At 48.7% G+C, this 144,179-nt stretch overlaps 1 protein-coding gene across 1 annotated transcript; it reads left to right on the top strand.

Annotated features, from left to right (window-relative positions):
* Window positions 1-48,393: 48,393 nt before the first annotated feature.
* LOC143783244 (uncharacterized) lies at window positions 48,394-127,750 on the top strand. Its single transcript, XM_077271661.1, has 8 exons — window positions 48,394-48,517; window positions 82,680-82,793; window positions 83,195-84,313; window positions 126,571-126,624; window positions 126,704-126,829; window positions 126,934-127,120; window positions 127,265-127,370; window positions 127,619-127,750. Exons 1-8 carry the CDS (start codon window positions 48,394-48,396, stop codon window positions 127,748-127,750), a joined length of 1,962 nt encoding a protein of 653 aa, XP_077127776.1.
* The last annotated feature ends 16,429 nt before the right edge of the window (window positions 127,751-144,179 follow it).

Genomic DNA, 144,179 nt, shown 5'->3' with positions numbered 1-144,179 from the left:
CCCCCCCCCCAAAGAAAATATATACAGTCTGTTCTGTCAGACTGAGGCCTGTTGAAAAGTTATAGTTTGTCAGGAATACGTAGCATAGTTGTGTGTGCTACCCTTGTGCCCCCTTTTTTTTGGGAGGGGGGTTTACATTCACCGAAAAAGGCCTCATAAATCTGCGTGCTCCAAGTTTGGTCGTTGGAGGCCAGTGTACTTATTTTTTGGCTGTCTATACAGCACTATTTCGCATCCAAAAAAATTCCAAGGCCACAGATTTGCCAGTGTGGTATTTCCGTTACAGCAGTCATATATTTCTGTGCTCTAAGTTTGGGCATTGGAGGCCGGTGTACTTATTTTTTGGCTGTGTGATACTCAAATTCTATACAGCACTATTTAGCATAAATTAATTTAAAAAAAAAAAAATGAATACAGTCTGTTAGGTCAGGCTGAGGCCTGCCTGGTGTTTGGGTTTGAAAAATCATAGATTTGCAGGCATGCTGATCACAAATTATTTAGCTACTAATAAAGACATTTGCGTTGAGCATTTGAAATAGTGCAGTAGTCCATTTAAAATGGTTAAGGTAAGGGGCAAGGGACGGGGAAGTGGACGTGATGCTGAAGGTGCATCCAGAGGACAAGGCCAAGGGCAAGGTGAAAGTGGACAACAACAAAGAGCTAGATCTTCTTGATCGACCTTCCTGTCTCAGTTTCTAGGGGACCGCAGCACACCACTATTGAAGCCAGAGCAGTGTGAAACGGTTGTTGGTTGGATAGTGCATAATGCTTCCAGTCACTTAGCCACCACCACCACCTTGTCTTCCACATGGTCAAGTCTGAGTAGCCATGAGTGTGGCCAGGATATTCCTCACCCTGATCCTCCTTCCTCCCACCATGCCCAGTGACCTGAGACAACTCATCCCACACTTGGACACTCTGAAGAGCTGTTTAGTTTTCCATTTCAAGAATCAGAAATCTCTGCTGGTCAACTTGAAGTGGGGAAAGATGAGATCACATGTAGTGCTGCCCAAAGCTTTGACCAGCCCCGATCACACGAAGGCGAAGGTAGGAAAATGTCACAAGAGGTGGACGATGATGAGACACAATTGCCAGAAAGTCAGGAGGAGGAGCAGGGTGCAGATGTGGAAGATGAGGTGGTGGATGACATAGTGACTGACCCAACCTGGCAGGAGGACCTGCATAGCGAGGACAGCAGCACAAATGGGGAAGGAGGCATATCCCCCAATAGGCAGGAAGAAGCAGTGTGGTAGCCACAGACAGAAGGCGTGCATCCATTCCCCGTAACACCAACATGAGTGAGGTTGCGATTCCACCTGTGAGATCTTCCCGAGTCTGACAATTTTTTAAAGACTCTGCCGATAACCCCAAACAGGCCTTTTGCAGCAACTGCCATACCCGCATCATCAGGGGTAGCAAAACCACCAGCCTGACCACCACCAGCATGATCAGACACATGCAAGCAAAGTACCCGACTTTGTGGGCTGAACCCCAGGCTCCAGGACCACTGCCTGCTGGTCACACCACTGCTTCTTCCACTGTTTTGCGTAGAAGCCAATCCCCAGTACACCATGCATGTGACGATGCCTCTAGCCCTGCATCTGTTGTGGCCCATAGTCAAGCAGCACCATCAGCAAGTCCGTCCGCATCCTTGTCCCAGCACAGTGTTCAGTTGTCTATAATCAAATTTTTGGAACGCAAGCGGAAATACCCAGCCAACGTCCCACAGGCCACAGTCCTCAATTCTAATATTTCTCTTCTGCTTGCGCTAGAAATCTGCCTTTTAGGCTTGTTGAGACCGAAGCCTTTCGCAACCTGATGGCGGCAGCCGTCCCAAGATACTCGGTCCCCAGTCGCCACTATTTCTCCCAGTGAGCCGTACCAGCATTACACCAGCAAGTATCCCACAACATTACCCGTGCCCTCAACAATGCTGTTACCGGGAAAGTCCACCTAACCACGGACACGTAGACAAGTGCTTGTGGGCAGGGATGGTAGATCTCACTGACGGCACACTGGGTTAACATAGTGGAAGGCGGGACCCAGTCGGACATTGGGATGGAACACATCCTCATCATGCCGAGGATTGCTGGCCCTACGTCAATCAGGGTTCCCCCCAGTCTACAGCTCCTGCACCTCTTCCATCTCTGAAATCAACACATCAGTCAGAAGCTGGAAGCAGTGCAGCACTGCCTCAGCCAAGCGGCAACAGGCTGTGCTGAAGCTAATCTGCATAGGTGACAAACTGCACAATGCAGAAGAGTTGTGGATAGCGCTGAAAGAGCAGTCAGATGTTTAGATGACACTGCTGAACATACAGCTAGGCATGGTCATGTGTGACAATGGCCGTAACCTGGTGGCGGCTCTGAGGCAAGGTGAGCTCACACACTTACCTTGTTTGGCCCATGTGCTTAACCTCGTGGTTCAACATTTTCTGAAAAGCTACCCGGAGCTGCCGGATCTGCTAGTGAAAGTACGCCATCTGTCTGCCCATTTTAGAAAGTCAGCTACAGCTTCAGCCGCCCTTGCCGTGCTTCAGCAGCGTTTTCAGCTTACAGCTCACATACTGTTGTGCGATGTCCCTACGTGCTGGAACTCTATGCTGCATATGTTGGAAAGGATTTGTGAGCAGAAGAGGGCCATTGTTGACTACCAACATCAACAAGGCCATCGAATTTCAGGTCAGACTCCACACATAATGCGGTAAAGAAAATGTTCAGCACAGCCTTGCCAGGGGGAGGTGCACAGGAATAGACTCCACACATAAGACCTCAGGAGTGGACATGGATGTCAGACATATGTAACATCCTCCAAAACCTTGAGGACTGCACCAATATGGTGAGCGGCGATGACGTCATAATTAGCATCACCATCCCGTGTCTCAGCATTCTGAAGAACTCTCTGCTCACAATCAAAGAGGATGCATTGCAGACAGAGCATGAGGACATGGAGCAAGGAAACATACAAGGGGATTACACTCAGCCCAGCCTCATGTCTTCTCAATGTGGATTGGTAAGCAATGAGGAGGAGGAGGAAGAACAGGAGCTACTTTCATGAGCTATAGACGGTACTACAAACACATCTGTATTAGCTTCTGTTCAGCGGGGATGGCCTGAGGACAGGGAGGAGGAGGATGAGGAGGAGGACAGCATGGTCAGTCATCCTATTGGTGAGGACACGGAAGTCTTGCCTGTTAGCAGTCTGGCACACATGGCTGAATTTCACGTGACCCTCGGATTATCAAAATTTTGGGTGACATTCATTACTGGTTGGTGACACTTCTAGACCCTTGCTACAAGGAGAACTTTCAATCTCTTCTGCCTGAGGCAGAGAGGTGTACTAAAATTTTGCAGTACCACAGGGCCCTTGTAGCGGAATTACTTAGAAAATTCCCATGTGAGAACTCTGGCAGCAGACGTCAGGGTTTATTGTACAACCAAGGACTCCAAGCGAGAGAGACAGAAGTACAATCCAGCTCAGGCAGGGGAACAATGGCCAAGTTCTGGGACAGTTTTCTCAGACCCTCCCATCGTGGCAGCACAGAGGCAAGGGGTGCTGTCACAAGAAGTGCAATATTTGGGAAGATGGTGAGGGAGTACCTTGCAGATCGTACAAACTTCGTCTGTGATTCCTCTGTGCCTATAATTATTGGGTATCCAAGCTGGACACGTGACATGAACTGGCTCTCTACGCCTTTGAGGTCCTGGCCTGCCCTGCTGCTAGCTTTCTGCCAGAGAAAGGTATCCCCCATTGGTGAAACCACATCCTTGATGGCAAACACTTCACATTTGTGTACCTTAAAGAGCTCACTTGAAAAGCTCCTTTTTGTGTTGCATGGGTGCTCACATTGGACACAATGCACTTCATGTAAATTTGATAAAGCAATGCTGTTAGTTTGGCTCAGTAGTTCATTAAAAATATAGCTTTGTCCACTATATTAGTTTCTCTCCTTGAGAGCCATAACTTTGGCTGCCTCAAATGTACAAATGGCGAATATACAAATGGTGATTTGTAAACAAGATTGAAATACTGTACACCGAATGCATTCAGACAATCACATAGCTGCATGTCTTGTAAAACATTTATAGATGTGACAGACAATGCTCATAGAGACACAATCTTGATAAATGTTTGTTTACTCACTTCACAAACAGTTCGAAGCCTCTATATGTTTGCTGCTTGTCATTGTAAAACATTAAGGTTTACTGAAACTCTTCCTGTGGTGGTTTGATCTAAATCCTTGTTGCTTTTATTTTCTAGGGGTTTATGGCCCCTCGTCTGATGAGTCCATGATATCTCAGTTTCATCCAACCTTGAAACGTGGCCACTTGAAGGTGTGGGTGAAACTAGAGTTACTACATAGTGTAAATAACTATATAAGACTAGAGAAACATGACTAAGACAGATGCCAAAACTGGGGTACCTGTACATGTACAGTGTGCTGATACCTGCATAATTGGGGATGCCCATGCAGTGTAGGTAACCTCCCTGGGGTTCTCTGTCTTGGTGTTGCTTCTCGGATATTCCAGACGGATGATATTTAAAAGCCTCATGGTGATGATCTAAGTACACTGTATGAAGTTAATCTTCATATGTACGTAATCAGTATATTTATGTAATCCTTATATGTATTTATTAACCTTTGTGTGTTATTGTTAAGATACAAAAATGTACGCACTCACACTATTCAATCTTAATATTCCTTGGATTTTGTGGTTTGCAATGAAATTGCTTTGTATTACAAGGATTAATAGCCTTTATCAAAGCCGTATCTGAACCTTAGTGTTAAAAACATGGCAAACACAATTGCCAAATTCTCCTGTAAATAATTCTGCAAAGAGGGAACCATCATACCATTAAAAAATACGAATGGATTTTCATGGGCCTATCCAGTATGTGGGTTCTAAGGCGTAATGGGGGTGCATATGACTATGCAGCAGGGGTCGCCTTCCTGCCAATGTGTAAAACAAAGGCGTACAGGAGTACAAAATGCATATTGTGAAGTGGATTTTCCTGGGCCCATCCAGTATGTGGGTTCCCAGGCCTAATGGGGTGAATATGACTATGCAGCAGGGCTCGCCTTCCTGCCAATGTATAAAACAAAGGGGTATGGAGCACAAAATGCATATTGTGAAGTGGATTTTCATGGGCACATCCAGTATGTGGGTTCCAAGGCCTAATGGGGTACATATGACTGACTATGCAGCAGGGCTGGCCTTGCCTCCAATGTATAACACAAAGGAGTATGGAGCACAAAATGCATTTTTTGAAGTGGATTTTCCTGGGCCCATCCAGTATGTGCGTTCCAAGGCTTATTGGGGTGCATATGAATTGGTAGCAGGGCAGGCCTTGAATTCAATGCAACACTTTTTCAGGAGTCCCCCCTGGACATCTTATGGCAGGGGTATTGTGGTGTGTCGTAATTCTTGGCAGCCCATCCACTCACAGCATAGGCTACAACAGCTTAGGAGACCCACTGTTTCACAATGGCCCTTTAAGAAGATTAATGCCGCCTGATGCACCATAAAAAATAGGCTCTATTGTAGTGGTTGAAAGCAATGTTAAAGTTGAAAAACACTTCAAAAACGCTGCGTCTGAACTAAGCCTAAGTGGGAGAGGAAATTTTTGGTCTGGGGTTAAATATTTGGCCTTACAGGCAAGTCATTAACCTGCAAAGGATGTACCTTGACATATTTCCAAGCAAAACCTGTTTTGGTTTCGTTTTCATGTGTTTTTTTGTGGCACTGGGAAAAATGGCATGAATCTCGGAAAAAAATGATTAAGGCTGTGAACTAGGAGTCAGGAATGCTTCCAGGGGCGATCCCCATGATGTTACTGTGTAATTTGAACAGTGATTCCATCATTTTCAGATGTTTTTAGACCTTAAATGGACCCTTGAGTGGGGGGGGGGGGATCGCGGTAAAGATACTCGGGTCTCCCATAGACTTACATTGGGCTCATGGTTCTGGCCGAGTACCCGAGCAGTGAGCACCCGAGCATTTTAGTGCTCACCCATCACTAATCTTAAAGCTAAAAAAAAAAAAATGTTAGGTCATTATTGTCCAACCTCCTCTTTTACATTTGTCCAACCCACACTCCATTACACACACAGATAGACAGATAGATAGAAAGAATGAATGAGATGGATAGACAGATAGATCTACATATAGATAGGTCTATAGATGCATACAGTTGTACTGCAGACTTCTAAGGTGGCCAGCAATGAGTCCAGACCTGAATCCCATAGAACACCTGTGGAGAGATCTAAAAATGGCAGTTTGGAGAAGGCACCCTTCAAATATCAGGGACCTGGAGCAGTTTGCCAAAGAAGAATGGTCTAAAATTCCAGCAGAGTATTGTAAGAAACTCATTGATGGTTACCAGAAGTGGTTGGTCGCAGTTATTTTGGCTAAAGGTTGTGCAACCAAGTATTAGGCTGAGGGTGCCAATACTTTTCTCTGGCCCATTTTTGGAGTTTTGTGTGAAATGATCAATGTTTTGCTTTTTGCTTCATTCTCTTTTGTGTTTTTTTCATTTAAGACAAATTAAATGAAGATAATAATACTAAAGAATTTGTGTTTGCAATCATTTTCAGGAAGAAACTGAGTATTATCTGACAGAATTGCAGGGGTGTCAAAACTTTTGGCCACAACTGTAGATCCATCTATTCATATATCAATCTCTAGATATATCTGGATAGATGTATGGATAGTTAGATAGATATATGGATAGATATCTCTATGTTTCTATAGATATATCTATCAACAAATATATCTATAGATAGATTATGCATAGATCTCCAATAGCAAGGCCAATGTTTAGTAAGAAACATTTAGTTTTTAAACTAAAAACGTAAAAAAAATGGAGTGGGCTCCCAAACAATTTTCTGCGCCAGAGGGGGAAAGCCGATGGCCAGGGGCCAATATTTGTAGCCTGGGAAGGGGTTAATACCCATGGCCCCTCCAAGGCAATGAATATCATCCCGCAGCTGTCTGCGTAGCCTTTACTGGCTATTAAAATAGGGTGAGCCGTCGAGGAGTGGGGGCGCCTACCGTAAAAATTTAGGGTGCCAACCTCAAGTGCCAGGCAGGGCTAAGTACAGTTACCCTCTATGGTTTAACATGTACATATTTTGCTAAAATGAAAATAGAATTTTTAACTTATTTCCATTAAAAGTTATATTTTAGGGATCCTTGTTCTTTTTTAGTTTTTTTCTATGGCTTTGGATAAGATTCACTTGATAAAAGAGCATGTCACCGGTTGGTCTTTGCAGCTAGAACCTATATCAGGGTCGCTTTCCATATCTGTATCCATTTCTCCCTCTGGTGCTGAATTAGTTGAATAGTTTGTTTTAACAGTACTGGGAGTAGTGAGGTGCTTTTTTAAGTATTTGTCTAGATCCGATTGAGTGGCTAGAGTATTTGCTTTAGTTGATCTGGGGGTCTTAGTGCCGGATTTAACCATTGTGTGGTTTGTTAAAATGCGAAATAAGCTTCTAATTCCTCCCCTAGCTAGCAGAAAGGGTTATTAGGGCTTCATTTTACTGAAATTTTACCAAGGTAGCGAAAATGATAAATGAAATGCTGGGGGCAAAGAGTTCCTGCAATATTCTGAGATAACTGTTCTTTTATATGGCCACTAGGTGTCAGTGTAGGACCATAAAGTTATAATTAAACAGTTTGAGAGTTAAAATCTCCTGTTATCAAGATTTATAGAAAAGCTCCCTGGATTCCAAATATAAAAGTTAACTGACTAATGGTGTTGGGTATGGGACAGCAGGATTAACTGTTAGTAGAGAAGGCTGGGGGGCTGAACTGATTACTCACCAGAGCAAAGCGCAGGCGGGACACTCTGCAATGAGGTGCAGGTTTAAAATGGCGCCGGTTTTGGGGGGGGGGAGGCCGTTATTTCCCTCTTAGATACTGTTTTAAGAAGGGCCCTTCGCCAAGCCAGGCGGGGCCCCCCTTCCAGTAGCCCACGGTGCAGGGGTAAAGTAATGCTCAGTCACTTGTGCCGTAATGGTTTCCCTCAAGAGGAATCTGGGTGGGCTCCCCAAATATGGAGTTGTTGGTTGCCAGGGGTGTTCTTGGGTCTCCGTAAGAGAGACTTACTCACCGCTGGTTATGAGTCGCCCGCCAGGGCCGTGGAGTACCCGGCACCGGGTCCGGTGTTCACAGGGGGATGTCACGGTGGCGACCCGGTCCGTGGCCCTGGGCGCCCATGTAAAAGGGAAATGACGTTAATAACAGAAGAATTTGTTTGTGGCCTATGTTTCAGGGCTCTATAACACACTATGATTAAACTAAGATTCCTTACTGTATGATGTTAATAACAGAACAATTTTTTTTCAACCAAGGATCAGGCCTCTGTAACACACTAGATGCTAAAAACTATTTTTCAAGTTAGGTCCCTCACTGTATGACGTTAATAACAGAAGAATTTGTTTGTGGCTTATTTATCAGGCATCTAAAACACACTATTTTGTAAACATGCAAGAAAAAGGAGTAGTCCATCCACCATGGAATAAGTTATTACAAATTTTATTGAAGTTAAAACAAAAAAGGCGCTTTACACATTATTTCTATCCATGTCAAAATAAAGTGACAGTGCAGCGGTGGATCCAATCCATAGCAAAGTAAAGTGACAGTGCAGTAATGGATTACTACATGCTACAAACTATTTTTCAAGTCAGGTAACATAACATAGTAACATAGTTATTAAGGCTGAAGTAAGACTTTAAGTCCATCTAGTTCAACCTAACATGCCCTAACATGTTGATCCAGAGGAAGGCAAAAAAAACCCATGTGGCAAAGAGTAAGCTCCACATTGGGGGAAAAAATTCCTTCCCGACCCCACATACGGCAATCAGACTAGTTCCCTGGATCAATGACCTATCAAGGAATCCAGTATATATACCCTGTAACATTATAATTTTCAAGAAAGGCATCCAGTCCCCTCTTAAATTTAAGTAACGAATCACTCATTACAACATCATACGGCAGAGAGTTCCATAGTCTCACTGCTCTTACAGTAAAGAATCCGCGTCTGTTATTATGCTTAAACCTTCTTTCCTCCAGACGTAGAGGATGCCCCCTTGTCCCTGTCTCAGGTCTATTATTAAAAAGATCATCAGAAAGGTCTTTGTACTGTCCCCTCATATATTTATACATTAAAATAAGATCACCCCTTAGCCTTCGTTTTTCCAAACTAAATAGCCCCAAGTGTAATAACCTATCTTGGTATTGCAGACCCCCCAGTCCTCTAATAACCTTGGTCGCTCTTCTCTGTACCCGCTCTAGTTCAGCTATGTCTTTCTTATACACCAGAGACCAGAACTGTGCACAGTATTCTAAGTGTGGTCGAACTAGTGACTTGTATAGAGGTAAAATTATGTTCTCCTCATGAGCATCTATGCCTCTTTTAATGCATCCCATTATTTTATTTGCCTTTGTAGCAGCTGCCTGACACTGGCCACTGAATATGAGTTTGTCATCCACCAATACACCCAGGTCTTTTTCATTGACGGTTTTGCCCAGAGTTTTAGAATTAAGCACATAGTTATACATCTTATTACTTCTACCCAAGTGCATGACCTTACATTTATCCCCATTAAAGCTAATTTGCCATTTATCAGCCCAAGCTTCTAGTTTACATAAATCATCCTGTAATATAAAGTTGTCCTCCTCTGTATTGATTACCCTGCAGAGTTTAGTATCATCTGCAAATATTGAAATTCTGCTCTGTATGCCCCCTACAAGGTCATAAGACGTTAATAACAGAAGAATTTGTTTGTGGCCTATGTATCAGGCCTCTACAACAAAATATGATTGAGCGGGCACCATCCACCTTATATTAAGATAAGGGGATCACCATATGCATACTCTATATAGTATACCAAACAAGAGAACGTGTATGCACAAAAATTGGGCTCACCACAATAATACTGAAAAAAATATAAACAGTCTTTATTTCGAAACAGTACACACAAAAAAATGCTAAAAACATTTAAAAACCCATAACATAGTTTTTGGGTACTGGGTCCACATCAATAACAGGTAAATACCAACAATAGATGTAAATCACAAAACAGCCTAATACTTAATGTAGTACAAATACGCATGAACAGATCACATATGCCAGTCAATACACAGAGGTTACATATCCAATGACCCTGTGTGCCAGTATAATTGGCAGGTACGTTAGAGCCATTACATCCTATTTTCCTGCCTATCAGTACTTGCAGGTAGGCTTGAGCGAAACGGGTCAGCCATTTTCAGAAGTCGCCGACTTTTGGCAAAGTCGGGTGTCATGAAACCCGACCCGACCCCTGTGTGGGGTCGGCCATGAGGTCGGCGATCTTCTGAATCTGGTATCGGAATTCCGATACCGAGTTCCGATATGTTTGCGATATCGGGAATCGGTATCGGAATCCATATTTAAGTGTTAAATAAAGAATCAAAATAAAAAATATTGATATACTCACCCTCGTACGTGCACTGGTACTAACTGGCAGCCTTCCTTCCTAAGGCTAGGGTCACATTGCGTTATGTGACCGCGTTTAACGGACTACGTTACACCGCGGCATAACGCGGTGTTAACGTAGTCCGTTAACGCCGCCATAGCCTGTAATGGAGAACGTGTCGCTAGCGCCCGCCCACATTGGGCGTGCGCTAGCGATGTGGCGTCATTTGAGTGACGGACCTCGGACGCTGCTTGCAGAGTCCTCGGCGCGCCCGAGGTCCATTCCTCGCTAGTGCAGATGGGGGATCTGCGCTAGCGGGGACGCCGAACGCGGACCCTAGAGAAGCATTGCGTTAGCGCAATCCGCTAGCGCTATGCGCTTAACGGATTGCCCTAACGCAATGTGACCCTAGCCTAAGAATGAGCGCGTGAATGACCTGTGGTGACGTCGCGGCTTGTGATTGGTCGCGAGCGGTCACATGGGCGGTCACGCGACCAATCACAAGGCGCGACGTCATCTAAGGTCCTTCACGCGCTCATTCTTAGGAAGGAAGGCTGCCGGAAAGAAGCAGGGCGCGTCCGAGGGTGAGTATATACCTAATAGGAATATACTCACCCTCGGACGAGCCCTGCTTCTTTCCGGCAGCCTTCCTTCCTAAGAATGAGCGCGTGAAGGACCTTAGATGATGTCGCGGCTTGTGATTGGTCGCGTGACCGCCCATGTGACCGCTCGCGACCAATCACAAGCCGCGACGTCACCGCAGGTCATTCACGTGCTCATTCTTAGGAAGGAAGGCTGCCGGTTAGTACCAGGGCACGTCCGAGGGTGAGTATATCAATATTTTTTATTTAGATTCTTTAATTTACACATTAATATGGATCCCAGGGCCTGAAGGAGAGTTTCCTCTCCTTCAGACACTGGGAACCATAGTATCCCATTGCACTGCATTGGGTTTCGTGTTTCGGCTGACCCCGAACCCGACTTTTTTATAGGATCGGCCGATTTCACTCGACCCGACTTTTGAGAAAGTCGGGTTTCGTGAAACCCGACCCGATTCTATAAAAATAAAAGTCGCTCAACCCTACTTGCAGGGAAGGGGGGGTGGGGCAGACAAAAAATGTCCCAAATGCTGGAAATGCACAGGCAAAATGCCTTCCACCCGTTCCAACCCCTCAGCAAAGGAAGGGCTCTTACCTAACCTTCCAGGGTGAAAATACCCTGCACCTCTAGGATGTCCGGCTTATCTGATCAAAGAAGCTGTGTAAATACAAAGACCCACGCGTATCGACGCTGCAAGCGTCTTCCTCAAGGTCAGTATTGTCAGAAGTAGTATGTTTCCAAGTTTAAATAGAGATAAGAAGCATTATGACATCTACCAGGTGTGTAGAGCAATGGCGGCACAGTTTCATCCTGTCGGCGTATCAATTAACTCACTGCGCAGGCGTTAGGGATTTTCCTCTGCTCCTGACTATGACACAGTGCGCATGTGTTGAGCGCCATTAGAATTCTCCCCATAGAGCTGGTGAGTATCTCCTTCCGCCCACAAGTACGGTGTCTTGTTGGATTCAGTCAGGGCGGTCACACACAACGGCAGTGCGTGATGCGCTCCATGGGGCCATACAATCAGGCTTTCTGCGCAGGCGCTCACCAAGCTTACCCTGGCCAGGGCACACAACAACCACGCATAAACCCGCACTTCAGATGTTCATTCGCTGCACACACACATAATGTCAAACTACCAAGGGGATTCTCCCATGGGCCAGAAACTAAACTTTGTAGGCCCCAAGATCATTGCAATGACAACAGTCGTTAATGTGACTTACATGTCATAATAGGCAAAGGGGCGGCATATAGCCTCTATCACAGCATATTGCTAGTAAGATATTACAAACATACAAAAGAGACAGTGCTGGTAGGGAGCACCCTATCCAGCTGATGTATACCATACTGTCATGGTTCCCAATGGCAGGGGAACGTCAGGACACATAAATAACGAACGAGCTCTTGGGTGATGGAATCTCGAGCTGACCGTGAGCTAAACCTACCACACAACTAATAGTGGCCGGGGGGCGTGCCTACGTTTTATCCCTAGACGTCTCTCGCCAGCCGGAGAACTAACTTACCCTAGTAGAGGAAAAAAAACAGACCTGGCTTACCTCTAGGGAAATTCCCCCAAAAAGGAGACAGAAGCCCCCCACATATATTGACGGTGAGTTCAGCGGAAAAGACATACGCAGTATGAAGGTAGGTTCAGCAAAGCGAGGTCCGCTTACTAGATAGTAGAAAGATACAAAAGGGAACTGCACGGTCAGCTGAAAACCCTTTTAAAATACCATCCTGAAATTACTTTAAAACTCATGTGTCAACTCATGACACCGGAGTGGTAATTTCAGCCCACAAGAGCTTCCAGCTACAGAGAAAGACTTAACTGTAAACTGGAACAAAAATGCAAACAAACTTAGGACTAAGAGTCCAACTTAGCTGATCAGTAGTCTAGGAGCAGGAACATGCAACAGAAAGGCTCTGGTTACATTGATGGCCGGCAAGGCAATGACTGAAGAGCAGGATTAAATAGGAACTCCCCAATACTGATGAAAACAGGTGAACTGAGAAAGAAAACACACCCGAGTCACCAGTACCACCAGCCACCACCAGAAGGAGCCCAAAAGCAAATTCACAACACCATACGTTATTACAGGTGCTGCAAATAAAGTCACCATAGAGACGCACGTTAATAGAAATTCCCAAACATAATGTTGACAATGTGAATATGTCTTTACTATCCAGAAGATAGGTCCCCTGTGGTTCCCAGTAGTTCCTTCAAATGGTATATTCTTCTTTAGAGGATCCAATCTTGCCCATACTCCAGTAGAGCTGCATGGTGTAGATAACATCTCGAGTTCCCTAAAGGGGCTACCTAGAATGCAAAAGGCATAATAAAGCAAAGTGGCACAGCACCAAACAGCCTAGAGGGAATATATACCCAAGCATCATCATGCGGGTGGTGCTATATACGGTTATGTTCATGGCAATCCCAAAAAGAACATAGGAACAGTTGCCTAAAGCTTTTTGTAAAAGCCCGTGTATAGCAGCTCCTCGTTCATGCCTCCTGGTGCCAAACTTTTGAGTTCATATATCAGACGAGACTCCCTTCTCAGTAGTTCATCTGTTATCTTGCCCCCCCTAATGTTTGGTGTCACCCCTTCTAGGCCCATCACCCGAAGGGTCCTGTAACTACCATTATGGGATTCCAAAAAGTGGGCTGCTACGGACGTGATCTGTTTCCCCTTTTCCTTATCAGTTTTCGCTGTGGTAATATTCGAAATGTGCTGTTGCACCCTCCGGCGCAACTCCTGGGTAGTTTGCCCGACATAGATTTTCTGACAACCACAGATAAGGGCATACACCAAATTCCATGTACGACAGTTAAAATAAGCTTTTGATTTTACCTGAAAAGGTAGAGATGGGACAGAAGTCCCCAAATCAGCCAGCATGAGTGGACATACAGAACAGCTACCGCATGGAAAAGAGCCAATAATAGTTTTACCTGAGCCTGTTCTTGTGGTCGGCCGTCTATAGTGACTCCTCGATAGACAGTCTTTCAAATGTATCGCTCTCCTTGCCACCACCCTCGGCTTACTCGAGATAATTGTCCTTAGTCTTGTATCACTCAGTAAAATTCCCCAATTCGATTCCATAATATGATGTATATCTCTCCATTGGTTGTTGAATTAAGTCACAAGGCTTAATTGGTTTTTGTTGCTCCTCTGTTGTGTTCTCAGGACATCCTCCCTCGATCTTTGTCGTGAAAATTCAAACGCCCTCGAGATTACCCTACGTGGGTATCCCCATTCTTGGAAGCGATTTGTGAGTAGTTTTGCCTCCTCCGGGAAATTTGTCATGGTGCTACAGGTTCTCCTGGCCTGCAGGAACTGCCCTTTTGGGATACTATTTCGTAGATGGTTTGGATGAAAGCTGGAGTAGTGCAAAATATTATTGGTATCCGTTTTCTTACGGAAGAGGGTAGTATTGATGCGATTGTCTTTGATCATAACCTTCAGGTCCAAGAAATCCACAGAGCTACTGGAGTAGCATGATGTTAACCGAATGTTGTAGCGATTAGTATTCAGCTCCTTAACAAAGTCCTCCAGTGCTTCCGCCGTACTTGTCCACAAGACAATAATATCGTCAATAAATCGGTACCACTTTAAGACATGTTCTTGAAAGTATCGATTCTTGGTCACCTGAGTCTCCTCCCACCACCCCATAAAGAGGTTTGCATATGGGGGCGTGCACCTGGCCCCCATAGCTGTTCCAGACACTTGCTTATAGTAGACCCTATCAAAAATAAAATAATTTTTTTCCAAAATAATTCTGAGAAGGTCCAGAATAAACGAGTCGTGACCCCTATTACCGGTTGTAAATTTATCCAAAAAGTATCCCACCGCTGAAATACCTAGATCATGGTTGATGTTGGTGTATAACGCCTCCACGTCAAGTGTAGCCAGAATGGTGTCATCAGGTAGCTTCAGGGGGTCCAGCTGTTGGATCAAGAATGATGAGTCCCGTATGTACGAGTCAAGTTTTAGGACCATGGGCTGCAGAAAAAAGTCTAGGTAAATACACGTTCTTTCAAAGAGTCCCCCAATCCCTGACACTATGGGTCTGCCCGGTGGCTCCAACAACGACTTATGTATCTTTGGTAACATATAAAACGTTGGAACCACCGGGTGTTTCACTGTGAGGAAATCCAGTTCCTTCTTGTTAATGATACCGTGAACAAAAGCCCCACCCAGGAGTCTGTCCAAACTGGATTTGAATACTAGTGTCGGGTCCGAGGCAGGGGAACATAGTGCTGTCGATTATCCAGTTGCCTTCTAGCCTCTTTACAGTACATGTCCTTAGGCCACAGCACTATGTTGCCCCCCCTTGTCCGCCTCCTTTATTTCGAAACACTCATTAGATTTCAATCCTTTAAGTGCTCGTCTCTCCTCTTTTGACAAATTATTCTGGCCAAGCCTGTCCAATCTCAAGTCCTGAATGTCCCTGCTTGTCTTCTCAAAGAAAATTTGAATGGCAGGGAATAGGGTAAATGATGGAGTGGCTTGGGATGGTATCCTACCAATAAATTTGCGCCTACCTTTGTAGTTCTCACTTTCCTTCAACAGGTCTGTTAGGTCTCGTAGTAGTTGTCTATCTGTATCCGTTAAATCATCCAATACTGAGGGATTTTGATACAACAGCCGAAAAGTTAATTGCCTGCAGAACAAGTACAGATCTTTTGTTAACTCGAATTTGTCAAGAGTGCTTGTTGGGGAAAAGGACAAACCCCTAGACAATAACTTCTTTTCAACCTCAGAAAGATTGTACGAGGACAGGTTAATAATGTTTAACTCACCCACACCGCACACTGACATGGTGTCCTCCTCTATCGCTTGTGGTTGTTGTAACGAGTGACCCGCTTAAAGCTCGGTGACCACTCTCTGTGTCTGCCATTCCTCTTTCTTCTTTCCAACCTGTTTCCTTCTCCCGCGTCTGTGCCGCTTTCGCGGTCGCTGGTATCGGTGGATAAAAAATCACTCAAAGCTAATTCCTGGGTTCCATCATCAACATGCACAGCCTGGGCCTGTCGTCTCCTGTTTACCAGTCTTTTGTTCCCCTGGTGTGTCCACCTAAAGGCCCTCCCTTCTGCATAGTCCGTTTTGTCCCTCTGAAATGTATCCTTTTTACCTCTAATTACATCCTTCTCAAATTTATCAATAATCACTTTAAGGTGCTCTTTAAAGGGGTTGACTCTGTCCTTTTTGTCAAATGCCTCAAGTTTCGCCTCCTTATTTCTGATTTCCTCCTTCAAATTTGCTAATAGCTTGTGATCATGATTAATAAGTAAGTCAATAAGTATGTAGGAACAACTGTGTAAGCCTTTTTCCCAGGCCCCCCTAAATTCAGAGTCAACCTCCCAAGCAGGGAAGATCTGAACTCTCAGGCCCCTGGGAGTAAGGCCCTGTCTTTTATAGCCCTCCAAAGTCTTGATGTTCCACCACGTCTTGGTCAGGTTTTTGTGTAGATCTATAATGTCACATGTCAAACTCTCAAAGCCATCATCTCTTGGAGCACCTGCTCCTATTCCCCCTTCTACCTGTCCAAAAATATCAGTTTCCTGGTTCCGCCATGCTGCCTCCCTGGCACACAAATCCATAATCAAAAAACACACCCGGACGTGCCACCACTCGAGAAAACCAACAAAAGAAGCTAGTCATATAGTACACAACAACAAAATATGATTGAGCGGGCACCATCCACCTTATATTAAGATAAGGGGATCACCATATGGATACTCTATATAGTATACCAAACAAGAGAATGTGTATGCACAAAAATTGGGATCACCACAATAATACTGAAAAAATATAAACAGTCTTTATTTCGAAACAGTACACACAAAAAAATGCTGAAAACATTTAAAAACCCATAACATAGTTTTTGGGTACTGGGTCCACATCAATAACAGGTAAATACTAACAATAGATGTAAATCACAAAACAGCCTAATTCTTAATGTAGTACAAATACGCATAAACAGATCACATATGCCAGTCAATACACAGAGGTTACATATCCAATGACCCTGTGTGCCAGTAAAATTGGCAGGTACGTTAGAGCCATTACATCCTATTTTCCTGCCTATCAGTACTTGCAGGGAAGGGGGGGCAGACAAAAAATGTCCCAAATGCTGGAAATGCACAGGCAAAATGCCTTCCACCCATTCCAACCCCTCAGCAAAGGAAGGGCTCTTACCTAACCTTCCAGGGTGAAAATACCCTGCACCTCTAGGATGTCCGGCTTATCTGATCAAAGAAGCTGTGTAAATACAAAGACCCACGCGTATCGACGCTGCAAGCGTCTTCCTCAAGGTCAGTATTGTCAGAAGTAGTATGTTTCCAAGTTTAAATAGAGATAAGAAGCATTATGACATCTACCAGGTGTGTAGAGCAATGGCGGCACAGTTTCATCCTGTCGGCGTATCAATTAACTCACTGCGCAGGCGTTAGGGATTTTCCTCTGCTCCTGACTATGACACAGTGCGCATGTGTTGAGCGCCATTAGAATTCTCCCCATAGAGCTGGTGAGTATCTCCTTCCGCCCACAAGTACGGTGTCTTGTTGGATTCAGTCAGGGCGGTCACACACAACGGCAGTGCGTGATGCGCTCCATGGGGCCATACAATCAGGCTTTCTGCGCAGGCGCTCACCAAGCTTACCCTGGCCAGGGCACACAACAACCACGCATAAACCCGCACTTCAGATGTTCATTCGCTGCACACACACATAATGTCAAACTACCAAGGGGATTCTCCCATGGGCCAGAAACTAAACTTTGTAGGCCCCAAGATCATTGCAATGACAACAGTCATTAATGTGACTTACATGTCATAATAGGCAAAGGGGCGGCATATAGCCTCTATCACAGCATATTGCTAGTAAGATATTACAAACATACAAAAGAGACAGTGCTGGTAGGGAGCACCCTATCCAGCTGATGTATACCATACTGTCATGGTTCCCAATGGCAGGGGAACGTCAGGACACATAAATAACGAACGAGCTCTTGGGTGATGGAATCTCGAGCTGACCGTGAGCTAAACCTACCACACAACTAATAGTGGCCGGGGGGCGTGCCTACGTTTTATCCCTAGACGTCTCTCGCCAGCCGGAGAACTAACTTACCCTAGTAGAGGAAAAAAAACAGACCTGGCTTACCTCTAGGGAAATTCCCCCAAAAAGGAGACAGAAGCCCCCCACATATATTGACGGTGAGTTCAGCGGAAAAGACATACGCAGTATGAAGGTAGGTTCAGCAAAGCGAGGTCCGCTTACTAGATAGTAGAAAGATACAAAAGGGAACTGCACGGTCAGCTGAAAACCCTTTTAAAATACCATCCTGAAATTACTTTAAAACTCATGTGTCAACTCATGACACCGGAGTGGTAATTTCAGCCCACAAGAGCTTCCAGCTACAGAGAAAGACTTAACTGTAAACTGGAACAAAAATGCAAACAAACTTAGGACTAAGAGTCCAACTTAGCTGATCAGTAGTCTAGGAGCAGGAACATGCAACAGAAAGGCTCTGGTTACATTGATGGCCGGCAAGGCAATGACTGAAGAGCAGGATTAAATAGGAACTCCCCAATACTGATGAAAACAGGTGAACTGAGAAAGAAAACACACCCGAGTCACCAGTACCACCAGCCACCACCAGAAGGAGCCCAAAAGCAAATTCACAACACCATACGTTATTACAGGTGCTGCAAATAAAGTCACCATAGAGACGCACGTTAATAGAAATTCCCAAACATAATGTTGACAATGTGAATATGTCTTTACTATCCAGAAGATAGGTCCCCTGTGGTTCCCAGTAGTTCCTTCAAATGGTATATTCTTCTTTAGAGGATCCAATCTTGCCCATACTCCAGTAGAGCTGCATGGTGTAGATAACATCTCGAGTTCCCTAAAGGGGCTACCTAGAATGCAAAAGGCATAATAAAGCAAAGTGGCACAGCACCAAACAGCCTAGAGGGAATATATACCCAAGCATCATCATGCGGGTGGTGCTATATACGGTTATGTTCATGGCAATCCCAAAAAGAACATAGGAACAGTTGCCTAAAGCTTTTTGTAAAAGCCCGTGTATAGCAGCTCCTCGTTCATGCCTCCTGGTGCCAAACTTTTGAGTTCATATATCAGACGAGACTCCCTTCTCAGTAGTTCATCTGTTATCTTGCCCCCCCTAATGTTTGGTGTCACCCCTTCTAGGCCCATCACCCGAAGGGTCCTGTAACTACCATTATGGGATTCCAAAAAGTGGGCTGCTACGGACGTGATCTGTTTCCCCTTTTCCTTATCAGTTTTCGCTGTGGTAATATTCGAAATGTGCTGTTGCACCCTCCGGCGCAACTCCTGGGTAGTTTGCCCGACATAGATTTTCTGACAACCACAGATAAGGGCATACACCAAATTCCATGTACGACAGTTAAAATAAGCTTTTGATTTTACCTGAAAAGGTAGAGATGGGACAGAAGTCCCCAAATCAGCCAGCATGAGTGGACATACAGAACAGCTACCGCATGGAAAAGAGCCAATAATAGTTTTACCTGAGCCTGTTCTTGTGGTCGGCCGTCTATAGTGACTCCTCGATAGACAGTCTTTCAAATGTATCGCTCTCCTTGCCACCACCCTCGGCTTACTCGAGATAATTGTCCTTAGTCTTGTATCACTCAGTAAAATTCCCCAATTCGATTCCATAATATGATGTATATCTCTCCATTGGTTGTTGAATTAAGTCACAAGGCTTAATTGGTTTTTGTTGCTCCTCTGTTGTGTTCTCAGGACATCCTCCCTCGATCTTTGTCGTGAAAATTCAAACGCCCTCGAGATTACCCTACGTGGGTATCCCCATTCTTGGAAGCGATTTGTGAGTAGTTTTGCCTCCTCCGGGAAATTTGTCATGGTGCTACAGGTTCTCCTGGCCTGCAGGAACTGCCCTTTTGGGATACTATTTCGTAGATGGTTTGGATGAAAGCTGGAGTAGTGCAAAATATTATTGGTATCCGTTTTCTTACGGAAGAGGGTAGTATTGATGCGATTGTCTTTGATCATAACCTTCAGGTCCAAGAAATCCACAGAGCTACTGGAGTAGCATGATGTTAACCGAATGTTGTAGCGATTAGTATTCAGCTCCTTAACAAAGTCCTCCAGTGCTTCCGCCGTACTTGTCCACAAGACAATAATATCGTCAATAAATCGGTACCACTTTAAGACATGTTCTTGAAAGTATCGATTCTTGGTCACCTGAGTCTCCTCCCACCACCCCATAAAGAGGTTTGCATATGGGGGCGTGCACCTGGCCCCCATAGCTGTTCCAGACACTTGCTTATAGTAGACCCTATCAAAAATAAAATAATTTTTTTCCAAAATAATTCTGAGAAGGTCCAGAATAAACGAGTCGTGACCCCTATTACCGGTTGTAAATTTATCCAAAAAGTATCCCACCGCTGAAATACCTAGATCATGGTTGATGTTGGTGTATAACGCCTCCACGTCAAGTGTAGCCAGAATGGTGTCATCAGGTAGCTTCAGGGGGTCCAGCTGTTGGATCAAGAATGATGAGTCCCGTATGTACGAGTCAAGTTTTAGGACCATGGGCTGCAGAAAAAAGTCTAGGTAAATACACGTTCTTTCAAAGAGTCCCCCAATCCCTGACACTATGGGTCTGCCCGGTGGCTCCAACAACGACTTATGTATCTTTGGTAACATATAAAACGTTGGAACCACCGGGTGTTTCACTGTGAGGAAATCCAGTTCCTTCTTGTTAATGATACCGTGAACAAAAGCCCCACCCAGGAGTCTGTCCAAACTGGATTTGAATACTAGTGTCGGGTCCGAGGCAGGGGAACATAGTGCTGTCGATTATCCAGTTGCCTTCTAGCCTCTTTACAGTACATGTCCTTAGGCCACAGCACTATGTTGCCCCCCCTTGTCCGCCTCCTTTATTTCGAAACACTCATTAGATTTCAATCCTTTAAGTGCTCGTCTCTCCTCTTTTGACAAATTATTCTGGCCAAGCCTGTCCAATCTCAAGTCCTGAATGTCCCTGCTTGTCTTCTCAAAGAAAATTTGAATGGCAGGGAATAGGGTAAATGATGGAGTGGCTTGGGATGGTATCCTACCAATAAATTTGCGCCTACCTTTGTAGTTCTCACTTTCCTTCAACAGGTCTGTTAGGTCTCGTAGTAGTTGTCTATCTGTATCCGTTAAATCATCCAATACTGAGGGATTTTGATACAACAGCCGAAAAGTTAATTGCCTGCAGAACAAGTACAGATCTTTTGTTAACTCGAATTTGTCAAGAGTGCTTGTTGGGGAAAAGGACAAACCCCTAGACAATAACTTCTTTTCAACCTCAGAAAGATTGTACGAGGACAGGTTAATAATGTTTAACTCACCCACACCGCACACTGACATGGTGTCCTCCTCTATCGCTTGTGGTTGTTGTAACGAGTGACCCGCTTAAAGCTCGGTGACCACTCTCTGTGTCTGCCATTCCTCTTTCTTCTTTCCAACCTGTTTCCTTCTCCCGCGTCTGTGCCGCTTTCGCGGTCGCTGGTATCGGTGGATAAAAAATCACTCAAAGCTAATTCCTGGGTTCCATCATCAACATGCACAGCCTGGGCCTGTCGTCTCCTGTTTACCAGTCTTTTGTTCCCCTGGTGTGTCCACCTAAAGGCCCTCCCTTCTGCATAGTCCGTTTTGTCCCTCTGAAATGTATCCTTTTTACCTCTAATTACATCCTTCTCAAATTTATCAATAATCACTTTAAGGTGCTCTTTAAAGGGGTTGACTCTGTCCTTTTTGTCAAATGCCTCAAGTTTCGCCTCCTTATTTCTGATTTCCTCCTTCAAATTTGCTAATAGCTTGTGATCATGATTAATAAGTAAGTCAATAAGTATGTAGGAACAACTGTGTAAGCCTTTTTCCCAGGCCCCCCTAAATTCAGAGTCAACCTCCCAAGCAGGGAAGATCTGAACTCTCAGGCCCCTGGGAGTAAGGCCCTGTCTTTTATAGCCCTCCAAAGTCTTGATGTTCCACCACGTCTTGGTCAGGTTTTTGTGTAGATCTATAATGTCACATGTCAAACTCTCAAAGCCATCATCTCTTGGAGCACCTGCTCCTATTCCCCCTTCTACCTGTCCAAAAATATCAGTTTCCTGGTTCCGCCATGCTGCCTCCCTGGCACACAAATCCATAATCAAAAAACACACCCGGACGTGCCACCACTCGAGAAAACCAACAAAAGAAGCTAGTCATATAGTACACAACAACAAAATATGATTGAGCGGGCACCATCCACCTTATATTAAGATAAGGGGATCACCATATGGATACTCTATATAGTATACCAAACAAGAGAATGTGTATGCACAAAAATTGGGATCACCACAATAATACTGAAAAAATATAAACAGTCTTTATTTCGAAACAGTACACACAAAAAAATGCTGAAAACATTTAAAAACCCATAACATAGTTTTTGGGTACTGGGTCCACATCAATAACAGGTAAATACTAACAATAGATGTAAATCACAAAACAGCCTAATTCTTAATGTAGTACAAATACGCATAAACAGATCACATATGCCAGTCAATACACAGAGGTTACATATCCAATGACCCTGTGTGCCAGTAAAATTGGCAGGTACGTTAGAGCCATTACATCCTATTTTCCTGCCTATCAGTACTTGCAGGGAAGGGGGGGCAGACAAAAAATGTCCCAAATGCTGGAAATGCACAGGCAAAATGCCTTCCACCCATTCCAACCCCTCAGCAAAGGAAGGGCTCTTACCTAACCTTCCAGGGTGAAAATACCCTGCACCTCTAGGATGTCCGGCTTATCTGATCAAAGAAGCTGTGTAAATACAAAGACCCACGCGTATCGACGCTGCAAGCGTCTTCCTCAAGGTCAGTATTGTCAGAAGTAGTATGTTTCCAAGTTTAAATAGAGATAAGAAGCATTATGACATCTACCAGGTGTGTAGAGCAATGGCGGCACAGTTTCATCCTGTCGGCGTATCAATTAACTCACTGCGCAGGCGTTAGGGATTTTCCTCTGCTCCTGACTATGACACAGTGCGCATGTGTTGAGCGCCATTAGAATTCTCCCCATAGAGCTGGTGAGTATCTCCTTCCGCCCACAAGTACGGTGTCTTGTTGGATTCAGTCAGGGCGGTCACACACAACGGCAGTGCGTGATGCGCTCCATGGGGCCATACAATCAGGCTTTCTGCGCAGGCGCTCACCAAGCTTACCCTGGCCAGGGCACACAACAACCACGCATAAACCCGCACTTCAGATGTTCATTCGCTGCACACACACATAATGTCAAACTACCAAGGGGATTCTCCCATGGGCCAGAAACTAAACTTTGTAGGCCCCAAGATCATTGCAATGACAACAGTCGTTAATGTGACTTACATGTCATAATAGGCAAAGGGGCGGCATATAGCCTCTATCACAGCATATTGCTAGTAAGATATTACAAACATACAAAAGAGACAGTGCTGGTAGGGAGCACCCTATCCAGCTGATGTATACCATACTGTCATGGTTCCCAATGGCAGGGGAACGTCAGGACACATAAATAACGAACGAGCTCTTGGGTGATGGAATCTCGAGCTGACCGTGAGCTAAACCTACCACACAACTAATAGTGGCCGGGGGGCGTGCCTACGTTTTATCCCTAGACGTCTCTCGCCAGCCGGAGAACTAACTTACCCTAGTAGAGGAAAAAAAACAGACCTGGCTTACCTCTAGGGAAATTCCCCCAAAAAGGAGACAGAAGCCCCCCACATATATTGACGGTGAGTTCAGCGGAAAAGACATACGCAGTATGAAGGTAGGTTCAGCAAAGCGAGGTCCGCTTACTAGATAGTAGAAAGATACAAAAGGGAACTGCACGGTCAGCTGAAAACCCTTTTAAAATACCATCCTGAAATTACTTTAAAACTCATGTGTCAACTCATGACACCGGAGTGGTAATTTCAGCCCACAAGAGCTTCCAGCTACAGAGAAAGACTTAACTGTAAACTGGAACAAAAATGCAAACAAACTTAGGACTAAGAGTCCAACTTAGCTGATCAGTAGTCTAGGAGCAGGAACATGCAACAGAAAGGCTCTGGTTACATTGATGGCCGGCAAGGCAATGACTGAAGAGCAGGATTAAATAGGAACTCCCCAATACTGATGAAAACAGGTGAACTGAGAAAGAAAACACACCCGAGTCACCAGTACCACCAGCCACCACCAGAAGGAGCCCAAAAGCAAATTCACAACACCATACGTTATTACAGGTGCTGCAAATAAAGTCACCATAGAGACGCACGTTAATAGAAATTCCCAAACATAATGTTGACAATGTGAATATGTCTTTACTATCCAGAAGATAGGTCCCCTGTGGTTCCCAGTAGTTCCTTCAAATGGTATATTCTTCTTTAGAGGATCCAATCTTGCCCATACTCCAGTAGAGCTGCATGGTGTAGATAACATCTCGAGTTCCCTAAAGGGGCTACCTAGAATGCAAAAGGCATAATAAAGCAAAGTGGCACAGCACCAAACAGCCTAGAGGGAATATATACCCAAGCATCATCATGCGGGTGGTGCTATATACGGTTATGTTCATGGCAATCCCAAAAAGAACATAGGAACAGTTGCCTAAAGCTTTTTGTAAAAGCCCGTGTATAGCAGCTCCTCGTTCATGCCTCCTGGTGCCAAACTTTTGAGTTCATATATCAGACGAGACTCCCTTCTCAGTAGTTCATCTGTTATCTTGCCCCCCCTAATGTTTGGTGTCACCCCTTCTAGGCCCATCACCCGAAGGGTCCTGTAACTACCATTATGGGATTCCAAAAAGTGGGCTGCTACGGACGTGATCTGTTTCCCCTTTTCCTTATCAGTTTTCGCTGTGGTAATATTCGAAATGTGCTGTTGCACCCTCCGGCGCAACTCCTGGGTAGTTTGCCCGACATAGATTTTCTGACAACCACAGATAAGGGCATACACCAAATTCCATGTACGACAGTTAAAATAAGCTTTTGATTTTACCTGAAAAGGTAGAGATGGGACAGAAGTCCCCAAATCAGCCAGCATGAGTGGACATACAGAACAGCTACCGCATGGAAAAGAGCCAATAATAGTTTTACCTGAGCCTGTTCTTGTGGTCGGCCGTCTATAGTGACTCCTCGATAGACAGTCTTTCAAATGTATCGCTCTCCTTGCCACCACCCTCGGCTTACTCGAGATAATTGTCCTTAGTCTTGTATCACTCAGTAAAATTCCCCAATTCGATTCCATAATATGATGTATATCTCTCCATTGGTTGTTGAATTAAGTCACAAGGCTTAATTGGTTTTTGTTGCTCCTCTGTTGTGTTCTCAGGACATCCTCCCTCGATCTTTGTCGTGAAAATTCAAACGCCCTCGAGATTACCCTACGTGGGTATCCCCATTCTTGGAAGCGATTTGTGAGTAGTTTTGCCTCCTCCGGGAAATTTGTCATGGTGCTACAGGTTCTCCTGGCCTGCAGGAACTGCCCTTTTGGGATACTATTTCGTAGATGGTTTGGATGAAAGCTGGAGTAGTGCAAAATATTATTGGTATCCGTTTTCTTACGGAAGAGGGTAGTATTGATGCGATTGTCTTTGATCATAACCTTCAGGTCCAAGAAATCCACAGAGCTACTGGAGTAGCATGATGTTAACCGAATGTTGTAGCGATTAGTATTCAGCTCCTTAACAAAGTCCTCCAGTGCTTCCGCCGTACTTGTCCACAAGACAATAATATCGTCAATAAATCGGTACCACTTTAAGACATGTTCTTGAAAGTATCGATTCTTGGTCACCTGAGTCTCCTCCCACCACCCCATAAAGAGGTTTGCATATGGGGGCGTGCACCTGGCCCCCATAGCTGTTCCAGACACTTGCTTATAGTAGACCCTATCAAAAATAAAATAATTTTTTTCCAAAATAATTCTGAGAAGGTCCAGAATAAACGAGTCGTGACCCCTATTACCGGTTGTAAATTTATCCAAAAAGTATCCCACCGCTGAAATACCTAGATCATGGTTGATGTTGGTGTATAACGCCTCCACGTCAAGTGTAGCCAGAATGGTGTCATCAGGTAGCTTCAGGGGGTCCAGCTGTTGGATCAAGAATGATGAGTCCCGTATGTATGAGTCAAATTTTAGGACCATGGGCTGCAGAAAAAAGTCTAGGTAAATACACGTTCTTTCAAAGAGTCCCCCAATCCCTGACACTATGGGTCTGTCCGGTGGCTCCAACAACGACTTATGTATCTTTGGTAACATATAAAATGTTGGAACCACCGGGTGTTTCACTGTGAGGAAATCCAGTTCCTTCTTGTTAATGATACCGTGAACAAAAGCCCCACCCAGGAGTTTGTCCAAACTGGATTTGAATACTAGTGTCGGGTCCGAGGGCAGGGCAACATAGTGCTGTCGATTATCCAGTTGCCTTCTAGCCTCTTTACAGTACATGTCCTTAGGCCACAGCACTATGTTGCCCCCCCTTGTCCGCCTCCTTTATTTCGAAACACTCATTAGATTTCAATCCTTTAAGTGCTCGTCTCTCCTCTTTTGACAAATTATTCTGGCCAAGCCTGTCCAATCTCAAGTCCTGAATGTCCCTGCTTGTCTTCTCAAAGAAAATTTGAATGGCAGGGAATAGGGTAAATGATGGAGTGGCTTGGGATGGTATCCTACCAATAAATTTGCGCCTACCTTGGTAGTTCTCACTTTCCTTCAACAGGTCTGTTAGGTCTCGTAGTAGTTGTCTATCTGTATCCGTTAAATCATCCAATACTGAGGGATTTTGATACAACAGCCGAAAAGTTAATTGCCTGCAGAACAAGTACAGATCTTTTGTTAACTCGAATTTGTCAAGAGTGCTTGTTGGGGAAAAGGACAAACCCCTAGACAATAACTTCTTTTCAACCTCAGAAAGATTGTACGAGGACAGGTTAATAATGTTTAACTCACCCACACCGCACACTGACATGGTGTCCTCCTCAATCGCTTGTGGTTGTTGTAACGAGTGACCCGCTTAAAGCTCGGTGACCACTCTCTGTGTCTGCCATTCCTCTTTCTTCTTTCCAACCTGTTTCCTTCTCCCGCGTCTGTGCCGCTTTCGCGGTCGCTGGTATCGGTGGATAAAAAATCACTCAAAGCTAATTCCTGGGTTCCATCATCAACATGCACAGCCTGGGCCTGTCGTCTCCTGTTTACCAGTCTTTTGTTCCCCTGGTGTGTCCACCTAAAGGCCCTCCCTTCTGCATAGTCCGTTTTGTCCCTCTGAAATGTATCCTTTTTACCTCTAATTACATCCTTCTCAAATTTATCAATAATCACTTTAAGGTGCTCTTTAAAGGGGTTGACTCTGTCCTTTTTGTCAAATGCCTCAAGTTTCGCCTCCTTATTTCTGATTTCCTCCTTCAAATTTGCTAATAGCTTGTGATCATGATTAATAAGTAAGTCAATAAGTATGTAGGAACAACTGTGTAAGCCTTTTTCCCAGGCCCCCCTAAATTCAGAGTCAACCTCCCAAGCAGGGAAGATCTGAACTCTCAGGCCCCTGGGAGTAAGGCCCTGTCTTTTATAGCCCTCCAAAGTCTTGATGTTCCACCACGTCTTGGTCAGGTTTTTGTGTAGATCTATAATGTCACATGTCAAACTCTCAAAGCCATCATCTCTTGGAGCACCTGCTCCTATTCCCCCTTCTACCTGTCCAAAAATATCAGTTTCCTGGTTCCGCCATGCTGCCTCCCTGGCACACAAATCCATAATCAAAAAACACACCCGGACGTGCCACCACTCGAGAAAACCAACAAAAGAAGCTAGTCATATAGTACACAACAACAAAATATGATTGAGCGGGCACCATCCACCTTATATTAACCCCTTCCCGACCTTTGACGCATACGCTGCGTCATGAAAGTCTGTGCCTTCCCGACCTATGACGCAGCGTATGCGTCATGGAGGGATCGCGTCCCTGCAGATCGGGTGAAGGGGTTAACTCCCATTTTACCCGATCTGCAGAGACAGGGGGAGTGGTGCTTCAGCCCAGGGGGGGTGGCTTCACCCCCCCGTGGCTACGATCGCTCTGATTGGCTGTTGAAAGTGAAACTGCCAATCAGAGCGATTTGTAATATTTCACCTAAAAAACTGGTGAAATATTACAATCCAGCCATGGCCGATGCTGCAATATCATCGGCCATGGCTGGAAAACCTGAAGTAACCCCCCCCACACCCACCGATCGCCCCCCCAGCCCTCCGTTAGTCCTCCGGTCCCCTCCGTCCGCCTGCCGGCTCCCCCGTCCTCCTGTCCGCTCCCTCCTTGCTCAGGATCCCCCCTCCTGTGCTCCGATCACCCCCCCTGTGCTCCGATCCACCCCCCCCACCACCCCTTCATACTTACCGATCCTCCCGGTGTCCGGCCGTCTCCTCGCTGGGCGCCGCCATCTTGGAAAATGGCGGGCGCATGCTCAGTGCGCCCGCCGAATCTGCCAGTCGGCAGATTCCTTACAAGTACATTTTGATCGCTGTGGTAGGTTCTATCACAGCGATCAAAATAAAAAAAATAATAAATAACCCCCCCCCCCTTTATCACCCCCATAGGGACAATAATAAAATAAAGAATTTTTTTTTTTTTTTTCCACTAGGGTTAGGGTTAGAACTAGGGTTAGAACTAGGGGTAGGGTTAGGGGTAGGGTTAGGGTTACGGGTAGGGTTAGGGGTAGGGTTATGGCATGTGCACACAGAGCGGATCGGCCGCGGATCCGCAGTGGATCGGCCGCGGATCGGCAGTGGATCGGCAGCGGATCGGCAGCGGATCCGCAGCGGATTGGCCGCGGATCCGCAGCGGATTGGCCGCGGATCCGCAGCGGATTGGCAGCGGATCCGCAGCGGATCGGTAGCGGATTGGCCGCGGATCTGCAGCGGATTGGCAGCGGATCCGCAGCGGATTGGCCGCGGATCCGCAGCGGATCGGTAGCGGATTGGCCGCGGATCCGCAGCGGATTGGCAGCGGATCCTCAGCGGATTGGCCGCGGATCCGCAGAGGATCGGTAGCGGATTGGCCGCGGATCCGCAGCGGATTGGCAGCGGATCCGCAGCGGATTGGCCGCGGATCCGCAGCGGATCGGTAGCGGATTGGCCGCGGATCCGCAGCGGATTGGCAGCGGATTGGCCGCGGATCCGCAGCGGATTGGCCGCTGCAAATTCGAAGCAGTTTTCCATCAGGTTTACAGTACCATGTACACCTAAGGAAAACCAAATCCGCTGTGCCCATGGTGCGGAAAATTCCGTGCAGAAACGCTGCGTTGTATTTTCCGCAGCATGTCAATTCTTTGTGCGGATTCCGCAGCGTTTTACACCTGTTCCTCAATAGGAATCCGCAGGTGAAATCCGCACAAAAAAACACTGGAAATCTGCTGTAAATCCGCAGGTAAAACGCAGTGCCTTTTACCTGCAGATTTTTCAAAAATCGTGCGGAAAAATCTCACACGAATCCGCAACGTGGGCACATAGCCTTAGGGTTAGGGTTGGAATTAGAGTTAGGGTTGGAATTAGGGCTAGGGTTTGAAATAGGGTTAAGATTAGGCTTGTGGTTAGGGTTACGGATAGGGTTAGGGGTGTGTTGGGGTTACAGTTGTGGTTAGGGTTGGGATTAGGGTTACGGTTGGGATTAGGGTTAGGATTAGGGTTGGAATTAGGGTTACGGTTGTGTTGCGGTTAGGGTTATGGTTAGGGGTGTGTTGGGGTTAGGGTTGTGATTAGGGTTATGGCTACAGTTGGGATTAGGATTAGGGGTGTGTTGGGGTTAGTGTTGAAGTTAGAATTGAGGGGTTTCCACTGTTTAGGCACATCAGGGGTCTCCAAACGCAACATGGCGCCACCATTGATTCCAGCCAATCTTGCGTTCAAAAAGTCAAATGGTGCTCCCGCCCTTCCAAGCCCCGACGTGCGCCCAAACAGTGGTTTACCCCCACATTTGGGGTACCAGCGTACTCAGGACAAACTGGGCAACAACTGTTGGGGTCCAATTTCTCCTGTTACCCTTGCAAAAATAAAAAATTACTTGCTAAAACATAATTTTTGAGGAAAGAACAATTATTTTTTTATTTTCACGGCTCTGCGTTATAAACTTCTGTGAAGCACTTGGGGGTTGAAAGTGCTCACCACACATCTAGATAAGTTCCTTCGGGGGTCTAGTTTCCAAAATGGAGTCACTTGTGGGGGGTTTCTACTGTTTAGGCACATCAGGGGCTCTGCAAATGCAATGTGACGCCCGCAGACCATTCCATCAAAGTCTGCATTTCAAATGTCACTACTTCCCTTCCGAGCCCTGACGTGCGCCCAAACAGTGGTTTACCCCCACATATGGGGTATCAGCGTACTCACAACAAACTGGGCAACAAATATTGGGGTCCAAATTCTCCTGTTACCCTTGTGAAAATAAAAAATTGCTTGCTAAAACATCTTTTTTGAGGAAAGAAAAATGATTTTTTATTTTCACGGCTCTGCGTTGTAAACTTCTGTGAAGCACTTGGGGGTTGAACGTGCTCACCACACATCTAGATAAGTTCCTTGGGGGGTCTAGTTTCCAAAATGGGGTCACTTGTGGGGGGTTTCTACTGTTTAGGCACATCAGGGGCTCTGCAAATGCAATGTGACGCCCGCAGACCATTCCATCAAAGTCTGCATTTCAAATGTCACTACTTCCCTTCCGAGCCCTGACGTGCGCCCAAACAGTGGTTTACCCCCACATATGGGGTATGAGCGTACTCACAACAAACTGGGCAACAAATATTGGGGTCCAAATTCTCCTGTTACCCTTGTGAAAATAAAAAATTGCTTGCTAAAACATCTTTTTTGAGGAAAGAAAAATGATTTTTTATTTTCACGGCTCTGCGTTGTAAACTTCTGTGAAGCACTTGGGGGTTAAACGTGCTCACCACACATCTAGATAAGTTCCTTGGGGGGTCTAGTTTCCAAAATGGGGTCACTTGTGGGGGGTTTCTACTGTTTAGGCACATCAGGGGCTCTGCAAATGCAATGTGACGCCCGCAGACCATTCCATCAAAGTCTGCATTTCAAATGTCACTACTTCCCTTCCGAGCCCTGACGTGCGCCCAAACAGTGGTTTACCCCCACATATAGGGTATGAGCGTACTCACAACAAACTGGGCAACAAATATTGGGGTCCAAATTCTCCTGTTACCCTTGTGAAAATAAAAAATTGCTTGCTAAAACATCTTTTTTGAGGAAAGAAAAATGATTTTTTATTTTCACGGCTCTGCGTTGTAAACTTCTGTGAAGCACTTGGGGGTTCAAAGTGCTCACCACACATCTAGATAAGTTCCTTGGGGGGTCTAGTTTCCAAAATGGGGTCACTTGTGGGGAGTTCCTACTGTTTAGGCACATCAGGGGCTCTGCAAACGCAACCTGATGCCCGCAGAGCATTCCATCAAAGTATGCATTTCAAAACGTCACTACTTCCCTTCCGAACCCCGACGTGTGCCAAAACAGTGGTTTACCCCCACATATGGGGTATCAGCGTACTCAGGAGAAACTGGACAACAACTTTTGGGGTCGAATTTCTCCTGTTACTCTTGCAAAAATAAAAAAATTCTGGGCTAAAAAAATATTTTTGAGGAAAGGAAACACATTTTTTATTTTCACGGCTCTGCGTTATAAACTTCTGTGAAGCACTTGGGGGTTCAAAGTGCTCACCACACATCTAGATTAGTTCCTTGGGAGGTCTAGTTTCCAAAATGGGGTCACTTGTGCGGGAGCTCCAATGTTTAGGCACACAGGGGCTCTCCAAACGCGACATGGTGTCCGCTAATGATTGGAGCTAATTTTCCATTCAAAAAGCCAAATGGCGTGCCTTCCCTTCCGAGCCCTGCCGTGCGCCCAAACAGTGGTTTACCCCCACATATGGGGTATCATCGTACTCAGGACAAACTGGACAACAACATTTGGGATCCAATTTCTCCTATTACCCTTGGGAAAATAAAAAATTCTGGGCTAAAAATCATTTTTGAGGAAAGAAAAATTATTTTTTTATTTTCACGGCTCTGCGTTATAAACTTCTGTGAAGCACCTGGGGGTTATAAGTGCTCACTATGCATCTAGATAAGTTCCTTGGGGGGTCTAGTTTCCAAAATGGGGTCACTTGTAGGGGAGCTCCAATGTTTAGGCACACAGGGGCTCTCCAAACGCGACATGGTGTCCGCTAACGATTGGAGCTAATTTTCCATTCAAAAAGTCAAATGGCACGCCTCCCCTTCCGAGCCTTGCCGTGCACCCAAACAGTGGTTTACCCCCACATATGAGGTATCGGCATACTCAGGAGAAATTGCCCAACAAATTTTAGGATCCATTTTATCCTGTTGCCCATGTGAAAATGAAAGAATTGAGGCTAAAAGAAATTTTGTGTGAAAAAAAAGTCCTTTTTCATTTTTGCGGATCAATTTGTGAAGCACCTGGGGGTTTAAAGTGCTCACTATGCCTCTAGATGAGTTCCTTGGGGGGTCTAGTTTCCAAAATGGGGTCACTTGTGGAGGAGCTCCAATGTTTAGGCACACAGGGGCTTTCCAAACGCGACATGGTGTCCGCTAACGATGGAGATAATTTTTCATTCAAAAAGTCAAATGGCGCTCCTTCCCTTCCGAGCCTTACCATGTGCCCAAACAGTGGCTTACCCCCACATGTGAGGTATTGGTGTACTCAGGAGAAATTGCCCAACAAAATTTAGGATCCATTTTATCCTGTTGCCCATGTGAAAATGAAAAAATTGAGGCAAAAATATTTTTTTTGTGAAAAAAAAGTACTTTTTCATTTTTACGGATCAATTTGTGAAGCACCTGGGGGTTTAAAGTGCTCACTATGCTTCTAGATAAGTTCCTTGGGGGGTCTAGTTTCCAAAATGGGGTCACTTGTGGGGGAGCTCCAATGTTTAGGCACACGGGGGCTCTCCAAACGTGACATGGTGTCCGCTAAAGATTGGAGCCAATTTTTCATTCAAAAAGTCAAATGGCGCTCCTTCCCTTCCGAGCCCTGCCGTGCGCCCAAACAGTGGTTTACCCCCACATATGAGGTATCAGCGTACTCAGGACAAATTGGACAACAACGTCCGTGGTGCAGTTTCTCCTTTTACCGCTGGGAAAATAAAAAAATTGTTGCTAAAAATCATTTTTGTGACTAAAAAGTTAAATGTTCATTTTTTACTTCCATGTTGCTTCTGCTGCTGTGAAACACCTGAAGGGTTAATAAACTTCTTGAATGTGGTTTTGAGCACCTTGAGGGGTGCAGTTTTTAGAATGGTGTCACTTTTGGGTATTTTCAGCCATATAGAACCCTCAAAATGACTTCAAATGTGAGGTGGTCCGTAAAAAAAATGGTTTTGTAAATTTTGTTGTAAAAATGAGAAATCACTGGTCAAATTTTAACCCTTATAACTTCCTAGCAAAAAAAAAAATTGTTTCCAAAATTGTGCTGATGTAAAGTAGACATGTGGGAAACGTTATTTATTAACTATTTTGTGTCACATAACTCTCTGGTTTAACAGAATAAAAATTCAAAATGTGAAAATTGCGAAATTTTCAAATTTTTTGCCAAATTTCCGTTTTTTTCACAAATAAACTCAGAAATTATCGACCTAAATTTACCACTAACATGAAGCCCAATATGTCACGAAAAAACAATCTCAGAATCGCTAGCATCCGTTGAAGCGTTCCTGAGTTATTACCTCATAAAGGGACACTGGTCAGAATTTCAAAAAACGGCAAGGTCATTAAGGCCAAAATAGGCTGGGTCATGAAGGGGTTAAGATAAGGGGATCACCATATGGATACTCTATATAGTATACCAAACAAGAGTATGTGTATGCACAAAAATTGGGATCACCACAATAATACTGAAAAAATATAAACTTATATTAAAATATAAAAATATAAAATATAAATTTCGAAAATTTATTTCGAAACAGTACACACAAAAAAATGCTGAAAACATTTAAAAACCCATAACATAGTTTTTGGGTACTGGGTCCATATCAATAACATGTAAATACTAACAATAGATGTAAATCACAAAACAGCCTAATTCTTAATGTAGTACAAATACGCATAAACAGATCACATATGCCAGTCAATACACAGAGGTTACATATCCAATGACCCTGTGTGCCAGTAAAATTGGCAGGTACGTTAGAGCCATTACATCCTATTTTCCTGCCTATCAGTACTTGCAGGGAAGGGGGGGCAGACAAAAAATGTCCCAAATGCTGGAAATGCACAGGCAAAATGCCTTCCACCCGTTCCAACCCCTCAGCAAAGGAAGGGCTCTTACCTAACCTTCCAGGGTGAAAATACCCTGCACCTCTAGGATGTCCGGCTTATCTGATCAAAGAAGCTGTGTAAATACAAAGACCCACGCGTATCGACGCTGCAAGCGTCTTCCTCAAGGTCAGTATTGTCAGAAGTAGTATGTTTCCAAGTTTAAATAGAGATAAGAAGCATTATGACATCTACCAGGTGTGTAGAGCAATGGCGGCACAGTTTCATCCTGTCGGCGTATCAATTAACTCACTGCGCAGGCGTTAGGGATTTTCCTCTGCTCCTGACTATGACACAGTGCGCATGTGTTGAGCGCCATTAGAATTCTCCCCATAGAGCTGGTGAGTATCTCCTTCCGCCCACAAGTACGGTGTCTTGTTGGATTCAGTCAGGGCGGTCACACACAACGGCAGTGCGTGATGCGCTCCATGGGGCCATACAATCAGGCTTTCTGCGCAGGCGCTCACCAAGCTTACCCTGGCCAGGGCACACAACAACCACGCATAAACCCGCACTTCAGATGTTCATTCGCTGCACACACACATAATGTCAAACTACCAAGGGGATTCTCCCATGGGCCAGAAACTAAACTTTGTAGGCCCCAAGATCATTGCAATGACAACAGTCGTTAATGTGACTTACATGTCATAATAGGCAAAGGGGCGGCATATAGCCTCTATCACAGCATATTGCTAGTAAGATATTACAAACATACAAAAGAGACAGTGCTGGTAGGGAGCACCCTATCCAGCTGATGTATTCCATACGTTATTACAGGTGCTGCAAATAAAGTCACCATAGAGACGCACGTTAATAGAAATTCCCAAACATAATGTTGACAATGTGAATATGTCTTTACTATCCAGAAGATAGGTCCCCTGTGGTTCCCAGTAGTTCCTTCAAATGGTATATTCTTCTTTAGAGGATCCAATCTTGCCCATACTCCAGTAGAGCTGCATGGTGTAGATAACATCTCGAGTTCCCTAAAGGGGCAACCTAGAATGCAAAAGGCATAATAAAGCAAAGTGGCACAGCACCAAACAGCCTAGAGGGAATATATAACCAAGCATCATCATGCGGGTGGTGCTATATACGGTTATGTTCATGGCAATCCCAAAAAGAACATAGGAACAGTTGCCTAAAGCTTTTTGTAAAAGCCCGTGTATAGCAGCTCCTCGTTCATGCCTCCTGGTGCCAAACTTTTGAGTTCATATATCAGACGAGACTCCCTTCTCAGTAGTTCATCTGTTATCTTGCCCCCCCTAATGTTTGGTGTCACCCCTTCTAGGCCCATCACCCGAAGGGTCCTGTAACTACCATTATGGGATTCCAAAAAGTGGGCTGCTACGGACGTGATCTGTTTCCCCTTTTCCTTATCAGTTTTCGCTGTGGTAATATTCGAAATGTGCTGTTGCACCCTCCGGCGCAACTCCTGGGTAGTTTGCCCGACATAGATTTTCTGACAACCACAGATAAGGGCATACACCAATTTCCATGTACGACAGTTAAAATAAGCTTTTGATTTTACCTGAAAAGGTAGAGATGGGACAGAAGTCCCCAAATCAGCCAGCATAAGTGGACATACAGAACAGCTACCGCATGGAAAAGAGCCAATAATAGTTTTACCTGAGCCTGTTCTTGTGGTCGGCCTTCTATATTGACTCCTCGATAGACAGTCTTTCAAATTTATCGCTCTCCTTGCCACCACCCTCGGCTTACTCGAGATAATTGTCCTTAGTCTTGTATCACTCAGTAAAATTCCCCAATTCGATTCCATAATATGATGTATATCTCTCCATTGGTTGTTGAATTAAGTCACAAGGCTTAATTGGTTTTTGTTGCTCCTCTGTTGTGTTCTCAGGACATCCTCCCTCGATCTTTGTCGTGAAAATTCAAACGCCCTCGAGATTACCCTACGTGGGTATCCCCGTTCTTGGAAGCGATTTGTGAGTAGTTTTGCCTCCTCCGGGAAATTTGTCATGGTGCTACAGGTTCTCCTGGCCTGCAGGAACTGCCCTTTTGGGATACTATTTCGTAGATGGTTTGGATGAAAGCTGGAGTAGTGAAAAATATTATTGGTATCCATTTTCTTACGGAAGAGGGTAGTATTGATGCGATTGTCTTTGATCATAACCTTCAGGTCCAAGAAATCCACAGAGCTACTGGAGTAGCATGATGTTAACCGAATGTTGTAGCGATTAGTATTCAGCTCCTTAACAAAGTCCTCCAGTGCTTCCGCCATACCTGTCCACAAGACAATAACATCGTCAATAAATCGGTACCACTTTAAGACATGTTCTTGAAAGTATCGATTCTTGGTCACCTGAGTCTCCTCCCACCACCCCATAAAGAGGTTGTCAGAAAATCTATGTAGGGCAAACTACCCAGCAGTCAAGAAACAAAGAAAAAAGGAGGCATGTACAAGTTGGGGATCACTACATCCAAGATCATATAAATATAATAAATTTTATTAAATATAGCAAGCACAAAACACTGCACAAAACTTTAAAAACACATAAAACCACCAAAAAACATGGTAAATACAAAGACCCATAATAGGGTCTATAACCCTGGTTCAAAACACATCCCCATATATAAATAACGTATTCACCACCTAGTAAAGTGCACTGAATATAGGTATACTATGCAGTCCCAAAGGCTAAGATAATAATGCAGGCGTACACTTACATATAAACAAGGAATACCCCGTCCAGTGCAAGCCTGAGCCCCGATCCCTACAACATGTCAAGGGATTCTAGGGACAAGCAAAAAAGGGGGGTAGAGAACCAGGGCATGAAACCACCCAACGCGTGTCGCCAGAGAGATCTGGCTTCCTCAGGGGCATTGAATGCAGAGAGGTGCCCGTGTTATAAATACCTGTTGATTGTAAAAGGCTAGAGACAGCTGGTGCCTAGTATGCAGGATGTAGAGCATGGCGCCGGTACTGAGCGAGGAAAGCCGGAAGTTGCTGAAGACGCCGGCGTCTGCGCAGTATAGCGATATTACTAGAATGAGGAGTTCCCTGATTGTGGGCCGCCCAAAGCTGCGCATGCGCCCATCGGTGATAGAGAGAGTCGGCGACTGCGCAATGCAGCAAAGCTGCGAAAGAGGGGAGAAGGTTCTCCTATTGCGGATTGCTGGCAAGTTATTTTCGGGATATTACAAACAGTCTTAGTCTCCTTATTATTATTATCACATTTTTTCTTTCTTATTATTATTTTTATTTTTGTGTGTGTGTGTATGTATGTGTGTATATATATATATATATATGTGTATATATATATATATATATATATATGTATATGTGTGTATATTTAATTTTTTTTTTTTTTTTTTTTTTTGTGTATTGATTTTCACTTCTAATTTTGCTTATATTTATTATTTTGTGGATATTATTTCTTTATCTTTACATTTACTTTTATATTTATTTTTATTTTTATTATTTTTATTTATTATTTCTGCTTATTATCCTATTCTTGTTTATTTACTGTTATGCATTACTGGTGTACTTTCTGCATATACCCCTCAGAGCCATCATTTAGTGTATATATGTATACATATACACACACATAAAAATCTTTCTTATCCCCCAAATGATCTTCCTTCTTGTTTCCTTGGGCAGACAAGTCCCTGCCCAGCGTCCCTTGTGTAATATATACAATTGTTTCACTCCGGATCCTTTGTATCCCTTAGAGGTCCTTTTCCTTTCAATACTCTCGGCCGAGAGTCCATATGCGGTCTTCTGGCATATAGTGCGCAGGCGCCGACCGGCGCCGGCGCACTTGCCAGCAATCCGCAATAGGAGAACCTTCTCCCCTCTTTCGCAGCTTTGCTGCATTGCGCAGTCGCCGACTCTCTCTATCACCGATGGGCGCATGCGCAGCTTTGGGCGGCCCACAATCAGGGAACTCCTCATTCTAGTAATATCGCTATACTGCGCAGACGCCGGCGTCTTCAGCAACTTCCGGCTTTCCTCGCTCAGTACCGGCGCCATGCTCTACATCCTGCATACTAGGCACCAGCTGTCTCTAGCCTTTTACAATCAACAGGTATTTATAACACGGGCACCTCTCTGCATTCAATGCCCCTGAGGAAGCCAGATCTCTCTGGCGACACGCGTTGGGTGGTTTCATGCCCTGGTTCTCTACCCCCCTTTTTTGCTTGTCCCTAGAATCCCTTGACATGTTGTAGGGATCGGGGCTCAGGCTTGCACTGGACGGGGTATTCCTTGTTTATATGTAAGTGTACGCCTGCATTATTATCTTAGCCTTTGGGACTGCATAGTATACCTATATTCAGTGCACTTTACTAGGTGGTGAATACGTTATTTATATATGGGGATGTGTTTTGAACCAGGGTTATAGACCCTATTATGGGTCTTTGTATTTACCATGTTTTTTGGTGGTTTTATGTGTTTTTAAAGTTTTGTGCAGTGTTTTGTGCTTGCTATATTTAATAAAATTTATTATATTTATATGATCTTGGATGTGGTGATCCCCAACTTGTACATGCCTCCTTTTTTCTTTGTTTCTTGACTTATATATATTTGTGGCATGTGATGGGAGATCCCATGTAGTGGTGCCCGCCTGTCTTTATTTTTGCAAACTACCCAGCAGTTGCGCCGGAGGGTGCAACAGCACATTTCGAATATTACCACAGCAAAAACTGATAAGGAAAAGGGGAAACAGATCACGTCCATAGCAGCCCACTTTTTGGAATCCCATAATGGTATTTACAGGACCCTTTCGGGTGATGGGCCTAGAAGGGGTGACACCTAACATTAGGGGGGGCAAGATAACAGATGAACTACTGAGAAGGGAGTCTCGTCTGATATATGAACTCAAAAGTTTGGCACCAGGAGGCATGAACGAGGAGCTGCTATACACGGGCTTTTACAAAAAGCTTTAGGCAACTGTTCCTATGTTCTTTTTGGGATTGCCATGAACATAACCGTATATAGCACCACCCGCATGATGATGCTTGGGTATATATTCCCTCTAGGCTGTTTGGTGCTGTGCCACTTTGCTTTATTATGCCTTTTGCATTCTAGGTAGCCCCTATAGGGAACTCGAGATGTTATCTACACCATGCAGCTCTACTGGAGTATGGGCAAGATTGGATCCTCTAAAGAAGAATATACCATTTGAAGGAACTACTGGGAACCACAGGGGACCTATCTTCTGGATAGTAAAGACATATTTACATTGTCAACATTATGTGTGGGAATTTCTATTAACGTGCGTCTCTATGGTGACTTTATTTGCAGCACCTGTAATAACGTATGGTATACATCAGCTGGATAGGGTGCTCCCTACCAGCACTGTCTCTTTTGTATGTTTGTAATATCTTACTAGCAATGTGCTGTGATAGAGGCTATATGCCGCCCCTTTGCCTATTATGACATGTAAGTCACATTAACGACTGTTGTCATTGCGATGATCTTGGGGCCTACAAAGTTTAGTTTCTGGCCCATGGGAGAATCCCCTTGGTAGTTTGACATTATGTGTGTGTGCAGCGAATGAACATCTGAAGTGCGGGTCTATGCGTGGTTGTTGTGTGCCCTGGCCAGGGTAAGCTTGGTGAGCACCTGCGCAGAAAGCCTGATTGTATGGCCCCATGGAGCGCATCACGCACTGCCGTTGTGTGTGACCGCCCTGACTGAATCCAACAAGACACCGTACTTGTGGGCGGAAGGAGATACTCACCAGCTCTATGGGGAGAATTCTAATGGCGCTCAACACATGCGCACTGTGTCATAGTCAGGAGCAGAGGAAAATCCCTAACGCCTGCGCAGTGAGTTAATTGATACGCCGACAGGATGAAACTGTGCCGCCATTGCTCTACACACCTGGTAGGTGTCATAATGCTTCTTATCTCTATTTTTAAACTTGGAAACGTACTACTTCTGACAATACTGACCTTGAGGAAGATGCTTGCAGCGTCGATACGCGTGGGTCTTTGTATTTACACAGCCTCTTTGATCAGATAAGCCGGACATCCTAGAGGTGCAGGGTATTTTCACCCTGGAAGGTTAGGTAAGAGCCCTTCCTTTGCTGAGGGGTTGGAACGGGTGGAAGGCATTTTGCCTGTGCATTTCCAGCATTTGGGACATTTTTTGTCTGCCCCCCCCCCCTTCCCTACAAGTACTGATAGGCAGAAAAATAGGATGTAATGGCTCTAACGTACCTGCCAATTATACTGGCACACAGGGTCATTGGATATGTAACCTCTGTGTATTGACTGGCATATGTGATCTGTTCATGCGTATTTGTACTACATTAAGTATTAGGCTGTTTTGTGATTTACATCTATTGTTGGTATTTACCTGTTATTGATGTGGACCCAGTACCCAAAAACTATGTTATGGGTTTTTAAATGTTTTTAGCATTTTTTTGTGTGTACTGTTTCGAAATAAAGACTGTTTATATTTTTTCAGTATTATTGTGGTGAGCCCAATTTTTGTGCATACACGTTCTCTTGTTTGGTATACTATGTATCAGGCCTCTATAACACACTAGATGCTACAAAGTATTTTTAAAGTTTGGCCCCTTACTGTATGACGTTAATAACTGAAGAATTTTCTTTTACCAAGGATCAGGCCTCTATAGCACACTAGATGCTGCAAACTATTTTTCAAGTCAGGTTCCCTACTGTAAGATGTTAATAACAGAAGAATTTGTTTGTGGCCTCTGGATCAGGCCTTTACAGCTAATTTCATCTGAACCAAATGACAAAGTGTGATACAGCGGGTTGTCTAACTTTTTGCAACTGAAAAATTATATATTTTTTTTAAATGTGCCTTAGGTCTGCGGACAGGTTCATTTCACCGCCACAAAATGACTATGTAGGATACAGCAGGCTGTTTATTATTTTTACACTATCTACATGTGAATTAGAATGCTATACTCGTGCATCGATCACAATAGAAGCAATGCACAACACATGCCCTGCTGAATTTGTTTGTGCCCCTCAGTATGGCCCCCCCAAAAAGTGCTGGAAGGTAAATTTAACAGCCACACTGGACACTAGCTACCTACAGTATCTGACTGATATACAACCGCCTAACTAACTAGCTAAAACGTGGGATACAGCAGGCTTTATCACATTTACCTACTGAAATAATATCATATATGTATGATATGTATAGAGTGCTATACTCGTACATGCAGCACTATAGAAGCAGTGCACAACACACTTGTAGGACATGTGTCCTGCCGGCTTTGTCTGAGAACCTCAGTAATGCCACAAAAAAAATATCCGGATGGTAAATTTTACAGCCACACTGGACACTATCTACAGTGCTGTGCAAATAATTGGGACAAAGCAAAAAACTAAAATGTTATAATGCACTGTTACATACTAATTCTGAAAATTGCCTTTTTCCACTGGCTAGTTGACAAAGATTTATTTATTATATATTTCAACTGGTTGGATTCACTGACTGGTAACCAACTTACGATTTTACATAAAAAATGCTTTGTCCCAATTAATTTGCACAGCACTGTAGCTTCACTATCTGACTGATATACAACCGCCTAACTAAATAGCTGAAATCGTCCTAGCGACAGTGGCAGTGTCAGAAGCAGCCTCTCTGCGCTGTTACAGTGTCAAAATGGCACTAAAACAACATGTCCACTATTTATATGGAGAGGGACATGTGATTTTAGGAAACCTCTGCCCAAGCTATAAGCTGCCACATTCAAGGGCTATCTGTGCCCGTGTACTGTCTTCTTTCCTCCTTTCCCACTGCTGTACTGGCTTCCGCTGTTCTGGCCTGATGCTGGGGATGGCTGTGCTCTCTCCTCTTAATCAAACAGCGTTGCATGGTAGCTGCTAATGTCCTGGGCACTTAAAGGGAACCTGTCACCACGTTTTTGGAAGATGGGATAAAAATAGCGTTAAATAGGGGCAGAGGTGGGCGTTACATTAGTGTGTGTGTTATGCGTTTATTACCCACCTAAGTTGCCGAAATAACTTTGCAAAGTCTCCGTTTTCGCCTGTCAATCAGGCTGGTCAGGTCGCATGGGCGTTGTCTTCCCCCAGATTTGGCGTAGTTTTCCGTTGGTGGCGTAGTGGTGTGCGCATGCCCAAAGTCCGGAATCCTCTTCCAGGGGATTTAAAATAGCGCGGTGTTCGTTATTGCATTGGTGATCGGTGGGCGCGGCCATCTTCCTTTGGCCGCGCGTGCGCAGAAGCGGCGCTCTGCTGGCCGCGGCTTCAGGAAAATGGCCGCCACGATATCCATCTGCGCACGCGCGGCATCCCGCGGCCATTTTCCTGAAGCCGCGGCCAGCAGAGCGCCGCTTCTGCGCACGCGCGGCCAAAGGAAGATGGCCGCGCCCACCGATCACCAATGCAATAACGAACACCGCGCTATTTTAAATCCCCTGGAAGAGGATTCCGGACTTTGGGCATGCGCACACCACTACGCCACCAACGGAAAACTACGCCAAATCTGGGTGAAGACACCACGCCCATGTGACCTGACCAGCCTGATTGACAGGCGAAAACGGAGACTTTGCAAAGTTATTTCGGCAACTTAGGTGGGTAATAAACGCATAACACACACACTAATGTAATGCCCACCTCTGCCCCTATTTAACGCTATTTTTATCCCATCTTCCAAAAACGTGGTGACAGGTTCCCTTTAAGCCCTGTGGACCCTTCTGAACTGAATAAGGAAATTACCCCTCTCTCTCTTGCTGCAGCTGACTCCTCCTACATTAACTAGTAATATGTACACTCCTCTAAGGTATTTTCATCTAGTGGACAAACTTCAGTACTACGTTGTCCCTATATAACAGGCACACCAAATAGCAATATATAATAATAATAATTTTTATTTATATAGCGCCAACATATTCCGCAGCACTTTACAAGATATACAGTACATTTAGCAGATTAAAGGAAAAGAAAGGCAATATATCATTCTATCTATATCATGAACAAGACATCGTAATGCACCTGTTCGTGTAGCAGTACCACTATATAAGGGGTGGTAATACACTAAACTGTGTAGCAATACCATCATGTGTTAACCTATACACATACATTGAAAACATACGGCACCGGGATGAGAGAGAAAGGCAAAGGCAATAACATATTTTACCATGCCCCCTACATCCTCATTGCAGTGCGGCTTATAATCTTTTTCATGTCCTGATTGAACGAATTCCCTTATGAATACCTGAATGACCAAAAGATGGTGGAAATGTATCGTAAGACAATAACAATTAACTAAATACACATTTGTTCAGATCATATAGAATCTATATGCGGTATATATATATATATATATATATATATATATATATATATATATATATATATATATATATATACAGTGGGGCAAAAAAGTATTTAGTCAGTCAGCAATAGTGCAAGTTCCACCACTTAAAAAGATGAGAGGCGTCTGTAATTTACATCATAGGTAGACCTCAACTATGGGAGACAAACTGAGATAAAAAAATCCAGAAAATCACATTGTCTGTTTTTTTATCATTTTATTTGCATATTATGGTGGAAAATAAGTATTTGGTCAGAAACAAACAATCAAGATTTCTGGCTCTCACAGACCTGTAACTTCTTCTTTAAGAGTCTCCTCTTTCCTCCACTCATTATCTGTAGTAATGGCACCTGTTTAAACTTGTTATCAGTATAAAAAGACACCTGTGCACACCCTCAAACAGTCTGACTCCAAACTCCACTATGGTGAAGACCAAAGAGCTGTCAAAGGACACCAGAAACAAAATTGTAGCCCTGCACCAGGCTGGGAAGACTGAATCTGCAATAGCCAACCAGCTTGGAGTGAAGAAATCAACAGTGGGAGCAATAATTAGAAAATGGAAGACATTCAAGACCACTGATAATCTCCCTCGATCTGGGGCTCCACGCAAAATCCCACCCCGTGGGGTCAGAATGATCACAAGAACGGTGAGCAAAAATCCCAGAACCACGCGGGGGGACCTAGTGAATGAACTGCAGAGAGCTGGGACCAATGTAACAAGGCCTACCATAAGTAACACACTACGCCACCATGGACTCAGATCCTGCAGTGCCAGACGTGTCCCACTGCTTAAGCCAGTACATGTCCGGGCCCATCTGAAGTTTGCTAGAGAGCATTTGGATGATCCAGAGGAGTTTTGGGAGAATGTCCTATGGTCTGATGAAACCAAACTGGAACTGTTTGGTAGAAACACAACTTGTCGTGTTTGGAGGAAAAAGAATACTGGTTGCATCCATCAAACACCATACCTACTGTAAAGCATGGTGGTGGAAACATCATTCTTTGGGGCTGTTTCTCTGCAAAGGGGCCAGGACGACTGATCCGGGTACATGAAAGAATGAATGGGGCCATGTATCATGAGATTTTGAGTGCAAACCTCCTTCCATCAGCAAGGGCATTGAAGATGAAACGTGGCTGGGTCTTTCAACATGACAATGATCCAAAGCACACCGCAAGGGCAATGAAGGAGTGGCTTCGTAAGAAGCATTTCAAGGTCCTGGAGTGGCCTAGCCAGTCTCCAGATCTAAACCCTATAGAAAACCTTTGGAGGGAGTTGAAAGTCTGTGTTGCCAAGCGAAAAGCCAAAAACATCACTGCTCTAGAGGAGATCTGCATGGAGGAATGGGCCAACATACCAACAACAGTGTGTGGCAACCTTGTGAAGACTTACAGAAAACGTTTGACCTCTGTCATTGCCAACAAAGGATATATTACAAAGTATTGAGATGAAATTTTGTTTCAGACCAAATACTTATTTTCCACCATAATATGCAAATAAAATGATAAAAAAACAGACAATGTGATTTTCTGGATTTTTTTTTCTCAGTTTGTCTCCCATAGTTGAGGTCTACCTATGATGTAAATTACAGACGCCTCTCATCTTTTTAAGTGGTGGAACTTGCACTATTGCTGACTGACTAAATACTTTTTTGCCCCACTGTATATATATATATATATATATATATATATATATATTTCTACTATATAATGGTCTAAGGGTCACTTCCGTCTGTCCTTCTGTCTGTCATGGATATTCATTGGTCGCGGCCTCTGTTTGTCATGGAAATCCAAGTCGCTGATTGATCGTGGTAAAACACCCACGACCATTGCCACGATCAATCAGCGACGGACATAGTCCGGCGGCAAAATGGCCACTCTTTCCTCCCCGCACTCAGTGCCCGCTCCATACTCCTACAAGGTTAATGCCAACGTTAAAGTAAATAAATAAATATGAGGCGAAGCCTCAGCCAGCTCACCGATTCGCTTCACAGGTGCACGGAACCCGTCCTGACCCAACGTGTCTTCAATCCAATATGTGAAAAAAATTAGTAGTTCCAGCTCCTTTTAGAATTTCCAATTCTTTATTTTTCCATTAAAAATGCAAAGTCCTTGTGCAAAGTGGATGTAGTTACAGTGGATACAGAAAAACAAGCAACGCGTTTCGATCTAATGTGATCTTTTTCACAGCTTGAACTCACCCTCATCTGTGAGTCTTTATATATGGCATTACTTCTGTTCTTACATAGTTAATTAGTCCACCTGGTGATCAACACCAAAACCGCCCCCATTTGATTTCATTGGGCATTTGTCAGACATTTATACTGCACAATATTAAAAAATGTATATATATGAACAACACAGTACAAAAACATAGCAATAAAAATTTACAAACAGTGATACAACAGCTGATTTTTCCTATTCAGGCCTTTTGGATGTCTCGTATGCAAGTTGTAAATCCAATAGGCTTCTTTAGTCAGAAGACGTCTTTTTGTGTCTCCTCCGCGCAATGGTTTTTTTACCTGTTCTATGCCTTGAACCTTCATTGCAGACAAATTTCCTGCATGAAATATAATAAAATGTTTGGCTACCATTGAAATATTACTATTACTATTACTACCTTTCAAGGTATCTCTTATATGTTCAGATATGCGCGTTTTCAATTTTCTGGTGGTGCAGCCTATGTAAGTCAAATTGCACAAATCACAATCTATTTTATATACAACATTAGTAGTGTGGCAAGTTATAAATTGTCTTATATCATAAACTGTGTCATTTGAGTTATCAGAAAAGGTTTTACCTATATGTGCATGTTCACACGTGCTGCACGATGTTGTGCCACACCTATAGAAACACTTTGTTTCCAGCCATGTAGTAGATTTAGTGTCAGAACGAAACAAACCTGGGGAGACTAAATTCCCCACAGTAGGAGCCCTCCTTGAAACAACATTTATGCCTTCTTCTAATATATTCAACAACGTGGTGTCTTCATATAAGATCGGTAAACGTTTATTAATTATTTGTAGGGTTGAGCGGCTTTTATTTTTATAGGATCGGGTCGGGTTTCACGAAACCCGACTTTCTCAAAAGTCGGGTCGAGTGAAATCGGCCGATCCTATAAAAAAGTCGGGGTCGGCCGAAACACGAAACCCAATGCAGTGCAATGGGATACTATGGTTCCCAGGGTCTGAAGGAGAGGAAACTCTCCTTCAGGCCCTGGGATCCATATTAATGTGTAAAATAAAGAATTAAAATAAAAAATATTGATATACTCACCTCTCCGACGCAGCCTGGACCTTACCGCTGGTAACCGGCAGCCTTCTTTGCTTAAAATGAGCGCGTTCAGGGCCTTCCATGACATCACGGCTTCTGATTGGTCGCGGCCGCCCATGTGACTGCCACGCGACCAATCACAAGCCGTGACGTAATTCTCAGGTCCTAAATTCCTAATTCTAGGAATTTAGGACCTGAGAATTACGTCACGGCTTGTGATTGGTCGCGTGGCAGTCACATGGGCGGCCTCGACCAATCACAAGCCGTGACGTCATCTAAGGCCCTGAACGCGCTCATTCTTAGGAAGGAAGGCTGCCGGAAAGAAGCCGAGGGTGAGTATATTCCTATTAGGTATATACTCACCCTCGGATGCGCCCTGCTTTTTTCCGTCAGCCTTCCTTCTTAAGAATGAGCGCGTTCAGGGCCTTAGATGATGTCACGGCTTGTGATTGGTCGCGGCCGCCCATGCGACCGCCACTCGACCAATCACAAGCTGTGACGTAATTCTCAGGTCCTAAATTCCTAGAATTAGGAATTTAGGACCTGCGAATTACGTCACGGCTTGTGATTGGTCGCGTGGCGGTCACATGGGCAGCCGCGACCAATCAGAAGCCGTGACATCATGGAAGGCCCTGAACGCGCTCATTTTAAGCAAAGAAGGCTGCCGGTTACCAGCGGCGATGTCCAGGGGCCTCCGGAGAGGTGAGTATATCAATATTTTTTATTTTAATTCTTTATTTTACACTTAAATGTGGATTCCGATACCGATTTCCGATATCGCAAACATATCGGAACTCGGTATCGGAATTCCGATACCAGATTCAGAAGATCGCCGACCTCATGGCCGACCCCACACAGGGGTCGGGTCGGGTTTCATGAAACCCGACTTTGCCAAAAGTCGGCGACTTCTGAAAATGGCCGACCCGTTTCGCTCAACCCTAATTATTTGTTTTATTTCATTAAACTGCGGGCTGTACTGTAGGCAAATAAATGGTTTCTTATTATGTCTATCTCTTAAAATATGTGTTTTTGGTGCTAACATTGCTTCTCTTTCTTTTTCACTGACTATTTTTTCTGCCCTTTTCAGAGTCCATTTAGGGTATTTTCTTGCTATTAATTTATTTCCTAATTCTCTGAATTCTCTGTTTCTGTTCTCTATTTTACTGCAGCTTCTTTTTAATCTCGTGTATTCCCCTACAGGTATTGATTTAATTGTATGTTTAGGGTGGCTGCTGGTAGCATGTAGGACCGTGTTCCCACTCATAGGTTTCTTGTGCGTTTTACTAACAATGGCTTGTCCCTGCTTCCCCACCAATTCCAAATCCAAAAAGGAAATCTGTTCACTATCGCACCTATGTGTGAATTGCAGGTTAAATCCATTATCATTCATGTACCCAACAAAGTTCGATATGGCAGATACATCTCCCCCCCCATATGATGAGCAGGTCATCGATGTATCTGCCATACCAAACAATATCACCCGAATGAGGATTATTTTCAGAGAATATAAATTTGCTTTCCCAAAAAGCCAAGGTGAGATTGGCTAAAGATGGGGAGTATTTCGCTCCCATAAGGACGCCCGTTTTTTGCAAGAATATGTCACGATCAAAAGAGAAGACATTATGAGTCAACAAAAAGAAAACCACTTGATACAAAAATTTTTTTAAAATCTTCCAAATAATTACTATATTTTTCCACGTGAAATTCCAACGCCTTCATGGCCAGTTAGTGTGGGATACAAGTATATAAGGAGATGATATCACAGCAAAGCCAAGTATAATGACCTTGCCATATTTTTTTGGAAAAAGTTTTTAAAATTTCCCTTGAGTCTTTGATATATCCTGGGAGCCTCCGTACCAATGGCTGTAACAATGTATCCACCCACTCACATAAGTACTCATTCATAGATCCCATACCGGAAACTATCGGTCTCATGGGGGGGATGCCGCTACCTTTATGCACTTTCGGAAGCCCATACATAATGGGCAATTTTGGGTATGGTGTTTTTAGGTAATCAGCTTGTTTTCTAATTATAACCCCCAAGTTTAGACCTTCTTGAATGATTACATCAATGTCATTATCAAAAGATTTAACCCTGCTGTTGCCTTCGGTCAAAAACGACCGATTTTGAACTTTAATATTTTTTTAAATATTCAAGATGCGGTTCTGAAACTTGTGGTTGATTGACTTTTCCTCATTTGAGGGGTTGTTACTATGCGTATTTTTATATATATATATTTTTATGTTTACTTTTTGCTCCACAATTTTTTATACACTTGTACTCTTCGGTCAAAAATGACCGATAGCCTTTTATAGTGATCTCCAGCCATTTTATGAGTAAAATAAAAGGAGCTATAATCTCATTTTGGACTATATATTACATCTACTACTATTTATCAATTTATTTAGGTCCTTTTGGTCCATGCAGATTTACACATTCATACATTTTCTCATTACAATACTGCTGATGGATTACCTTCCTGTATAGTTATGTATAGTTATGTGAAAATTTGCAATATTGCATAAATATTCCAATAAAGCCATGTTAAATGTTTTGACACAAAAAAAAATAAAAAGTAAGTTTTTCTTTCCATTTTTCATTTGTTTATAAACAACCAGGTTCACATACAATATAATACTGCAAAAATTATTCAATTAAAACACTTAAATTAGATAAAAATCAAGACTTTATTAGGTCCGGTCAAAAATGACCGGAAGATAACAAGTGTATAGTGGTAACCAGGAGAATAGCAGGGTTAATAGAACTCCTCGTTATTTTTTCATACGTCTCTGTGTCTGACAATAACTCACACATCTTCTGTCTATAATCCTTAGCATTAAGCAAAACAATGGATCCTCCTTTGTCCCTTTTTTTAATTATTATTTTGTCATTCCTTTTTAGAGTTTGTTAGGCATCTCTCAGTTTCTTAGATAAATTATTTTTATTTTGTTTTTGTTTCAGATCTTTTAAGTCATTTTCAATGATTTCTTGAAATGTATCCATACTGTTCGTTCTACTTTGTATGGGATAGAAATATGGGTTTTTAGTTCTAAACTGTTCTGCTTGATTGATAACATCTTTTTATTCTTGACCAGACAGTTCCTGCAAACAAATAAGCGCCAATTGTTCATTATAATCCATATTTTCATATTAATTTATAGTTGATTTTTCTTCTTTATTCTCTTGATTACAATCCTCTTTCCAAAAATGTTTTTTTATGGAAAAATTGGGAATAAATTTATTTATGTCCAATATAGTATCAAACAAATTAAATTCAACATCCGGCACAAAATTCAAACCTAATGAGTGAACTTTTAGTTGATCCTTTGTTAGTTCATATGCAGAAAGATTAATCGCATTTAATATTTTAGTTTCCTTTTGTATCGAGTCGTCATCCCCGTGTGACTTCTTGTGTTTTCTTCCCTCTCGCCTTTGGCGTTTTTTGAATGTCTGAAATTTCTCTTCTGAGTATTATTTGAATTATTCAAAGATGTATCCGATGCACTAAGATTGACATCCGAGGAGGTATCTGGGTCTGATGATATAAATCAAGTGGTTTTCTTTTTGTTGACTCATAATGTCTTCTCTTTTGATGGTGACATATTCTTGCAAAAAACGGGGGTCCCTATGGGAGCGAAATACTCCCCATCTTTAGCCAATCTCACCATGGCTGTTTGGGAAAGCAAATTTATATACTCTGAAAATAATCCTCATTCGGGTGATATTGTTTGGTATAGGAAAGAAATATATCTTGGTACTGTGTTAGCCAGTAGATAGAAAAATATTTAGAATTGAGAGTCCTCAGTGGTTGATACCTTTTAATGGCTAACTGAAAAGATGGTAACAAATTGCAAGCTTTCGAGACTACATACGACTATACGTCTTTGCCTGATGAAGAGACGTATGTAGTCTCGAAAGCTTGCAATTTGTTACCATCTTTTCAGTTAGCCATTAAAAGGTATCAACCACTGAGGACTCTCAATTCTAAATTGTTTGGTATGGCAGATATTGAGCGCCCCCACTGCCGCAGGGCCGAGGGGTACCCGGTACCGGGCCTCTCTGTCTCAGTTCTGGGGTTGTCACGGTGGCTAGACCCGGCCCGTGACCCTGCTGAGGGGCGTCCAATGAAGGTGGAGAGTGATGCTGTTGTGGTGTGGTGCCGGTCGCAGTAAATAACAAGGACACCAGGTTGCAGTCTCTTTACCTCTTTACTGAAGGCTTCAGGATCCTCAGTCCGGAATACGGTTAACCGGGCTGCGTGAGTCCAGCCGGTCCGATGGCACCTCCAGAGCTCCCTTTGCAGGTGGAAATCTGTGCCTACCTTCTAGCGCTTGTGTGTTGTAGTCCTTCCCTGCTGTGCTTACGGGATAGTCCTCACAACTGTTGTGTCTGTTTCTGAAGTTCCCTCACAACTCGATTATGATGTTCTGTTTCGTCCCCCAGATGATATGGCTAGGACGCACCCGTATGACGGGTAGGCTAGGAGGTCTTCCGGGACCCTAGAGTCGCCCCTCTCCAGATGTTGCCCCCTGTGTCTGCTTAGGTGATTTTGGGTGAGACAGCCCGCCTATAACTGACTGTCCTGCCGTAGGTTTGAAGTAAGGCCTGGAGCTCAATACTTCCTTGGCGTTCCGGCCACCGGCTACGCGCCTCAGTAGGATGTTGCCTCGTCTTACAGCACGACTCCTACTGGTGTTTCTCCTTGTTGCGTTGATCTCGTTTCTCACTCAGCACAATAAACCTCGCTTCTTGTCCTTCCTTGGGGTACCGCCGTGATGAAGTGCAGGCGCGGTCCCGTAACGTTCTTTCTGTTCGCTAGGCCTCTGTCAGGATCCCACCCCTGACAGGGACCTCCCTGAATCTTCCCCTGCAACACCCTCTGCCACAGGATGTTGCCTGGTTCCAACCCAGTCAGCTTCTGACTAACTTCCTATCTAACCCCCAGTTTTACCAGATTGTGAGGAGTGGCCTAATACATAGCACCCTTAGCTCCCCCTGGAGGCCAGACTGTGAAGTGTATTGGTGTCTGTGATACCTGGTCAGGTGAACTCCTTCAGTGCCATCAGACGTACCATAGCCCCCCTTAGCGGCGGAGCATCAGTACTGCAATGACCAGGACTCTGGGGCGCTGCAGATACATCGATGACCTGCTCATCATATGGGGGGGAGATGTATCTGCCATACCAAACTTTGTTGGGTACATGAATGATAATGGATTTAACTTGCAATTCCCACATAGGTGCGATAGTGAACAGATTTCCTTTTTGGATTTGGAATTGGTGGGGAAGCAGGGACAAGCCATTGTTAGTAAAACGCACAAGAAACCTATGAGTGGGAACACGGTCCTACATGCTACCAGCAGCCACCCTAAACATACAATTAAATCAATACCTGTAGGGGAATACACGAGATTAAAAAGAAACTGCAAGAAAATACCCTAAATGGACTCTGAAAAGGGCAGAAAAAATAGTCAGTGAAAAAGAAAGAGAAGTAATGTTAGCACCGAAAAAACATAATTTAAGAGATAGACATAATAAGAAACCATTTATTTGCCTACAGTACAGCCCGCAGTTTAATGAAATAAAACAAATAATTAATAAACGTTTACCGATCTTATATGAAGACACCACGTTGTTGAATATATTAGAGGAAGGTATAAATGTTGTTTCAAGGAGGGCTCCTACTGTGGGGAATTTAGTCTCCCCAGGTTTGTTTCGTTCTGACACTAAATCTACTACATGGCTGGAAACAAAGGGTTTCTATAGGTGTGGGACAACGTGCAGCACGTGTGAACATGCACATATAGGGAAAACCTTTTCTGATAACTCAAATGACACAGTTTATGATATAAGACAATTTATAAATTGCCGCACTACTAATGTTGTATATAAAATAGATTGTGATTTGTGCAATTTGACTTACATAGGCTGCACCACTTGAAAATTGAAAACGCGCATATCTGAACATATAAGAGATACCTTGAAAGGTAGTAATAGTAATAGAAATATTTCAATGGTAGCCAAACATTTTATTAAATTTCATGCAGGAAATTTGTCTGCAATGAAGGTTCAAGGCATAGAACAGGTTAAAAAAACCATTGCGCGGAGGAGACACAAAAAGACGTCTTCTGACTAAAGTAGCCTAATGGATTTACAACTTGCATACGAGACATCCAAAAGGCCTGAATAGGAAAAATGAGCTGTTGTATTACTATTTGTAAATTTTTATTGCTATGTTTTTGTACTGTGTTGTTCATATATATATTTTTTAATATTGTGCAGTATAAATGTCTGACAAATGCCCAATGAAATCAAATGGGGGCGGTTTTGGTGTTGATCACCAGGTGGACTAATTAACTATGTAAGAACAGAAGTAATGCCATATATAAAGACTCACAGATGAGGGTGAGTTCAAGCTGTGAAAAAGATCATATTAGATCGAAACGCGTTGCTTGTTTTTTTATATCCACTGTAACTACATCCACTTTGCACAAGGACTTTGCATTTTTAATGGAAAATAAAGAATTGGAAATTTTAAAAGGAGCTGGAACTACTAACTTTTTTCACATATTGGATTAATGCCAACATTACCGGAGCGCGGTGTAACGCACTCCGTTATCGCTGCTATTAACCCTGTGTGACCAACATTTTACTATTGATGCTGCGTATGCAGCATCAATAGTAAAAAGATCTAATGTTACAAATAAGAATAATAAAAAAAAAGGTTATTCTCACCCTCTGACGTCGCCCGCTGTCCTCGCAGGTTCCGGTGCCAAGGATGCTATGCGAGAAGGACCTTCCATGACGTCACGGTCATGTGACCGCGACATCATCAAAGGTCCTGCGCTCATACCAACCCTAGGACCGGAAGCTGCCGTGTGCACTGCACAGAGGCACCAGGACTTCAAGGGGCCTTGGAAGGTGAGTATATGTTTATTTTTTATTTTAAGTCAAACCACGCATATAGTGCCCACATTGCTATATACTACATGGGCTGTGTTACATACTGCGTGGGCTCTGTTATATACTACTACATCTCTGTGCTATATACTAATGTGGCTATGTTATATACTGCGTGGCTGCTATATACTGCGTGGGCTGTGTTATATATTATGCGGCCAGTGTTATATAATTTGGGGGCTGTGCTATGTACTGCATGTCTGCTATGTACTGCATGGGCTGTGCGTGGGCTGTGTTATATATTACGTGGCCAGTGTTATATACTGCGGGGCCTGTGCTATATACTGCGTGGGTGCTATGTACTGCGTGGGCTGTGCATGGGCTGTGTTATATATTATGTTGCCAGTGTTATATACTGTGGGGGCTGTGCTGTATTATGCATGGCTGCTATGTACTGCGTGGGCTGTGCGTGGGCTGTGCTATATATTACGTGGCCAGTGTTATATACTGCAGGGGTTGTGCTGTATACTGCGTGGCTGCTATGTACTGCATGGGCTGTGCGTGGGCTGTGTTATATATTATGTGGCCAGTGTTATATACTGTGGGGGTTGTGCTGTATACTGCGTGGCTGCTATGTACTGCATGGGCTGTGCGTGGGCTGTGTTATATATTATGTGGCCAGTGTTATATACTGTGGGGGCTGTGCTATATACTGCGTGGCTGCTATGTACTGCATGGGCTGTGCTATATATTACGTGGTCAGTGTTATATACTGCGGGGGCTGTGCTATATACTGCATGGCTGCTATGTACTGCGTGGGCTGTGCGTGGGCTGTGTTATATACTGCGGGGGGCTGTGCTATATACTGCGTGGCTGCTATATACTGCATGGGCTGTGCTATATATTACGTGGCCAGTGTTATATACTATGTCGCCTGTGTTACATACTGCGTGGGCTGTGTTATATAGTACGTGGGCTGTGTTATATACTGCGTGGCCACTGTTATATACTGCGAGGCCCGTATTAACGCAGCGGGTATTCTACAATATGTATGTATGTATGTATATAGCAGCCACATAGTATATTGCACAGGCCACGTAGTATTTGTCTGCTGTATATATATATATATATATATATATATATATATATATATATATATATATATATATATATATATATATATATATATATACACTCACCGGCCACTTTATTAGGTACACCTGTCCAACTTCTTGTTAACACTTAATTTCTAATCAGCCAATCACATGGCGGCAACTCAGTGCATTTAGGCATGTAGACATGGTCAAGACAATCTCCTGCAGTTCAAACCGAGCATCAGTATGGGGAAGAAAGGTGATTTGAGTGCCTTTGAACGTGGCATGGTTGTTGGTGCCAGAAGGGCTGGTCTGAGTATTTCAGAAACTGCTGATCTACTGGGATTTTCACGCACAACCATCTCTAGGGTTTACAGAGAATGGTCCGAAAAAGAAAAAAAATCCAGTGAGCGGCAGTTCTGTGGGCGGAAATGCCTTGTTGATGCCAGAGGTCAGAGGAGAATGGGCAGACTGGTTTGAGCTGATAGAAAGGCAACAGTGACTCAAATCGTCACCCGTTACAACCAAGGTAGGCCTAAGAGCATCTCTGAATGCACAGTGCGTCGAACTTTGAGGCAGATGGGCTACAGCAGCAGAAGACCACACCGGGTACCACTCCTTTCAGCTAAGAACAGGAAACTGAGGCTACAATTTGTACAAGCTCATCGAAATTGGACAGTAGAAGATTGGAAAAACGTTGCTTGGTCTGATGAGTCTCGATTTCTGCTGCGACATTCGGATGGTAGGGTCAGAATTTGGCGTAAACAGCATGAAAGCATGGATCCATCCTGCCTTGTATGGAGCATCTTTGGGATGTGCAGCCGACAAATCTGCGGCAACTGTGTGATGCCATCATGTCAATATGGACCAAAATCTCTGAGGAATGCTTCCAGCACCTTGTTGAATCTATGCCACGAAGAATTGAGGCAGTTCTGAAGGCAAAAGGGGGTCCAACCCGTTACTAGCATGGTGTATGGAGCGCCCCCACACCGCCGCAGGGCCGAGGGGTACCCGGAGCCGGGCCTCTGGGTCTCTGCTCTGGGGTTGTCACGGTGGCTAGACCCGGTCCGTGGCCCTGTCTGTCAGTGGGGGACGTCCGGTGCAGTAAGTGGTGTTGTAACGGTGCGGTTGTGGGGTGCAGGTCGCGGTAAATAACGAGGACACCAGGTTGCAGTCTCTTTACCTCTTTACTGGAGATCTCTGAGTCCTCAGTCCAGAATACGGTTCACCAGGCAGCGCAAGTCCGGCCGGTCCAATGGCACCTCCAGAGTTCACTTCACAGGTGGAAATCGGTGCCTTCCTTCTTAGCGCTATGTGTTGTAGTCCTTCCCTGCTGTGCTTACGGAAAGTACCCCACAACCGTTGTGTCTGTTTCTTAAGTTCCCTCACAACTCGATTAAATGATGTTCTTCTAATCTTCCGTCCCTTCCTGATGTTACAGTTAGAACAGCACCCGTTTGTCGGATAGGCCTGGAGTTCTTCCGGGACCCTAGAGACGCCCCTCTCCCGCAATTGCCTCCCAAGACTACATAGGTGATATGTGTTAGACAGCCCGCCTTAAACTGACTGTCCTGCCGCTGTTTAGAGTATTGCTTGAAGCTGAATGTTATAATACTCCCTCGGCGTTCCGGCCACCGGTAGTGCGCCTCAGTAGGGTGTTGCTCCGGTCTTACAGCACGACCCCTACTGGAATTCTCCTATTGCTTGATCTCGTTTCTCACTCAGCACAATCTATCTCGCTTCTAGTCCTTTCTTGGGTCCCGCCGCTTCCCGGAGCTGGCGCGGACCCGTTACGTTCTTTTCAATGCCAAGCCTCTGTCAGGATCCCACCCCTGACAGAGACCCTACTGTCTCTTCCTCCACAACACCCTCTGCCACTAGGTGTTGCTTCGTCCAATCCAGTCAGCTTTCTGATCTAACTTCCTGCCTGACCCCCAGTTTACCCACTATGGTGGGGAGTGGCCTAATGAATAGAACCCTTAGCTCCCTCCGGAGGCCCGGCTGTGAAATGTATTGGTGTCTGTGATACCTGATCAGATGAACTCCTTCAGTGCCATCGGACGCACCATGGCTCCCCATAGTGGCGGAGCCACAGTACTGCAACGACCAGGACTCTGGGGCGCTGCATGTACCTAATAAAGTGGCCGGTGAGTGTATATATATATATATATACATAAAGGAAACACTAAAATACCACATCTAGATATCACTGAATGAAATATTCGAGTTGCAAATCGTTATTCATTACATAGTGGAATGCGTTGAGAACGATAAAACATAAAAATTATCAATGTAAATCAAACTTAATTTCCCATGGAAGTCTGGATTTGGAATGATATTCAAAATCAAAGTGGAAAATCAAATTCCAGGCTGATCCAACTTTAGTGGAGATGCCTCAAAACAAGGAAATAATGCTTAGTAGTGTGTGTGTCCTCCACGTGCCTATATGATCTACCTACAATGCCTGGGCATGCTACTGATGAGGCGACTGCTCTCCTGAGGGATCTCCTCCCAGCCCTGGATTAAAGCATTAGTCAACCCATTCATGGACTGTTTGTGCTGACTAGTGTTGAGCGAATATACTCGTTACTCGGATTTTCCCGAGCACGCTCGGGTGACCTCCGACTCATATTTGTTAGTGCTCAGAGATTTAGTTTTCATCACAGCAGCAGAATGATTTACAGCTATTAGCCAGGCTGAGTACATGTGGGGGTTGCCTGGTTGCTAGGTAATCCCCACATGTAATCAAGCTGGCTAATAGCTGTAAATCATGCTGCTGAGGCAATGAAAACTTAATCTCCGAGCAGTCATAAATACCCGGAGACCACCCGAGCGTGCTCAGTAAAACCCGAGCAACGAGTACATTCACTCATCACTAGTGCTGACTGATGGTGGATGGAACAAGACATGATTTCCCAGATGTGCTCGATTGGTTTCAGGTCTGGAAAATGGGCAGGCCAGCCCATAGTATCAATGCCTTCATCACTGGGAACTGCTGACACACTTCAGCCACATGAGGCCTAGCATTGTCATGCACCGAAGTAACCCAGAGCCCACTGCACCTGCATATTATCTCACAATGGGTCTGAGAATCTCATCCCGGTACCTTATGGCAGTCAGAGTACCTCTGGATAACTCACAAAGAGATGTACGGCGAGGGTCGGACTGGGTTGCCTGGCACCCACAGGGGAAAATTCAATCTAGGGGCCCACACTACAGCGATATGCAAATATCTCCAAGCCTTTATCTCCGTTATGGTGGAGCATCGACTGTAAAACACAGGAGACTCCTGCACATTTTTTTTTCTTCTTACTACAATTTGATATCTATGTTAGTTTCCCACAGCATTAAATAGGCTTATAGTGGCCTCTCAGAAGGGGAGTTTTTCCATTATCTGGTTTTCTGGGGACGCCCAGAACAGGGTTTTGTTTATTTCATGTGCAACTATTGAATGTATATAGGGTGCTGTTCAGGTATATTTCTGTCATTTGAACATGATATTGTGTACGCTATAGTGTTATGGGACTACAAGTGATGTGGTTTGTCTTTTAATTGTTTTTATTGTGGGTATGTCTAATAATAAACTTTGCATATATATATTTTTCCTCAATATTTTGGGTATGCGCCTAATATGCATGGTTCTTTCCTTTTTTCATGCATTGCTTTACTCTGTGCATTGTGCAGCACCCCTATATTTATATAAGACTCCAGCTACTTTTACGCCCGTTAGTGGTGCTCCCTTTTTCTCTTTATCTACCACAGAGGGATGTTCGGCGAGGGTCGGACTGGGGTGCCTGGCACCCACAGGGGAAAATTGAACCTAGAGGCCCACACTACATCGTTATGCAAATATCTGCAAGCTGTTATCTCCATTATAGTGGAGCATCAACTGTAAAACACACGAGACTCCTGCACTTTTTCCATGCATCCCCATAATTGGGATGTATTATTATTAGTGTTGAGCATTCCGATACCGCAAGTATCGGGTATCGGAATTCCGATACCGAGATCCGATACTTTTGTGGTATCGGGAATCGGAATCGGAAGTTCCCAGTGTATGGTTCCCAGGGTCTGAAGCTGCGACGTCATCCCTCAGGTCCTAAATTCCCATCTAGGAATTTAGGACCTGAGGGATGACATCACGGCTTCTGATTGGTCGCGTGGCGGTTACATGAGCGGCATGTGACCAATCAGAAGCCGTGACGTCATGGAAGGTACTGAACGCGCTCATTTTAAGCAAAGAAGGCTGCCGGTTCACAGCGGTAAGGTCCAGGCTGCGTCGGAGAGGTGAGTATATCAATATTTTTTATTTTAATTCTTTATTTTACACATTCATATGGATCCCAGGGCCTGAAGGAGAGTTTCCTCTCCTTCAGACCCTGGGAACCATCAGGGATACCTTCCAATACTTGAGTCCCATTGACTTGTATTGGTATCGGGTATCGGTATCGGCGAGATCCGATACTTTGCCGGTATCGCCCCATACTTTCCGATACCGATACTTTCAAGCATCGGACGGTATCGCTCAACACTAATTATTATGGTAGTTTACATTAAAGGGGTTATTTTGTTAAAACAAGTTATCACTGATCCATGGGCTATACAGGACAGCTTAGGTCTGACAATTAGAAACTGTACCGATCGGAAGAATGAGGATGTTTTATCCCTGACAGGACATTTTAAAATGCAGCGGCAGGTCAGATGTCTGACTTCAACTCCATCCATTCTCTTTGGGGTTTCTAGAAAAAAACAAGTGCAGCAACTGAGGGAATGAATGGATCAGTGGTCAAGTTGCACAAGCACACTGTAGTCTAATGGGGATAAAAGTTCCACATTCTGCTGATTGAGTCCAAGCAGTTAGACCCCCACTAATCAATACGTCATCACTTATCCTGTGGAGAGGTGATTACCACATACAGGGAATAAATACTATCACACCATGACCAGACCACATAGTGACCGAATAATACCACATACAAGGAACAAACATGCCACACCATGAAAAGATCACACAGTGACTGAATAATCCCACATATTACCAGCATATAGTGACCAAATAATGACACATACAGGGAGAAATACCGTCACATCATAACTAGACTACATATTCCACCACATAGTGACCGAATAATACCACATACAAGGGAATAATACTGCCACACTGTGACCAGACAACAAATTACCATCACATAGTGACCGAATAATACAACATACAGGTGATAAATACCACCGTACCATGACCAGACCACAAATTACCACCACATAGTGATCGAACAATACCACATACAAGGGATAAATATCGCTACACTGTGACTAGACCAAGACCAAACTGTGACCAGACCACAAATTACCACCATACTACAATACTGATCATGAATACAAACCACAATACTAAAAACACTGTTATTACCACCAGTGACATTATACACAGGAGCTCTGTATATAGTGACAGTGTTCAGGTAATACAATGATTACTAATGACATTGTACACAAGAGATCTGTATACAGAAGAAAAGTAGTGACTAGTGGCAGGCAGTGAACGTTCATGGTCAAGGCGTTTATAAATATTATAGAAAATAATTAATTAGTAGCCAAAGACACTATGTCTGCCTTGGACATGAAGGTCAGATCAATTATTGACATTTTTATCTATAAACGAGGGGGGGGGGAAAGAATTTCCGATCAATAATCATAGATCTTTAAGTAAAAATGCTTTATTATGGAGGGCATAAAGGCAGTGGCAGAAATGGATAGCCACCAAGTAATACACACAAAGAGCACTGGGTGCCCACGCAAGCCAAATATAGAATACCTAGAGTAAATTCATATTAAATAAGTCATAAGAATATCCAGGAGTATCCTATTAATGATGCTATTTTTTCTCTGATGTATTTATATAAGATTGCATGGTATCCTGGCTCCTAATAGAACCAGGCACGCAAACTACACATCAGATAGAATAGAAAGAGAAGTAAATAAACAGGATACATCACCTGAAAAGTGTTGGCAAATGCTGGCAAGTGCGGGGTCCCGGTGCCCACCCCTGTACTGTTAGTATACAGATAATACAGTGATAACCAGTGACATTATACACAGGAGCTCTGCATGTAGTGTCAGTGTACAGGTAATACAGTGATCACCAGTGACATTATACACAGGAGCTCTGTATATAATGACAGTGTTCAGGTAATACAGTGATTACTAATGACATTGTACACAAGAGATCTGTATATAGTGTCAGTATACAGATAATACAGTGATCACCAGTGACATTATACACAGGAGCTCTGCATGTAGTGTCAGTGTACAGGTAATACAGTGCTCACCAATGACATTATACACAGGAGCTCTGTAAATAGTGTCAATGTGCAGGTAATACAGTGACATTATATTCAACAGCTTTGCATAAAGTGTCAGTGTACAAGTGACACAGTGATCACCGGTGACATTATAAACAGGAGCTCTGTGCACAGTATATAGCGTATAGTATGTACATGTACACTGACTCACCAGTGACGTCTGTAGTTGAAGTCCTTCATCTTCACTTTTCTTCTTCTTTCGGCACAGACCGCCATCACTTTTACAAGCCAGGACTTGTCTCTTCAAAAAATAACACATAGTCATCAATAGCTGATTGCTTCCAGAGCACATTCCCCACTTTTTCATTCACTTCTACATGACGTCAGATGAAGAAAAAAGCGATGTAACGCCGCTCTGCACAGTAACAGGACCCCCCTTTTGTTCCCTCCATGGAAAATAGTTTCCTAAAAAGTAAATTGTATTACAGTAGAAATAATGTCCTTAATTGGACCCTAAAGAAAATATGTTTCCCACTTGTCATCATAAACTAATACAGCATGTTCCTCATTCTGGCCCCCAAACAGTATCTAAGTCCCTCATCCTGGCCCCCTTTATTTAATAATCTCGCCCAGCCTGACATCCTTTGCTTTTAATATGCCCCAGCCCAGCCCCCTATGTCTGTTGTCCAGCCTGGCCCCAATATCTGCAGCCTGGGCCCCAGATATCCATATTGCTCACCCCCAGCTATCCATACTGGCCGCGATATGTCCCTTGTCTTGCCCCCCATATATCTATCCTAGCCCCCAATATATCCATCCTGGTCCCTTGTCCTGTCACCCCCCCATATATCCATCCTGGCTCCCCATATATCCATTTTGACCCCACATATAACAAACCTGGCTCCCACATGTTCTTTGTCTTGCCCACCCATTTATCCATCCTGTATCCCCCATATATCCATCCTGCCCCCTTTATATATCCATCCTAGTCCCTTGTCCTGGCTCCCCCTCACATATCCATCATGGCTCCCCCCATATATTCATCCTGTCCCCTCCATATATCCATCCTGGATCCCTCATATTTCCATCCTGGATCCCCCATACATCCATCCTGCCCCCTCCATATATCCATCCTGGTCCTTTGTCCTGGCATCCCCCACATATACTCATCCTGGCTCCCCATATATCCAACATGGATCCCCCATATATCCATTCTGGTTCCCCCTTTATATCGATCCTGGCCCCTACATATATCCATCCTGGCCCCTCCATATATCCATTCTGGTCTCTTGTCCTGGCAACTCCGCCATATAACCATCCTTGCTCCTCCCATGTATCCTTCCTGACTCCCTCATATATCCATCCTGGTCCCTTGTCCTGGCACCCCCCTATATATCCATTCTTGTTCACAATATTTCCATCCTGGCTGCCACCATACATCCATCCTGCCCCCTCCATATATACATATGCAGCGCCCCAGAGTCCTGGACGTTGCAGTAATGTCGCTCTGCCACTAAGGGGAGTGATGTTACGTCTGATTGCACTAAAGGAGTTCACCTGACTAGGTATCACAGACACACACTACACTCCACACTCCGGCCACCAGGGGGGGTGGTTCTATCTATTAGGCCACTCCTCACACACTGGCAAAACTGGGGGTTGGACAGGAAGTTAGAGAGAAAGAGCCCGGGAGAGTTCGGGAGAGGACCTGTCAGGGGTGGGATCCTGACAGCGGCCTAGCAAAAAGGACAGATTGTTATGGAGCCGTGCCTGTAAGGTATAGCGGCAGGCTCCTTAGAGAGGATACGAAAGCGGAGTATATTGCGGAGAAGTGGGAAGCGAGATCACAGCGCAGAGGAGATAGAACCAGAAGGAGTCGTGCCCTTAAGACCATGGCAACATCCTTCTTAGGCGCGTAGCCGGTGGCCAGAGCACCAAGGAAGTAAGAGACTCTACGTACTACTTCAAACAGCGGCAGGACAGTTAACTATAGGTTGGCTGTCTCACCTAACGAATACAAAGGAGGCAATTGCGGGAGAGGGGCATCTCTAGGGTCCAAGAATAACTCCAGGCCTACCCCGTCATACGGGTGCATCCTATCCATATTATCTGGGGGACAGAGAAAAGAATATCAGAAACAGACACAAGAGTTGTGAGGACTAACCCGTGGTGCTCAGCAGGGAGGTACTACAACACACAGGCGCTAGAAGGTAGGCACTGATTTCCACCTGCAAAGGGAACTCTGGATGTGCCTTCGGACCGGCCGGTCTCAGCCAGCCCTGTTAGCAGTGCTCTAGATTGTGGATCCTGAAGCCTTCAGTAAAGAGGTAAAGAGACTGCAACCCTGTGTCCTCGTTATTCATTGCACCTTGCACCACGCATCACCATCACATCTTTCATTGGACGCCCCTTAGCAGGGTCACGGACCGGGTCTAGCCACCGTGACAACCCCAGAAATGAGACAGAGAGGCCCGGTACCGAGTACCCCGCGGCCCTGCGTCTGTGGGCGCTCCAACTTGGCACAATGAACAGGATCTACTTAAGCCTGAAGAATCAGGTCATGTGTGCCTTGGAACTGTGTTGGATTGTGCTTGAACAGTGACTTATTGCAAAGATTGTGTATTGCTGATTGCCGCCCAAAATCCGCCATTGATGCGCTGAGCGGAGCACGGAGGGAGGAGCCATAGTTTTGTGGGCGGAGCCGGACGAAAAGAGCGCGGAACGAGAAACCGCGGTCGAGGTGCCGACTCCGAAAGAGGAACCCCGGCCCCGGCAGGTTAGCAGGGGGAAGGAACGGCCATGTCGGACCCCGGAGGTTCGGAGGCGGCGGTCGCAGCCGCAGACGCGGGGGCACCTCCAGGCCCTGTAGTAGACGCAGCCGCAGGCCTTGTACCACCACCAGATGCCGCGGGGCTTGCCGCCCCTACCGGCCAGCCGGACACTGCCGCAGCTACGACAGCCATAATGCCCTTTTCCATGCCGTACCTACCCGGAGCCGCTTGGCTCCCGCGATACTCTGGAGAGTCCCATACGTTAACTGACTTTAAAGAGGGGATTTGCAGCCTGCTCAAGTTTAATCCCTTGACAGAGCCTCAGAAAGTTCATATGATAACGAACCAACTCTTTGGAGCGGCCTTGAGAGAAGTGAAGTCCTGGCCCGCCGCAGATAAGAAGACTGCGCAACAGATCTTTGCAAAGCTTAAAACCACCTTTGACACCCGCACCGCTACAGAAATTAAATTGACATTTTATGGATGCAAGCAAAGGCTGCGGGATAGCTTACGGGTAGTGTTGAGTGATACCTTCCAATATTTGAAAGTATCGGTATCGGATTGGATCGGCCGATATCCAAATATCGGATATCGCCGATACCGATACCCGATACCAATACAAGTTAATGGGACACAAATATCGGAAGTGATCCTGGATGGTTCCCAGGGTCTGAAGGAGAGGAAACTCTCCTTCAGGCCCTGGGATCCATATTCATGTAAAAAATAAAGAATAAAAATAAAAAATATGGATATACTCACCCTTGGACGAGCCCTGGCTGTCACCGCTGCAAGCGTCTGCCTCCGTTCCTAAGAATGCAGAGTGAAGGACCTTCGATGACGTCGCGGCTTGTGATTGGTCGCGTGACCGCTCATGTGACCGCTCACGTGACCAATCACAAGCCGCGACGTCATCGCAGGTCCTACACTCACTGCTTTCTTAGGAACGGAGGCTGCCGGTTGCACAGCTGAGGTCCAGGGTCTGTCGGAGGGGTGAGTATATCCATATTTTTTATTTTTATTCTTTATTTTTTACATGAATATGGATCCCAGGGCCTGAAGGAGAGTCTCCTCTCCTCCAGACCCTGGGAACCATACGCACCGCACACGCCTGGGAACTTATAGGAACTTCCGATTCCGATTTCCGATATCACAAAAATATCAGAACTCGGTATCGGAATTCCGATACAGCGAATATCGGCCGATACCCGATATTTGCAGTATCGGAATGCTCAACACTACTTACGGGACTATGCCCTTAATCTGCAGGAGGCACTGAGGGCCGTTAAGCAGAGTGATCCAAGCGATATGCAAGATGAAGATAAAATCCTAAAAGAGCGGTTCATTGAGGGGCTCCTGTGCAGTCACCAAAGGGCCCAGCTACACTTCCTAGCCATGCAGAATCCCGACCTGACTTTTGCACAATTTAAAGATAAAGCCATCCAAGCACTACCAGAGCGACAGCCCAGCCGTGCTGTACTTCCCAGGCGTCAAGCCCTCACGTACCACCAGGAGGTGGCGCTGGAAGCACCCGTCTCTGCTGAGGCCGATGCCTAGATCCTGGAAGATGACTCCCCTGCAGGACTACGCCTCCAGATGTAAGAGCTGACCAAGAGCATTGCTGCCCTAGCCCGGACCATCCAGTCCCTCCAGGAGGCCCCCAAGGAGAAGATCCAGCTGGCTTCCGGACCGGAAGATGTCCCCTCGCAACGACAGAGGAGGACTCCGCCGACCAGAGGCAGGGACGACGATCGCTTTCATCGGGATGGACGACCTATCTGCCGCCGCTGCCACCAGATGGGCCATCTTGCAAGGTACTGTCCTTTAAACGAGCAACCCCTGGGGCAAAGGGCCAACCCCCAGGAGTAGGACAGTCAGGCCCGCAGAATTGGAGAGCCAAGTATATCGGAGGGCGACCGGTTCTCCCCATTGTGATCGACGGTATCCCCATGAACGCTTTGCTGGACACGGGTTCCCAGGTGACGACTATGCCTTACATCCTTTATAGACGTTATTGGGAGGACACCGACATTACCCGTGTCCCTGATGATGATTTCTCCATGATAGCTAGTAATGGTCACCCACTGCCACAAGTGGGGTATAAAGAGGTCACTATTAAGGTGGGGCCGGTAGAATTGGAGGCCCAGGGAATTGTTATTGTTGATATTGACCAACGTGAATGTAACCCCATGATGACCATCGGTACTAATGTCATAGAAAATTGTCATGCAGAAGTTATTGTCTTGTTGCAGCAGGTTGCCAAAACAAGGGGTTACGGTGAACAATGTGCCTTGCAGAAAGAAATCAGAGCTCTAATGCAGAGACAGCAAGTGGAGTTGACTGGTGGTGAGATTGGCCGGGTCACAGTGAGTGATTCAAACCCCATTGCGATACCCCCCATGAGCGAAATGTTGATATGGTGTCAGGCAGCCATAGGCCTTAGGGGTAAAGACTATCAGGTCCTGGTAGAACCTGTGTATTCAGATAATAGGCCTACCCTCCTGACAGCCAGAGGGGTGGTTGATGTCCGTAAGGGGAGGGTGCCAGTACGTGTTCTTAACTGTGGGGAGGAAGAAGTCCACCTAACCAAATATGTCACGCTTGCCAAGCTGTTTACTGTTAATAATAGTGTGATACAGGCACCTGGGCCCTTGGTTCCGTCCAGCCCGGCGGAGGACAACGGCTCTGCAGGGCAAATGAAAGATTGGTGTCGGGAATTGCATGTGGGCACTGATTCTACCCCATCTCACCAGACACAGGGGACTTACAGGGTGGTTCATGAATATGAGCGGGTATTCAGCAAACACCCCCTAGATTTCGGGCAGGTAAAAGGGATTCAGCATCATATCCCCACGGGAGATCACCCACCCATCAAAGAGAGATACCGTCCTGTACCCCCAGCTCATTATCAGTGTGCCAAGGACATGTTACGAGAGATGAAGGAGGCTGGGGTAGTGAGAGACAGTTGTAGCCCCTGGGCCGCTCCATTAGTCCTCGTTAGGAAGAAAGATGGCACCATGAGGATGTGTGTGGATTATAGGCAACTAAATCGCATTACACATAAGGATGCATACCCCCTGCCCAGGATAGAGGAGTTCTTGGCTGCTCTAAAGTCTGATAACTACTTCTCTACCTTGGATCTCACCAGTGGGTACTGGCAGGTTCCCATGGCAGAGGCGGACAAGGAGAAGATGGCCTTCACGGCGCCGATGGGTCTCTGCGAGTTCAACGACATGCCCTTCGGATTGTGTAACGCCCCGGGGACGATTCAGAGGATGATGGAGTGCTGTCTGGGACACAAGAACTTTGAAGCCATGCTGCTCTATCTGGACGATGTTATTGTCTTCTCTAAGACCTACAAAGACCATTTGAAGCACCTAGCTGAGGTGTTTGAAGCTCTGTCCAACTTTTGCTTAAAGGTGAAACCGTCCAAATGCCACCTACTAAAACCCAAGGTGCAGTACCTGGGCCATGTGATGAGTGCCGAAGGAGTGGCCCCAGACCCCAACAAGGTCACGGTGATCAAGGACTGGCCGAAGCCCGGTAACCTCCATGAAGTCCGGCAATTCCTTGGGTTGGTGGGCTACTACCGGAGGTTCATTAAGGACTTCACCAAGAAGGCCGTGCCATTGCAAGACCTGTTGGTGGGCCAATCCAAGAAACCCAAGGGTAAGAATACCCCATTTGATTGGAACGACGGACTGGAAGGATCGTTCACCTGCTTAAAATCGGCACTGATGGGAGAAGAGGTACTGGCTTACCCTGAATATGACCAACCGTTCGTATTGTATACGGATGCCAGCAATGTGGGGCTGGGAGCTGTGCTGTCCCAGGTCCAGAAAGGCAAGGAAAGGGTAATCGCTTACGCCAGCAGGAAACTTCGCCCCACTGAAAGGAACCCTGACAACTATAGTTCCTTTAAGCTGGAGTTTCTCGCCATAGTTTGGGCCGTGACTGAGAGGTTCAAGCCCTACCTGGCCTCAGCAAAATTCACCATCTTCAGAGATAGTAATCCACTAACACACTTGGACACAGCAAAACTCGGCGCCTTGGAGCAGCGGTGGATGGCCCGGTTATCCAATTACGATTTCACCATCAAGTACCGGGCGGGGCACAAGAAAGCGAATGCCGATGCATTGTCCCGAATGCCTCACTTGCCTGAGACGGAGGAAGATGCAGAAGCATTTGAAGAGGTAGAGCTGCCCGCTTTCCATTGCCCCAAGGCCACCCAGTGTTCCCATCAGATGGAGGTCAGGCGCAGGAAAAAGCAAGGCACCCCATTGAATCCCCTGCCCCACCACGGGTGAGCAAAGAACCAGGATGGCGACCCTGCGGTCCGTCGGGTGAAAGAGCTCCTGACGCAGGCGGGTTTGCATCCCGGCCCGGAAGATCCACCGGAGGCATTACAGTTGTTGAAGTAGAGGGGCAGACTGTTTATTCACGATGGCAAGCTGTGCCGGAGGAGCGTTGACCCACGCACCCACGAATTGGTATGGCAGATTGTGGTCCCAAGACAAGATGTGCCAATGGTCCTGGGAGCGTACCACAATGGGGCAGGACATTTCGGATGGAGGAAGCTGGAGAGGCTGCTCTGAGGGAGGTTCTACTGGGTTGGTATGAAGAAAGCCATCGAGAAGTGGTGCCGAGAGTGTGGCCCATGCAGCCTACGCCGGAAGGATCGTGACAGCCAGCGGGCTCCCTTGCAGCCCATCATCACCAAACGACCGCTTGAGCTGGTCGCGCTGGATCACGTGAAGCTAACACCTAGCCGGTCAGGCTATACCTATGCTCTCACCATCGTGGACCACTACTCCAGATTCCTGGTAGTCGTGCCGGTCAAAGATCTAATGGCTAGAACGGCTGCTAAAACCTTCCAGCAGTACTTCTGTCGACCTCATGGGTACCCGGAGAAGGTACTGACCGATCAGGGGCCAGCATTTGAAGCGGAAGTGTTCCAGGAGTTCTGCTATCTGTATGGATGTAAGAAGATCAGAACCACGCCATACCATCCACAAACCAACGAGATGTGTGAGAAGATGAACCAGGTGGTGATCGACTTACTGAAAACCTTACCTGTGGAGGAACGGAACTTGTGGCCCACAAAGTTACCCGACTTGGTGGATATGTACAACCACATCCCTGTGAATTCCACCAACTGCACCCCAGCGTACCTGATGCGAGGGAGGTCTAGCAAGTTACCTGTTGATCTGGACATGGGAGTCCTGACCCCCAAGGATATCTCGCCAGATGCGGACTGGGATACCGAGAGGCAGCAAAGGTACCGCAAAGTACAAGAATGTGTGAAAAGAAGTCTCGCCCAAGCCCGACAAAAACAAGAAAGGGATTACAACCAGCATGCTCCTGTAACTCCCTTGTCACCCGGGGAGCAGGTACTCAAGCGAAAGCGGAGACTACACAAGCTTGATGATCAATGGGAAGCGGAACCATATACCATCCTACCATCTGATTTCGACAATACCAAGGTCTGTCTCATCAGCAAGGATGGAGGGGAAACCTCAACGGCAATATCCAGAGACCACCTTAAGATATGCCCTGATAAGCTGAGAGATGGGGAAACAGACCCCGGGACGCCTCCGCCCATGGAAGAGGAGAAGATGATACACACTGTTCTTGGCGATTTTCACAAGTCTTGGACTCAAATAAACCAGGCCATTGTGGTACCTGTCCTAACATTTCGTCAACTGACACCGCAAGAACTAAATGTGGAGCCAGGTCATCCCGACCAGCAACTGCAGCGGACACCACTGGAGGATGCCATGCCAACCGTTGAATCGGTCATTCCTCCCTCTGCTATCGGTGAATCTGCCATGCCCATCGGTCGTAGCAGCAGTCCTGAGAGCCCCAGCCTGCCAGTGCTACCCAGACTCACTAGGAGTGTAGCTAGGAGACAGTGCACTACACCAGTGGTAGCCAGCCTAGCGGGCCCTGTTAGGTCAATAGCCACTCCTGCACTGCGGAGGTCTACACATAGCACCAAGAATCAAACTCCACAAGGTAGGCACTGATTTCCACCTGCAAAGGGAACTCTGGATGTGCCTTCGGACCGGCCGGTCTCAGCCAGCCCTGTTAGCAGTGCTCTAGATTGTGGATCCTGAAGCCTTCAGTAAAGAGGTAAAGAGACTGCAACCCTGTGTCCTCGTTATTCATTGCACCTTGCACCACGCATCACCATCACATCTTTCATTGGACGCCCCTTAGCAGGGTCACGGACCGGGTCAAGCCACCGTGACAACCCCAGAACTGAGACAGAGAGGCCCGGTACCGAGTACCCCGCGGCCTTGCATCTGGGGGCGCTCCACATAGAAATGTGACTATGAGGTATATGGATTTTTTTTGGTGTAAATTGCACTGCCACTCGACTGGCCATTTATGATCTGAAGGGTTGTTCTTTGTTGTACAAGGACATTACATTTTTCTTCTTGGTCTTTGTTGGAGTTTTTCTGGTCAGATTGCTTACAAATATTGATGATATATATACCCCTCAGTCTACTAGTATCTATATTGGATATATTTATATATGTATATTACATATTATCTGATCACCTATAGAGGATGCCTGGTCAGTAGTGTTGAGCGATACCTTCCGATATCGGAAAGTATCGGTATCGGAAAGTATCGGCCGATACCGTCAAAGTATCGGATCTAATCCGATACCGATACCCGATCCCAATGCAAGTCAATAGGACGAAAATATCGGAATTAAAATAAACCCTTTCTTTCCTTGTAGGTTAATTCTACATGAAGGAAAACAACTAAGAATAATGTAGGATGTATTGGGGGAGGTGGCGGAGACATTAAAGGCACAGAGGTTTAGCCCAATCAAATAGAATAGCAGGATTTTTATTTTTTTTTATGACGTTCGGCGTTAGAAAGATTTTGACTGTTATTTATTTTTATTTTTTTTTGTCAGATATTGATGTTTCACTACTTCCACGCCCTTCACCTTCTTTTTTACTTCTCCCACACTTTCTTCTTCATTATCCTCATCATCAGCTTCTTTGACATCAACTTCTTCACCTTATTCATCTTCTTCTTCATCTTCTACCTATTATTTTTTTGTTACATTGTTCATATTCTTTTTATTTTACTATTATCTTCTTCATATTCTACTTCTTCATCATATTCTTATTTGTGACAGGCATTCCCGTAGTTGTTATCTATAAAATTTTGAAGATTACACCTTCCGTTCTGCCTGTCACAAAACAGTTACATTTGTCCGCGTTCAGTTTGGCCTGCAGCATCAGGCTTTATCCAGGGGCACCACGAGGAGGAACGGACTCACCCCCATACACTGCTTAGTCTTCTTCTGCTTATAATTTAGATAATATCTTTTGCTCTGATATTTAGTGTTATGCTTAATGTTCTTCTGCTCTTTGTTCTGCAGCCTCTTGTTCTTCTGCTTCTCGGTCTTTCAGGTCGTCGTCGTCTCCAGGGTCGTCGTCTCCGGGGTCGTCGTCATCGGGGTGGTCTTCAGGGTCATCGTCTCCAGGGTCGTCGTCATCACGGTGGTTGTCGTCTCTGGTGTCGTCGTCATCTTAGGGGTGGTCTTCCGGGTCATCGTGTTTAGTCTCTTGAACTTGGAAATGTAGCAGAAGGTACAAGAAGGCTGAGAAAATGCCGAGAAACAGCTGATGGAACTGGAACTCGGATGGCTACCCGAAGGTCCAAGAGCCAATGGAACTACCGAGGACCAGCTGACGTTACTGGAACCCGGTTACTAAGCAGGAGGTACCCGTGCCTGAAAGCACTACCAAGGACCACCTGACGTTGGTGGAACTCGGATACCCAGAGGGAGGCACCTAAGCCAAAGGCTCTGCCCGGAACCAGCTGACGGTGCTGGAACCAGGATGGGAAGCAGAAGGTACAAGAGCAAAAGACACTGCCGAGAACCAGCTGACGGTACTGGAACCCGGATGGGTAGCCGAAGGTCCAAGAGCCAATGGAACTACCGAGGACCAGCTGACGTTACTGGAACCAGGTTACTAAGCAGGAGGTACCCGTGCCTGAAAGCACTACCAAGGACCACCTGACGTTGGTGGAACTCGGATACCCAGAGGGAGGCACCTAAGCCAAAGGCTCTGCCCGGAACCAGCTGACGGTGCTGGAACCAGGATGGGGAGCAGAAGGTACAAGAGCAAAAGACACTGCCGAGAACCAGCTGACGGTACTGGAACCCGGATGGGTAGCCGAAGGTCCAAGAGCCAATGGAACTACCGAGGACCAGCTGACGTTACTGGAACCCGGTTACTAAGCAGGAGGTACCCGTGCCTGAAAGCACTACTGTCATGATTCTCAATGGCGAGAGAACATAGCCCAGCATATATGAGAACTAGCTCTTGGAAGATGGAAACTATACTGACCATGAACTAAACCTGTAGCACAACTAGAAGTGGCCGGGTAGCATGCCTACGTTTTTTATCCCTAGATGCCCAGCGCCAGCCGGAGAACTACCTAATCCTAGCAGAGGAAAAGACAGTCCTGGCTCACCTCTAGAGAAACTTTCCCAAAAGGCAGACAGAGGCCCCCACATATATTGGCGGTGATTTTAGATGAAATGACAAACGTAGTATGAAAATAGGTTTAGCAAAATCGAGGTCCGCTTACTAGATAGCATGAAGACAGAAAGGGCACTTTCATGGTCAGCAGAAAACCCTATCAAAACACCATCCAGAAATTACTTTAAGACTCTAGCATTAACTCATAACACCAGAGTGGCAATTTCCGCTCACAAGAGCTTTCCAGACACAGTAACGAAACAGCAGCTGTGAACAGGAACAAAATGCAAAAACACACAAGGACAAAAGTCCAACTTAGCTAGGAGTTGTCTAGTAGCAGGAACATGCACAGAAGGCTTCTGATTACATTGTTGACCGGCATGAAACTGACAGAGGAGCAAGGTTATATAGCGACTCCCACATCCTGATAGGAGCAGGTGAACAGAGGGGATGATGCACACAAGTACAATTCCACAAGTGGCCACCGGGGGAGCCCAGAATCCAATTTCACAACAGTACCCCCCCCCTCAAGGAGGGGGCACCGAACCCTCACCAGAACCACCAGGGCGATCAGGATGAGCCCTATGAAAGGCACGGACAAGATCGGAAGCATGAACATCAGAGGCAGTGACCCAAGAATTATCCTCCTGACCGTATCCCTTCCATTTGACCAGATACTGGAGTTTCCGTCTGGAAACACGAGAGTCTAAGATCTTTTCCACAACGTACTCCAACTCACCCTCAACCAACACCGGAGCAGGAGGCTCAACGGAAGGCACAGCCGGTACCTCATACCTGCGCAACAATGAGCGATGAAAAACATTATGAATCGAAAAGGATGCAGGGAGGTCCAAACGGAAGGACACAGGGTTAAGAATCTCCAATATCTTGTACGGGCCGATGAACCGAGGCTTAAACTTAGGAGAAGAAACCCTCATAGGGACAAAACGAGAAGACAACCACACCAAGTCCCCAACACAAAGCCGAGGACCAACACGACGACGGCGGTTGGCAAAAAGCTGAGTCTTCTCCTGGGACAACTTCAAATTGTCCACCACCTGCCCCCAAATCTGATGCAACCTCTCCACCACAGCATCCACTCCAGGACAATCCGAAGATTCCACTTGACCGGAGGAAAATCGAGGATGAAACCCCGAATTACAGAAAAATGGGGACACCAAGGTGGCAGAGCTGGCCCGATTATTGAGGGCGAACTCCGCCAAAGGCAAAAAAGCAACCCAATCATCCTGATCCGCAGACACAAAACACCTCAAATATGTCTCCAAGGTCTGATTAGTCCGCTCGGTCTGCCCATTAGTCTGAGGATGGAAAGCAGACGAAAAAGACAAATCTATGCCCATCCTAGCACAGAATGCCCGCCAAAATCTAGACACGAATTGGGTCCCTCTGTCAGAAACGATATTCTCCGGAATACCATGCAAACGAACAACATTTTGAAAAAACAGAGGAACCAACTCGGAAGAAGAAGGCAACTTAGGCAAGGGAACCAGATGGACCATCTTAGAGAAACGGTCACACACCACCCAGATGACAGACATCTTCTGAGAAAGAGGCAGATCCGAAATAAAATCCATCGAGATGTGCGTCCAAGGCCTCTTCGGGATAGGCAAGGGTAACAACAATCCACTAGCCCGAGAACAACAAGGCTTGGCCCGAGCACAAACGTCACAAGACTGCACAAAGCCTCGCACATCTCGTGACAGGGAAGGCCACCAGAAGGACCTTGCCACCAAATCCCTGGTACCAAAGATTCCAGGATGACCTGCCAACGCAGAAGAATGAACCTCAGAGATGACTCTACTGGTCCAATCATCAGGAACAAACAGTCTACCAGGTGGGCAACGATCAGGTCTATCCGCCTGAAACTCCTGCAAGGCCCGCCGCAGGTCTGGAGAAACGGCAGACAATATCACTCCTTCTTTAAGGATACCTGTGGGCTCAGAATTACCAGGGGAGTCAGGCTCAAAACTCCTAGAAAGGGCATCCGCCCTAACATTCTTAGAACCCGGTAGGTAAGACACCACAAAATTAAACCGAGAGAAAAACAACGACCAGCGCGCCTGTCTAGGATTCAGGCGCCTGGCAGACTCAAGGTAAATTAAATTTTTGTGGTCAGTCAATACCACCACCTGATGTCTGGCCCCCTCAAGCCAGTGACGCCACTCCTCAAAAGCCCACTTCATGGCCAAAAGCTCCCGATTCCCAATATCATAATTCCGCTCGGCGGGCGAAAATTTACGGGAAAAAAAAGCACAAGGTCTCATCACGGAGCAGTCGGAACTTCTCTGCGACAACACCGCCCCAGCTCCGATTTCAGAAGCGTCGACCTCAACCTGAAAAGGAAGAGCAACATCAGGCTGACGCAACACTGGGGCGGAAGAAAAGCGGCGCTTGAGCTCCCGAAAGGCCTCCACAGCATCAGGGGACCAATCAGCAACATCAGCACCCTTCTTAGTCAAATCAGTCAATGGTTTTACAACATCAGAAAAACCAGCAATAAATCGACGATAAAAGTTAGCAAAGCCCAAAAATTTCTGAAGACTCTTAAGAGAAGAGGGCTGCGTCCAATCACCAATAGCCTGAACCTTGACAGGATCCATCTCGATGGAAGAGGGGGAAAAAATGTATCCCAAGAAGGAAATCTTTTGAACCCCAAAAACACACTTAGAACCCTTCACACACAAGGAATTAGACCGCAAAACCTGAAAAACCCTCCTGACCTGCTGGACATGAGAGTCCCAGTCATCCGAAAAAATCAGAATATCATCCAGATACACAATCATAAATTTATCCAAATAATCGCGGAAAATGTCATGCATAAAGGACTGGAAGACTGAAGGGGCATTTGAAAGACCAAAAGGCATCACCAAATACTCAAAATGGCCCTCGGGCGTATTAAATGCGGTTTTCCACTCATCCCCCTGCTTGATTCGCACCAAATTATACGCCCCACGGAGATCAATCTTAGAGAACCACTTGGCCCCCTTTATACGAGCAAACAAATCAGTAAGCAGTGGTAACGGATATTGATATTTAACCGTGATTTTATTCAAAAGTCGATAATCAATACACGGCCTCAAAGAGCCGTCTTTCTTAGACACAAAGAAAAAACCGGCTCCTAAGGGAGATGACGAAGGACGAATATGTCCCTTTTCCAAGGACTCCTTTATATATTCCCGCATAGCCGCGTGTTCAGGCACAGACAGATTAAATAAACGACCCTTAGGGAATTTACTACCCGGGATCAAGTCTATGGCACAATCGCACTCCCGGTGCGGAGGTAGTGAACCAACCTTGGGTTCTTCAAAAATGTCACGAAAGTCAGACAAGAATTCAGGAATCTCAGAGGGAATAGATGATGAAATGGAAACCAAAGGTACGTCCCCATGAGTTCCTTTACATCCCCAGCTTAACACAGACATAGCTCTCCAGTCGAGGACTGGGTTATGAGATTGCAGCCATGGCAATCCCAGCACCAAAACATCATGTAGATTATACAGCACCAAAAAGCGAATAACCTCCTGGTGATCCGGATTAACACGCATAGTCACTTGTGTCCAGTATTGTGGTTTATTACTAGCCAATGGGGTGGAGTCAATCCCTTTCAGAGGTATCGGAGCCTCCAATGGCTCCAAATCATACCCACAGCGTTTGGCAAAGGACCAATCCATAAGACTCAAAGCAGCGCCAGAGTCGACATAGGCGTCCGCGGTAATAGATGACAAAGAACAAATCAGGGTCACAGATAGAATAAACTTAGACTGTAAAGTGCTAATTGAAACAGACTTGTCAGGCTTCTTAGTACGCTTAAAGCATGCTGATATAACATGAGTTGAATCACCACAATAGAAGCACAACCCATTTTTTCGTCTAAAATTCTGCCGCTCGCTTCTGGACAGAATTCTATCACATTGCATATTTTCTGGCGTTTTCTCAGTAGACACCGCCAAATGGTGCACAGGTTTGCGCTCCCGCAGACGCCTATCGATCTGAATAGCCATCGTCATGGACTCATTCAGACTCGCAGGCACAGGGAACCCCACCATAAAATCCTTAATGGCATCAGAGAGACCTTCTCTGAAAATCGCCGCCAGGGCGCACTCATTCCACTGAGTAAGCACAGACCATTTGCGGAATTTTTGGCAGTATATTTCAGCTTCATCTTGCCCCTGAGACAAGGACATCAAGGCCTTTTCCGCCTGAAGCTCTAAATGAGGTTCCTCATAAAGCAACCCCAAGGCCAGAAAAAACGCATCCACATTGAGCAACGCAGGATCCCCTGGTGCCAATGCAAAAGCCCAGTCCTGAGGGTCGCCCCGGAGCAAGGAAATTACAATCCTGACCTGCTGTGCAGGGTCTCCGGCAGAGCGAGACTTCAGGGACAAAAACAATTTGCAATTATTTTTAAAATTTTGAAAGTGAGATCTATTCCCCGAGAAGAATTCAGGCAAAGGAATTCTAGGCTCAGACATAGGTGCATGAACAACAAAATCTTGCAAATTTTGTACCTTTGTGGCGAGATTATTCAAACCTGTAGCTACACTCTGAAGATCCATTTGAAACAGGTGAACACAGAGCCATTCAAGGATTAGAAGGAGAGAAAGAGAGGAAGGCTGCAGTATAGGCAGACTAGCAAGTGATTCAATTAAGAGCACACTCAGAACTAGAGGGAGGAAAAAAAAAAAAATAGTAGCAGACTTCTTTTTTCTCTCCTTTCTCAGCCAGTAATTTAACCCTTTTTTGGGCCGGTCAAACTGTCATGATTCTCAATGGCGAGAGAACATAGCCCAGCATATATGAGAACTAGCTCTTGGAAGATGGAAACTATACTGACCATGAACTAAACCTGTAGCACAACTAGAAGTGGCCGGGTAGCATGCCTACGTTTTTTATCCCTAGATGCCCAGCGCCAGCCGGAGAACTACCTAATCCTAGCAGAGGAAAAGACAGTCCTGGCTCACCTCTAGAGAAACTTTCCCAAAAGGCAGACAGAGGCCCCCACATATATTGGCGGTGATTTTAGATGAAATGACAAACGTAGTATGAAAATAGGTTTAGCAAAATCGAGGTCCGCTTACTAGATAGCATGAAGACAGAAAGGGTACTTTCATGGTCAGCAGAAAACCCTATCAAAACACCATCCAGAAATTACTTTAAGACTCTAGCATTAACTCATAACACCAGAGTGGCAATTTCCGCTCACAAGAGCTTTCCAGACACAGTAACGAAACAGCAGCTGTGAACAGGAACAAAATGCAAAAACACACAAGGACAAAAGTCCAACTTAGCTAGGAGTTGTCTAGTAGCAGGAACATGCACAGAAGGCTTCTGATTACATTGTTGACCGGCATGAAACTGACAGAGGAGCAAGGTTATATAGCGACTCCCACATCCTGATAGGAGCAGGTGAACAGAGGGGATGATGCACACAAGTACAATTCCACAAGTGGCCACCGGGGGAGCCCAGAATCCAATTTCACAACACACTACCAAGGACCACCTGACGTTGGTGGAACTCGGATACCCAGAGGGAGGCACCTAAGCCAAAGGCTCTGCCCGGAACCAGCTGACGGTGCTGGAACCAGGATGGGGACCTATTCAAGCTTGTCTTCCTAGAGCCCCAACTAGCAGTGTTGGAGCAAAGGGTCAGCAGGAGGAGGAGAGGGAGCAGAGTGTAGGCCGAAGCCTGCACTGGCGGCAGCTTTGGGTCTGTTGTGTCTGCGTGGCAGTTGCAGGACACGTTGCCGGCTGCACAGCAGGGGAACAGCTGGCGGTGCTGAACCCCACTGACACATTGGCGAGGTGTTTGGCTCTGTGCAGCCAGCACATCTGGGCCCCAACTGGCGGTGTTAGAGCCCAGGGTCAGCAGGAGGAGGAGAGGGAGCGGAGTGTAGGCCGAAGCCTAATTGAACCAATTTCAAAGGTAACCTTAAACCCCCCCTCAGGTGTTCCAAACTAGAAGAGCCACAGCTTATGCAGCAGTAGTGCTGCACAAGTCAAAGGTTGCTCTTTTAATTTTTCTCCTTGCACACGCTGAATGAAACACGTATAACATTTAGCCCTTTATACAGTCAAACTGTGTTGGAGGCGCGAGTTCCCTTCGTAATGAGACGCAGCACAGATGTCAAGAATCCCACCTTGGTGCTGGGTGCAGAATCCTGAGCGTTGTTATTTGCTGTACAGGAGTGTGCGCTGTCGTGTTATCCCTTGGCCTAGCGCTGTTAGCGCTGCCCATCTTCTGACATCATTTAATGTCGGACGGTGCGGTTTGCGATGACCATGAATCCCAGCCCCGCAGTGTCTTAACATTGTTAAAACACTGCGGGGCTGGGATTCATGGCCTGGCGCAGTACATATGTTCGCCTCTCACACTCGGGTCCTTACACCCGCTTCAGACTGTGCGGCGTCAGCTGATCCCTTATCGCATGCCACGGCCATGAAGCCGCACAGTCTGAAGAAGGCGGAAGGAGATGAGGGACAGGCGAACTTATGCACTGCTCATGCCCATCAATCACACCCTCGCAGTCCAAATAAATAAGACACCGAGGGGCGTTGTGTGGGTCAGGGCGGCCGCAGAGGCGCAGGCAGCCAAACAATGATGCCAGAAGACGGGCAGCGCTACCAAGGGGGTTGCAGCGTGTCATTACAAAGGAAAGCCACACCTCCGGGACGGTTAAATGGTCACACAGAGGACACATTTTAGACGTGTTTTCAGTTCCACATGTGCGAGGAGAATACGTTTATGAGCCACCTTGCACACATGCAGCATTACTGCTGTACAAGGTGGCTGGAAAACATACAAACGCCTGGGGGAGGGGGGACAGGTTCCCTTCAATTTCAGTTCTTGTGTCTGCGTGGCATTTGCAGGACACGTTGCCGGCTACACAGCAGGGGAACAGCTGGCGGTGCTGAACCCCACTGACACATTGGCTGGTGTTTTTCTCTGTGCAGCTAGCAGTACCGGGCCCCAACTGGCGGTGTTAGAGCCCAGGGTCAGCAGGAGGAGGAGAGGGAGCAGAGTGTAGGCCGAAGCCTGCACTGGCGGCAGCTTTGTGTCTGCGTGGCTGTTGCAGGACACGTTGCCGGCTACACAGCAGGGGAACAGCTGGCATTGCTGAACCCCACTGACACATTGGCTGGTGTTTTTCTCTGTGCAGCTAGCAGTACCGGGCCCCAACTGGCGGTGTTAGAGCCCAGGCTCTGCAGGGGGAGCAGAGTGTAGGCCGAAGCCTAATTGAACCAATTTTAAAGGTAACCTTTAACCCCCCCTCAGGTGTTCCAAAGTAGAAGAGCCACAGCTTATGCAGCAGTAGTGCTGCACAAGTCAAAGGTTGCTCTTTTAATTTTTCTCCTTGCACACGCTGAATGAAACATGTATAACATTTAGCCCTTTATACAGTCAAACTGTGTTGGAGGCGCGAGTTCCCTTCGTAATGAGACGCAGCACAGATGTCAAGAATCCCACCTTGGTGCTGGGTGCAGCCTCCTGAGCGTTGTTATTTGCTGTACAGGAGTCTGCGCTGTCGTGTTATCCCTTGGCCTAGCGCTGTTAGCGCTGCCCATCTTCTGACATCATTTAATGTCGGCCGGTGCGGTTCGCGATGACCATGAATCCCAGCCCGCATGTCTTAACATTGTTAAAACACTGCGGGGCTGGGATTCATGTCCTGGCGCAGTACATATGTTCGCCTCTCACACTCGGGTCCTTACACCCGCTTCAGACTGTGCGGCGTCAGCTGATCCCTTATCGCATGCCACGGCCATGAAGCCGCACAGTCTGAAGAAGGCGGAAGGAGATGAGGGACAGGCGAACTTATGCGCTGCTCATGCCCATCAATCACACCCTCGCAGTCCAAATAAATAAGACACCGAGGGGCATTGTGTGGGTCAGGGCGGCCGCAGAGGCGCAGGCAGCCAAACAATGATGCCAGAAGACGGGCAGCGCTACCAAGGGGGTTGCAGCGTGTCATTACAAAGGAAAGTCACACCTCCGGGACGGTTAAATGGTCACACAGAGGACACATTTTAGACGTGTTTTCAGTTCCACATGTGCGAGGAGAATACGTTTATGAGCCACCTTGCACACATGCAGCATTACTGCTGTACAAGGTGGCTGGAAAACATACAAATGCCTGGGGGAGGGGGGACAGGTTCCCTTCAATTTCAGTTCTTGTGTCTGCGTGGCATTTTCAGGACACGTTGCCGGCTACACAGCAGGGGAACAGCTGGCGGTGCTGAACCCCACTGACACATTGGCTGGTGTTTTTCTCTGTGCAGCTAGTAGTACCGGGCCCCAACTGGCAGTGTTAGAGCCCAGGGTCAGCAGGAGGAGGAGAGGGAGCAGAGTGTAGGCCGAAGCCTGCACTGGCGGCAGCTTTGTGTCTGCGTGGCTGTTGCAGGACACGTTGCCGGCTACACAGCAGGGGAACAGCTGGTGTTGCTGAACCCCACTGACACATTGGCTGGTGTTTTTCTCTGTGCAGCTAGCAGTACCGGGCCCCAACTGGCGGTGTTAGAGCCCAGGCTCTGCAGGGGGAGCAGAGTGTAGGCCGAAGCCTAATTGAACCAATTTTAAAGGTAACCTTTAACCCCCCCTCAGGTGTTCCAAAGTAGAAGAGCCACAGCTTATGCAGCAGTAGTGCTGCACAAGTCAAAGGTTGCTCTTTTAATTTTTCTCCTTGCACACGCTGAATGAAACACGTATAACATTTAGCCCTTTATACAGTCAAACTGTGTTGGAGGCGCGAGTTCCCTTCGTAATGAGACGCAGCACAGATGTCAAGAATCCCACCTTGGTGCTGGGTGCAGAATCCTGAGCGTTGTTATTTGCTGTACAGGAGTCTGCGCTGTCGTGTTATCCCTTGGCCTAGCGCTGTTAGCGCTGCCCATCTTCTGACATCATTTAATGTCGGCCGGTGCGGTTCGCGATGACCATGAATCCCAGCCCCGCAGTGTCTTAACATTGTTAAAACACTGCGGGGCTGGGATTCATGGCCTGGCGCAGAACATATGTTCGCCTCTCACACTCGGGTCCTTACACCCGCTTCAGACTGTGCGGCGTCAGCTGATCCCTTATCGCATGCCACGGCCATGAAGCCGCACAGTCTGAAGAAGGCGGAAGGAGATGAGGGACAGGCGAACTTATGCACTGCTCATGCCCATCAATCACACCCTCGCAGTCCAAATAAATAAGACACCGAGGGGCGTTGTGTGGGTCAGGGCGGCCGCAGAGGCGCAGGCAGCCAAACAATGATGCCAGAAGACGGGCAGCGCTACCAAGGGGGTTGCAGCGTGTCATTACAAAGGAAAGTCACACCTCCGGGACGGTTAACACTAGAACTACTGATGGAGTCATTTTGACTCCTTTCATTTTTTATTTCTCTTCTGTGACTACATTTTTCAGAATTCCGGCTTGAAACTCGGTGACTTTTCCTCAAATATGATGTGAAAAAAGATTTTGTGAGAGTAAATAATTTAGGTAAAAAATTTGCGCGTTTTTTTCAAAATTTACCAAGAACTCCTGAAGGGAGTCATTTTGACTCCCTACTATATTTTGAGGTCCTTTTGTCACTAAATGTTGCTATAAAGTTTTGTGCATAATTTTTTCACTCTGTCTTATTTACCCTGATGTTCATATAGATGTAGTTCAATTTACATGTCAACTTTTCACATTTTCCTTGTGTTTTACCTGCTTGTATTACTGTGTAATGCTGAACAAAATAGCTTGTTTACTCTAGGCTCTTATCTTACGCTAATGAAGGGTGGTGTTTTTCTAAGGTCCTAGCAGGAGACAGTATTCTGGATAGTAACTTTACTTTCAGTTCAGCTGAAGAGACAAAGAGAACAGACGCAGACATACGAGCTCTGAAGACTCATACAGGTATGAATTGTTATGAAATAGTTTAGCTGTCTGTCAACTGATTCAGCCCACCTACTTTTGAAGGTGGCAGAACAGTTATTATTTCTTTTAGTTTTCATTTCATTTCTATTTTTCAGCAGGGAACTATATAGAATTATGGAATTTGTGAGGAATATGGAGAGAAGACGTTTGATAAAGCCTCAAGATATTCTGGCTACTTTGCAATCCATACTGGAAGATGAATCGGAATCCGAATTGCAGGAACATGTATTTGATTCTGACAGTGATGAAGATTTCATTCCTCAGAACATATCAAGTGAATCTGAAGACTCAGAAGGAACAAATCCAGAAGGTAAGTAGTTATGTGTATTTATTTGTTCTTCCACACACTGAGTTAGGGCCTGTGCACACTAGCAGAATTCTGGCTGAATAGCCATCTGGATATTCTTGCCGCAATACAGGCCGTACCTGCCCGCTCATGCCTGAAGCTCCGCTCCGAACCCCGGGATGGAGCCGCTGTCAGGGACAGAGCAGCGCTTGCTTACGCGCGAGCACGGCTCCGTCCCAGACAGCGGCTCGAGCCCGGGGTTCGGAGCGGAGCTTCAGGTATGAAACTCCGCTCTGTACCTGAGCGGGCAGGTACGGGCCGGATTGTGGTGAGAATATCCGGTCGGATATTCCGCCGCTTATCCAGCCAGTGTGCACGGACCCTTACAAAACAAAAATTCTAAATATTCATCAACTTTTTTCCAGATATTCCAAGCACATCAACTGGGGATCGGGCTCATGCAGTTATGTTGCCTCGTGACCATCCTCCTGGTCGTGGACAGAAAAAATCAGCAAAACGTCCCAGAAATGAAAGAACAACAGATAACGATGGCGGCGAAGGTAATGCAACAACAAACACCAGAGAAGGCGAATCTGAAGGAATACTAGTTTCAGCGGATGGTATTCAATGGAAACCTGTTGAAATTGGACAACACTTGCCTGGTAGGCGTGACAGCCAAAATATTCTTCGAGAAGCACCTGGCCCTACAGGATACGCCAGAAGAAATATCATTATCGATAGTCCTTTGAGCGCATGGCGTTTATTTTTTGATTCATATATATTGACACATATAAAGAACTGTACGCTTGCAGAAGCATGCAGGAACAATAATTTACAGTTTACTCTATCTGATGAGGAGCTAGATGCATTCATTGCGATATTCTATGCTCGTGGAATATCTGGCACGAACCGTCACTCGATTAGCAGTATTTGGTGTAATGACTGGGGAATACCGTTTTGCAAAGCGACAATGTCTAGGGACCGCTTTGTTGAAATTATGAGGTTTCTCAGATTTGATGAGAAATCTACTCGATCGGAGAGACTGCAAATGGACAAGTTTGCTCTATTTTCTACTGTGTGGGACAGGTTTATTGCAAATTGTATTGCGTGTTACAAACCTGGCCCATACATAACGGTGGATGAGCAACTTTTCCCAAGCAAAACTAGGTGTCCATTCACGCAGTACATGCCTTCCAAACCAGATAAATATGGCCACAAATATTGGCTAGCTGTTGATAAGGAGAGCAAATATCTGGCAAATGGCTTCCCTTATCTAGGCAAAGATGACACACGCCGTGCTGAGGACCGTTTAGCTGACCATGTGGTAATGAAGTTATTGGACCCGTTTTTGAAAAAAGGTCGCAATGTTACAACCGATAATTATTTTACTTCAGTAAAATTAGCTAAACAGCTAAAAAGCAAAGGAACAACCATCGTGGGAACACTGAATAAGATAAGGCGAGAAGTGCCTAAAGAAATAAAATCCATGAAAGAGGAATTGTACAACACTAAAGTGTTTAGAAATGGACAATTTTACACTTACAGTATATCAAGGAAAGCCCAACAAAAATGTTGTCATTTTGAGTTCCGTCCATCCAGATGTTGTTGTTGCGTCTGATTCCGCTAAAAAAACTCCAGAAATGGTAAAGTTTTACAATGAAACAAAATATGGAGTAGATGTAGTGGATCAGATGGCACGAAAATATACCACACGAACATCCACAAGGAGATGGCCTGTTCATGCATTTGAAAATGCCTTAGACTTTGCGGGTATAAATGCATGTATAATATTCAAGGAGATTACCCACCAAAAAATGTCACGCAAGTAGTGTTGAGCATTCCGATACCGCAAGTATCGGGTATCGGCCGATACTAGCGGTATCGGAATTCCGATACCGGGATTCCAATACTTGGTGCGTATCGGATACCGGAATCGGAAGTTCAATGATTCAAAATTCAGAAATTCAGCCAATGAGAAAGATTCCAAGTGTGGGCACATCCTGTTTAGCATGGAGGGCATGAAACTACTGGCAAGGCTGTGATTGGCTGCTGAAATGATGTCATGATGCAGTTTAAAAGTCGCTGGCGCCATTTTGCGATCACTCTGCTGTGAATTCAGTTAGTGACAGGACGCTGTTTGCTGACTGAGGGACAGTTTAGAGATAGCGATTTGCTTCTTTGTGCTTTCCAAAGGCTAATTTAGCAACCGCTGTGTTCACCTACTATTCACCTTCCTTTTGCCTTGTAGCGCTGTTTTCACAGCGATCTGCAAGGTCTCTCTGTGTGTGTGTGTGTGAGTGCAGCCCACTCTCTAGTCTGAGTGCAGCCACATAGGCCATCCATAGCTGGTTGTATTCAGTTCAGGGAGGGTGGTTCATTGCCTCATACTGTCCTTTTTTTTTTTTTTTTTGAAGTAGTGCAGGCTGCTGCACATTTTTTCCAAAAATTCCTATTAGTGTCTTTCCACCCGTCTCCAGCTAATTTGTGGAAAAACACTACATAGGATAAAGTAGAGGAGGGTTTTTGGGCCTTGCAGCGCCGTTTACGGCTGTCTGCACGGTCTCCGTGTGACTGCAGCTCGCCCTGTAATCTGTGAGCAGCTATAGCCTGGTTGTCTCCAGCTCAGGGTTTTTCACTGCGTCATACCGCCAAATCAATTTTCTTTTTTTTCAAAGTAGTGTAGTCTGCTGCTAATTTATTTTAAAAAATCCTATTAGTGTCTTTCCACCCGTCTCCAGCTAATTTGTGGAAAAACACTACATAGGATAAAGTAGAGGAGGGTTTTTGGGCCTTGCAGCGCCGTTTACGGCTGTCTGCACGGTCTCCGTGTGACTGCAGCTCGCCCTGTAGTCTGTGAGCAGCCGTAGCCTGGTTGTCTGCAGCTCAGGGTTTTTCACTGCGTCATACCGCCAAATCAATTTTCTTTTTTTTCAAAGTAGTGTAGTCTGCTGCTAATTTATTTTAAAAAATCCTATTAGTGTCTTTCCACCCGTCTCCAGCTAATTTGTGGAAAAACACTACATAGGATAAAGTAGAGGAGGGTTTTTGGGCCTTGCAGCGCCGTTTACGGCTGTCTGCACGGTCTCCGTGTGATTGCAGCTCTATCCGTTGTCAGTTCAGCCCCCAAAAAATAAATAAATAATAAAGTTCACCAAACACACCAGTTACACACCACTTTACATTTGTGTAGGCCACATTAGCTCATATTCAAGTCTAGTCCACACTTTAGAAAATTAGTGTGTCTTATACCTGTTAGGAGGAGTTGCTCAGGAATAAGCACACAAAGCCGTTAGTACTTTTCTGCTTATCTTTATCAGTCAACCAAGATGAAGAAGGCAGTGAGTAAGGCACGTGGGCGTGGGCGTGGGCGCGGAGCAGGGAGGGGACGTGGGGATTCTGTGCCTGCTGCGGGCACCGGTGAGTCATCAGCACCCACTTTCACAAGGGAACAGTCGTTCATGCGCAGCTTTGTCGCCGAGCGCCGTACACCGCTGCTGCGTGAAGACCAAATTGAAGCCGTTGTGGGATGGATGGCAGCTAATGCATCAACTTCCATTAGTGCCACATCCTCTCAGACACAGAGCACTGGAGAGCAGCCATCTGTCTCTTCACCACCTGCAAAATTGCCCAGGCAGACAGAGATCCCAGGACAGGAGCAGTCTCTACTTCTGTTCTCTGAATCATCTCTTGGCTTGGAAACAGGGGGCCAGCCAAGCAGCATTGGAGAAATGGAAGAAGAGGCAGGGTGCAGTGATGCCCAACAGCTTTTTCTGTCTTCCTCTGAAGAGGCGGGTGGGCCAGTGGCTCCGGTCACCACCTCGCAGGCCGCATCAGCTGATGATGACACTCAGGTGCCACTTACTGGTGCGTGCTCTGCTGCTGAGACTACCCAGGAGGAGCAGTTGGGGGCAGAGGGTAGTGTAGATGATGAGGTCCTTGACCCATCTTGGCGTCAGGGACAGGAAGGTGGTGGGAGCAGCTCTGAGGAAGAGATTCCCCGTACGGCCCAAAGAGGGAGAGGGAGGGGGAAGACTGCGGATCCTGCAGCCTCCGCTTTGGCACCCGTAAGGAGCATGTCTCTTCCAAAAGTCAAAAGGGGGGCTCCCAAGACTTGCAGTGCCTGGTCCTTTTTTGACACAGTTGCAGATGACATTTGCTATGTCAGATGCAAGGTGTGTCATCAAAAAATCAAAAGAGGTCAAAAAGTCGCCAACCTCAATACCTCCAACATGTGGAAACATGTGCGCAACAGGCACCCGGCGGAGTTAGACAAACACACTGAAGAGCTAGGCCAACCAACAGCGGCAGCTACCACCTCTTCAGCTCGTGTTGCCTCTTCCTCTAGCTCACACGCAGCTGGTTCGGCTTCCTCCCAGGATCGCCGTGGAAGAACCTCTGGCCCTGTTGTCCAGAGACCCGCTGTCATTCCACCCGCAGCACCACTTTCCCAGTCAACCACACACTCCCAGCCCAGTCTACAGCCATCGGTAGTACAGGCATGGGAGAAAAGGCGGCCTTTCTCGTCAAACCACCCACGAGCACAGGCTCTGACTGCAGGCATTGCCAAACTTCTGTCACTGGAAATGCTGTCATTCAGGCTGGTGGAGACTGACAGCTTCCGTGACTTGATGTCATTGGCAGTCCCACAGTACAGTGTGCCCAGCCGCTTTTACTTCAGCAGGCAAGCCGTCCCTGCCCTGCACAAGCATGTGGAGGGACACATAAAACACGCGCTACTGAACGCCGTCAGTAGCAAGGTCCACCTCACCACCGATGCGTGGACCAGTCAACATGGACAGGGGCGATACCTTTCCCTCACTGCCCATTGGGTTAATGTCGTTGAGCCGGGTACAGACCGTGCGAGTGGCGCAGGACGTGTCCTGCCCACTCCAAGGATTGCAGGAATCCATTCTGTACGCATTGACTCCTCCTCTTACACCAGTTCCTCAGAATCATCGCTGCAGGAGCCGTCACAGTCCACCTCCACATGGACCCGTGATGAACGTGTACCTGTTACGACTGACATGAGCACAGCCGTGGCCAAACGTCAACAGGCCGTCTTGAAATTAATTTTTTTGGGGAATCGTAGCCACACAGCGCAGGAGCTCTGGAATGCCATCAAGCAGGAGAGCGATGTGTGGTTTGAGCCAGCGAATCTCCAGCCAGGCATGGTAGTGTGTGATAATGGCCGAAATCTGGTGGCAGCCCTGGGCCTCGGCAACCTCACTCACATCCCATGTCTGGCACATGTGCTCAATTTGGTCGTGCAGAGTTTTTTGAGGGACTATCCGGATCTTGATGCACTGCTGCACAAGGTCCGCCTAGAGTGTGCTCACTTGCGGCGTTCCAGCACGGCAAAAGCGCGCATTGCGGCTCTGCAGCGCCGACACCGCCTGCCGGAACATCGCATCATATGTGACCTACCTACCAGGTGGAATTCCACGTTACATATGTTGGAGCGGTTGTGTGAGCAGCAGCAAGCTGTAATGGAGTACCAGCTGTATCAGGCGCAAAAAAGTCGCAGTCAGCGCCGTACAGACTTCACAACCACAGAGTGGGCCACTATGAAGGATGTCTGCCAGGTTTTGCGTCCCTTTGATTATTCCACGCGGATGGCGAGTGCAGATGATGCACTAGTCAGCATGACTGTCCCCCTTATCTGCCTGCTTGAAAAGTCACTGCAAGCGCTAAGGGATGATGTTGTGGAAGAGGTGGAGGATGAGGATTCACCACTTCCATCATCTTCTGGACAGTCAGCGCCACGTGGTTCCTCACAAACGCGTAGGCAGGGGACAGTTTGTGAGGAGGATGAGGAGGAGTCAATGGAGGAGGAAGACATCCGTCCAGAGGAGGGAGTTCCCGAATTGTCCAGTACTCAGTGTGTACAGCGAGGGTGGGGTGATGACGAGCGGGCAGAGATCACGCCTCCAGCTGGGGACAGCGTTTCTTGGGCAGTTGGCAGTCTGCAGCACATGGTGGATTACATGCTGCAGTGCCTGAGAAACGACCGCCGCATCGACCACATTCTCAACATGTCTGATTATTGGGTGTTCACCCTCCTCGATCCTCGCTACCGGGACAACGTAGAAAGCCTCATCACACCGTTGAACCGGGAGCGAAAAATGCGGGAGTACCAAGACACACTGGTCAGTTCCATCATCTTCTCCATTCCAACTGAGAGAAGTGCTGCTAGTGCATTCCAAAGCAGCTCAGTGCGTCCAGGCAGTGGTGGAGGCTCTGCACAAAGAGGGAGCAGAAGCAGTGCCTCTGCCCAAGGCAAGACCAGTATGGCCGAACTGTGGCACAGTTTTCTGTGCCCGCCACAAAAGTCTACACCATCACAGACGGCTCCAGTCAGCAGGAGGCAACGGTTCCGTCAGATGGTGACAGACTACATGTCTTGCCCTCTTGCTGTACTCCCAGACGGCTCTTCCCCTTTCAAGTTTTGGGTCTCAAAGCTGGATACATGGCCAGAGCTAAGCCAGTATGCATTGGAGGTGCTGTCTTGCCCTGCGGCCAGTGTATTATCGGAATGCGTCTTTAGTGCTGCAGGTGGTGTACTAACTGACCGTCGCATGCGACTATCCTCCGATAACGTTGACCGGCTTACTTTCCTGAAAATGAACAAGGCCTGGATCTCGCAGGAATTTGCCACTCCTCCTCCTGATTAAATAATTAGGTCACTGTATACGTTATCCAGGTCTCCTGTTGTGTTCATCTTTCTACCACCTGAACTTAAATTCCTGGGCTCCAACACCGCCAGTTGAGGCTCAGATGTGCCGTCTGCACAGTCAAAACATACGACCCAGTGTTATTGGGTTTCAGTAACGTCAGCTGATCCCCAGCTGTGTAGCCGGCAATGTGTCATGCGACCGCCACGCTGACACAACAACTGAAATGTAAGGGAATCTGTCCCCCCCCCCCCAAGGCGTTTGCTACTGAAAGAGCCACCTTGTGCAGCAGTAATGCTGCACAAGGAAAAAGGTAGCTATTTTGGTTTTGCTCCTTGCACACGCAAAACTTAACACTTATAAAATGTGTCCACTGATACCGTAAAACCGTCCCGGAGGTGGGACTTTCCTTCGTAATATGACGCAGCACAGCCGTCATTCCTACCCCCCCGGCGCCGCGCCCCGGCTCCTCAGCGTTGTTTGATTCCGTCCCGGAGCCTGCGCTGTTATGTTATCCCGTGGCCAGGCACACTTAGCGCTGCCCGTCTTCTGGCATCATTTGGTGTCAGGCTGGCTGCGCCTGTGCGGCCACGCTGGCCGAGAGCCCGCCTCGCAGTGTCTTCTGATTTAATCCCACTGGGGGCCTGGGATCTATGGACATGCGCAGTGCATATCTGAACCTCCACCTCTCACTCATCTCCCTATGGCTTCTTCAGACTGTTCGGTGTCAGCTGGTCCCTAATAGCATGCCACGGCCGTGACACCGCACAGTCTGAAAAAGAAGCCGTAGGGAGGGGAGTGAGAGGCGAGGATATGCACTGCGCATGGCCATGGATCCCAGGCCCCCAGTGGGATTACATCAGAAGACACTGCGAGTCGGGCTCTCGGCCAGCGCGGCCGCACAGGCGCAGCCAGCCTGACACCAAATGATGTCAGAAGATGGGCAGCGCTAAGTGTGCCTGGCCACGGGATAACATAACAGCGCAGGCTCCGGGACGGAATCAAACAACGCTGAGGAGCCGGGGCACGGCGGCGGGGGGGTAGTAATGATGGCTGTGCTGCGTCATATTACGAAGGAAAGTCCCACCTCCGGGACGGTTTCACGGCTTCAGGGGACACATTTTAAAAGTGTTTAGTTCTGTGTTTGCAAGGAGCATGATGAAAAGAGCCACCTTTTCCTTTTGCATCTTTTGTGCTGCACAAGCTGGCTCTTTCAGCTACAAACGCCTTGGGGGGGGGGTTAAAGGTTCCCTTTCGACTTTCTCAGGCTTCGGCCTACATTGTGTTCCTCTGCTTTTCCACCTGCCCCTGGGCTCCAACACCGCTAGTTGCCGTCCAGAAGTGCTGTACGCACAGTCAACAGTCGCTCCTCTGTTATTGGGGTTCAGTAACGTCAGCTGTTCCCCTGCTGTGTGTGTGGCAATCCCTCCTACCTCCTCCAACCTCCTCCAACCTCCTCCTCCTCCACCTGTCCCTGGGCTCCAACACCGCCAGTTGCCGTCCAGAAGTGCTGTACGCACAGTCAACAGTCCCTCCTCTGTTATTGGGGTTCAGTAACGTCAGCTGTTCCCCTGCTGTGTGTGTGGCAATCCCTCCTACCTCCTCCAACCTCCTCCTCCTCCACCTGTCCCTGGGCTCCAACACCGCCAGTTGCCGTCCAGAAGTGCTGTACGCACAGTCAACAGTCCCTCCTCTGTTATTGGGGTTCAGTAACGTCAGCTGTTCCCCTGCTGTGTGTGTGGCAATCCCTCCTACCTCCTCCAACCTCCTCCAACCTCCTCCTCCTCCACCTGTCCCTGGGCTCCAACACCGCCAGTTGCCGTCCAGAAGTGCTGTACGCACAGTCAACAGTCCCTCCTCTGTTATTGGGGTTCAGTAACGTCAGCTGTTCCCCTGCTGTGTGTGTGGCAATCCCTCCTACCTCCTCCAACCTCCTCCAACCTCCTCCTCCTCCACCTGTCCCTGGGCTCCAACACCGCCAGTTGCCGTCCAGAAGTGCTGTACGCACAGTCAACAGTCCCTCCTCTGTTATTGGGGTTCAGTAACGTCAGCTGTTCCCCTGCTGTGTGTGTGGCAATCCCTCCTACCTCCTCCAACCTCCTCCTCCTCCACCTGTCCCTGGGCTCCAACACCGCCAGTTGCCGTCCAGAAGTGCTGTACGCACAGTCAACAGTCCCTCCTCTGTTATTGGGGTTCAGTAACGTCAGCTGTTCCCCTGCTGTGTGTGTGGCAATCCCTCCTACCTCCTCCAACCTCCTCCTCCTCCACCTGTCCCTGGGCTCCAACACCGCCAGTTGCCGTCCAGAAGTGCTGTACGCACAGTCAACAGTCCCTCCTCTGTTATTGGGGTTCAGTAACGTCAGCTGTTCCCCTGCTGTGTGTGTGGCAATCCCTCCTACCTCCTCCAACCTCCTCCTCCTCCACCTGTCCCTGGGCTCCAACACCGCCAGTTGCCGTCCAGAAGTGCTGTACGCACAGTCAACAGTCCCTCCTCTGTTATTGGGGTTCAGTAACGTCAGCTGTTCCCCTGCTGTGTGTGTGGCAATCCCTCCTACCTCCTCCAACCTCCTCCAACCTCCTCCTCCTCCACCTGTCCCTGGGCTCCAACACGGCCAGTTGCCGTCCAGAAGTGCTGTACGCACAGTCAACAGTCCCTCCTCTGTTATTGGGGTTCAGTAACGTCAGCTGTTCCCCTGCTGTGTGTGTGGCAATCCCTCCTACCTCCTCCAACCTCCTCCTCCTCCACCTGTCCCTGGGCTCCAACACCGCCAGTTGCCGTCCAGAAGTGCTGTACGCACAGTCAACAGTCCCTCCTCTGTTATTGGGGTTCAGTAACGTCAGCTGTTCCCCTGCTGTGTGTGTGGCAATCCCTCCTACCTCCTCCAACCTCCTCCAACCTCCTCCTCCTCCACCTGTCCCTGGGCTCCAACACCGCTAGTTGCCGTCCAGAAGTGCTGTACGCACAGAGCCAAACACCTCGCCAATGTGTTAGTGGGGTTCAGCACCGCCAGCTGTTCCCCTGCTGTGTATACGGCAACGTGTACTGCGACCGCCACGCAGACACAACAAGTTAAATGTAAGGGAACCTGCCCCCCCCCCCCCCAGGCGTTTGTTACTGAAGGAGCCACCTTGTGCAGCAGTAATGATGCAAAGGGAAAAAGTGCCTCTTTTCGTGATGCTCCTTGCACATGCTGAACCAAACACTTATGAAATGTGTCCCCACACAGCGTTAAACCGTCCGGTAGGTGGAACTTTCCTTTGTCGTGTGACGCAGCACAGCCATCATTTTTACCCCCTTGGCGCCGTGCGCCCCCTCCTCAGCGTTGTTTGAATCTGTCCCGGAGCCTGCGCTGTTAGGTTAGCCCTTGGCCATGCACACATGTTGCGCTGCCCGTCTTCTGACCTCATTTGGTGTCAGGCTGGCTGCGCCTGTGCGGGTGCGCTGGCCGAGATCCCGCCTCGCAGTGTCGTCTAATGTAATCCCACCGCGGGCCTGTGATCCGTGCCCGTGCGCAGTGCATATCCTCTCCTCTCACTCCCCTCCCTACGGCTTCTTCAGACTGTGCGATGTCAGCTGGTCCCTAATAGCATGCCACGGCCGTGACACCGCACAGTCTGAAAAAGCCGTAGGGAGGGGAGTGAGAGGAGAGGATATGCACTGCGCACGGGCACGGATCACAGGCCCGCGGTGGGATTACATTAGACGACACTGCGAGGCGGGATCTCGGCCAGCGCACCCGCACAGGCGCAGCCAGCCTGACACCAAATGAGGTCAGAAGACGGGCAGCGCAACATGTGTGCATGGCCAAGGGCTAACCTAACAGCGCAGGCTCCGGGACAGATTCAAACAACGCTGAGGAGGGGGCGCACGGCGCCAAGGGGGTAAAAATGATGGCTGTGCTGCGTCACACGACAAAGGAAAGTTCCACCTACCGGACGGTTTAACGCTGTGAGGAGACACATTTCATAAATGTTAGGTTCCGCATGTACAAGGACCATAATTAAAAGAGCTAAGTTTACCTTTTCCAGCATTAGTGCTGTACACAATGGCTCTTTCAGCTACAAACGCCTGGGGGGGGGGGGGTTAAAGGTTTCCTTTCAACTTGCTCGAGTGCAGGCTTCGGCCTACACTCCGCTCCCCCTGCTCCTCCTGCTGACCCTGGGCTCTAACACCGCCAGTTTTTGCCCAGATGTGCTAGCTGCACAGAGAAAAACACCAGCCAATGTGTCAGTGGGGTTCAGCACCGCCAGCTGTTCCCCTGCTGTGTAGCCGGCAACGTGTCCTGCGACCGCCACGCAGACACAAGAACTGAAATTGAAGGGAACCTGTCCCCCCTCCCCCAGGTGTTTCTATGTTTTTCAGCTACCTTGAACAGCAGTAATGATGCATGTGTGCAAGGTGGCTCAGAAACGTATTCTCCTCGCACATGTGGAACTGAAAACACGTCTGAAATGTGTCCTCTGTGTGACCATTTAACCGTCCCGGTGGTGTGACTTTCCTTTGTAATGACACGCTGCAACCCCCTTGGTAGCGCTGCCCGTCTTCTGGCATCATTGTTTGGCTGGCTGCGCCTCTGCGGCCGCCCTGACCCACACAACGCCCCTCGGTGTCTTATTTATTGGGACTGCGAGGGTGCGATTCATGGGCAGGATCAGTGCATCAGTTCGCCTGTCCCTCCTCTCCTTCCGCCTTCTTCGGACTGTGCGGCTTCATGGCCGTGGCATGCGATAAGGGATCAGATGACGCCGCACAGTCTGAAGCGGGTGTAAGGATCCGAGTGTGAGAGGCGAACATATGTGCTGCGCCAGGCCCTGAATCCCAGCCCCGCAGTGTTTTAACAATGTTAAGACACTGCGGGGCTGGGATTCAGGGGCATCGCGAACCGCACCGGCCGACATTACATGATGCCAGAAGATGGGCAGCGCTAACGGCGCTAGGCCAGGGGATAACACGACAGCGCAGACTCCTGTACAGCAAATAACAACGCTCGGGAGGCTGCACCCAGCACCAAGGTGGGATTCTTGACACCTGTGCTGCGTCTCATTACAAAGGGAACTCTCGCCTCCATTACACAGTTTGACTGTATAAAGGGCTAAATGTTATACGTGTTCCATTCAGCGTGTGCAAGGAGAAAAATTACAAGAGCAACCTTTGACTTGCGCAGCACTGCTGCTGCATAAGCTGTGGCTCTTCTACTTTGTAACCCCTGAGGGGGGGTTAAAGGTGACTTTTGAAATCGGTTCAATTAGGCTTCGGCCTACACTCTGCTCCACCTGCAGAGCCCGGGCTCCAACAACGCTAGTTGCTGTCCGGAAGTGCTGGCTGCACAGAGCCAAACACCTCGCCAATGTGTCAGTGGGGTCCAGCACCGCCAGCTGTTCCCCTGCTGTGTAGCCGGCAACGTGTCCTGCAAAAGCCACGCAGACACAACACACCCAAAGCTGCCGCCTGTGCAGGCTTCGGCCTACACTCCCCTCCCCCTGCTCCTCCTCCTCCTGCTCCTCCTCCTGCTGTCCCTGGGCTCTAACACACCGCCAGTTGGGGCCCAGATGTGCTAGCTGCACAGAGAAAAACACCAGCCAATGTGTCAGTGGGGTCCAGCACCGCCAGCTGTTCCCCTGCTGTGCAGCCGGCAACGTGTCCTGCAAAAGCCACGCAGACACAAGAACTGAAATTGAAGGGAACCTGTCCCCCCTCCCCCAGGCGTTTTTACGTTATCCAGCCACCTTGTACAGCGGTAATGCTGCATGTGTGCAAGGTGGCTCAGAAACGTATTCTCCTCGCACATGTGGAACTGAAAACACGTCTGAAATGTGTCCTCTGTGTGACCATTTAACCGTCCCGGTGGTGTGACTTTCCTTTGTAATGACACGCTGCAACCCCCTTGGTAGCGCTGCCCGTCTTCTGGCATCATTGTTTGGCTGGCTGCGCCTCTGCGGCCGCCCTGACCCACACAACGCCCCTCGGTGTCTTATTTATTGGGACTGCGAGGGTGCGATTCATGGGCAGGATCAGTGCATCAGTTCGCCTGTCCCTCCTCTCCTTCCGCCTTCTTCGGACTGTGCGGCTTCATGGCCGTGGCATGCGATAAGGGTTTAGATGACGCCGCACAGTCTGAAGCGGGTGTAAGGATCCGAGTGTGAGAGGCGAACATATGTGCTGCGCCAGGCCCTGAATCCCAGCCCCGCAGTGTTTTAACAATGTTAAGACACTGCGGGGCTGGGATTCAGGGGCATCGCGAACCGCACCGGCCGACATTACATGATGCCAGAAGATGGGCAGCGCTAACGGCGCTAGGCCAGGGGATAACACGACAGCGCAGACTCCTGTACAGCAAATAACAACGCTCGGGAGGCTGCACCCAGCACCAAGGTGGGATTCTTGACACCTGTGCTGCGTCTCATTACAAAGGGAACTCTCGCCTCCATTACACAGTTTGACTGTATAAAGGGCTAAATGTTATACGTGTTCCATTCAGCGTGTGCAAGGAGAAAAATTACAAGAGCAACCTTTGACTTGCGCAGCACTGCTGCTGCATAAGCTGTGGCTCTTCTACTTTGTAACCCCTGAGGGGGGGTTAAAGGTGACTTTTGAAATCGGTTCAATTAGGCTTCGGCCTACACTCTGCTCCACCTGCAGAGCCCGGGCTCCAACAACGCTAGTTGCTGTCCGGAAGTGCTGGCTGCACAGAGCCAAACACCTCGCCAATGTGTCAGTGGGGTCCAGCACCGCCAGCTGTTCCCCTGCTGTGTAGCCGGCAACGTGTCCTGCAAAAGCCACGCAGACACAACACACCCAAAGCTGCCGCCTGTGCAGGCTTCGGCCTACACTCCCCTCCCCCTGCTCCTCCTCCTCCTGCTCCTCCTCCTGCTGTCCCTGGGCTCTAACACACCGCCAGTTGGGGCCCAGATGTGCTAGCTGCACAGAGAAAAACACCAGCCAATGTGTCAGTGGGGTCCAGCACCGCCAGCTGTTCCCCTGCTGTGCAGCCGGCAACGTGTCCTGCAAAAGCCACGCAGACACAAGAACTGAAATTGAAGGGAACCTGTCCCCCCTCCCCCAGGCGTTTTTACGTTATCCAGCCACCTTGTACAGCGGTAATGCTGCATGTGTGCAAGGTGGCTCAGAAACGTATTCTCCTCGCACATGTGGAACTGAAAACACGTCTGAAATGTGTCCTCTGTGTGACCATTTAACCGTCCCGGTGGTGTGACTTTCCTTTGTAATGACACGCTGCAACCCCCTTGGTAGCGCTGCCCGTCTTCTGGCATCATTGTTTGGCTGGCTGCGCCTCTGCGGCCGCCCTGACCCACACAACGCCCCTCGGTGTCTTATTTATTGGGACTGCGAGGGTGCGATTCATGGGCAGGATCAGTGCATCAGTTCGCCTGTCCCTCCTCTCCTTCCGCCTTCTTCGGACTGTGCGGCTTCATGGCCGTGGCATGCGATAAGGGATCAGATGACGCCGCACAGTCTGAAGCGGGTGTAAGGACCCGAGTGTGAGAGGCGAACATATGTGCTGCGCCAGGCCCTGAATCCCAGCCCCGCAGTGTTTTAACAATGTTAAGACACTGCGGGGCTGGGATTCAGGGGCATCGCGAACCGCACCGGCCGACATTACATGATGCCAGAAGATGGGCAGCGCTAACGGCGCTAGGCCAGGGGATAACACGACAGCGCAGACTCCTGTACAGCAAATAACAACGCTCGGGAGGCTGCACCCAGCACCAAGGTGGGATTCTTGACACCTGTGCTGCGTCTCATTACAAAGGGAACTCTCGCTTCCATTACACAGTTTGACTGTATAAAGGGCTAAATGTTATACGTGTTCCATTCAGCGTGTGCAAGGAGAAAAATTACAAGAGCAACCTTTGACTTGCGCAGCACTGCTGCTGCATAAGCTGTGGCTCTTCTACTTTGTAACCCCTGAGGGGGGGTTAAAGGTGACTTTTGAAATCGGTTCAATTAGGCTTCGGCCTACACTCTGCTCCACCTGCAGAGCCCGGGCTCCAACAACGCTAGTTGCTGTCCGGAAGTGCTGGCTGCACAGAGCCAAACACCTCGCCAATGTGTCAGTGGGGTCCAGCACCGCCAGCTGTTCCCCTGCTGTGTAGCCGGCAACGTGTCCTGCAAAAGCCACGCAGACACAACACACCCAAAGCTGCCGCCTGTGCAGGCTTCGGCCTACACTCCCCTCCCCCTGCTCCTCCTCCTCCTGCTCCTCCTCCTGCTGTCCCTGGGCTCTAACACACCGCCAGTTGGGGCCCAGATGTGCTAGCTGCACAGAGAAAAACACCAGCCAATGTGTCAGTGGGGTCCAGCACCGCCAGCTGTTCCCCTGCTGTGCAGCCGGCAACGTGTCCTGCAAAAGCCACGCAGACACAAGAACTGAAATTGAAGGGAACCTGTCCCCCCTCCCCCAGGCGTTTTTACGTTATCCAGCCACCTTGTACAGCGGTAATGCTGCATGTGTGCAAGGTGGCTCAGAAACGTATTCTCCTCGCACATGTGGAACTGAAAACACGTCTGAAATGTGTCCTCTGTGTGACCATTTAACCGTCCCGGTGGTGTGACTTTCCTTTGTAATGACACGCTGCAACCCCCTTGGTAGCGCTGCCCGTCTTCTGGCATCATTGTTTGGCTGGCTGCGCCTCTGCGGCCGCCCTGACCCACACAACGCCCCTCGGTGTCTTATTTATTGGGACTGCGAGGGTGCGATTCATGGGCAGGATCAGTGCATCAGTTCGCCTGTCCCTCCTCTCCTTCCGCCTTCTTCGGACTGTGCGGCTTCATGGCCGTGGCATGCGATAAGGGATCAGATGACGCCGCACAGTCTGAAGCGGGTGTAAGGACCCGAGTGTGAGAGGCGAACATATGTGCTGCGCCAGGCCCTGAATCCCAGCCCCGCAGTGTTTTAACAATGTTAAGACACTGCGGGGCTGGGATTCAGGGGCATCGCGAACCGCACCGGCCGACATTACATGATGCCAGAAGATGGGCAGCGCTAACGGCGCTAGGCCAGGGGATAACACGACAGCGCAGACTCCTGTACAGCAAATAACAACGCTCGGGAGGCTGCACCCAGCACCAAGGTGGGATTCTTGACACCTGTGCTGCGTCTCATTACAAAGGGAACTCTCGCCTCCATTACACAGTTTGACTGTATAAAGGGCTAAATGTTATACGTGTTCCATTCAGCGTGTGCAAGGAGAAAAATTACAAGAGCAACCTTTGACTTGCGCAGCACTGCTGCTGCATAAGCTGTGGCTCTTCTACTTTGTAACCCCTGAGGGGGGGTTAAAGGTGACTTTTGAAATCGGTTCAATTAGGCTTCGGCCTACACTCTGCTCCACCTGCAGAGCCCGGGCTCCAACAACGCTAGTTGCTGTCCGGAAGTGCTGGCTGCACAGAGCCAAACACCTCGCCAATGTGTCAGTGGGGTCCAGCACCGCCAGCTGTTCCCCTGCTGTGTAGCCGGCAACGTGTCCTGCAAAAGCCACGCAGACACAACACACCCAAAGCTGCCGCCTGTGCAGGCTTCGACCTACACTCCCCTCCCCCTGCTCCTCCTCCTGCTGTCCCTGGGCTCTAACACACTGCCAGTTGGGGCCCTAGGAAGACAAGCTTGAATAGGTCCCCATCCGGGTTCCAGTACCGTCAGCTGGTTCTCGGCAGTGTCTTTTGCTCTTGTACCTTCTGCTCCCCATCCTGGTTCCAGTACCGTCAGCTGGTTCCGGGCAGAGCCTTTGGCTTAGGTGCCTCCCTCTGGGTATCCGAGTTCCACCAACGTCAGGTGGTCCTTGGTAGTGCTTTCAGGCACGGGTACCTCCTGCTTAGTAACCGGGTTCCAGTAACGTCAGCTGGTCCTCGGTAGTTCCATTGGCTCTTGGACCTTCGGCTACCCATCCGGGTTCCAGTACCGTCAGCTGGTTCTCGGCAGTGTCTTTTGCTCTTGTACCTTCTGCTCCCCATCCTGGTTCCAGTACCGTCAGCTGGTTCCGGGCAGAGCCTTTGGCTTAGGTGCCTCCCTCTGGGTATCCGAGTTCCACCAACGTCAGGTGGTCCTTGGTAGTGCTTTCAGGCACGGGTACCTCCTGCTTAGTAACCGGGTTCCAGTAACGTCAGCTGGTCCTCGGTAGTTCCATTGGCTCTTGGACCTTCGGGTAGCCATCCGAGTTCCAGTTCCATCAGCTGTTTCTCGGCATTTTCTCAGCCTTCTTGTACCTTCTGCTACATTTCCAAGTTCAAGACCCGAAAGACGATGACCCGGAAGACCACCCCTAAGATGATGACGACACCAGAGACGACAACCACCGAGATGACGACGACCCTGGAGACGATGACCCTGAAGACGACCCCGATGACGACGACCCCGATGACGACGACCCCGATGACGACGACCCTGGAGATGACGACCCTGGAGATGACGACCCTGGAGATGACGACGACAACCTGGAAGACCGAGAAGCAGAAGAACAAGAGGCTGCAGAACAAAGAGCAGAAGAACATTAAGCATAAGACTAAATATCAGAGCAAAAGATATTATCTAAATTATAAGCAGAAGAAGACTAAGCAGTGTATGGGGGTGAGTCCGTTCCTCCTCGTGGTGCCCCTGGATAAAGCCTGATGCTGCAGGCCAAACTGAACGCGGACAAATGTAACTGTTTTGTGACAGGCAGAACGGAAGGTGTAATCTTCAAACTTTTATAGATAACAACTACGGGAATGCCTGTCACAAATAAGAATATGATGAAGAAGTTGAATATAAAAAAGATAATAGTTAAATAAAAAGAATATGAACAATGTAAAAAAAAAAATATATATATACGTAGAAAAGAAGAAGATGAATAAGGTGAAGAAGTTGATGTCACAGAAGCTGATGATGAGGATAATGAAGAAGAAAGTGTGGGAGAAGTAAAAAATAGGGTGAAGGGCGTGGAAGTAGTGAAACATCAATATCTGACAAAATAAATAAAAAATTAACATAGTCAAATTCTTTCTAACGCCGAACGTCATAAAAAAATTAAAAATACTGCTATTCTATTTGATTGGGATAAACCCCTGTGCCTTTAATGTCTCCGCCACCTCCCCCAATACATCCTACATTATTCTTAGTTGTTTTCCTTCATGTAGAATTAACCTACAAGGAAAGAAAGGGTTTATTTTAATTCCGATATTTTCGTCCCATTGACTTGCATTGGGATCGGGTATCGGTATCGGATTGGATTCCGATACTGTGACGGTATCGGCCGATACTTTCCGATACCGATACTTTCCGATATCGGAAAGTATCGCTCAACACTACACGCAAGGCATTTTTGCAAACGCTTGTGAGAGAGTTGAGTGGTCCTTATGTCACAGATAGGGAAAAGGGTTCCACGTCCCAAGTTTCTACATGTTCAGAAGTGATGGTTCAAACAAAATTTTGCCAGATCAAAGAAAAGTGCAAGAAAAATAGATCTGTCGGCAATTGTAAGACTTGTGGTATGTCTTTGTGTGGGCAATGTACTGCCATAAATCAAAGGCAATGCCTAAAATGCGAAACACCAAATGTTTAGAAGGTGAATTCTGCGCCATATTTTCATTTTTATGCTCCTCCACCTACATTTTCTCTGCTTTTTGTTCTTCAGTTGTTGTTTATATGTGTGCACTTGAATAAAAAAAAATGTTTGAAAAACGTCTATTATAATTATTGTTATTTTCTGTAGAAAAATAAGAAAAGCAGAAAAAAAACAATCAAAAGCATTACTGTTGGATCTCACAATAATAATACATTACAAAAAATATAATTATTAATAAATAACCACAAATGAAACTCTAAAAATAAACGAAAACAAGCAAGGAGTCAAAATGACTCCTTTCCGTAGTTCTAGGCGGGGTCACGAGTCCAGTAGTCCTACTGTTAAATGGTCACACAGAGGACACATTTTAGACGTGTTTTCAGTTCCACATGTGCGAGGAGAATACGTTTATGAGCCACCTTGCACACATGCAGCATTACTGCTGTACAAGGTGGCTGGAAAACATACAAACGCCTGGGAGAGGGGGGACAGGTTCCCTTCAATTTCAGTTCTTGTGTCTGCGTGGCATTTGCAGGACACGTTGCCGGCTACACAGCAGGGGAACAGCTGGCGGTGCTAAACCCCACTGACACATTGGCTGGTGTTTTTCTCTGTGCAGCTAGCAGTACCGGGCCCCAACTGGCGGTGTTAGAGCCCAGGGTCAGCAGGAGGAGGAGAGGGAGCAGAGTGTAGGCCGAAGCCTGCACTGGCGGCAGCTTTGTGTCTGCGTGGCTGTTGCAGGACACGTTGCCGGCTACACAGCAGGGGAACAGCTGGCGTTGCTGAACCCCACTGACACATTGGCTGGTGTTTTTCTCTGTGCAGCTAGCAGTACCGGGCCCCAACTGGCGGTGTTAGAGCCCAGGCTCTGCAGGGGGAGCAGAGTGTAGGCCGAAGCCTAATTGAACCAATTTTAAAGGTAACCTTTAACCCCCCCTCAGGTGTTCCAAAGTAGAAGAGCCACAGCTTATGCAGCAGTAGTGCTGCACAAGTCAAAGGTTGCTCTTTTAATTTTTCTCCTTGCACACGCTGAATGAAACACGTATAACATTTAGCCCTTTATACAGTCAAACTGTGTTGGAGGCGCGAGTTCCCTTCGTAATGAGACGCAGCACAGATGTCAAGAATCCCACCTTGGTGCTGGGTGCAGCCTCCTGAGCGTTGTTATTTGCTGTACAGGAGTCTGCGCTGTCGTGTTATCCCTTGGCCTAGCGCTGTTAGCGCTGCCCATCTTCTGACATCATTTAATGTCGGCCGGTGCGGTTCGCGATGACCATGAATCCCAGCCCCGCAGTGTCTTAACATTGTTAAAACACTGCGGGGCTGGGATTCATGGCCTGGCGCAGTACATATGTTCGCCTCTCACACTCGGGTCTTTACACCCGCTTCAGACTGTGCGGCGTCAGCTGATCCCTTATCGCATGCCACGGCCATGAAGCCGCACAGTCTGAAGAAGGCGGAAGGAGATGAGGGACAGGCGAACTTATGCACTGCTCATGCCCATCAATCACACCCTCGCAGTCCAAATAAATAAGACATCGAGGGGCGTTGTGTGGGTCAGGGCGGCCGCAGAGGCGCAGGCAGCCAAACAATAATGCCAGAAGACGGGCAGCGCTACCAAGGGGGTTGCAGCGTGTCATTACAAAGGAAAGTCACACCTCCGGGACGGTTAAATGGTCACACAGAGGACACATTTTAGACGTGTTTTCAGTTCCACATGTGCGAGGAGAATACGTTTATGAGCCACCTTGAACACATGCAGCATTACTGCTGTACAAGGTGGCTGGAAAACATACAAATGCCTGGGGGAGGGGGGACAGGTTCCCTTCAATTTCAGTTCTTGTGTCTGCGTGGCATTTGCAGGACACGTTGCCGGCTACACAGCAGGGGAACAGCTGGCGGTGCTGAACCCCACTGACACATTGGCTGGTGTTTTTCTCTGTGCAGCTAGCAGTACCGGGCCCCAACTGGCGGTGTTAGAGCCCAGGGTCAGCAGGAGGAGGAGAGGGAGCAGAGTGTAGGCCGAAGCCTGCACTGGCGGCAGCTTTGTGTCTGCGTGGCTGTTGCAGGACACGTTGCCGGCTACACAGCAGGGGAACAGCTGGCGTTGCTGAACCCCACTGACACATTGGCGAGGTGTTTTTCTCTGTGCAGCCAGCACTTCCGGACAGCAACTAGCGGTGTTGGAGCCCGGGCTCTGCAGGTGGAGCAGAGTGTAGGCCGCAGCCTGCACTGGAGCAATTTTAAAGGTAACCTTTAACCCCCCCCCAGGCGTTTGTAGCTGAAAGAGCCATCTTGTACAGCACTAATGCTGGAAAAGGTAAACTTAGCTCTTTTAATTATGGTCCTTGCACATGCTGAACCTAACACTTTTGAAATGTGTCCCCTCACACGGTTAAACCGTGCGGTCGGTGGAACTTTCCTTTGTCATGTGACGCAGCACAGCCATCATTCTTACCCCCTTGGCGCCGTGCGCCTCCTCCTCAGCGTTGTTTGAATCTGTCCCAGAGTCTGCGCTGTTATGTTATCCCTTGGCCAGGCACACTTAGCGCTGCCCGTCTTCTGACATCATTTGGGGTCAGGATGGCTGCGCCTGTGCGGCCGCGCTGGACGAGATCCCGCCTCGCTGTGTCATCTAATGTAATCACTCTGCGGACCTGTGATCCATGGGCATGAGCAGTGCATATCCTCGCCTCTCACTCCACTCCCTACGGCTTCTTCAGACTGTGCGGCGTCACGGCCGTGGCATGCTATTAGGGATCAGCTGACAGCGCACAGTCTGAAGAAGGCGTAGGGAGATGAGTGAGAGGCGGAGGTTCAGATATGCACTGCTAATGTCCATGGATCACAGGTCCGCAGTGGGATTAAATCAGAAGACCCTACGAGGTGGGATCTCGTCCAGCGCGGCCGCACAGGCGCAGCCATCCTGACACCAAATGATGTCAGAAGACGGGCAGCGCTAAGTGTGCCTGGCCAAGGGATAACATAACAGCGCAGACTCCGGGACAGATTCAAACAACGCTGTGGAGGAGGCGCACGGCGCCAAGGGGGTAAGAATGACGGCTGTGCTGCGTCACATGACAAAGGAAAGTTCCACCGACCGGACGGTTTAACCGTGTGAGGGGACACATTTCAAAAGTGTTAGGTTCAGCATGTGCAAGGAGCACGACGAAAAGAGGCACTTTTTCCCTTTGCATCATTACTGCTGCACAAGGTGTCTCCTTCAGTAACAAACGCCTTGGGGGGAGGGGACAGGTTCCCTTAAATTTAACTTGTTGTGCCTGCGTGGCGGTCGCAGGACACGTTGCCGTATACACAGCAGGGGAGCAGCAGGCATTACTGAACCCCACTAACACATTGGTGAGGTGTTTGGCTCTGTGCGGACAGCACTTCTGGACGGCAACTAGCGGTGTTGGAGCCCAGGGACAGGAGGAGGAGGAGGAGGTGGAGGAGATAGGAGGGATTGCCACACACACAGCTGGGGAACAGCTGACGTTACTGAACCCCAATAACAGAGGAGGGACTGTTGGGACTGTGCGGACAGCACTTCTGGATGGCAACTAGCGGTGTTGGAGCCCAGGGACAGGAGGAGGAGGTGGAGGAGATAGGAGGGATTGCCACACACACAGCTGGGGAACAGCTGACGTTACTGAACCCCAATAACAGAGGAGGGACTGTTGGGACTGTGCGGACAGCACTTCTGGACGGCAACTAGCGGTGTTGGAGCCCAGGAACAGGAGGAGGAGGAGGAGGTGGAGGAGATAGGAGGGATTGCCACACACACAGCTGGGGAACAGCTGACGTTACTGAACCCCAATAACAGAGGAGGGACTGTTGGGACTGTGCGGACAGCACTTCTGGACGGCAACTAGCGGTGTTGGAGCCCAGGGACAGGAGGAGGAGGTGGAGGAGTTAGGAGGGATTGCCACACACACAGCTGGGGAACAGCTGACGTTACTGAACCCCAATAACAGAGGAGGGACTGTTGGGACTGTGCGGACAGCACTTCTGGACGGCAACTAGCGGTGTTGGAGCCCAGGGACAGGAGGAGGAGGAGGAGGTGGAGGAGATAGGAGGGATTGCCACACACACAGCTGGGGAACAGCTGACGTTACTGAACCCCAATAACAGAGGAAGGACTGTTGGGACTGTGCGGACAGCACTTCTGGATGGCAACTAGCGGTGTTGGAGCCCAGGGACAGGAGGAGGAGAAGGAGGAGGTGGAGGAGATAGGAGGGATTGCCACACACACAGCTGGGGAACAGCTGACGTGACTGAACCCCAATAACAGAGGAGGGACTGTTGGGACTGTGCGGACAGCACTTCTGGACGGCAACTAGCGGTGTTGGAGCCCAGGGACAGGAGGAGGAGGAGGAGGTGGAGGAGATAGGAGGGATTGCCACACACACAGCTGGGGAACAGCTGACGTTACTGAACCCCAATAACAGAGGAGGGACTGTTGGGACTGTGCGGACAGCACTTCTGGATGGCAACTAGCGGTCTTGGAGCCCAGGGACAGGAGGAGGAGGTGGAGGAGATAGGAGGGATTGCCACACACACAGCTGGGGAACAGCTGACGTTACTGAACCCCAATAACAGAGAAGGGACTGTTGGGACTGTGCGGACAGCACTTCTGGACGGCAACTAGCGGTGTTGGAGCCCAGGGACAGGAGGAGGAGGAGGAGGTGGAGGAGATAGGAGGGATTGCCACACACACAGCTGGGGAACAGCTGACGTTACTGAACCCCAATAACAGAGAAGGGACTGTTGGGACTGTGCGGACAGCACTTCTGGATGGCAACTAGCGGTGTTGGAGCCCAGGGACAGGAGGAGGAGGTGGAGGAGATAGGAGGGATTGCCACACACACAGCTGGGGAACAGCTGACGTTACTGAACCCCAATAACAGAGAAGGGACTGTTGGGACTGTGCGGACAGCACTTCTGGACGGCAACTAGCGGTGTTGGAGCCCAGGGACAGGAGGAGGAGGAGGAGGTGGAGGAGATAGGAGGGATTGCCACACACACAGCTGGGGAACAGCTGACGTTACTGAACCCCAATAACAGAGGAGGGACTGTTGGGACTGTGCGGACAGCACTTCTGGATGGCAACTAGCGGTGTTGGAGCCCAGGGACAGGAGGAGGAGAAGGAGGAGGTGGAGGAGATAGGAGGGATTGCCACACACACAGCTGGGGAACAGCTGACGTGACTGAACCCCAATAATAGAGGAGGGACTGTTGGGACTGTGCGGACAGCACTTCTGGACGGCAACTAGCGGTGTTGGAGCCCAGGGACAGGAGGAGGAGGAGGAGGAGGTGGAGGAGATAGGAGGGATTGCCACACACACAGCTGGGGAACAGCTGACGTTACTGAACCCCAATAACAGAGGAGGGACTGTTGGGACTGTGCGGACAGCACTTCTGGATGGCAACTAGCGGTGTTGGAGCCCAGGGACAGGAGGAGGAGGTGGAGGAGATAGGAGGGATTGCCACACACACAGCTGGGGAACAGCTGACGTTACTGAACCCCAATAACAGAGGAGGGACTGTTGGGACTGTGCGGACAGCACTTCTGGACGGCAACTAGCGGTGTTGGAGCCCAGGGACAGGAGGAGGAGGAGGTGGAGGAGATAGGAGGGATTGCCACACACACAGCTGGGGAACAGCTGACGTTACTGAACCCCAATAACAGAGGAGGGACTGTTGGGACTGTGCGGACAGCACTTCTGGACGGCAACTAGCGGTGTTGGAGCCCAGGGACAGGAGGAGGAGGAGGAGGTGGAGGAGATAGGAGGGATTGCCACACACACAGCTGGGGAACAGCTGACGTTACTGAACCCCAATAACAGAGGAGGGACTGTTGGGACTGTGCGGACAGCACTTCTGGACGGCAACTTGCGGTGTTGGAGCCCAGGGACAGGAGGAAAAGCAGAGGAACACAATGTAGGCCGAAGCCTGATTGGAGAAAGTCGAAAGCGAACCTTTAACCCCCCAAGGCGTTTGTAGCTGAAAGAGCCAGCTTGTGCAGCACAAAAGATGCAAAAGGAAAAGGTGGCTCTTTTCATTATGCTCCTTGCAAACACAGAACTAAACACTTATAAAATGTGTCCCCTGAAACCGTGAGACCGTCCCGGAGGTGGGACTTTCCTTCGTTGTTTGATTCCGTCCCGGAGCCTGCGCTGTTATGTTATCCCTTGGCCAGGCACACTTAGCGCTGCCCATCTTCTGACATAATTTGTGTCAGGCTGGCTGCGCCTGTGCGGACGTGCTGGCCGAGAGCCCGCCTCGCAGTGTCGTCTAATGTAATCCCACCGCGGGCCTGGGATCCATGGCCATGCGCAGTGCATATCCTCGCCTCTCACTCCCCTCCCTACGGCTTCTTAAGACTGTGCGGTGTCACGGCCGTGGCATGCTATTAGGGACCAGCTGACACCGCACAGTCTGAAGAAGCCGTAGGGAGATGAGTGAGAGGTGGAGGTTCAGATATGCACTGCGCATGTCCATGGATCTCAGGCCCCCAGTGGGATTAAATCAGAAGACACTGCGAGGCGGGCTCTCGGCCAGCGCGGCCGCACAGGCGCAGCCATCCTGACACCAAATTATGTCAGAAGACGGGCAGCGCTAAGTGTGCCTGGCCAAGGGATAACATAACAGCGCAGGCTCCGGGACGGAATCAAACAACGCTGAGGAGCCGGGGCACGGCGCCAAGGGGGTAGGAATGACGGCTGTGCTGCGTCATATTACGAAGGAACGTCCCACCTCCGGGACGGTTTTACGGTATCAGTGGACACATTTTATAAGTGTTAAGTTCTGCGTGTGCAAGGAGCTAAACAAAAATAGCTACCTTTTCCTTGTGCAGCATTACTGCTGCACAAGGTGGCTCTTTCAGTAACAAACGCCTTGGGGGGGGGGGACAGGTTCCCTTACATTTCAGTTGTTGTGTCAGCGTGGCGGTCGCAGGACACATTGCCGGCTACACAGCTGGGGATCAGCTGACGTTACTGAAACCCAATAACACTGGGTCGTATGTTTTGACTGTGCAGACGGCACTTCTGAGCCTCAACTGGCGGTGTTGGAGCCCAGGAATTTAAGTTCAGGTGGTAGAAAGATGAACACAACAGGAGACCTGGATAACGTAGACAGTGACCTAATTATTTAATCAGGAAGAGGAGTGGCAAATTCCTGCGAGATCCAGGCCTTGTTCATTTTCAGGAAAGTAAGCCGGTCAACGTTATCGGAGGATAGTCGCATGCGACGGTCAGTTAGTACACCACCTGCAGCACTAAAGACACGTTCCGATAATACACTAGCCGCAGGGCAAGCCAGCACCTCCAATGCATACTGGCTTAGCTCTGGCCATGTATCCAGCTTTGAGACCCAAAACTTGAAAGGGGAAGAGCTGTCTGGGAGTACAGCAAGAGGGCAAGACATGTAGTCTGTCACCATCTGACGGAACCGTTGCCTCCTGCTGACTGGAGCCGTCTGTGATGGTGTAGACTTTTGTGGCGGGCACAGAAAACTGTTCCACAGTTCGGCCATACTGGTCTTGCCTTGGGCAGAGGCACTGCTTCTGCTCCCTCTTTGTGCAGAGCCTCCACCACTGCCTGGATGCACTAAAGCTGCTTTGTAATGCACTAGCAGCACTTCTCTCAGTTGGAATGGAGAAGATGATGGAATTCACCAGTGTGTCTTGGTACTCCCGCATTTTTCGCTCCCGGTTCAACGGTGTGATGAGGCTTTCTACGTTGTCCCGGTAGCGAGGATCGGGGAGGGTGAACACCCAATAATCAGACATGTTGAGAATGTGGGCGATGCGGCGGTCGTTTCTCAGGCACTGCAGCATGTAATCCACCATGTGCTGCAGACTGCCAACTGCCCAAGAAACGCTGTCCCCTGCTGGAGGCGTGATCTCTGCCCGCTCGTCATCACCCCACCCTCGCTGTACACACTGAGTACTGGACAATTGTGTAACTCCCTCCTCTGGACGGATGTCTTCCTCCTCCATTGACTCCTCCTCATCCTCCTCACAAACTGTCCCCTGCCTACGCGTTTGTGAGGAACCACGTGGCGCTGACTGTCTAGAAGATGATGGAAATGGTGAATCCTCATCCTCCACCTCTTCCACAACATCATCCCTTAGCGCTTGCAGTGATTTTTCAAGCAGGCAGATAAGGGGGACAGTCATGCTGACTAGTGCATCATCTGCACTCGCCATCCGCGTGGAATAATTGAAGGGACGCAAAACCTGGCAGACGTCCTTCATAGTGGCCCACTCTGTGGTTGTGAAGTCTGAACGGCGCGGAGTGCGACTTCTTTGCGCCTGATGCAGCTGGTACTCCATTACAGCTTGCTGCTGCTCACACAACCGCTCCAACATATGTAACGTGGAATTCCACCTGGTAGGTAGGTCACATATGATGCGATGTTCCGGCAGGTGGTGTCGGCGCTGCAGAGCCGCAATGCGCGCTTTTGCCGTGCTGGAACGCCGCAAGTGAGCAAACTCTAGGCGGTCCTTGTGCAGCAGTGCATCAAGATCCGGATAGTCCCTCAAAAAACTCTGCACGACCAAATTGAGCACATGTGCCAGACATGGGATGTGAGTGAGGTTGCCGAGGCCCAGAGCTGCCACCAGATTTCGGCCATTATCACACACTACCATGCCTGGCTGGAGATTCGCTGGCACAAACCACACATCGCTCTCCTGCTTGATGGCATTCCAGAGCTCCTGCGCTGTGTGGCTTCGATTCCCCAAAGAAATTAATTTCAAGACGGCCTGTTGACGTTTGGCCACGGCTGTGCTCATGTCGGTCGTAACAGGTAAACGTTCATCACGGGTCCATGTGGAGGTGGACTGTGACGGCTCCTGCAGCGATGATTCTGAGGAACTGGTGTAAGAGGAGGAGTCAATGCGTACAGAATGGATTCCTGCAATCCTTGGAGTGGGCAGGACACGTCCTGCGCCACTCGCACGGTCTGTACCCGGCTCAACGACATTAACGCAATGGGCAGTGAGGGAAAGGTATCGCCCCTGTCCATGTTGACTGGTCCACGCATCGGTGGTGAGGTGGACCTTGCTACTGACGGCATTCAGTAGCGCGTGTTTTATGTGTCCCTCCACATGCTTGTGCAGAGCAGGGATGGCTTGCCTGCTGAAGTAAAAGCGGCTGGGCACATTGTACTGTGGGACTGCCAATGACATCAAGTCACGGAAGCTGTCAGTCTCCACCAGCCTGAATGACAGCATTTCCAGTGACAGAAGTTTGGCAATGCCTGCAGTCAGAGCCTGTGCTCATGGGTGGTTTGACGAGAAAGGCCACCTTTTCTCCCATGCCTGTACTACCGATGGCTGTAGACTGGGCTGGGAGTGTGTGGATGACTGGGAAAGTGGTGCTGCGGGTGGAATTACAGCGGGTCTCTGGACAACAAGGCCAGAGGTTCTTCCACGGCGATCCTGGGAGGAAGCCGAACCAGCTGCGTGTGAGCTGGAGGAAGAGGCAACACGAGCTGAAGAGGTGGTAGCTGCCGCTGTTGGTTGGCCTAGCTCTTCAGTGTGTTTTTCTAACTCCGCCGCGTGCCTGGTGCGCACATGTTTCCACATGTTGGAGGTATTGAGGTTGCTGACATTTCGACCTCTTTTGCCTTTGTGATGACACACCTTGCATTTGACATAGCAAATGTCATCTGCAACTGTGTCAAAAAAGGACCAGGCACTGCAAGTCTTGGGAGCGCCCTTTTTGGCTTTTGGATGAGACATGCTCCTAACGGGTGCCAAAGCGGAGGCTGCAGGATCCGCAGTCTTCCCCCTCCCTCTCCCTCTTTGGGCCGTACGGGGAATCTCTTCCTCAGAGCTGCTCCCAGCACCTTCCTGTCCCTCACGCCAAGATGGGTCAAGGACCTCATCATCTACACTACCCTCTGCCCCCAACTGCTCCTCCTGGGTAGTCTCAGCAGCAGAGCATGCACCAGTAAGTGGCACCTGAGTGTCATCATCAGCTGATGCGGCCTGCGATGTGGTGACCGGAGCCACTGGCCCACCCGCCTCTACAGAGGAAGAGAGAAAAAGCTGTTGGGCATCACTGCACCCTGCCTCTTCTTCCATTTCTCCAATGCTGCTTGGCTGGCCCCCTGTTTCCAAGCCAAGAGATTCAGAGAACAGAAGTAGAGACGGCTCCTGTCCTGGGCTCTCTGTCTGCCTGGGCAATTTGGCAGGTGGTGAAGAGACAGATGGCTGCTCTCCAGTGCTCTGTGTCTGAGAGGATGTGGCACTAATTGAAGTTGATGCATTAGCTGCCATCCATCCGACAACGGCTTCAATTTGTTCTTCACGCAGCAGCGGTGTACGGCGCTCGGCGACAAAGCTGCGCATGAATGACTGTTCCCTGGTGAAAGTGGGTGCTGATGAGTCACCGGTGCCCGCAGCAGGCACAGAATCCCCACGTCCCCTCCCTGCTCCGCGCCCACGCCCACGCCCACGTGCCTTGCTCACTGCCTTCTTCATCTTGGTTGACTGATAAAGATAAGCAGAAAAGTACTAACGGCTTTGTGTGCTTATTCCTGAACAACTCCTAACAGGTATAAGAAACACTAATTTTCTAAAGTGTGGACTAGACTTTAATATGAGCTAATGTGGCCTACACAAATGTAAAGTGGTATCACTGGTGTGTTTGGTGAACTTTATTATTGATTTATTTTTTGGGGGCTGAACTGACAACAGAGAGAGCTGCAGTCACACGGAGACCGTGCAGACAGCCGTAAACGGCGCTGCAAGGCCCAAAAACCCTCCTCTACGTTATCCTATGTAGTGTTTTTCCACAAGTTAGCTGGAGACGGGTGGAAAGACACTAATAGGAATTTTTTGAAAAAATGTGCAGCAGCCTGCACTACTTAAAACAAAAGGAAAATTGATTTTGCGGTATGACGCAGTGAAGAACCCTGAGCTGGAGACAACCAGGCTATGGCTGCTCACAGACTACAGGGCGAGCTGCAGTCACACGGAGACCGTTCAGACAGCCGTAAACGGCGCTGCAAGGCCCAAAAACCCTCCTCTACGTTATCCTATGTAGTGTTTTTCCACAAATTAGCTGGAGACGGGTGGAAAGACACTAATAGGAATTTTTTGAAAAAATGTGCAGCAGCCTGCACTACTTGGAAAAAAAAAAAAAAGAACAGTATGAGGCAATGAACCACCCTCCCTGAACTGAATACAACCAGCTATGGATGGCCTATGTGGCTGCACTCAGACTAGAGAGTGAGCTGCACTCACACACACACACACAGACCTTGCAGATCGCAAGGTGATTAGTAGGTGAACACAGCGGTTGCTAAATTAGCCTTGGAAAAGCACAAAGAAGCAAATCGCTATCTCTAAACTGGCCCTCAGTCAGCAAACAGCGTCCTGTCACTAACTGAATTCACAGCAGAGTGAGCGCAAAATGGCGCCAGCGACTTTTAAACTGCATCATGACATCATTTCAGCAGCCAATCACAGCCTTGCCAGTAGTTTCATGCCCTCCATGCTGAACAGGATGTGCCCACACTTGGAATCATTCTCATTGGCTGATTTCGTACAAATTTATGCAGTTTGAATCCTGGGAACTTCCGATTCCGGTATCCGATACGCGGCAAGTATCGGATCTCGGTATCGGAATTCCGATACCGCTAAGTATCGGCCGATACCCGATACTTGCGGTATCGTAATGCTCAACACTAATGGTCAGTAGAGTAGTGGTAGGGCTACATAGGGGCAGCTGATGAGGAGCGTCGCCATGCATTTCAACTTAAAGTGCCAACCTTCACTGTCACACAGAGAATTGTGAAGGGCAAAACTAGTGGAGCACCCCCAGACGCAGGGCCGCGGGGTACTCAGTACCGGACCTCTCTGTCTCAGTTCTGGGGTTGTCACAGTGGCTAGACCTGGTCCGTGACCCTGCTAAGGGGCGTCCAATGAAAGGTGTAGGTGGTGGTGCGTGGTGCAGGTCGCGGTGAATAACGAGGACAGAGGGTTGCAGTCTCTTTACCTCTTTACTGAAGGTTTCCAGATCCTCAATCCAGAATACTGCTAACAGGGCAGGCTGAGACCGGCCGGTCCGAAGGCACATCCAGAGTTCCCTTTGCAGGTGGAAATCAGTGCCTACCTTCTAGCGCCTGTGTGTTGTAGTACTTCCCTGCTGAGCACCACGGGATAGTCCTCACAACTGTTGTGTCTGTTTCTGATGTTCTTTCCCACAACTTATATCTGTTCTGATGTTCTTCTCCTTCCCCCAGATGATATGGCTAGGACGCACCCGTATGTAGGATAGGCCTGGAGTTCTTCCGGGACCCTAGTGATGCCCCTCTCCCACAGTTGCCCCTATGTCTGCTTAGGTGATTTAGGTGAGACAGCCAACCTGTAATTAACTGTCCTGCCGTTGGTTTGAAGTAATGCTTTGAGCCCAATACTTCCTCGGCGTTCCGGCCACCGGTTATGCGCCTCAGTAGGATGTTGCCTCGATCTTACGGCACGACTCCTACTGGTGTTATCTCCTTTTTGCTATGATCTCGTTTCTCACTCTTCACAATAAACCTCGCTTCTTGTCCTTTCTTGAGATACCGCCGCGATATAGTGCAGGCGCGGTTCCTTAACGTTCTGTCTTGTTTGCTAGGCCTCTGTCAGGATCCCACCCCTGTCAGGGACCCCCCTGAATCTTCCCCCGCAACACCCTCTGCCACAGGATGTTGCCTGGTTCCAACCCAGTCAGCTTCTGTCTAACTTTCTATCCAACCCCCAGTTTTATCAGATTGTGAGGAGTGGCCTAATACATAGTGCCCTTTGCTCCCCCTGGAGGCCAGACTATGAAGTGTATTGGTGTCTGTGATACCTGGTAAGGTGAACTCCTTAAGTGCCATCAGACGTACCATCACTCCCCTTAGCGGCGGAGCATCAGTACTGCAACGACCAGGACTCTGGGGCGCTGCACTAGTTGCCTTCTCTCCTCATCTCTGCTTTAAAAAAAAAAAAACACTGTTTTTTTCTGTGCAAATTTATGTGCATTTATATCTTCATGTATTGGGCTGTTTAACTAAATAAGGAGCACATTTTTAAGGGTGTTTTTGTTATGGCTTACATGTGTAAGATAGGTTGATAACTTTGGTTGTTGATTAAGGGCCTTCATATTGTGTTTAGGGGGGTATGGACAGAATTAATTTCAGCCTATTGGTTCACCATCCACGGTCTGTCATGTGCCCCCTTTGGGATCAGCAGTCTCTCATCCCTGCTCTGTTTTGTATAGCGTTATGTTATGTATAATGCCGTACATAAGGGAAACATTTCTGTTGTTCTCTGTCTGTGGTTGTGCCCCAGAGCATTTGTGGTTTACTCACATGACCTATCACATGTATCAGAGAGGATCATGTGGCATGTCACGTGATACATTGGGTACATAGGGGGCCCACGATTTATAAAATGCCCGGGGCCCTGGCTACCTTTAATCCTGGTCAAGGGTAAAGTTCACATAACTACTAAAAGCATAGGCATAAGAAAAACTCAAGAAAAGAGTGTAATAAATATAAAAATAATTATATTATTAAAAACATACAGGTATATGGAAGTAAGATACATAAAAACACTGTGCTGCTATAAAATGTGGGGACTTATAGAATGAAAAACCCAGATAGTTCAGTGTAAGCCATACTGTTAAGACATAGAGAGCAATGAATCCCTTATAACGCATGCGGATAAGTCCTTCCCCATGCGTTAAGTAGGTTGGCCAGCTAATACTAATACTTACATATCTCAATTGTTAGTTAAGTGTGACGTCCTATCATACACCTCATACCCAGCTCCTCTGCAAAACAAGTCTCCACTCCCTATACCTCAATGCATTGAATACATGATATACTTTGACAATTCTTCTGACTTGTTTGTTCTAATCTGATTTCTGTCTATTATATCCTTGATAAAGGCTGTTGTTGGATGAAACGCTAGAGTTTTTCTTGCCAGATCGAAATAAAATTTCCACTCCGCTCCGCCTACTTCCGCATGCGTACTGCATCATTCTGCGTACCTATCTTTAACATTGGTTACACAGGGACATGCATTGTATGCGGATGTGTCTACAGAAACGCAACATTTTAGCAAAGAATTGGGGATTTGCAAGGAGGCCAAAAGTTTGAATTTGTAGGCGACTGGATTTATTTGTTTGAACACCTTAGGACAGTATCTTGAGATGAATATACTAAGATGTCCATTATCCCGTAGAATGTAAGTCCGCAAGGACAGGGTCCTCTCCCCTCTGTACCAGTCTGTCCTTGTAAATTTGTTTACTGTAAACGATATCTATAACTCTGTACGTAACCCCTTCTCATGTACAGCACCATGGAATTAATGGGTACTCCCTCCCCACCCCCTTGCTTGCTTATCCAGGTTTTTAATCTGCTTCTGGCACCTGCTCCATGGGTGCTGCTGCCACACCGGCGCCATTGCTGAGAGTACACTTCCGGGTAAAGTAACTACTTCCTGTCAGCACTTTCCTTCCACCATTTTCTTGGTGGGATCCACAGTGTCTTCCTGTCTCCTCTATAGGCGCTGCCATATTGTTGGTGGTTTACTGCTGTGATTGGCAGACTTCATCACAGGGGGCGGGAGAAATTCCTTCTCTTCCTTTTTTTTCGTCCTTTTTAAGTATTTTTTTTTTAGCCTGCATGTCTTATGCTTGTCTTATGGCTGGCTATCCAGTGTGTTATCTTGGGATTCTGCCAGCTGTGCCTCTGGCGGTGGGAAAGTGAGCTTCAAAAGACATCACCTGGAGTGTGCTTTCTGCGGTCTACCCCTCCCGAGTGGTTGGTCATGGACCATGTGCAATATCTGCTTTCCCAGTACGGAGGAACCCACGATTAGGGACTAAGTCATCAGGGTAAAGGACCTAGTAGGTGGCTCCATATTCCAGGCATGGAAATGTTCCAGACATTCCCCCTCCCCGCAAGGAAATGACTGCCAGTCTGAAGACCTTATGGTCACTGATGAGATCAGATCTTCATCATTAGATTCTGAGGAAGAATTGTTTAAGAAAACCTACTTTCCAGCTGAAAAATCAGGCAGGCTTATTAGAGCTGTGCAGAAGGAACTTCACCCATCAGAGCTGCCTACCAACTCTAAAGTGCCTAGTGCCTTTACTGTGGATGATAAGGTCATGGACTTTATGAAGGGTGAATGGCAAAGACCAGAGAAGGCACCGTTTCAATCTAAACAGTTTAAAATGCTCTACCCCCTGTATGGGTCTCAATCTAAGGACTGGGTGCCTCCCCCTAAGGTAGATACAGCAATCACTAGATTGTCCAGAAACACTAATGATGGTATGCACACCCAAAAATTATAAAAAAAAAAAAAAAAATCAGAAAACTTTTATTATTATTATACCTCAAAAAAGACAGACACAGATAAAACCATTTAAAACGGCCTAGGATATAGGACCGATAGCGACACCCCTATATATCGCAAATATAGTATAGTACAACCAAAGAAACGCTGTAGTTATAGACAAATATGCATAATATAATTGGCTGCATAGATATAAATAACAAAATGTCTCTTGCTCATAGGTTAAATAAGTCAAGTCTCCTAGTATTCAACCAAAACAAAAAGAATGTCATGATGACACACAATGTGCTGCAAACATATACACACATAATTGAAACCCAATAAAATAGGCATGACTATAATGAGTAGCAGTGTTATCTAAGCATGCTCAATGCCTGGAAAGCCCAAATACCAATATTCATATCACAATATTAGGCTTAAATGTAGGCACAGACCCCACAATGATATGTACGGCTATACATTAAATAACAGTATTGTCTGAGCATGCTAGGTACCTGGAAAACCTAAGTCCCAATGTGCACATTACAATATTAGGCTGACATATGAGCATAAACCCCACAAAGATGTATGTCCCAATACCTATGTGGACCTGGTCCAACAAAAATAGGCAGCAATTGATGACAAATAACGTGCAATTGCGCCTGGAGAAAGCAAGGTGGAGAGAAATAAGCCCACTCTAGGTAGATAAATACCACTCAAGCTGCGGGGGAGTGCAGCGGATTGAGGCGCCCAGGAGAGACAAGAGACAAGAATGAGGGGTGCGGCAAGAGCCCCATGCGTATCGCTGCAACAGCAGCTTCGTCAGGGGAAGTGAGGTCATCAGTATTTTCTGAGGTAAATATAGAGGTATCGTTGATTAGATAAATACGAATCGGTGTGTGGCAGAGACCGCAGACGCCCGTCCCAGCCGCCCTGGAAGGTGCAACAATTGTGGCTATAGCCAGAAGAGTTGCCGTTGTCATGGTGCGCATGCACATGCGCAACGGCAACCCAAGGGGGAGCAAACCGTGCACGCACCAGACAGAGGCCTCAGTAGCAGAGCCCCAATGGAGAAAATGCAGGAGAGATTCACTATTCACACGGCATAAATGCCGATAAGCTGCAGGGGGCATATGATGTATGAGTGCAAAAGCAAGTAAACAAAAGACAACAGAAATATTATGTTGTTAACAAAATAAGTCTAACAAAATGCCCCAAGGGGAGGGGGAAGGCCCCCCTGGGTAGGAACATAATAAACCTTTGCGATCTAGCTCATTTTGTGAGAGCTATATGTCAAATAAAGTCAAAATTAGTGTTCCCAAATGATAAAGGAGTGGCCGAAATTGTTAGCCTTATATATGAACCCTGATAATCATAGATATATGGACAGCAGAGTCCATTAATGTGGCGCATGAGAGAACAATTTTAGTTTTTTTAGTTTGTTTTTTTTTTTTAATTTTTAAAGAAAACATAGGAAGCACTAGCCTCCCGAGTAAGGAAAGTGAAGGAAACCAATAGCACAATTCCTGAAAGATATAGGACATTAAGCACAGGCCCACGGGTAGAAAAACGCCTGCCTCCCCAAAAGGCAAAAGAGGAGACAATATGAAACACCACCGTAAAAATAGATGATGGCAGATATGAGTCCCCCATCCACTGAGAGTAAAATAAAAAAAATGGACATCACAGCCCTTTTGGATGGTCAGAGTACATAAAAAACATATCAGGGTATGAACCATGATCTGAAGAATATCAACCCTGCACAAAGGCAAGAGATTTGTTATAGTACGTCACTGTTGAAATAAACGGTGTCCAACTCAAGTCCCTGTCTAAAGCAACAGGGCCTCAAAACAGCAACACCTGTACATCTGAGTAAACAAATTTACAGATAAGAGCAAAGAATGCTCGAAAGGAAGATATTTTATTATATCTCAGGTGAATCTAATATATAATTGCCTAGAATACTACTTCCTGCAATTTGTGCCAACTTCCGTGGCTTTGTCCGGAGCTAATGTCCGGAGATAATGTCCGGAGCTAATGTCCGGAGCTAATGTCCGGAGATAAGTGACGTCACCAGTGTCCTACACCCAGGCAGAGCACAGGGGCCCCAGGCAGCATATGGGGCCCCAGGCAGAGCACAGTGGCCCCAGGCAGAGCACAGGGGCCCCAGGCAGCATATGGGGCCCCAGGCAGAGCACAGTGGTCCCAGGCAGAGTACAGGGGCCCCAGGCAGCCTATGGGGCCCCAGGCAGAGCACAGTGGCCCCAGGCAGAGCACAGGGGCCCCAGGCAGCATATGGGGCCCCAGGCAGAGCACAGGGGCCCCAGGCAGCATATGGGGCCCCAGGCAGAGCACAGTGGCCCCAGGCAGAGCACAGGGGCCCCAGGCAGAACATGGGGCCCCAGGCAGAGCACAGGGGCCCCAGGCAGAGCACAGGGGCCCCAGGCAGCATATGGGGCCCCAGGCAGAGCACAGGGGCCCCAGGCAGAGCACAGGGGCCCCAGGCAGCGCAGAGGGGCCCCAGGCAGCATATGGGGCCCCAGGCAGAGCACAGTGGCCCCAGGCAGAGCACAGGGGCCCCAGGCAGAACATGGGGCCTCAGGCAGAGCACAGGGGCCCCAGGCAGAGCACAGGGGCCCCAGGCAGCATATGGGGCCCCAGGCAGAGCACAGGGGCCCCAGGCAGCATATGGGGCCCCAGGCAGAGCACAGTGGCCCCAAGCAGCATATGGGGCCCCAGGCAGAGCACAGTGGCCCCAGGCAGAGCACAGGGGCCCCAAGCAGCATATGGGGCCCCAGGCAGAGCACAGGGGCCCCAGGCAGCTTATGGGGCCCCAGGCAGAGCACAGTGGCCCCAGGCAGAACATGGGGCCCAGGCAGAGCATAGGGGCCCCAGGCTGAGCACAGGGGCCCCAGGCAGAACATGGGGCCCCAGGCAGAGCACAGGGGCCCCAGGCAGAGCACAGGGGCCCCAGGCAGAGCACAGGGGCCCCAGGCAGCATATGGGGCCCCAGGCAGAGCACAGGGGCCCCAGGCAGCATATGGGGCCCCAGGCAGAGCACAGTGGCCCCAGGCAGAGCACACACCAAATCGGAGGCCGAGGGGCCCCGACAACCAAATCGGAGGCCGAGGGGCCCGGCCCCGCCCAACAAAGCGGAGGCCGAGGGGCCCCGACCACCACATCGGAGGCCGAGGGTCCCCGCCCACCAAATCGGAGGCCGAGGGTCCTCGCCCACCAAATCGGAGGCCGAGGGTCCCCGCCCACCAAATCGAAGGCCGAGGGTCCCCGCCCACCAAATCGGAGGCCGAGGGGCCCCGCCCACCAAATCGGAGGCCGAGGGGCCCCGCCCACCAAATCGGAGGCCGAGGGGCCCCGCCACCAAATCGGAGGCCGAGGGTCCCCGCCCACCAAATCGGAGGCCGAGGGTCCCTGCCCACCAAATCGGAGGCCGAGAGTCCCCACCCACCAAATCGGAGGCCGAGGGGCCCCGCCAACCAAATCGGAGGCCGAGGGGCTTCGCCAACCAAATCGGAGGCCGAGGAGCCCCGCCCACCAAATCGAAGGCCGAGCGGCCCCGCCCACCAAAGCGGAGGCCGAGGGGCCCGGCCCCACCCACCAAAGCGGAGTCCAAGGGGCCCCGTCCACCACATCGGAGGCCGAGGGGCCCCGCCCACCAAATCGGAGGCCGAGGGTCCCCGCCCACCAAATCGGAGGCCGAGGGTCCCCGCCCACCAAATCGGAGGCCGAGTGTCCCCGCCCACTAAATTGGAGGCCGAGGGTCCCCGCCCACCAAATCGGAGGCCGAGGGGCCCCGCCCACCAAATCGGAGGCCGAGGGGCCCCACCAACCAAATCGGAGGCCGAGGGGCCCCGCCCACCAAATCGGAGGCCGAGGGGCCCCGCCCACCAAATCGGAGGCCGAGGGGCCCCGCCCACCAAATCGGAGGCCGAGGGTCCCCGCCCACCAAAGCGGAGGCCAAGGGGCCCCGCCCACCAAATCGGAGGCCGAGGGTCCCCGCCCACCAAATCGGAGGCCAAGTGTCCCCGCCCACTAAATTGGAGGCCGAGGGTCCCCGCCCACCAAATCGGAGGCCGAGGGGCCCCGCCCACCAAATCGGAGGCCGAGGGGCCCCACCAACCAAATCGGAGGCCGAGGGGCCCCTCCCACCAAATCGGAGGCCGAGGGGCCCCACCCACCAAATCGGAGGCCGAGGGGCCCCGCCAACCAAATCGGAGGCCAAGGGGCCCCGCCAACCAAATCGGAGGCCGAGGGGCCCCGCCAACCAAATCGGAGGCCGAGGAGCCCCGCCCAATAAATCGAAGGCCGAGCGGCCCCGCCCACCAAAGCGGAGGCCGAGGGGCCTGGCCCCGCCCACCAAAGCGGAGGCCGAGAGGCCCCGACCACCACATCGGAGGCCGAGGGGCCCCGCCCACCAAAGTGGAGGCCGAGGGGCCCGGCCCCGCCCACCAAAGCGGAGGCCGAGGGGCCCCGCCCACCACATCAGAGGCCGAGGGGCCCCGCCCACCAAATCGGAGGCCGAGGGTCCCCACCCACCAAATCGGAGGCCGAGGGTCCCCGCCCACCAAATCGGAGGCCGAGGGTCCCCGCCCACCAAATTGGAGGCCGAGGGTCCCCGCCCACCAAATCGGAGGCCGAGGGGCCCCGCCAACCAAATCGGAGGCCGAGGGGCCCCGCCCATCAAATCGAAGGCCGAGGGGCCCCGCCCACCAAATCGGAGGCCGAGGGGCCCGGCCCCGCCCACCAAAGCGGAGGCCGAGGGGCCCCGCCCACCACATCGGAGGCCGAGGGGCCCCGCCCACCAAATCGGAGGCCGAGGGGCCCCGCCCACCAAATCGGAGGCCGAGGGTCCCCACCCACCAAATCGGAGGCCGAGGGTCCCCGCCCACCAAATCGGAGGCCGAGGGTCCCCGCCCACCAAATTGGAGGCCGAGGGTCCCCGCCCACCAAATCGGAGGCCGAGGGGCCCCGCCAACCAAATCGGAGGACGAGGGGCCCCACCAACCAAATCGGAGGCCGAGGAGCCCCGCCCACCAAAAGTAAGTGCGCCCCCGGGTGCAAAAGTAAGTGCGCCCCCGGGTGCAAAAGTAAGTGCGCCCCCGGGTGTAAAAGTAAGTGCGCCCCCGGGTGCAAAAGTAAGTGCACCCCCGGGTGCAAAAGTAAGTGCGCCCCCGGGTGCAAAAGCAAGTGCGCCCCCGGGTGCAAAAGTAAGTGCGCCTCCGGGTGCAAAAGTAAGTGCGCCCCCGGGTGCAAAAGTAAGCGCGCCCCCGGCCCCGGGTGCAAAAGTAAGCGCGCCCCCCCAGTCCCGTGTGTGAAAAGTGCTGCTGTAAAGCTGGTAGTGCTGTTCAAGCACCATGTATTTCCTTCAGGAAATGCCCATCTAATATATAATTGCCTAGAATACTACTTCCTGCAATTTGTGCCAAGAAAGAACATACCAATATCCATAGTTATTGATACATATTATTTATTATTTACATTATTGTTCTTAAGCAAAGAACCGTTGTTGTGGCATTTGCCACAACACACAAAGTTGTTGTCTGATGTCTTTCATCACTCCCCTCATAAGCATGTTCATGGATCCTGTGTAACTGTACCTTAAATAACAAGAATTGTCAAGAGCTGGTGAGTGCAGCCATTTTTTGTTCTTTCTTACTATTATTTATTAATTGTATTATTCTTACATTTGAATAAATAAAGTATATATGGATTCTAGACTCCCGATTCTTTAGAATCGGGCTGCCATCTAGTAAAGTATAATACCCTGAGAAGCTCATAGTAGCCCAGGTAAAGTGGAACAGAGAGACAGGTAGAACGCCATATGGCACCTATGGTGGAAAACAAGGGGCTGCCCAGGGTGCAAAACAGGGGCAAACAGAAGAAACCGGAAAAAACATATATGTAGAGTCCAGATCTTGATATGTGCACGTTGAGACTCCCAAAATGGCGGCAAGCCCGGGCCAATCCACTTGGTTTAATGTAAAATCCAGGAATCAATGCAACATAGTTCATAGTCATCAAGGTAGCCAAATTCCCAGATCATCAATGGCGGAATCCTTTGAGACCCAAACGTTCGCTTGTAGAGTCCAGGATGATGACCATGGGAACCGCAAATGCCAATTGGGACATATAAGGTCCTACGGCCCGACGGAAGGCAAATTGCCTCCAGATGTTGGATGGCAGAAGACAGGCTACTGCTTCAGATAGAATCCAGGTGGATTTTCACCCTTCGGTCTGTAGCACCACAGGGTTTGAATGAAGAACTTTTATTCACGGGGTTTCTAGGTTGAGAATGGGCCCTCATTAATGAACTGTAATAATATATACAATAATAATAATGTCTACACTTTATGCTCCCCACTTACTGTTGCTTGCATATTTAATGCACTGTGGGTTATTATTATTATCATCATTTTCATGTTTGTTTTTATCCTTATTTCCAAGGGCCGTCTTCTGTCCATCCAACATCTGGGGCAATTTACCTTCCGTTGGGCCGTAGGACCTTATATGTCCCAATTGGCATTTGCGGTTCCCATGGTCATCGTCTTGGAGTCTACAAGCGAACAGTTGGGTCTCAAAGGATTTTTGGACTCCGCCATTGATCATCTGGGAATTTGGCTACCTTGATGACTATGAACTATGTTGCATTGATTCCTGGATTTTACATTAAACCAAGTGGATTGGCCCGGGCTTGCCGCCATTTTGGGAGTCGCTGTTTTGAGGCCCTGTTGCTTTAGACAGGGACTTGAGTTGGACACCGTTTATTTCAACAGTGACGTACTATAACAAATCTCTTGCCTTTGTGCAGGGTTGATATTCTTCAGATCATGGTTCATACCCTGATATGTTTTTTATGTACTCTGACCATCCAAAAGGGCTGTGATGTCCATTTTTTTTATTTTACTCTCAGTGGATGGGGGACTCATATCTGCCATCATCTATTTTTACGGTGGTGTTTCATATTGTCTCCTCTTTTGCCTTTTGGGGAGGCAGGCGTTTTTCTACCCGTGGGCCTGTGCTTAATGTCCTATATCTTTCAGGCATTGTGCTATTGGTTTCCTTCACTTTCCTTACTCGGGAGGCTAGTGCTTCCTATGTTTTCTTTAAAAAAATTAAAAAAAACCAAAAAACTGAAAAACAACAATTGTTCTCTCATGTGCCACATCAATGGACTCTGCTGTCCGTATATCTATGATTATCAGGGTTCATATATAAGGCTAACAATTTCGGCCACTCCTTTATCATTTGGAACACTAATTTTGACTTTATTTGACATATAGCTCTCACAAAATGAGCTAGATCGCAAAGGTTTATTATGTTCCTACCCAGGGGGGCCTTCCCCCTCCCCTTGGGGCATTTCGTTAGACGTATTTTGTTAACAACATAATATTTCTGCTGTCTTTTGTTTACTTGCTTTTGCACTCATACATCATATGCCCCCTGCAGCTTATCGGCATTTATGCCGTGTGAATAGTGAATCTCTCCTGCATTTTCTCCATTGGGGCTCTGCTACTGAGGCCTCTGTCTGGTGCGTGCACGGTTTGCTCCCCCTTGGGTTGCCGTTGCGCATGTGCATGCGCACCATGACAACGGCAACTCTTCTGGCTATAGCCACAATTGTTGCACCTTCCAGGGCGGCTGGGACGGGCGTCTGCGGTCTCTGCCACACACCGATTCGTATTTATCTAATCAACGATACCTCTATATTTACCTCAGAAAATACTGATGACCTCACTTCCCCTGACGAAGCTGCTGTTGCAGCGATACGCGTGGGGCTCTTGCCGCACCCCTCATTCTTGTCTCTTGTCTCTCCTGGGCGCCTCAATCCGCTGCACTCCCCCGCAGCTTGAGTGGTATTTATCTACCTAGAGTGGGCTTATTTCTCTCCACCTTGCTTTCTCCAGGCGCAATTGCACGTTATTTGTCATCAATTGCTGCCTATTTTTGTTGGACCAGGTCCACATAGGTATTGGGACATACATCTTTGTGGGGTTTACGCTTATGTGCCAGCCTAATATTGTAATGTGCACATTGGGACTTAGGCTTTCCAGGTACCTAGCATGCTCAGACAATACTGTTATTTAATGTATAGCCGTACATATCATTGTGGGGTCTGTGCCTACATTTAAGCCTAATATTGTGATATGAATATTGGTATTTGGGCTTTCCAGGCATTGAGCATGCTTAGATAACACTGCTACTCATTATAGTCATGCCTATTTTATAGGGTTTCAATTATGTGTGTATATGTTTGCAGCACATTGTGTGTCATGACTAGTGTTGAGCGATACCGTCCGATACTTGAAAGTATCGGTATCGGAAAGTATCGGCCGATACCGGCAAAATATCGGATCCAATCCGATACCGATACCCGATACCAATACAAGTCAATGGGACTCAGGTATCGGACGGTATCCCTGATGGTTCTCAGGGTCTGAAGGAGAGGAAACTCTCCTTCAGGCCCTGGGAACCATATAAATGTGTAAAATAAAGAATTAAAATAAAAAATATCGCTATACTCACCTGTCCGACGCAGCCGGGACCTCGGCGATTGTAAGCGGCAGCGTTGTTTCTTTAAAATTCGCGCTTTTACTTGCTTACGTGAATTCCCGGCTTCTGATTGGTCAGGGCGGCCATGTTGCCGGGACTCGGACCAATCACAGCAAGCCGTGACGAAATTACGTCACGGCTTGCTGTGATTGGTCCGCGTCCCGGCAATATGGCGCCGTGACCAATCACAAGCCGTGACGTCACGGGAGGCTGGACACGCGCGCTTTTCAAAATAAGCGCGTGTCCAGCCTCCCGTGACGTCACGGCTTGTGATTGGTTAATGGCGGCCATGTTCCTGGGACGCGGACCAATCACAGCAAGCCGTGACGTAATTTCGTCACGGCTTGCTGTGATTGGTCCGCATCCCGGCAATATGGCGCCGTGACCAATCACAAGCCGTGACGTCACGGGAGGCTGGACACGCGCGCTTTTCAAAATAAGCGCGTGTCCAGCCTCCCGTGACGTCACGGCTTGTGATTGGTTAATGGCGGCCATGTTGCCGTGACGCGGACCAATCACAGCAAGCCGTGACGTAATTTCGTCACGGCTTGCTGTGATTGGTCCGCGTCCCGGCAACATGGCCGCCCTGACCAATCAGAAGCCGGGAATTCACGTAAGCAAGTAAAAGCGCAAATTTTAAACAAACAACGCTGCCGGTTCCTTCGCTGAGGTCCCGGCTGCGTCGGACAGGTGAGTATAGCGATTTTTTTTATTTTAATTCTTTCTTTTACACCTTTTTACATTAATGTTGTTTCGATACCGATATCCGATATTACAAAAATATCGGATCTCGGTATCGGAAATTCCGATACAGCAAGTATCGGCCGATACCCGATACTTGCAGCATCGGAATGCTCAACACTAGTCATGACATTTTTTTTGTTTTGGTTCAATACTAGGAGACTTGACTTATTTAACCTATGAGCAAGAGACATTTTGTTATTTATATCTATACAGCCAATTAGATTATGCATATTTGTCTATAACTACAGCGTTTCTTTGGTTGTACTATACTATATTTGCAATATATAGGGGTGTCGCTATCGGTCCTATATCCTAGGCCCTTTTAAATGGTTTTATCTGTGTCTGTCTTTTTTGAGGTACAATAATAAAAGTTTTCTGATTTTTTTTTTATAATTTTTGGGTGTGCATACCATCATTAGTCTAGTCATTTCTCTTTTTTGCGGTATCTAGTTTGCCCTACAGACTAGGTTTTGCACCCTGTATCATTATCAGTATAGGGTTGCACCCCTTTTACATATATTTACTAGATTGTCCAGAAAGACTATTGTTCCTTCCGAAGATGCTACAAGTCTTAAAGATCCTATGGACAGGAGGATTGAGGTCTCCTTGAAGAAATCTTATTGGTTGGCAGTTGCACAATCCTGCATTGGGATATCAGCCCATGAAACATCTACGGCCCTTAGACGGTGGCTAGCTAGACTGGGAGAGGATATTGAGTCCAGAGTCTCCATACCGGATCAACTTAAAGGGTTTAAGTACATGATCCTAGCTGTGGATTTTCTGTGTGATGCTTTGGAACAGATGATAAAGTCGGCGGCTAGGGCCATGGTCCTGTCTACTGTGGGGAGGAGAGCGTTGTGGCTTAAGCCTTGGTCAGGTGACTTACCTTCCAAATAACATCTCTGTAATCTATAATATTCTCCAGGAAAGTTCGGCAAGAAGTTGGATTCAATTATGGAGGACCTAACCGATAACAAAGGCAAGTCACCTCCCAAAAGATGGTCCTTTTGTGGCTTCACCTCATCCCGATGGGATCAATCCCACACTTCAACCCCTAGATTTAGAAGAAGATATCAGTATGGTGGAAGAAGAGGGGGATCTGCATCTTCCCGTTGGGGAGCTTATAGGAACCCTAGAGCAATCAAAAAAGACTTCTGATGCCAAGAATTACTGGTCAGGGAAAGGTTGACACCTTTCTTGCAAAGCTGGAAAGAGTTAATAAAAGACACCTGTGTGATCAGAATTATAGAGAATGGTTATATCATTCCTTTCATTTCTTATCCCCAAGAAAAGTATTCGGCGTCCAGAACTCTTCCTCCCTCCAGGCAGAAAATTCTAGAGAAGAAGATGCAGGATTTAATTCTTCAATCAGCCTTGGAACCTGTTCCAACGTCCCAGGTTCGAAGAGGTGTATATTCACCTGTCATTCTGGTTCCGAAACCATCAGGCAAGTGGCTTCTGATAATCAGTCTAAGGTACCTGAATTGGTTCATTCAAAAGGAAAGGTTCAGGACAGAAACTATCAAGTCCATCTGAGTCATTCTGGAGAGAGGCGATCTTATGGTGTCCATAGATCTGAAAGATACATGTTTTCATATACCGATATTTCCCTTACACAGAAGATACTTAAGAATCGCAGTCACCCTCAATGGAAACCTTCAACACTTCCAGTTCAAGGTTCTTCCCTTTGGGATAACCACTGCACCCTATGTCTTCACCAAAGTGGTATCTGCAATGATGTCCAGGCTCCATATTCAGGGGATATGAATAATTCCATATCTGGATGAATGGCTGATTCTTGGAGCATGTCGCCCTCTCATTCTGGAGCACTTAAAGATTACTCTGGACCTTGTTATGGACCTCAGCTGGATAATAAATATGGAGAAGTCGGATCTGTTCCCTGACACCTACAAATCCTTCCTGGGGTTTGTAATCAAGTCTCCAGAGATAAAATTGTATCTCTCTCCCTGAAGGATGGCACGTTTTCTCAACAGAGCACGTTTTCTCTCACGGTGTCGCAGGGTCCCGATAAGGAATCTCATGAGGTTCTTAGGGGTATTAACTTCCACTGCCGAGGCTGTTCCTTGGGTCTTAGCCCACATTAGAACCATTCAGATGGAAGTCTTTCCAACTTGGATGCCATGCATGTCCTTTCTACGGCAATGAGACAAACCCTCTCTTGGTGGCAACAGGTTCCGGATGGAATTAATCTGGAAGAACCAACTTGGATAATTCTAACAACAGATGCCTCAGGAACAGGTTGGGGAGCCCTCTTAGGAAGCAGTACCATCGCAGGAGTTTGGTCCAGTACCGAATGCCTCCTGGCTTCCAATGTAAGGGAGTTAAGAGCTATTTGCTTTGCTCTTCAAAACTTCAAAGATTTCTTGAGAGGTCAAGCAGATATGGTCCGTACCGACAATATGGCCTGTGGGTGCTAAATAAATGAGCAGGGCAGCACAAGATCTCCCCCTCTCATGGCAGAGGCGGCTCGAATATTTCAGTGGGAAGAGGCAATGGTAACCAGGTTATCGGCTACTCATATCTGAGGGAAACAGAATACCCTCATCGACAGACTCAGTCAGAATCTATTTATTCCATATTTTTTGGGTTACATTGTTCATATTCTTTTTATTTTACTATTATCTTCATCATATTCAACTTCTTCATCATATTCTTATTTGTGACAGGCATTCCCGTAGTTGTTATCTATAAAAGTTTGAAGATTACACCTTCCGTTCTGCCTGTCACAAACCAGTTACATTTGTCCGCGTTCAGTTTGGCCTGCAGCATCAGGCTTTATCCAGGGGCACCACGAGGAGGAACGGACTCACCCCCATACACTGCTTAGTCTTCTTCTGCTTATAATTTACATAATATTTTTTTGCTCTGATATTTTGTGTTATGCTTAATGTCCTTCTGCTCTTTGTTCTGCAGCCTCTTGTTCTTCTGCTTCTCGGTCTTCCAGGTCGTCGTCGTCTCCAGGGTCGTCGTCTCCGGGGTCGTCGTCATCGGGGTGGTCTCCGGGGTCGTCGTCATCGGGGTGGTCTTCAGGGTCATCGTCTCCAGGGTCGTCGTCATCACGGTGGTTGTCGTCTCTGGTGTCGTCGTCATCTTAGGGGTGTTCTTCCGGGTCATCGTGTTTAGTCTCTTGAACTTGGAAATGTAGCAGAAGGTACAAGAAGGCTGAGAAAATGCCGAGAACCAGCTGATGGAACTGGAACTCGGATGGCTACCCGAAGGTCCAAGAGCCAATGGAACTACCGAGGACCAGCTGACGTTACTGGAACCCGGTTACTAAGCAGGAGGTACCCGTGCCTGAAAGCACTACCAAGGACCACCTGACGTTGGTGGAACTCGGATACCCAGAGGGAGGCACCTAAGCCAAAGGCTCTGCCCGGAACCAGCTGACGGTACTGGAACCAGGATGGGGAGCAGAAGGTACAAGAGCAAAAGACACTGCCGAGAACCAGCTGACGGTGCTGGAACCCGGATGGGTAGCCGAAGGTCCAAGAGCCAATGGAACTACCGAGGACCAGCTGACGTTACTGGAACCCGGTTACTAAGCAGGAGGTACCCGTGCCTGAAAGCACTACCAAGGACCACCTGACGTTGGTGGAACTCGGATACCCAGAGGGAGGCACCTAAGCCAAAGGCTCTGCCCGGAACCAGCTGACGGTACTGGAACCAGGATGTGGAGCAGAAGGTACAAGAGCAAGTGTCTGCGTGGCTTTTGCAGGACACGTTGCCGGCTGCACAGCAGGGGAACAGCTGGCGGTGCTGGACCCCACTGACACATTGGCGAGGTGTTTGGCTCTGTGCAGCCAGCACTTCCGGACAGCAACGAGCGGTGTTGTAGCCCGGGCTCTGCAGGGGGAGCAGAGTGTAGGCCGAAGCCTACTTGAACCAATTTCAAAGGTAACCTTTAACCCCCCCTCAGGGGTTAGAAAGTAGAAGAGCCACAGCTTATGCAGCAGTAGTGCTGCACAAGTCAAAGGTTGCTCTTTTAATTTCGCTCCTTGCACACGCTGAATGAAACACGTATAACATTTAGCCCTTTATACAGTCAAACTGTGTTGGAGGCGCGAGTTCCCTTTGTAATGAGACGCAGCACAGATGTCAAGAATCCCACCTTGGTGCTGGGTGCAGCCTCCTGAGCGTTGTTATTTGCTGTACAGGAGTCTGCGCTGTCGTGTTATCCCCTGGCCTAGCGCTGTTAGCGCTGCCCATCTTCTGACCTCATTTAATGTTGGCCGGTGCGGTTCGCGATGCCCATGAATCACAGCCCCGCAGTGTATTGACATAGTTTAAACACTGCGGGGCTGGGATTCATGGCCTGGCGCAGTACATATGTTCGCCTCTCGCTTGGGTTCTTACACCTGCTTCAGACTATGTGGCGTCAGCTGATCCCTTATCGCATGCCACGGCCATGAAGCCGCACAGTCCGAAGAAGGCGGAAGGAGAGGAGGGACAGGCGAACTGATGCACTGATCCTGCCCATCAATCACACCCTCGCAGTCCCAATAAATAAGACACCGAGGGGCGTTGTGTGGGTCAGGGCGGCCGCAGAGGCGCAGGCAGCCAAACAATGATGCCAGAAGACGGGCAGCGCTACCAAGGGGGTTGCAGCGTGTCATTACAAAGGAAAGTCACACCACCGGGACGGTTAAATGGTCACACAGAGGACACATTGCAGACGTGTTTTCAGTTCCACATGTGCGAGGAGAATACGTTTCTGAGCCACCTTGCACACATGCAGCATTACCGCTGTACAAGGTGGCTGGATAACGTAAAAACGCCTGGGGGACGGGGGACAGGTTCCCTTCAATTTCAGTTCTTGTGTCTGCGTGGCTTTTGCAGGACACGTTGCCGGCTGCACAGCAGGGGAACAGCTGGCGGTGCTGGACCCCACTGACACATTGGCTGGTGTTTTTCTCTGTGCAGCTAGCACATCTGGGCAAAAACTGGCGGTGTGTTAGAGCCCAGGGACAGCAGGAGGAGGAGCAGGAGGAGGAGGAGCAGGGGGAGGGGAGTGTAGGCCGAAGCCTGCACAGGCGGCAGCTTTGGGTGTGTTGTGTCTGCGTGGCTTTTGCAGGACACGTTGCCGGCTACACAGCAGGGGAACAGCTGGCGGTGCTGGACCCCACTGACACATTGGCGAGGTGTTTGGCTCTGTGCAGCCAGCACTTCCGGACAGCAACTAGCGTTGTTGGAGCCCGGGCTCTGCAGGTGGAGCAGAGTGTAGGCCGAAGCCTAATTGAACCGATTTCAAAAGTCACCTTTAACCCCCCCTCAGGGGTTACAAAGTAGAAGAGCCACAGCTTATGCAGCAGCAGTGCTGCGCAAGTCAAAGGTTGCTCTTGTAATTTTTCTCCTTGCACACGCTGAATGGAACACGTATAACATTTAGCCCTTTATACAGTCAAACTGTGTAATGGAGGCGAGAGTTCCCTTTGTAATGAGACGCAGCACAGGTGTCAAGAATCCCACCTTGGTGCTGGGTGCAGCCTCCCGAGCGTTGTTATTTGCTGTACAGGAGTCTGCGCTGTCGTGTTATCCCCTGGCCTAGCGCCGTTAGCGCTGCCCATCTTCTGGCATCATGTAATGTCGGCCGGTGCGGTTCGCGATGACCATGAATCCCAGCCCCGCAGTGTCTTAACATTGTTAAAACACTGCGGGGCTGGGATTCAGGGCCTGGCGCAGCACATATGTTCGCCTCTCACACTCGGGTCCTTACACCCGCTTCAGACTGTGCGGCGTCATCTGATCCCTTATCGCATGCCACGGCCATGAAGCCGCACAGTCCGAAGAAGGCGGAAGGAGAGGAGGGACAGGCGAACTGATGCACTGATCCTGCCCATCAATCACACCCTCGCAGTCCCAATAAATAAGACACCGAGGGGCGTTGTGTGGGTCAGGGCGGCCGCAGAGGCGCAGGCAGCCAAACAATGATGCCAGAAGACGGGCAGCGCTACCAAGGGGGTTGCAGCGTGTCATTACAAAGGAAAGTCACACCACCGGGACGGTTAAATGGTCACACAGAGGACACATTGCAGACGTGTTTTCAGTTCCACATGTGCGAGGAGAATACGTTTCTGAGCCACCTTGCACACATGCAGCATTACCGCTGTACAAGGTGGCTGGATAACGTAAAAACGCCTGGGGGAGGGGGGACAGGTTCCCTTCAATTTCAGTTCTTGTGTCTGCGTGGCTTTTGCAGGACACGTTGCCGGCTGCACAGCAGGGGAACAGCTGGCGGTGCTGGACCCCACTGACACATTGGCTGGTGTTTTTCTCTGTGCAGCTAGCACATCTGGGCAAAAACTGGCGGTGTGTTAGAGCCCAGGGACAGCAGGAGGAGGAGCAGGAGGAGGAGGAGCAGGGGGAGGGGAGTGTAGGCCGAAGCCTGCACAGGCGGCAGCTTTGGGTGTGTTGTGTCTGCGTGGCTTTTGCAGGACACGTTGCCGGCTACACAGCAGGGGAACAGCTGGCGGTGCTGGACCCCACTGACACATTGGCGAGGTGTTTGGCTCTGTGCAGCCAGCACTTCCGGACAGCAACTAGCGTTGTTGGAGCCCGGGCTCTGCAGGTGGAGCAGAGTGTAGGCCGAAGCCTAATTGAACCGATTTCAAAAGTCACCTTTAACCCCCCCTCAGGGGTTACAAAGTAGAAGAGCCACAGCTTATGCAGCAGCAGTGCTGCGCAAGTCAAAGGTTGCTCTTGTAATTTTTCTCCTTGCACACGCTGAATGGAACACGTATAACATTTAGCCCTTTATACAGTCAAACTGTGTAATGGAGGCGAGAGTTCCCTTTGTAATGAGACGCAGCACAGGTGTCAAGAATCCCACCTTGGTGCTGGGTGCAGCCTCCCGAGCGTTGTTATTTGCTGTACAGGAGTCTGCGCTGTCGTGTTATCCCCTGGCCTAGCGCCGTTAGCGCTGCCCATCTTCTGGCATCATGTAATGTCGGCCGGTGCGGTTCGCGATGACCATGAATCCCAGCCCCGCAGTGTCTTAACATTGTTAAAACACTGCGGGGCTGGGATTCAGGGCCTGGCGCAGCACATATGTTCGCCTCTCACACTCGGGTCCTTACACCCGCTTCAGACTGTGCGGCGTCATCTGATCCCTTATCGCATGCCACGGCCATGAAGCCGCACAGTCCGAAGAAGGCGGAAGGAGAGGAGGGACAGGCGAACTGATGCACTGATCCTGCCCATCAATCACACCCTCGCAGTCCCATTAAATAAGACAACGAGGGCTGTTGTGTGGGTCAGGGCGGCCGCAGAAGCGCAGCCAGCCAAACAATGATGCCAGAAGACGGGCAGCGTTACCAAGGAGCTTGTTGCGTGTGTCAATACAAAGTCAAATCACACCTGAGGGACGTTTTAATGGTCACAGAGGACACATTTTAGACGTGTTCACTTCAACATGGGCAAGGAGAATAAGTTTCTGAGCCACCTTGAACACATGCAGCATTACTGCTGTTCAAGGTAGCTGTAAAACATAGAAACACCTGGGGGAGGGGGGACAGGTTCCCTTCAATTTCAGTTCTTGTGTCTGCGTGGCGGTCGCAGGACACGTTGCCGGCTACACAGCAGGGGAACAGCTGGCGGTGCTGGACCCCACTGACACATTGGCTGGTGTTTTTCTCTGTGCAGCTAGCACATCTGGGCAAAAACTGGCGGTGTTAGAGCCCAGGGTCAGCAGGAGGAGCAGGGGGAGCGGAGTGTAGGCCGAAGCCTGCACTCGAGCAAGTTGAAAGGAAACCTTTAACCCCCCCCCCCCCCCAGGCGTTTGTAGCTGAAAGAGCCATTGTGTACAGCACTAATGCTGGAAAAGGTAAACTTAGCTCTTTTAATTATGGTCCTTGTACATGCGGAACCTAACATTTATGAAATGTGTCCCCACACAGCGTTAAACCGTCCGGTAGGTGGAACTTTCCTTTGTCGTGTGACGCAGCACAGCCATCATTTTTACCCCCTTGTCGCCGTTCGCCCCCTCCTCAGCGTTGTTTGAATCTGTCCCGGAGCCTGCGCTGTTAGGTTAGCCCATGGCCATGCACACATGTTGCGCTGCCCGTCTTCTGACCTCATTTGGTGTCAGGCTGGCTGCGCCTGTGCGGGTGCGCTGGCCGAGATCCCGCCTCGCAGTGTCGTCTCATGTAATCCCACCGCGGGCCTGTGATCCGTGCCCGTGCGCAGTGCATATCCTCTCCTCTCACTCCCCTCCCTACGGCTTTTTCAGACTGTGCGGTGTCACGGCCGTGGCATGCTATTAGGGACCAGCTGACATCGCACAGTCTGAAGAAGCCGTAGGGAGGGGAGTGAGAGGAGAGGATATGCACTGCGCACGGGCACGGATCACAGGCCCGCGGTGGGATTACATTAGACGACACTGCGAGGCGGGATCTCGGCCAGCGCACCCGCACAGGCGCAGCCAGCCTGACACCAAATGAGGTCAGAAGACGGGCAGCGCAACATGTGTGCATGGCCAAGGGCTAACCTAACAGCGCAGGCTCCGGGACAGATTCAAACAACGCTGAGGAGGGGGCGCACGGCGCCAAGGGGGTAAAAATGATGGCTGTGCTGCGTCACACGACAAAGGAAAGTTCCACCTACCGGACGGTGTAACGCTGTGTGGGGACACATTTCATAAGTGTTTGGTTCAGCATGTGCAAGGAGCATCACGAAAAGAGGCACTTTTTCCCTTTGCATCATTACTGCTGCACAAGGTGGCTCCTTCAGTAACAAACGCCTGGGGGGGGGGGGGTCAGGTTCCCTTACATTTAACTTGTTGTGCCTGCGTGGCGGTCGCAGTACACGTTGCCGTATACACAGCAGGGGAACAGCTGACGTTACTGAACCCCAATAACAGAGGAGGGACTGTTGACTGTGCGTACAGCACTTCTGGACGGCAACTGGCGGTGTTGGAGCCCAGGGACAGGTGGAGGAGGAGGAGGTTGGAGGAGGTAGGAGGAGGTAGGAGGGATTGCCACACACACAGCAGGGGAACAGCTGACGTTACTGAACCCCAATAACAGAGGAGGGACTGTTGACTGTGCGTACAGCACTTCTGGACGGCAACTGGCGGTGTTGGAGCCCAGGGACAGGTGGAGGAGGAGGAGGTTGGAGGAGGTAGGAGGGATTGCCACACACACAGCAGGGGAACAGCTGACGTTACTGAACCCCAATAACAGAGGAGCGACTGTTGACTGTGCGTACAGCACTTCTGGACGGCAACTGGCGGTGTTGGAGCCCAGGGACAGGTGGAGGAGGAGGAGGTTGGAGGAGGTAGGAGGAGGTAGGAGGGATTGCCACACACACAGCAGGGGAACAGCTGACGTTACTGAACCCCAATAACAGAGGAGGGACTGTTGACTGTGCGTACAGCACTTCTGGACGGCAACTGGCGGTGTTGGAGCCCAGGGACAGGTGGAGGAGGAGGAGGTAGGAGGAGGTAGGAGGGATTGCCACACACACAGCAGGGGAACAGCTGACGTTACTGAACCCCAATAACAGAGGAGGGACTGTTGACTGTGCGTACAGCACTTCTGGACGGCAACTGGCGGTGTTGGAGCCCAGGGACAGGTGGAGGAGGAGGAGGTTGGAGGAGGTAGGAGGAGGTAGGAGGGATTGCCACACACACAGCAGGGGAACAGCTGACGTTACTGAACCCCAATAACAGAGGAGGGACTGTTGACTGTGCGTACAGCACTTCTGGACGGCAACTGGCGGTGTTGGAGCCCAGGGACAGGTGGAGGAGGAGGAGGTTGGAGGAGGTAGGAGGGATTGCCACACACACAGCAGGGGAACAGCTGACGTTACTGAACCCCAATAACAGAGGAGCGACTGTTGACTGTGCGTACAGCACTTCTGGACGGCAACTGGCGGTGTTGGAGCCCAGGGACAGGTGGAGGAGGAGGAGGTTGGAGGAGGTAGGAGGAGGTAGGAGGGATTGCCACACACACAGCAGGGGAACAGCTGACGTTACTGAACCCCAATAACAGAGGAGGGACTGTTGACTGTGCGTACAGCACTTCTGGACGGCAACTGGCGGTGTTGGAGCCCAGGGACAGGTGGAGGAGGAGGAGGTAGGAGGAGGTAGGAGGGATTGCCACACACACAGCAGGGGAACAGCTGACGTTACTGAACCCCAATAACAGAGGAGGGACTGTTGACTGTGCGTACAGCACTTCTGGACGGCAACTGGCGGTGTTGGAGCCCAGGGACAGGTGGAGGAGGAGGAGGTTGGAGGAGGTAGGAGGGATTGCCACACACACAGCAGGGGAACAGCTGACGTTACTGAACCCCAATAACAGAGGAGCGACTGTTGACTGTGCGTACAGCACTTCTGGACGGCAACTGGCGGTGTTGGAGCCCAGGGACAGGTGGAGGAGGAGGAGGTTGGAGGAGGTAGGAGGGATTGCCACACACACAGCAGGGGAACAGCTGACGTTACTGAACCCCAATAACAGAGGAGGGACTGTTGACTGTGCGTACAGCACTTCTGGACGGCAACTGGCGGTGTTGGAGCCCAGGGACAGGTGGAGGAGGAGGAGGTTGGAGGAGGTAGGAGGGATTGCCACACACACAGCAGGGGAACAGCTGACGTTACTGAACCCCAATAACAGAGGAGCGACTGTTGACTGTGCGTACAGCACTTCTGGACGGCAACTGGCGGTGTTGGAGCCCAGGGACAGGTGGAGGAGGAGGAGGTTGGAGGAGGTAGGAGGAGGTAGGAGGGATTGCCACACACACAGCAGGGGAACAGCTGACGTTACTGAACCCCAATAACAGAGGAGGGACTGTTGACTGTGCGTACAGCACTTCTGGACGGCAACTGGCGGTGTTGGAGCCCAGGGACAGGTGGAGGAGGAGGAGGTAGGAGGAGGTAGGAGGGATTGCCACACACACAGCAGGGGAACAGCTGACGTTACTGAACCCCAATAACAGAGGAGGGACTGTTGACTGTGCGTACAGCACTTCTGGACGGCAACTGGCGGTGTTGGAGCCCAGGGACAGGTGGAGGAGGAGGAGGTTGGAGGAGGTAGGAGGAGGTAGGAGGGATTGCCACACACACAGCAGGGGAACAGCTGACGTTACTGAACCCCAATAACAGAGGAGGGACTGTTGACTGTGCGTACAGCACTTCTGGACGGCAACTGGCGGTGTTGGAGCCCAGGGACAGGTGGAGGAGGAGGAGGTAGGAGGAGGTAGGAGGGATTGCCACACACACAGCAGGGGAACAGCTGACGTTACTGAACCCCAATAACAGAGGAGGGACTGTTGACTGTGCGTACAGCACTTCTGGACGGCAACTGGCGGTGTTGGAGCCCAGGGACAGGTGGAGGAGGAGGAGGTTGGAGGAGGTAGGAGGAGGTAGGAGGGATTGCCACACACACAGCAGGGGAACAGCTGACGTTACTGAACCCCAATAACAGAGGAGGGACTGTTGACTGTGCGTACAGCACTTCTGGACGGCAACTGGCGGTGTTGGAGCCCAGGGACAGGTGGAGGAGGAGGAGGTAGGAGGAGGTAGGAGGGATTGCCACACACACAGCAGGGGAACAGCTGACGTTACTGAACCCCAATAACAGAGGAGGGACTGTTGACTGTGCGTACAGCACTTCTGGACGGCAACTGGCGGTGTTGGAGCCCAGGGACAGGTGGAGGAGGAGGAGGTTGGAGGAGGTAGGAGGGATTGCCACACACACAGCAGGGGAACAGCTGACGTTACTGAACCCCAATAACAGAGGAGCGACTGTTGACTGTGCGTACAGCACTTCTGGACGGCAACTGGCGGTGTTGGAGCCCAGGGACAGGTGGAGGAGGAGGAGGTTGGAGGAGGTAGGAGGGATTGCCACACACACAGCAGGGGAACAGCTGACGTTACTGAACCCCAATAACAGAGGAGGGACTGTTGACTGTGCGTACAGCACTTCTGGACGGCAACTGGCGGTGTTGGAGCCCAGGGACAGGTGGAGGAGGAGGAGGTTGGAGGAGGTAGGAGGGATTGCCACACACACAGCAGGGGAACAGCTGACGTTACTGAACCCCAATAACAGAGGAGCGACTGTTGACTGTGCGTACAGCACTTCTGGACGGCAACTGGCGGTGTTGGAGCCCAGGGACAGGTGGAGGAGGAGGAGGTTGGAGGAGGTAGGAGGAGGTAGGAGGGATTGCCACACACACAGCAGGGGAACAGCTGACGTTACTGAACCCCAATAACAGAGGAGGGACTGTTGACTGTGCGTACAGCACTTCTGGACGGCAACTGGCGGTGTTGGAGCCCAGGGACAGGTGGAGGAGGAGGAGGTAGGAGGAGGTAGGAGGGATTGCCACACACACAGCAGGGGAACAGCTGACGTTACTGAACCCCAATAACAGAGGAGGGACTGTTGACTGTGCGTACAGCACTTCTGGACGGCAACTGGCGGTGTTGGAGCCCAGGGACAGGTGGAGGAGGAGGAGGTTGGAGGAGGTAGGAGGGATTGCCACACACACAGCAGGGGAACAGCTGACGTTACTGAACCCCAATAACAGAGGAGGGACTGTTGACTGTGCGTACAGCACTTCTGGACGGCAACTGGCGGTGTTGGAGCCCAGGGACAGGTGGAGGAGGAGGAGGTTGGAGGAGGTAGGAGGGATTGCCACACACACAGCAGGGGAACAGCTGACGTTACTGAACCCCAATAACAGAGGAGCGACTGTTGACTGTGCGTACAGCACTTCTGGACGGCAACTGGCGGTGTTGGAGCCCAGGGACAGGTGGAGGAGGAGGAGGTTGGAGGAGGTAGGAGGAGGTAGGAGGGATTGCCACACACACAGCAGGGGAACAGCTGACGTTACTGAACCCCAATAACAGAGGAGGGACTGTTGACTGTGCGTACAGCACTTCTGGACGGCAACTGGCGGTGTTGGAGCCCAGGGACAGGTGGAGGAGGAGGAGGTAGGAGGAGGTAGGAGGGATTGCCACACACACAGCAGGGGAACAGCTGACGTTACTGAACCCCAATAACAGAGGAGGGACTGTTGACTGTGCGTACAGCACTTCTGGACGGCAACTGGCGGTGTTGGAGCCCAGGGACAGGTGGAGGAGGAGGAGGTTGGAGGAGGTAGGAGGGATTGCCACACACACAGCAGGGGAACAGCTGACGTTACTGAACCCCAATAACAGAGGAGCGACTGTTGACTGTGCGTACAGCACTTCTGGACGGCAACTGGCGGTGTTGGAGCCCAGGGACAGGTGGAGGAGGAGGAGGTTGGAGGAGGTAGGAGGGATTGCCACACACACAGCAGGGGAACAGCTGACGTTACTGAACCCCAATAACAGAGGAGCGACTGTTGACTGTGCGTACAGCACTTCTGGACGGCAACTGGCGGTGTTGGAGCCCAGGGACAGGTGGAGGAGGAGGAGGTTGGAGGAGGTAGGAGGGATTGCCACACACACAGCAGGGGAACAGCTGACGTTACTGAACCCCAATAACAGAGGAGCGACTGTTGGGACTGTGCGTACAGCACTACCAGGCAACAACTAGCGGTGTTGGAGCCCAGGGACAGGTGGAAAAGCAGAGGAACACAATGTAGGCCGAAGCCTGAGAAAGTCGAAAGGGAACCTTTAACCCCCCCCCAAGGCGTTTGTAGCTGAAAGAGCCAGCTTGTGCAGCACAAAAGATGCAAAAGGAAAAGGTGGCTCTTTTCATCATGCTCCTTGCAAACACAGAACTAAACACTTATAAAATGTGTCCCCTGCAACCGTAAAACCGTCCCGGAGGTGGGACTTTCCTTCGTAATGTGACGCAGCCCAGCCGTCATTCCTACCCCCCCCGGCGCCGCGCACCGGCTCCTCAGCGTTGTTTTATTCCGTCCAGGAGCCTGCGCTGTTATGTTATCCCGTGGCCAGGCACACTTAGCGCTGCCCGTCTTCTGGCATCATTTGGTGTCTGGATGGCTGCGCCTGTGCGGCCGCACTGGCAGAGAGCCCGCCTCGCAGTGTCTTCTGATTTAATCCCACTGGGGGCCTGGGATCCATGGACATGCGCAGTGCATATCTGAACCTCCACCTCTCACTCATCTCCCTATGGCTTCTTCAGACTGTGCGGTGTCACGGCCGTGGCATGCTGTTAGGGACCAGCTGACACCGAACAGTCTGAAGAAGCCATAGGGAAATGAGTGAGAGGTGGAGGTTCAGATATGCACTGCGCATGTCCATGGATCCCAGGCCCCCAGTGGGATTAAATCAGAAGACACTGCGAGGCGGGCTCTCTGCCAGCGCGGCCGCACAGGCGCAGCCATCCAGACACCAAATGATGCCAGAAGACGGGCAGCGCTAAGTGTGCCTGGCCACGGGATAACATAACAGCGCAGGCTCCTGGACGGAATAAAACAACGCTGAGGAGCCGGTGCGCGGCGCCGGGGGGGTAGGAATGACGGCTGGGCTGCGTCACATTACGAAGGAAAGTCCCACCTCCGGGACGGTTTTACGGTATCAGTGGACACATTTTATAAGTGTTAAGTTCTGCGTGTGCAAGGAGCTAAACAAAAATAGCTACCTTTTCCTTGGGCAGCATTACTGCTGCACAAGGTGGCTCTTTCAGTAACAAACGCCTTGGGGGGGGGGGGACAGATTCCCTTACATTTCAGTTGTTGTGTCAGCGTGGCGGTCGCATGACACATTGCCGGCTACACAGCTGGGGATCAGCTGACGTTACTGAAACCCAATAACACTGGGTCGTATGTTTTGACTGTGCAGACGGCACGTCTGAGCCTCAACTGGCGGTGTTGGAGCCCAGGAATTTAAGTTCAGGTGGTAGAAAGATGAACACAACAGGAGACCTGGATAACGTATACAGTGACCTAATTATTCAATCAGGAGGAGGAGTGGCAAATTCCGGCGAGATCCAGGCCTTGTTCATTTTCAGGAAAGTAAGCCGGTCAACGTTATCGGAGGATAGTCGCATGCGACGGTCAGTTAGTACACCACCTGCAGCACTAAAGACACGTTCCGATAATACACTGGCCGCAGGGCAAGACAGCACCTCCAATGCATACTGGCTTAGCTCTGGCCATGTATCCAGCTTTGAGACCCAAAACTTGAAAGGGGAAGAGCCGTCTGGGAGTACAGCAAGAGGGCAAGACATGTAGTCTGTCACCATCTGACGGAACCGTTGCCTCCTGCTGACTGGAGCCGTCTGTGATGGTGTAGACTTTTGTGGCGGGCACAGAAAACTGTGCCACAGTTCGGCCATACTGGTCTTGCCTTGGGCAGAGGCACTGCTTCTGCTCCCTCTTTGTGCAGAGCCTCCACCACGGCCTGGACGCACTGAGCTGCTTTGGAATGCACTAGCAGCACTTCTCTCAGTTGGAATGGAGAAGATGATGGAATTGACCAGTGTGTCTTGGTACTCCCGCATTTTTCGCTCCCGGTTCAACGGTGTGATGAGGCTTTCTACGTTGTCCCGGTAGCGAGGATCGAGGAGGGTGAACACCCAATAATCAGACATGTTGAGAATGTGGGCGATGCGGCGGTAGTTTCTCAGGCACTGCAGCATGTAATCCACCATGTGCTGCAGACTGCCAACTGCCCAAGAAACGCTGTCCCCTGCTGGAGGCGTGATCTCTGCCCGCTCGTCATCACCCCACCCTCGCTGTACACACTGAGTACTGGACAATTGTGTAACTCCCTCCTCTGGACGGATGTCTTCCTCCTCCATTGACTCCTCCTCATCCTCCTCACAAACGGTCCCCTGCCTACGCGTTTGTGAGGAACCACGTGGCGCTGACTGTCCAGAAGATGATGGAAATGGTGAATCCTCATCCTCCACCTCTTCCACAACATCATCCCTTAGCGCTTGCAGTGATTTTTCAAGCAGGCAGATAAGGGGGACAGTCATGCTGACTAGTGCATCATCTGCACTCGCCATCCGCGTGGAATAATCAAAGGGACGCAAAACCTGGCAGACGTCATTCATAGTGGCCCACTCTGTGGTTGTGAAGTCTGTACGGCGCTGACTGCGACTTTTTTGCGCCTGAAGCAGCTGGTACTCCATTACAGCTTGCTGCTGCTCACACAACCGCTCCAACATATGTAACGTGGAATTCCACCTGGTAGGTAGGTCACATATGATGCGATGTTCCGGCAGGCGGTGTCGGCGCTGCAGAGCCGCAATGCGCGCTTTTGCCGTGCTGGAACGCCGCAAGTGAGCACACTCTAGGCGGACCTTGTGCAGCAGTGCATCAAGATCCGGATAGTCCCTCAAAAAGCTCTGCACGACCAAATTGAGCACATGTGCCAGACATGGGATGTGAGTGAGGTTGCCGAGGCCCAGAGCTGCCACCAGATTTCGGCCATTATCACACACTACCATGCCTGGCTGGAGATTCGCTGGCACAAACCACACATCGCTCTCCTGCTTGATGGCATTCCAGAGCTCCTGCGCTGTGTGGCTACGATTCCCCAAGAAAATTAATTTCAAGACGGCCTGTTGACGTTTGGCCACGGCTGTGCTCATGTCGGTCGTAACAGGTACACGTTCATCACGGGTCCATGTGGAGGTGGACTGTGACGGCTCCTGCAGCGATGATTCTGAGGAACTGGTGTAAGAGGAGGAGTCAATGCGTACAGAATGGATTCCTGCAATCCTTGGAGTGGGCAGGACACGTCCTGCGCCACTCGCACGGTCTGTACCCGGCTCAACGACATTAACCCAATGGGCAGTGAGGGAAAGGTATCGCCCCTGTCCATGTTGACTGGTCCACGCATCGGTGGTGAGGTGGACCTTGCTACTGACGGCGTTCAGTAGCGCGTGTTTTATGTGTCCCTCCACATGCTTCTGCAGGGCAGGGACGGCTTGCCTGCTGAAGTAAAAGCGGCTGGGCACATTGTACTGTGGGACTGCCAATGACATCAAGTCACGGAAGCTGTCAGTCTCCACCAGCCTGAATGACAGCATTTCCAGTGACAGAAGTTTGGCAATGCCTGCAGTCAGAGCCTGTGCTCGTGGGTGGTTTGACGAGAAAGGCCGCCTTTTCTCCCATGCCTGTACTACCGATGGCTGTAGACTGGGCTGGGAGTGTGTGGATGACTGGGAAAGTGGCGCTGCGGGTGGAATTACAGCGGGTCTCTGGACAACAAGGCCAGAGGTTCTTCCACGGCGATCCTGGGAGGACGCCGAACCAGCTGCGTGTGAGGTAGAGGAAGAGGCAACACGAGCTGAAGAGGTGGTAGCTGCCGCTGTTGGTTGGCCTACCTCTTCAGTGTGTTTTTCTAACTCCGCCGGGTGCCTGTTGCGCACATGTTTCCACATGTTGGAGGTATTGAGGTTGCTGACATTTTTCCCTCTTTTGACTTTTTGATGACACACGTTGCATCTGACATAGCAAATGTCATCTGCAACTGTGTCAAAAAAGGACCAGGCACTGCAAGTCTTGGGAGCGCCCTTTTTGGCTTTTGGAAGAGACATGCTCCTAACGGGTGCCAAAGCGGAGGCTGCAGGATCCGCAGTCTTCCCCCTCCCTCTCCCTCTTTGGGCCGTACGGGGAATCTCTTCCTCAGAGCTGCTCCCACCACCTTCCTGTCCCTCACGCCAAGATGGGTCGAGGACCTCATCATCTACACTACCCTCTGCCCCCAACTGCTCCTCCTGGGTAGTCTCAGCAGCAGAGCACGCACCAGTAAGTGGCACCTGAGTGTCATCATCAGCTGATGCGGCCTGCGATGTGGTGACCGGAGCCACTGGCCCACCCGCCTCTTCAGAGGAAGACAGAAAAAGCTGTTGGGCATCACTGCACCCTGCCTCTTCTTCCATTTCTCCAATGCTGCTTGGCTGGCCCCCTGTTTCCAAGCCAAGAGATTCAGAGAACAGAAGTAGAGACGGCTCCTGTCCTGGGCTCTCTGTCTGCCTGGGCAATTTGGCAGGTGGTGAAGAGACAGATGGCTGCTCTCCAGTGCTCTGTGTCTGAGAGGATGTGGCACTAATGGAAGTTGATGCATTAGCTGCCATCCATCCGACAACAGCTTCAATTTGTTCTTCACGCAGCAGCGGTGTACGGCGCTCGGACACAAAGCTTCGCATGAACGACTGTTGCCTGGTGAAAGTGGGTGCTGATGAGTCACCGGTGCCCGCAGCAGGCACAGAATCCCCACGTCCCCTCCCTGCTCCGCGACGGCTCCCACGCCCCCGTGCCTTACTCACTGCCTTCTTCATCTTGGTTGACTGATAAAGATAAGCAGAAAAGTACTAACGGATTTGTGTGCTTATTCCTGAGCAACTCCTCCTAACAGGTATAAGAAGCACTAATTATCTAAAGTGTGGACTAGACTTTAATATGAGCTAATGTGGCCTACAGAAATGTAAAGTGGTGTAACTGGTGTGTTTGGTGAACTTTATTATTTATTTATTTTTTGGGGGCTGAACTGACAACAGATAGAGCTGCAGTCACACGGAGACCGTGCAGACAGACGTAAACGGCGCTACAAGGCCCAAAAACCCTCCTCTACTTTATCCTATGTAGTGTTTTTCCACAAATTAGCTG

The sequence above is a fragment of the Ranitomeya variabilis genome, chromosome 6, assembly GCF_051348905.1.
Source record: "Ranitomeya variabilis isolate aRanVar5 chromosome 6, aRanVar5.hap1, whole genome shotgun sequence".
NCBI classification, from domain to species: Eukaryota; Metazoa; Chordata; class Amphibia; order Anura; family Dendrobatidae; genus Ranitomeya; species Ranitomeya variabilis.
This window is presented reverse-complemented; position numbering and strand designations above follow the sequence as displayed.

What these genes read in the sequence shown, in the direction of transcription:
- LOC143783244 (XM_077271661.1), top strand. Translation starts at nt 48,394, where the DNA reads ATGGCAGATACATCTCCCCCCCCATATGATGAGCAGGTCATCGATGTA. An exon ending in TGCTTTCCCAAAAAGCCAAG is followed by an intron (nt 48,518 to 82,679) that starts GTGAGATTGGCT and finishes CCATACTGGAAG; the next exon opens with ATGAATCGGAATCCGAATTG. An exon ending in TGGACAATTTTACACTTACA is followed by an intron (nt 84,314 to 126,570) that starts GTATATCAAGGA and finishes AATATTCTCCAG; the next exon opens with GAAAGTTCGGCAAGAAGTTG.